This window comes from Saimiri boliviensis, chromosome 2, assembly GCF_048565385.1.
Source record: "Saimiri boliviensis isolate mSaiBol1 chromosome 2, mSaiBol1.pri, whole genome shotgun sequence".
Taxonomy (NCBI): domain Eukaryota; kingdom Metazoa; phylum Chordata; class Mammalia; order Primates; family Cebidae; genus Saimiri; species Saimiri boliviensis.
In genome coordinates, this window is record NC_133450.1 from 57,369,234 (window position 1) to 57,491,129 (window position 121,896).

A 121,896-nucleotide genomic window follows, 5' to 3' on the forward strand; every position below is an offset into this window, starting at 1 on the left:
AACACAGATGCAAGTGTACGAAAATAATATCTCTTCTTTTCTCTTTTTCTTTTTTCTTTTTCTTTTTTTTTTTTTTTTTTTTTTTTTTTTTTTTTTTTTTGAGACAGAGTCTTACATTGTCACCCAGGCTAAAGTGCAGTGGTGCCATCTCAGCTCACTGCAGCCTCTGCCTCCCGAGTTTAAGTGATTCTCCTGCCTCAGCCTCCAGAGTAGCTGGGATTACAGGCGCCCGCCACCACACCCAGCTAATTTTTGTATTTTTAGTAGAGATGGGGTTTCACCATGTTGGCCAGGCTGGTCTTGAACTCCTGACCTCAAGTGATTCTCCCTCCTGCCTCTCCAAAGTGGTAGGATTACAGGTGTGAGCCACGGGACCTGGCCATCTCTTCCTTTATAGAGGAAGTTTCAATGTCGTCACATACATGCACACTGCTTATGTACACAAAGTCAGCATTGTGGCCAGGCTCTATGGCTCACTCCTGTAATCCTAGCACTTTAGGAGGCAAAGGTGGGTGAGTCAGGAGGTCAGGAGTTTGAGACTAGCCTGGCCAACATGGTGAAACCCCATCTCTACTAAAAAGTACAAACATTAGCTGGGCATGATGGCAGGCACCTGTAATCTCAGCGACTTGGGGGGCTGAGGCAAGAGAATCACTTGAACCTTGGAGGGGGAAGATTGCAGTGAGCCAAGATCACACCACTGCACTCCAGCCTGGGCGACAGAGTGAGGCTCTGTCTGGGAAGGAAAAAAAAAAAAAAGTCAACATTGTGATAATACACATTCATGCAGTCAAGTTTCTGACGTCCAAGGCAACAGAAGAAAAGTCGTTCCCAGCTCTGAGAGAGACCCGTTTGGCTTCTGTATTTGTTCTCTTTGGGCCAACTAGATGGTGCCCACCAACACTGAGGGCAGATCTTCCCAACCTAGTGCACTAGGATTCACACAGTAATCTTCTCTGGAAACATCCTCATAGTCACACTCAAAATAACACTTTACCAGGTTCCAAGGTATTCCTTACCAGTCAAATTGACACCTAAAAGTTAAGTCCGCCCTTTGTCAACTTGGCACCCATACAAATCTACTTAAACCATACTTAATTTCCAAATAAAGACAATAACAAAGTAATAGTTCCACCTAACATCATGCAACTAATATAATACAACTATCCTATGGACAACTGAAAATTCACTAATTCCTTGCCCAGAATTTAGCTTTTGGGATTTTCATTTTTCAGAATTTTGATTTTCAGGATTTTTTATGTCAGGGATTTTAGACTTTAGCTATTTTGATATTTTGGGATCTCGACATTTAGAATTAGGGCATTCAAGATTCAGTCTTTTGGCTCGTGTCATGGCTCACACCTATAAGCCCAACACTTCAAGCAGGATCTTTTGAGGTCAGGAGTGAGACCAGCCTGGGCAAAACAGTGAGACCCTGTTTCTATTTAATATATGATTATGTCTTTCAGGATTATGATCCAAACCTCTGTGGATAGTCCATATAGGAAGGAACTACAGCCTCCTGCCAAAAGGCAACACCAACATGCCAGCAGACCCTCTAGCCCTAGTCAAGCCTTCAGATGACTACAGTCTTAACTAACATTTAAACTGCACCCCGGCCAGGTGTGGTGGCTCACAGTTGTAATCCCAGCACTTTGGGAGGACGAGGAAGCCAGCTCACCTGAGCTCAGGAGTTCGAGACCACCCTGGCCAATGTGACGAAACCGTCTCTCTACTAAAAATATAAAAATTACTCAGGTATGGTAGTACGTGCCTTTAATTCCAGCTACTCAGGAAGCTGAGGCATGAGAACCATTTGCAACTGGAAGGCAGTGAGCCAGATGGCACTACTGCACTTGAACCTGGGTGACAGATTGAGACTCTGTCTCAAATGATTAATTAATTAAAAATAAACTGCAACCTCTTGAGAGACCTCAAGTTAGAATTGCCCAACTAAGCCATTCCTTAAATTCCTGACCCACAGAAATCACAAGGTAACATTTGTTACTTTTTTAGTACCCTAAATTTGGGGGATAATTAGTTATACAGAAAAATATACAAAGGTAAGAGAGCCATTCAAAGGTCAAGATAAGAATATGAAACTTGCCAGGCGTGGTGGCTCGCACCTGTAATCCCAGCACTTTGGAAGGCTGAGGCGGGCATATTGTCTGAGCTCAGGAGTTCTTGACCAACCCAGGCAACACGGTGAAACAAACCTTGTCTCTATTAAAAAAAAAAGAAAAGAAAGAAAGAATATGAAACTTTCATTAATATGGTTTCAGATTCCACAGTGCATCTAACCTTAAAGAAAATAATACTTGTCAAGTTTTCATGTAGTACCAAAGAATATCAACAATTATCTGGCCGGGTACAGTGGCACATGCCTGTAATCCCAGTACTTTGAGAAGCCAAGGCAGGCGGACAACTTGAGGTCAGGAGTTCAAGACAAGCCTGGCCAACATGGTGAAACCCTGTCGCTACTAAAAATACAAAAATTAGCAGGGCCTGGTAGTGGGCACCTTTAATTCCAGCTACTTGGTAGGCTGAGGCAGGAGAATCACTTGAACCCGGGAGGTGGAGGTTGCAGTGAGCCAAGATCATACCACTGCACTCCATCCTGGGCAACAGAGCAAGACTCCGTCTCAAAAATAAATTAATTAATTAATTAAATGGTGATATTAAAGCCAGAAATATTAATAACTAGATAATAAAGAAAGTCTCAAAACATTTCAAAGAAGTTATGGCATACTAACTATGGTCTCTGTTCAAAGCAATTAAATAACATATCAACTAGAGCCTCAAACTTCTGGGCTCAAGCAATTCTCTTGCCTCAGCCTTCTAAATACCTGGGACTATAGGCACTTACCACCACACGTAGAAAAAGATAGATACATTTTTAAAGTTCTATATATGTTTAGAAACTGTAAAAGAAGGCTGGACACAGTGGCTCATACCTGTAATCCCAACAGTTTGGGAGGCTGAGGCAGGCAGATCATGAGGTCAAGAGTTTGAGACCATCTGGCCAACACAGTGAAACCGCATCTCTGCTAAAAATACAAAAAATTAGCTAGGCATGGTGGCTAGCACCTGTAATCCCATTTACTTGGGAGGCTGAGGCAGGAGAATCACTTGAACCTGGGGGGTGGAGGTTGGATGAACTGAGATCGCACCATTGCACTGCAGCCTGGGTTACAAGCACAAAACTCCATCTCAAAAAAAAAAAAAAAGATTAAAAATTAATGAAATAAGACTAAAATTAGATCAAGAAGAAAAGAGAAGACATAAATATTAGAAATGGAAAAGACAGACACCACTACATATCCAGCAGAGATTAAAAGATAATGAGAGAAAGGTATGAACAACTTTATTCAACAAATTTGAAAGCACAGACAAAATGAATCCTGATAAATTGGCTGGGCGGGGTGTAATCTTAGAAAGTAAGAGGAGCGTAAATTTTCTAATACTATTTATATAGCCCAAATCGTATCATTCTTTTATTTACTAATTTTTATTTTATTTTTTTGAGATGGAGTCTCACCCTTGTTCTACAGGCTGGAGTGCAATGGTGCAATCTCAGCTCACCACAAGCTCCCCCGTCTGGGTTCAAGCGATTCTCCTGCCTCAGCCTCCTGAGTAGCTGAGATTACAGGCATGTGCCACCACACCTGGCCAATTTTTCTAATTTTAATAGAGACTGGGTTTCTCTGTGTTGATTAGGTTGGTCTCAAACTCTTGACCTCAGGTGATCCACCCACCTCAGCCTCCCAAAGTCCTGGGATTACAGGCATGAGCCACCGCGCCAGGCCTCATTCTTTTAAGAGAGGGTCTTGCCGGGTGCGGTGGCTTGCCCATTATCCCAGCCCTTTGGGAGGCCAAGGTGGGTGGATCATGAGGTCAAGAAATAGAGACCATCCTGGTCAACATGGTGAAACCCCATCTATACTAAAAATATAAAAATTAGCTGGGTGTGGTGGCATGCGCCTGTAGTACCAACTGCTCAGGAGGCTGAGGCAGGAGAATCGCTTTAATCTGGGAGGTGGAGGTTGCAGTGAGCCGAGACTGCACCACTACACTCCAGCCTGGTAACAAAGTGAGACTCTGTCTCAAAAAAAAAAAAAAAGAGAGACGGTCTCAATGTGTTGCCCAGGCTACAATGCAGTGGCATTATCAAGGTTCAATTCAGCCTTCGCCTTTCAAGCTCAAGTGATCCTACCACCTCAGCCTCCCAAGTAGCTGAGACTATAGGCACACGCCACCATGTTTAGCTAATTTTTAATTTTTTTTTTGTAGAGACAGGGTCTTGCTATGTTGCCCAGGCTGGTCTTGAACTCCTGGGCTCAAGCAATCCTTCCCACTCAGCCCCCCAAAGTGCTGGAATTATAGTCATGAGCCACTGCACTCAGCCATATCATTCTTTTTTTTTTTTTTTTTTTGAGATGGAGTTTCGCTCTTGTTACCCAGGCTGGAGTGCAATGGCGCGATCTCGGCTCACCACACCCTTCGCCTCCTGGGTTCAGGCAATTCTCCTGTCTCAGCCTCCTGAGTAGCTGGGATTACAGGCACGCATCACCATGCCCAGCTAACTTTTTTTTTGTATTTTTAGTAGAGACGGGGTTTCACCATGTTGACCAGGATGGTCTTGATCTCTTGACCTCGTGATCCACCCGCCTCGGCCTCCCAAAGTGCTGGGATTACAGGCTTGAGCCACCGCGCCCGGCCATATCATTCTTTTAGACTAAAAATCCACAGATGCCTACAATGCAATTTCCCCTCAAGCTGCCACTGATGGTTTTTATATTAATACCCAAGAAACGGTATCTTGACTGTTTGCAACAGAAGTAATAAATAGTAGGCACAAGAGGTGGCAGACTTTTTTATTTCTTTTTTGAGATGGAGTCACACTCAGTCACCCAGGTGGGAGTGCAGTGGCACAATCTCGGCTCACTGCAACCTGTGCCTCCCAGGTTCAAGCAATTCTCCTACCTCAGCCTCCTGAGAAGCTGTAACTACAGGTGTGCACCACCATGTCTGGCTAATTTTTGTATATTTAGTAGAAACAAGGTTTCACTATGTTGGCCAGGCTAGCCTCAAACTCCTGACCTCAAGTGATCTGCCCACCTCAGTCTCCCAAAGTGCCGGGATTACAGGGGTGAGCCGCCACACCTGGCCAGAATTTTTAAGTCAAGTCAGAAGAGGAGGTTGCTTTCCATCACCATAAATTTCTATTTTAAAATGTGCTTTCATTAAGTTTAGAATACTGGTTAAGTGTACTCCTTTTCAGAGAAGGACCTTTATTACTTAAAGCATCTGACAGTACCTACTCCACGCAATTGTTTGTTTTTGTTGTTGTTGTTGTTGTTTTGAGACAAAGTCTCACTCTGTCACCCAGGCTGGAGAGCAGTGGCGCAATCTTTGCTCACTGCACCCTTCACCTCCTGGGTTCAAGCGATTCTCCTGCCTCAGCCTCCCAAGTAGCTGGGATACAGGCACGTACCACCACACCTGGTTGATTTTATATTTTTAGTAGAGACAGGGTTTCACCACGTTGGCCAGGCTGGTCTCAAACTCCTGAACTCAAGTGATCCACCTGCCATGACCTCCCAAAGTGTTAAGACTACAGGTGCCAGCCAAGGCTACCTGCCTACTCCATGCAATTGTAACGGTTACTAAATATTGTCATTCCATCATGTAGGGTGGGGGTGAATAAAGATACACCTTAGCAAAAACAATACAGACAATTCAGGAAACACTTTCCAGTTTAATTACATCAAAGCTATATCCAAAATAAAAATAACAGAAACGAAGATTGCTTATAACTCCAGAACATTTTAATTCTAAAGAGCTTTAATAAATAAAAAGCCCCATAGTTTCCAAATGTTCATCAAAAAGAGAATATCAGTCCCATCCATACAGGGGAAAATCAAAGAAAAAAAAAAGGAGAGGGTGAGAGATGAATGAAGGTTGACAACTATTCTCCTTTATAAAGAGAAAACACTGCTTCCTCAGTGTCACTTAAGAATAGGAACAGGCAGGAGGAAAGTAACTGTCCATATTTGCCTTATATACGGTATTGGGTAATTAAATGCCAATTGTGCTGTTTAGGAATGGCTTGCTAAAACATTGAAAAAATGAAAGACTTCATCCTTGTCATAGACTGCCACTTCAGTGGAACATTCGGTGCACATGACTGGGTGATAGATTTCTTCCACATCTGTCTCTGCCTTCTTGGCAGTATCTTCCTGGTTAGACCTCATCTTCTTATGGCCCCGCCTTTTCTTCCTGTTCTCTGAGGCTTTATATCTTAGAACCTCCTCTTTGTTAATAGAACAATTCATCACGAACATCGCTCTATATTGAGTTTTGTACGATTCATGCCTAAGAGAAAAATGAAATGGAGAATTGGGGTGTATGTTCTATTTTAATAGTTTATCCATTTAGATAAAATTTGAGAACACAAAAAACTTACTGAAATACCAACCAAAGTAAATACACAGGAACGAAACAGCAAGTTTAAAGAAATTTTAAACAGTTGTTTTAAGAATAATTAAAATAGGCTGGGTACAGTGGCTCATGCCTGTAATCCCAGCACTTTGGGAGGCCCAGGCGGGCGGATTACGAGCTCAGGAGATGGAGACCATACTGGCCAACATGTGAAACCGCATCCCTAAAAAAAATAAATAATTAATTAAAGCTTGTGGGCAAGGTGGCTCATGCCTGTAATCCCAGCACTTTGGGAGGCCGAGGCAGGCAGATCACCTGAAGTAGGGAGTTCGAGACCAGCCTGACCAACATGGAGAAACCCCGTCTTTACTAAAAATACAAAAAATTAGCCAGGTGTGGTAGCGCATGCCTGTAATCCCAGCTACTCGGGAGGCCGAGGCAGGAGAATCGCTTGAACCTGGGAGGTGGAGGTTACAGTGAGCTGAGACTGTACCATTGCACTCCAGCCTGGGCAACAAGAGCAAAACTCCATCTCAAAAAAAAAAAAAACTTGTGAACACAGCTCTACAGACTTGAACTCTTAGCCTTCAAGTGATCCTCCTGCCTCAGCCTTCCTACTAGCTGGGATCACAGGCACAAGCCACTGCACCTGTCAGAAGAAACTTTTTAGTATATAATGGTATAAAGAAGAACTGTAACCTCTTCTCTACTGCTTTTTGAAAGTAACTTTTATCTCAGGGGAAAAAAATCATTTACTCTTCAAACTCAGACAAAAGTCGTTGGAAACTTGTCAGGTAATGTGCAGTAATCTTTGACTACTGTCTTTTCACACTGTGGCCTGAGACTCTGCCCTCTTCTCATTACAGATGGTGCCACTGTGGTCAACATTTTAGTAAAAGCTACATGTTTAAAAGCTTAAGGAACTTCTGACTTTATAACATCTACTCTCAGCTATTACACATTTAATTAGTTTAGTGTCGGGGTCTCCAAAGCCCAGGCTGCAGACCGGTACCAGTCTGTGGCCTGTTAGGAACTGGGCAGCACAGCAGCAGGTGAGCAGCAGACAAGGGAGCATTACTTCCTGAGCTCTGCCTCCTGTTAGATCAGCAGCAGCATTAGATTCTCCTAACAGTATGAACCCTATGGTGAACTGCGCATGTGAGGGAGCTGGGTTGCGTGCTCCTTATGAGAATCGAACTAATGCTTGATGATTCAAGGTGGAACAGTTTCATCCCAAAACCATCCCCCTATGTTGTTCACCTCATATATGTAATTTTCCAACTTAGTAAGTTGTTCTTCTTTTTTTCCCCTTAGACCTCAAGGGACAAAATACCTATCTGTCTAAAAACAGTGAACTCACACTGTGCACTCATAAGCTCCAAATATTAATCTTTACCTTCACTAGCACCATAACCACCTGGAATTAAGAATGTGTGAGTGGGCACTTCTCCAGGTAAACATATAATCTAACCTTTCAAAATATCCTGAAATAAAAATAGTTCTAGTTTCCTATGTATGTACTTGCATGACTCTATCTGTCTCAGATCTCTAAGAATCCCTTATCACATGTTAATGTATATTTTCCCCTTTCTCTGTATCTCTTGTGCATCAGAACAAATCATTTTTCTAAACTTTTTTTCCTTTTCTTCCCACCTCAGCCTCCAAAGTAGCTGCTGGGACTACAGCCATACGCCAACACACCCAACTAAGTATTTTTTTGTTTCGTAGAGATAGAGTCTCACTGTGTTGCCCAGACTGGTCTCAAACTCCTGGCCTCAAGCCATCCTCCTACCTTGGCCTCCCAAAGTACTGGGATTATAGATATAAGCCACTGTGCCCATGATTTTTAAAAAAATTATTTCAATCTCTTTGTTTCTGAACCACCTGGGCTATCCTGGAGATCACTGAGTTTTCTTAAAACTGCTATTTTGAATTCTTGGTCAGAGAGCTCATATCACAGTGTTGTTGAGTTCAGTCACCGTTTCCTCGTTTTATCCATTTGAAGAGGTCATGGTTCCATTTGCTACTGTGTCTTGTGGAGGTACATTTATGTCTTTGTATTGAAGGATTATTTATTTATTCCAGTCTTCTCTGCTTGGCTTGTTTTGGTTATTAGATATATTTACCTAGAGATTCTTTGCAATTTGCAATTTGCAGGTTGATAGTCTTTCTTTTGAGAGATGGGGATCTCACCTTTGTTTGGTTACCCAGGCTGCAATGCAGTGGTGGTCCAGCCCACTGCAGCCTTGAACTCCTGGGCTCAAGCCATCCTCTCACCTCAGCCTATTGAGTAGCTGGGTCTATAGTCTACATCACTACACTCAGCTAATTTTTTGGTTTTTTATTTTTTTGTAGAGACCAGGTATCACTGTGTTGCCTAGGCTGGTCTCAAACTCCTGGGTTCAAGTGATCGCCTCAGCCTCCCATAGTACTGGGATGACAGGCATGAGTCACTGTGCCCAGCTTAAAAAGTATAAAAGCTACTTTTTTTTTTTCTAGGACAGAGTCTCACTGTCACCAGGGTGGAGTGCAGTGGTACGATCTCGGCTCACTGCAACCTCTATCTCCCAGGTGCAACTGATTGATTCTCCTGCCTCAGCCTCCTGAGCGGCTGGGACTACAGGCATGTGCCATCGTGCCCAGCTAATTTTTTGTGTTTTTAGTAGAGACAGGGTTTCACCACGTTGGCCAGGATGGTCTTGATCTCTTAACCTCATAATCCACCCGCCTCGGCCTCCCAAAGTGCTGGGATTGCAGGCGTGAGTCACCATGCCCAGCATAAAAGCTACTTTTTTTTTTTTTTTTCTTTTTAAAGACAGGGTTTCACCATGTTGGTCAGGCTGGTCTTGAACTCCCAACCTCAGGTGATCCTCCCAGCTTGGCCTCCAAAGTGCTTGGATTATAGGCGTGAGCCACCACGCCTGACCTTTCTTTTCTTTTTTTTTTTTTTTTTTTTAATAGAGATGGGGTTTCACCTTGTTGGTCAGGGTGGTTTCGAACTCCTGACCTCAGGTGATCCACCCACCTCGACCTCCCAAAGTGCTGGGATTACAGGTGTAAGCCACCATGACCAGCCAAAGCTACTCTTAATAGAACTATATATAACCAAACTTCATTGTATAAAGATTAGTCACATAGCACCAAGAATATAAATACAGAACCTTATTAGAATTCCTGAGTACCACAAAAGTCTGTTTCTGGGCTGGGCACGGTGGTTCACGCCCATAATCCTAGCACTTTGGGAGGCCAAGGTGGGTGCATCACTTGAGGTCAGGAGTTCAAGACCAGCCTGGCCAACATGGTGAGACCCCTGTCTCTACTAAAAATACAAAAATTAGCTAGGTGTGGTGGCAGCCGCCTATAATTCCAGCTACTTGGGAGGCTGAGGCAGAAGACTTACCAGAACCCACAAGGCAGAGGTTGCAGTGAGGTAAGATTATAACACTGCACTCCAACTTGGGCAACATCTCCAAAAAACAAAAAAAAAAAGGTCTGTTTCTGATTTAAACAAAGTGTGTGTGTGTGTGTGTGTGTGTGTGTGTGTGTGTGCGCGCGGTGTGTGTGTGTCCTTCATCCATTACCTTTGGCAATCAAGGCACAGTGTGGTCATGCAGGCAGGACAATTCAAGACAGCGTCACTATTTGGAACAGGCTGTTGTTGATGTGACCTCTGTCGTCCCAAACCATGGTAACTAGAACAGAAGAAAGTGGAAGAAACACATATTAAAACCAAATGTTGATTTCTAGTGTCATTTTCCAATAAAAAGAATCAGTCCTCTTCAGAGAAATGGCTAATTCTAGGAATCAGGAATACAAGATGAACCTGGAGCATCTTTTAGTGCCATAAAGGAAGGACATATTCAAGAAAACAAAAACCAAACAATGAGGTGGTTATGACAAAGGGAAACAGGAGCCAACCAAAAGAATCACCAACTGCCAAAGCTGAAACAAACTGAGCAACAAAATAAAGTCAGATTGGATTACAACCCAAAGTATAAAATAAATACCCAAGAGTCCATGCTAGTATAAATGTATTGAATAAATAAATAAATGGGGAGAACAAATAAATCCCCACACAGAATTCTAAATGATCTATAAAGATGCTCTTCTCTCACAGTGGTGGAGTGTAACTCCCTAGTCCTTAAATTTGGATTGGACACAGTGACTTCCTTCCAAAGGGCACAGTATGGTAGCGTGGTAAAAGACTAACTTCATAGTAGAGAAAGCTAACACTGGTCAGCAAGGTGATCAAGGCCAACATCAACACAAAAAACTCATGCTGGTACTATGTACTCTTGAAATAATGTGATGAAAATGGCTCTGTACTTCCATGTTCTTCCTCATAAAAATCCATAATCCCATCCTAATTATGAGAAAAAACATCAGACAAATTCCCACAGAGGAGCCTCCTACATATACCTGACTAGTGCTCCTCAAAGTACATAAAGGCACTGAAAACAATGGAAGTCTACGAAACTGACATAGGCAAGAAAAGCCTGTGGAGACACGGTAACGAAATGTAATGTAGTATTCTACATGGGATACTCAAAGAGAAAACGAACATTACATAAAAACTAAGGAATTTTTTTAAAATTATGGACTTTGATTAATAATAATGTATCAATATTAGTCCATTAATTGTGACAAATGTACCAAAAGTAAAAGTTCATGAATTTTTTAAAAACAATACAGCTACATTTAAAAAAGAATGCGGCCGGGCACGGTGGCTCAAGCCTGTAATCCCAGCACTTTGGGAGGCGGAGGCGGGTGGATCACGAGGTCGAGATCGAGACCATCCTGGTCAACATGGTGAAACCCCGTCTCTACTAAAAATACAAAAAATTAGCTGGGCATGGTGGCGCGTGCCTGTAATACCAGCTACTCAGGAGGTTGAGGCAGGAGAATTGCCTGAACCCAGGAGGCGGAGGTTGCAGTGAGCCGAGGTCGCGCCATTGCACTCCAGCCTGGGTAACAGGAGCGAAACTCCGTCTCAAAAAAAAAAAAAAACAATGCATACAGCCAGACATGGTGGCACACATCTGTAATCCCAGGCCAAGGTAGGCAGACCACTTGAGCCTACGAGTTTGAGACCAGCCCAGGCAACATGGTGAAATCCTCTCTATAAAAAATTTTTTTAAATAAAATGACAATAAAAATAAACAATGACACACAGGGCATGGTGGCTCACGCCTATAATCCCAGACCTAAAGGAGGCCAAGGCAGGATGGAATTGCTTGAGCCCAAGAGTTTAAGACCAGCCTGGGCAACATAGCAAGACCTCGTGTCTATTAATAATTAAATTAGAGGCTAGACACAGTGGCTCACGCCTGTAATCCCAGCACTTTGGGAGGCCGAGGCGGGTGGATAACCTGAGGTCAGGAGTTCAAGACTAGCCTGACCAACATAGTGAAACCCCGTCTCTACTAAAAATACAAAAATTAGCCGGGTGTGGTGGTGGGCGCCTGTAATCCCAGCTGCTTGGGAAGCTGAGGCAGGAGAATCACTTGAACATTGGAGGCAGAGGTTGCGATGAGCCAAGATTGCCATTGCACTCCAGCCTGGGCAACAAGAGCGAGACTCCATCTCAAAAAAAAAAAAAAGAAAGAAAAGAAAATTAAATTAGAAATAAAAAAAAAAAAAAGCATACACTCAGGAGACTGAGGCAGGAGGATCACTTGAGCCCAGAAGTTCAGGGTTATAATGAGTTAGGATAGTGTCACTGCACTCCAGTCTGAGCAACAGAGCAAGACCCTGTCTTTAAAAAAAGAAAAAAGAAAAAAGGCTGGGAGTGGTGGCTTACAACTGTAATCTCAACACTTTGGGAGGCCAAGGCGGGCAATCACCTAAGGTCAGGAGTTCGAGACCAGGCTGACCCACATGGAGAAACCCCATCTCTATTAAAAATACAAAATCAGCCGGGCGTGGTGGCACACGCCTGTAATCCTAGCTACTTGGGAGGCTGAGGCAGGAGACTCCCTTGAACCCAGGAGGTGGAGGTTGCAGTAAGCAGAGATCACACCACTGCACTCCAGACTGGGCAACAAGAGTGAAAACTCTATCTCAAACAAAACAAAACAAAAAATGGCCAGGCACCACAGCTCATACCTGTAATGCCAGCACAGGAGGTGAAGACAGCAGGATCAACTGAGGCCAGGAGTTCAAGATCAGCTTGGGCAACACAGCAAGACTTCTCTAGTAAAAATCATTTTTAAAATTAGCCACAAGGTGTATGCCTATAGTCCCAACTACTCAGGAGGCTGAGGTGGGAGGAGTGCTTGAACCCAGGAGGCAGTGTGTGCCTACAGTCCCAGCTACTCAGGAAGCTGAAGCAAGAGGGTGCTTGAGCCCAGAAGTCTGAGGCTACAGTGAGCTATAACTGCACCACTGCACTCCAGCCATGGCGTCTCTTTAAAAAAGGTGGGGCGAGGGCCGGGCACGGTGGCTCACGCCTGTAATCCCAGCACTTTGGGAGGCCGAGGCGGGTGGATCATGAGGTCAAGAGATCGAGACCATCCTGGTCAACATAGTGAAACCCCGTCTCTACTAAAACTACAAAACATTAGCTGGGCATGGTGGCGCATGCCTGTAAAACCAGCTACTCAGGAGGCTGAGGCAGGAGAATTGCCTGAACCCAGGAGGCGGAGGTTGTGGTGAGCTGAGATCGCGCCATTGCACTCCAGCCTGGGTAACAAAAGCGAAACTCCGTCTCAAAAAAAAAAAAAAAAAAAAGGTGGGCGAAGGGTGTAAAAACAACATAAAAATCCCTCAGTGGATGAATGGATAAACAAATTGTGGCATATACATACATGGGATACTATTCAGCCATAAAAAGTAAAGTACTGGCATATGCTAAAATGTAGATGAACCTCAAAAGCACTACGCCCAGTGAAAACAGCCAGATACAAAAGGCTACATACTGTATAATATCCCATTCATTCTGTATGAGGTGACTCTTTGGGTACAAAAAAGAAAAAAATAATCCCATTCATATGAAATATCTAAAATAAGCAAATCCACAGAGACAATGCACAGATCAGTGGCTGCCAGGGGCTGAGGGGAAGCATAGGGAAACTACCAAACAGTACAGGGTTTTCTTTTGGGATGATGAAAATGGTTGAAACTAAATAAAAGTGGTGGCTGTACAACATTGTGAATGGTATTAAATGCCACTAAATTGTTCACTTTTAATGTGGGTAATTTTATTTAATTTCATCTCAAAATTTTTAACTGCTCCTTGCAGAGCAGGGTTACCCCATAAGCAGTGTACACAGAGTAGCCTCATCTCAATTTTTTTTGTTTTTGTTGAGACAGTCTCACTTGGTCATCCAGGCTGGAGTACAGTGGTACAATATCAGCTTAATGCAACCTTCGCCTCCTGGGTTCAGGCAATTCTCCTGCCTCAGCCTCCTGAGTAGCTGGGATTACAGGCACACAATAACACCCCCAGCTAATTTTTATTTTTTGTTTTTTGGTTTTTTTTTGAGACGGAGTTTCACTCTTGTTACCCAGGCTGGAGTGCAATGGCGTGATCTCGGCTCACCACAACCTCCGCCTCCTGGGTTCAGGCAATTCTCCTGCCTCAGCCTCCTGAGTAGCTGGGATTACAGGCACATGCCACCATGCCCAGCTAATTTTTTGTATTTTTAGTAGAGATGGGGTTTCACCATGTTGACCAGGATGGTCTTGATCTCTTGACTGACTTAGCCTGAATTCAACAAGTTTTTAAAAAACCAACTGTCTGACTAAAATTTGCTGGTTATTTTCAAAATAAACTATTCAGCAGTTTTTTCCTCAAACTTTTTGTTTGTGTGTGTTTGTGTAAACACATACACATACACTCAAAATGTGAATGCAGTGGAAATCATCTTTCAATCATTTTTTTCTAAAGATTTTGAATATGAATTTATGTTCTTACCCTCTTCTCTGTGCATCAACCCAGGCCTGATCTCTGTTATCTTTTTCAGGATCATATAGTAGCTCATCATTTGTCGGAATCTTGTGTTGTTTCTTCTTTTTTTTCTTGGTCACCTGTACTAATTTTGAAAATGTTAGGATATGGCTAAGAATCACATCTCAAGTTCATACTTCTTTAAAAGAAGAGTCTCATTTCCCAAGCAATACATTTATTTATTTTCCTTAAAAAGTTAAAAAAGGTGCTTATGCCGGGCGCGGTGGCTCACGCCTGTAATCCCAGCACTTTGGGAGGCCGAGGCAGGTGGATCATGAGGTCAAGAGATCGAGACCATCCTGGTCAACAAGGTGAAACCCTATCTCTACTAAAAATACAAAAATTAGCTGGGCATGGTTGTGCATGCCTGTAATCCCAGCTACTCGGGAGGCTGAGATAGGAGAATTGCCTGAACCCAGGAGGCGGAGGTTGTGGTGAGCCGAGATCGTGCCATTGCACTCCAGCCTAGGTAACAAAAGCGAAACTCCGTCTCAAAAAAAAATAAATAAATAAAATAAAAAGTTAAAAAAGGTGCTTAATGATGGGGAAGATTAAAAAAAAAAAAGAAAAGGAAAAAACGATAAAAAAGGGACAGACATAGTGGCTCATGCTTATAATTCTAGCACTTTCAGAGGCCAAGGTGGGTGAATCACCTGAGGTCAGGAGTTTGAGAACAGCCTGGCCAATATGGCAAAATTCCATCTTTTTTTTTTTGAGACGGAGTTTCGCTCTTGTTACCCAGGCTGGAGTGCAATGGCGTAATCTCGGCTCACTGCAACCTCCGCCTCCTGGGTTCAGGCAATTCTCCTGCCTCAGCCTCCTGAGTAGCTGGGATTACAGGCATGCGCCACCATGCCCAGCTAATTTTTTGTATTTTTTTTTAGTAGAGACGGGGTTTCACCATGTTGACCAGGATGGTCTCGATCTCTCGACCTTGTGATCCACCCGCCTCGGCCTCCCAAAGTGCTGGGATTACAGGCTTGAGCCACCGCACCCGGCCAAAACTCCATCTTTACTAAAAATACAAAATTAAGGCCAGATGCAGTGGCTCACACCTGTAATCCCAGCACTTTGGGAAGCCCAGGTGGGCAGATGACCTGAGGTCAGGAGTTCAAGACCAGCCTGGCCAACATGGTGAAACCCTGTCTTTATTAAAAAATTCGCTGGGCATGGTAGTGGGCATCTGTAATCCTAGCTACTTGGAAGGCTGAGACAGGAGAATCACTTGAACCCAGGAGGTAGAGGTTGCAGTGAGCCAAGATGGTGCCACTGCACTCCAGCCTGGGCAACAAGAGCAAGACTACGTCTAAAAGAAAAAAAAAATACAAAATTAGCCAGATGTGGTGGGAGGTGCCTAATCCCAGCTACTCGGGAGGCAGAGGCAGGAAAATCTCTTGAACATGGATGGGGGTGGGGGGCGGCAGTGTTTGCAGTGAGCTGAGATGGCACCATTTCACTCTAGCCTCTGTGAAAGAGTAAAAACTCTGTCTCAAAAAAATAAGTTAAAAAAACCCTTCATCCAAAGAAATGCTTGTCTAGGTGAGGTTTGGTAGCTCACACTGTAATCCTAGAGCTTTGGAAGGCTGAGACAAGAGGTTCACTTGAGAGCAGGAGTTCAAGACCAGCCTGGCCAACATAATGAGACCCCATCTCTACACAAATAAAAATTAAAAATTAGCCAGACACACCTGTAGTCCTAGCTAATAAGGAAGCTGAGCTAGGAGGATGAGGATGCAGTGAGCTATAGCAGTCTGAGGAGTCTGAGGATGCAGTGAGCTATAATTGCACCATTGCATTGCTGGAGCCTCGGTGATAGAGTGAGACCTATCTCTAAAGAAGTAAAAAGTTGACCAAAATTTTAAAAATAAAGTTCTTCTCCAACTAATAAGACATTAAAATGAAAATGACAGAGGAGGCAAAAATTGTTTCTTTACCAAAAGCTGGTATCTCAAGGACTAAGTTCAAACAATGAGAATTCAGAGTCTCAAAAGAGCCACTCAAAGCAAGCCAAGAATAGAAACTGGCCGGGCATGGTGGCTCACGCCCATAATCCCAGCACTCTGGGAGGCTGAGGCGGGTGTATCACCTGAGGTCAGGAGTTCAAGACCAGCCTGACCAACATGGTGAAACCCCATCTTTAAAAAAAAAAAAAAATGAATAGAAACTATTTTTAATGGATGAATTCTCCACACATTCTTATATATAAAATGCTACTGAAATTAGAAAAAAAAAATTTCAAAAGTGAATTGAAAAAACAAACTATGTGGTCAGGCACAGTGGCTCACATCTGTAATTCCAACACTTTGGGAGGCAGAGGCAGGAGGATTGCTTGAAGCCAGGAATTCGAGACCAGCCTTATGTAACAAAGCAAGACCCTGTCTCAAAAAAAAAAAAAACTAAAACAGAAAAGAAAAGAAAGGAAGAGAGGAAAAAAGAAAGAAAATAGAAAAAACACCTATGGCAGCTATATACACTAGACTTTTTTGTTGTTCTTTTTTTGAGACCGAGTTTCACTCTGTTGCCCAGGCTGGAGTGCAGTGGGGCGATCTTGGCTCACTGCAACCTCCACCTCCCTGGTTCAAGTGATTCTCTGCTGAAGCCTCCCAAGTAGCTGGGATTGATTACAGGCACCTGCCACCATGCCTGGCTAGTTTTCGTGTTTTTAGTAGAGATCAGGTTTCACCATCTTGGCCAGGTTGGTCTTGAACTCTTGACCTTGTGATCCACCCGCCTCAGACTCCCAAAGTACTGGGATTATAGGTGTGAGCCACCTCGCCTGGACCCACACTAGATATTTTTTTTTTTTTTGACACGGAGTTTCGCTCTTGTTGCCCAGGCTTGCGTGCTATGGCTTGATCTCGGCTCACTGTAACCTCTGCCTCCCGGGTTCAAGTGATTCTCCTGCCTCAGCCTCCCAAGTAGCTGAGATTACAGGTGCATACCACCATACCCAGCTAATTTTTTTATTTTTAGTAGAATCGGGGTTTCATCATGTTAGCCAAGCTGGTCTTGAACTCCTGACCTCAGGTAATCCGCCTGCCTCAGCCTCCCAAAGTGCTGGGATTACAGGTGTGAGCCACCACACTCGACCTAGACTTTTTAAATGTATTCTAGCAGGCCTGTAGTGGTGGCTCATACCTCTAATCCCAGAACTTTGATAGGCCAAAGTGGGCGGACATCCTGAGGTTAGGAGTTCGAAAGCAGCCTCGCCAACATGCAAAACCCCATCTCTACTAAAAATACAAAAAGTAGCCGGGTATGGTGGCATGCACCTGTAGTCTCAGCTACTTGGGAGGCTGAAGCACTAGAATTGCTTGAACCCAGAAGGCAGAGGCTATACTGAGCCAAGATTTTGTCACTGCTCTCCAGTCAGGGTGACAGAGTGAGACTCCGCCTAAAAATATATACAAATAAAGACATATTTTAGCAGGTCAATATTTAAGTAATAATGTATAAAAGTATAATATTGTTCTTTACCACAGAAATTTGTTATTTTAATATTTCGGTGTAATTACTCATATAATTAGTTTTAGCTCTTATCATGTTCAACTTTGCTCAAATTTTATAAAAATTCAATTTTGAGGGCTGGGCGCAGTGGCTCAAGCCTGTAATCCCAGCACTTTGGGAGGCCGAGGTAGGTGGATCACGAGGTCAAGAGATCGAGACCATCCTGGTCAACATGGTAAAACCCCATCTCTACTAAAAATACAAAAAATTAGCTGGGCATGGTGGCGCGTGCCTGTAATCCCAGCTACTCAGGAGGCTGAGGCAAGAGAATTGCCTGAACCCAGGAGGCGAAGGTTGTGGTGAGCCAAGATCACGCCATTGCACTCCAGCCTGGGTAACAAGAGCAAAACTCCGTCTCAAAAAAAAAAATTCAATTTTGAAGCACACAGAGGCTGACTGAAAGCAACACTTTATGAAAAATTCTGGGCCGGGCGCGGTGGCTCAAGACTGTAATCCCAGCACTTTGGGAGGCCGAGGCGGGTGGATCACGAGGTCCAGAGATCGAGACCATCCTGGTCAACACGGTGAAACCCCATCTCTACTAAAAATACAAAAAATTAGTTGGGCATGGTTGCACATGCCTGTAATCCCAGCTACTCAGGAGGCTGAGGCAGGAGAATTGCCTGAATCCAGGAGGCGGAGGTTGCGGTGAGCCGAGATCGTGCCATTGCACTCCAGCCTGGGTAACAAGAGTGAAACTCCATCTCAAAAAAAAAAAAAGAAAAATTCTGCAGGAGGAGGCCAGGCACAGTGGGTCACACCAGTAATCCCGACACTTTGGGAGGTTGAGGCACGCAGAGCACCAAGACCAGCCTGGCTAACAAGGTGAAACCCAGTTTCTACTAAGAATACAAAAAATTAGCCGGGCATGGTGGCACATGCCTATAATCCCAGCTACTCAGGAGGCTGAGGCAGGAGAATCGCTTGAACCCAGATGGCAAAGGTTGCAGTGAGCCGAGATTGCACCAATGCACTCCAGCGTGGGCAACAAGAGCAAAACTCCATCTCAAAAGAAAAAATAAGAAAAATTCTGCAGGAGGATTAAACATAGAAAGTACTTGCAGTCATGAAAACAAATATTGCTGCTATAGAGAACCTAAAAGGGGAGGCGACAAGAGCCCTGAGGAGGGGGGATATTAAGTTGGGAAACACTCTCTCTCACTCCCTAGGTATACCCAAGCAGCACCACTGTTGGTGCCATGTTCTCACATGCCTGCATCCCCAGCTTTTCTCATTAACCAATCCTGCTTTTGTTCTCACATCAATGGCATACAATTTCTTTCTTTCTTTTTTTTTTTTTTTTGACACAGAGTATCACTCTGTCTCCCAGGCTGTTGGAGTGCAGTGTGGGAGATCTTGGCTCACTGCAACCTCTGCCTCCCAGGTAAAGCGATTCTCCTGCCCCAGACTCCGAAGTAGCTGGGACTACAGGCATGCACCACCACACCTGGCTTAATATTTATATTTTTAGTAGAGACGGAGTTTCGCCAAGTTGGCTAGGCTGGTCTTGGAACTCCTAACCTCAGGTGATCCACCCACCCGGCCTCCCAAAGTGCTGGGATTACAGGCGTTGAGTCACCATGCCTGGCCGCAATTTCTTAAAAGACCAAACTAGGAGAAAAATCCTAACATTCAATAATTGTTAGGTAAACCTTTTTAAAGATTTAAAATAAAATGTAACTGCTAACCCTGGTAAATAGGTTACTCACCTGCTTTGTCTTCATCCTCAGAATCAGAATCAAAATATATATCATCATAGTATCTTGCTGGAGCTGTTGCAACTTTTCCATTTCCTGAGGAAGATCCTAATCAAAGCAGACGTAAAGTTTACATACTAAACCATACATAATTCGCAAGATAAAAAACTCCATATATTCTTCCATCACCTCAAAGCAATATCAACTCCTTCATAATATCATTTGATGGCGAAATATTTTCATAACAATGACTTACTTGATGTCTGTTTTCTATGCAGGCACAGAGAATTGGCCCTCCTTAAAATGTTCCAAATCTTGAGAAAATTCTTCTCCCTTCCCACAAATCTCATTAAATAAAATAGCCATATTTTCAGATTGCCAGCACATATATCTCTACCTTTCAGTCATGCAGTATACTGTGCAGAACAAATAACAAACATTTTGTTCTAAAAACACTAGGAGAGGCTGGGCGCGGTGGCTCACACCTGTAATCCCAGCACTTTGGGAGGCCGAGGTAGGCAGATCACGAGGTCAAGAGATCAAGACCATCCTGGCCAACGTAGTGAAACCCCATACTAAAAATACAAAAAAATTAGCTGGACATGGTAGCGCGTGACTGTAGTCCCAGCTCATTGGGAGGCTGAGGCAGGAGAATTGCTTGAACCCAGGAGGCAGAGGCTGCAGTGAGCCGAGGCTGCGCCATTGCACTTCAGTCTGGCGCCTGGTGACGGAGTGAGACTCTGTCTCAAAAAAAAAAAAAAAAAAAAAAAAAACACTAGGAGAAAAAAGATAAGAGCCTGGCATAGTGGCTCATGCCTGTAATCCCAGCACTTTGGGAGGCCAAGGCGGGTGGATCACAAGGTCAGGAGACCAAGACCATTCTGGCTAATATGGTGAAACACCGTCTCTACTAAAAATACAAAAAAATAACTGGGCGTGGTGGCATGTGCCTGTAGTCCCAGCTACTGGGGAGGCTGAGGCAGGAGAAACACTTGAACCTGGGAGGCGGAGGTTGCAGTGAGCCGAGATGGCGCCACTGCACTCCAGCCTGGGCAACAGAGTCAGACTCCGTCTCAAAAAAAAACAAAAGGATAAGAATCCTACTAAGAACCCTATAGGAAGGCAGGAGAAATGAGTCAAGGACAGTTTTCTCCTCACTTGTGCCAAGATGTCATCATATGCTCACATCCCTAATTCCTCTCATTTAGCATCTGATTTAGCTTTTATTATATTATTATATGCTTTGAGTTCTTTCCAGCTAATTCATAGCGTATCAACTGAAAATCAATGCTGCTGAAGAGTTCTACTTTCTTTTTTTTGAGATGGATTCTCACTCAGCTCACTGCAACCTCTGCACCGCCCCCTCACCCCTGATTCAAGAGATTCTCTTGCCTCAGCCTACCAAGTAGCTGGGATTACAGGCGCCTGCCATTGCACCCGGCTAACTTTTTGTATTTTTAGTTGAGGCAGTGTTTCACCATGTTGGTCAGGCTGGCCTTGAACTCCTAACATCGTGATCCACCCGCCTCGGCCTCCCAAAGTGCTAGGATTACAGGTGTGAGCCACTGCACCAGGACAGAGTCATATTTTCACAAACCAGTTTTCAGGTCAGGTACATTTTACATAAAGACCAAGTATCAAAATAAAGTATGTTTCCTTACTTAGTAAATGAGACAGGAATCTGTGGTGATACATGATTAAAACTGCCACATTTTAGTGCCATCTAACCCTAAAAATACTTCTGTAAGTTTGTGTGTCTTTTTTTTAACGCTAGAGTAAAAACTGCAAAATAAAATTAACCAAGTAAACAGTACTAACTAATCTTTTTCCAAGAGCACAAGACAGTTCTCTGCAGTCATCAAAGTAAACTCCAGGCCAGGCACAGTAGCTCACACCTATAATCCCAGCACTTTGGGAGGCCAAGGCAGGAAGATCACTTGAGCCAGGAGTTTAAGACCAGCCGGGACAACACAGTTGGGACCCTGTCTCTATAATTTTTTCTTTTTTTTAATTTGAGATGGAGTCTCACTCTGTCACACAGGCTGGAGTGCAGTGGTATGATCTGAGCTCACTGCAGCCTCCATCTCCCGGGTTCAAGTGATTCTCCTGCCTCAGCCTCCCCAGTGGCTGGGACCACAGGTGCGTGCCACCAAGCCCACCTAATTTTTTATATTTTTAGTAGAGACAGGGTTTCACCACCAGGCTGGTTTTGAACTCCTGACCTCAAGAGATCCACCTACCTCAACCTCTCAAAGTGCTGGGATTACAGACATGAGCCACCATGCCTGGCCGCTACAATTTTTTTTTTTAATTAGCTGGGCACAGTGGTACATGCCTGTGATCTCAGCTATTCAGGAGGCTGAGGTGGGAGGATCATTTGAGCCCAGGTGTTTTAGGCTGCAGTGAGCTATGATTACACCACTCTACTCAAGCCTGGGTGGCAGAATGAATCTAAAATAATAAATAAATCAGTAACTTTTTTTTTAATGAGAAAAAGAAGACTAGCTCAGACTGCTAAATACATTTACTCTTCCATTCAATAAATATTTATTGAACACCTACTAAAAGTGCTGGGGACACAGAAGAGCACAAATAAGGTTCCTGCCCTTATGGAGCTTACGGAAATATATATATAAAATTGAACCAAAAGTTTACCAGTTCCCAGAGAGGATAACTTGTCCTCCATTGTTTTCATGGTAGAATTTAATTCAGCTTCCATTTCCTTTTCAAATTCATCTTCACTAGATGATTCACTTTCTCCAGTAAGACATTCTCTGATGAGTTTTCGTTTTTGGTCAGGAGTTCCATGTAAAAGCACATCCACTTCATCTTCAGAGCTAGCATACATTTAAATAAAAAAGAATATGAATATTTTAAAATTAAAATAATTTAAAACTCCCAGTATCTTACTGTCCAACAATTTTAAGTTTTACATGGTTGCATTTGATGTATATTACATATGGCTATTTTCAACAGGCTACTTCTGCATATTTCTAATCTTTTTTTTTTTTTTGAGACAGAGTTTCACTCTCGTTACCCAGGCTGGAGTGCAATGGCACGATCTTGGCTCACCACAACCTCCGCCTCCTGGGTTCAGGCAATTCTCCTGCCTCAGCCTCCTGAGTAGCTGGGATTACAGGCACGCGCCACCATGCCCAGCTAATTTTTTGTATTTTTAGTAGAGATGGGGTTTCACTATGTTGACCAGGATGGTCTCGATCTCTTGACCTTGTGATCCACCCGCCTCAGCCTCCCAAAGTGTTGGGATTACAGGCTTGAGCCACCGCGCCCGGCCCATTTCTAATCTTTTTTAAATTTTTATTTATTTTTTTTTTGGAGATGGAATCTCACTCTGTCACCCAGGTTAGAGTGCAGTGCCATGATCTCAGCTCACTGCAACCTCCACCTCCCCAGTTCAACTGAGCCTCCCACCTCAGGTTCCCCAGTAGCTGGGACTACAGGCACATGCCACCATGTAGAGATGGGGTTTCACCATGTTGCCCAGGCTGTTTTTTGTTTGTTTGTTTTGAGATAGAGTCTCACTCTTGTCACTGAGGCTATAGTGCAGTGGCATGATCTAGGCTCAACGCAACCTCCGCCTCCTGGGTTCAAGTGATTCTCCTGTCTCAGCCTCCCAAGTAGCTGGGATTACAGGATTCAGACACTCCATTTCAAAAAATAAACAGACAACATAGATAGATAGATACATAGATAGACAGACAGACAGACAGACAGATATTCTGGTTGTGATACTACACTATAGTTTTGTAGTATGTTAACACTGGAGGAAACTGGGGAAAGGATACACAGGATCTCTCTGTATTATTTCTCTTATTCTTTAAGATGGGGATATCACTGGGTTGCCCAAGCTGGAGTACAATGGTGCCATCTTGGCTCACTGAAACCTCTGCCTCCCAGGCTCAGGTCACCCAACCAACTCAGCCTCCCAAGTAGCTAGGACCACAGGTATGCACCACCATACTCAGTTAATTTCTTATGTTTTTGGTAGAGACAGGATTTCACCATATTGCTCAGGCTGCTCTTGAACTCTTGAGCTCAAGTAAGTCTCCTGCCTCAGCCTCCCAAAGTGCTAGGCTTACAGGTGTGAGCCACTGCACCAGGCCTGTATTATTTCTTATAACTGAATGTGAATCTACAAAAACCTCAAAATAAAATGTTTAACTGAAAAAAACGGAATCACAAAGCAAGAGTTGTTTTTTCTGCCAATTTTTTTCAATCCTTGTGATTATTTCAAGCAAAATCTCAAGTTTTCAGCACTGCTGGGAAAGGCCATAATGCATCATGGATCCTGGATATGCAAGTTAAGTATGCCAAGAATGCAAGGTTCTGACCACTGTTCACTCCAGCCATTTCTCAGGATTGTGTTTGCAGCGAACGACCTTGAGAAATGAGATATGTCTCCTTCCAGGACAAAGAGCAGGTATATTTATTGTCTGCTATGAAAGAGGTGGATTCTCCAAACTGAAGTATTCTTTAGCCACAATGCCAAACCACTGAACATGCAGCATTCTTCTAGGACCCCCAGCGTAATACCTGTAGGTCTGAGAAGCAAAAGCAAGCCACACTAACATGATGCTCATGCTGCTTGCTGTGCTATATGTAGTCTTATCTTTGACCCAGGAGTCTCATGTCTTCAGTCAGTTTCTGTGAAACAATGACAAGCTACAATGTATTAGCTTATAGTGTAAAATTAAATCCTGACAGATACCTAACACTAATCTCCCTTTTTAAAATAATAAGCATTTGTCGGCCGGGCGTGGTGGCTCAAGCCTGTAATCCCAGCACTTTGGGAGGCCGAGGCGGGTGGATCACGAGGCCAAGAGATCGAGACCATCCTGGTCAACATGGTGAAACCCCGTCTCTACTAAAAAAAGTACAAAAAATTAGCTGGGCATGGTGGCACGTGCCTGTAATCCCAGCTACTCAGGAGGCTGAGGCAGGAGAATTGCCTGAACCCAGGAGGTGGAGGTTGCGGTGAGCCGAGATTGCGCCATTGCACTCCAGCCTGGGTAACAAGAGCGAAACTCCGTCTCAAAAATAAATAAATAAATAAATAAAAATAAGCATTTGTCTTAAAGCCTTCAGCAGGCAATACTGTCAGGTAACATTGTTTTGTTTTTATAACATTCATCTTTACAGTTACCTTACCAGTGGCAACTGTCTCAGGATTATAAAGCTTCCTTAAATAAATTTTACAACATGCCAGATTCCGTGGCTCAAGCCTCTAATCCTAGCACTTTGGGAAGTCGAGGCAGGTAGATCGCCTGAGGTCAGGAGTTTGAGACCAGTCTGGCCAACATGTTGAAACCTGATCTCTACTAAAAATACAAAAAATAAGCCGGGTGTGGTAGCACCTGCCTGCAATCCCAGCTACCCAGAAGGCTGAGGCAGGAGAATTACCGGAACCTGGGAGGCAAAGGCTACAGTAAGCCAAGATCCTGCCACTGCACTCCAGCCTGGGCAACAGAGTGATACTCAGTCTCGAAATAAATAAATAAATGAGATGTGTGTATGTGTGTGTGTCCTTTCACAGACAGGACCCATAACTGAAACTCTTTTTCACAGGGAATCCTGATATACATCCTCACTCCTCACCAAAGAAATCTTAATAGCAGTCTGATTTCCTATGCATCCAATGTCTCCCATGACAATATGAGGAAACATTGTTCTTCTAATTTTTTTGTTTAAAGAAATAAGATCTCACTATGTTGCCCAGGCTGTTCCTTTACTGCTAGGCTCAAGAGATTCTCCCACCTCAGCCTCCCAAAGTCCTGGGACTACAGGCATGGGCCACCACACCCGGCCACGGTTGTTAATGAAAGCATGGCTTCACAGAAAGCTTCTTTGAACAGAATGAATGTTTTAAGCTTTAAGACTAGGATCTGGCCAGGCACAGTGGCTCATGCCTACAATCCCAGCACACTGGGAGGCTGAGGCAGGCGGATCACCTGAGGTCAGGAGTTCGACATCAGCCTGACCAACATGGAGAGACTCCATCTTTACTAAAATACAAAATTAGCTGGGCATGGTGGCACATGCCTGTAATACCAGCTACTCAGGAGGCTGAGGTAGGATCATCGCTTGAACCCAGGAGGCAGAGGTTTCGCTGAGCCCAGAACACATCACTGCACTCCAGCCTGGGCAACAAGAGTGAAACTTTGTCTCACAAAAAAAAAAAAAAGAATCTGCTGACAGCTTAAGAAATAACTAGGGCCAGGTGCGGTAGCTCACGCCTGTAATCCCAGTACTCTGAGAGGCCAAGGTGGGCGGATCACGAGGTCAGGAGTTCAAGACCAGCCTGACCAAAAAGAAACCCCATCTCTACTAAATACAGAAATTAGCCAGGTATGGTGGTGCACACCGGTAATCCTAGCTACTCAGGAGGCTGAGACCGGGGAATCACTTGAACCCAGGAGGCAGAGGTTGCAGTGAGCTGAGACTGTGCCACTGCACTCCAGCTTGGGCAACACAGCAGACTCCATTTCAAAAAAAAAGAAATAACTAGGCCAGGCGCAGTGGCTCACACCTGTAATTCCAGCACTGTGGGAGGCCAAGGCAGGCAGTGCAGGAGGTCAGGAGTTCAAGACCCCACTGACCAACATGGTGAAACCCCGTCTCTACTAAAAATACAAAAGTTAGCCAGGGGTAGTGGGCATGCCTGCAATCCTAGCTACTCAGGAGGTTGAGGCAGGAGAATCGCTTGAACCCAGGAGGGGAAGGCTGCAGTAAGTCATGATCTCACCACTACACTTCAGCGTGGCTGAGAGTGAGACCTTCTCTCAAAAAAAAGAAGAAAGAAAAAGAAATAACTAAATTGGTGTAGAAATCTCTTGGTAATATACCTTCAAGTTTCCCTGTAGAATATACCGCACCCTTCTAGAAATCCCACAAACTTTCGTCCGTGCCTGTCTCAGGTCAATATTTTCTACAATGCTCTTCAAGATATCTACTTTACCTTATTACCCTTATCATACTGTAAGGCTCTGGAAGACAAGGACCTTATGATTTACCTCTGTAGCTAGGAGCAAAAATAAAGCAGTCCCCAGTGTAGGAAAAAAAGAAAAAAAAAAGTCCTGTTCAATAATCCCTTATTTCTGTTTATGGCAGTTTAGTCAAGATGGGCACTTCACATTAAGTCCTATGAGCCTCACAATAAATTTACATGTGTTATACTATGTTATATAGCTTGTACAACTATAGGTTATTATAGTTCCATTTCACAGGTAAGTAACATAAGATAAGTGACCTGCCTTCGGTCACTCTGCTGCCAAGCAGTAGAGGCAGGTTTCGAACTCGTCGCTTTTGAAGATTTACACGCGGTCCCCCGTGATTCCGCAATATCTCTCTTTCTACAGACAAATGGGCCCCGCCTCCCCGGGAGCTGCGCGACCCCATCAGGAAAGCCCTTTGGCCTCGCACAAGCGACAGTGATGTACGACAGGCTCCCGAGCCGCTAGGCCGAGGGCCGGCAGGCGCAACGAGTGGAGGCGACCAAGCCAGGCCTCCGCCCGAGGCCTCGGGTGCCAGGATAAGGCAGGGCCCACCTGCTCAAAGCCGGCTCCTCGTCACTAGGCTCGTCAATCGCGTAGGGGTCGTAGTCATCCGGAAGCCGGTTCATGGTGGCCTGCAGCGGCCTACGCCGTCCACTGCGATCTGCAGCGTCTCTGTTTACTCTGCAAGTCCCGTCCCTAAAGCATCCCGACGCCACTTCCGCCTGCACTTCCGAGTCCCCCTGCGCGCCTGCGCAGACGACAGAAGCGAAGGGTCAGGTAAAAGGTGGGGAAGAGGCGGGGCTCATGCCTGTGTACCAGCACTTTGGGATACCAACGTAGGAAAATCACTTGAGGCCAGAAGTTCAAGACAACCCTAGGCAACAAAGTGACACTATGGCTACAAAAGTTTAAAACATCAGCTAGGCAGGGAGGCTGACGCAGGAGGATTGCTTGAGCCTAGGAGTTAAAAGGTGCAGTGAGCTGTGATTGCCACTGAATACTCTTGCCTGTACAACAGAGTAAAACATTTTTAAAAAAATGTTAACACGACCCCGCTCTCCCATCATCCTCCCCTGCCCTCCCCCGTAAAAATAAATAATAATAAAAAAATGTTAACACAAATATTTTTAAACCACTGAAAAATTAGTGGATCACATAACCCAAATTCCATTTTAATTCGTGAATTGGATATTATACACAAAATTCCCACCTCATCACTGATGCTAATAATTTTTATTAAATTATCTATACCCCTTTAACTTTGAATTCTGAGGTACTTAAACACACATTTTTCATACCAAATTGTGTCTTACAAACTACTATGAATGGGCAGTGCTAAAATAGTCACTTTTGAAGACTTTAAATTTATTATCAAATGTGGTTTTTTGTTTAATTTTTTGTACAGACAGGTATCTCACTATGTTGCAAACTCCTGGGCTCCAGTGATCCTCATGCCTTGTTCTCCCAAGGTGTTGGAATTATAGGTGTGAGCCACTGTGCCCAGCCACATGTGTATCCTCGTCGAAAAGTTGCCATCTCATGCTTTTCTAGGCCAAATCTGCCTTTTTCCTGCTAGTTTGGGGTGTGTAGAGAAACTTCTTTATTTGGCATGGACTAGGCACCTGGGGGAAAGTATCCCGGGATCTGTAACTGCTGGCAGAAACGGCAGAGTATGTATGGGCAATTAATCCTGGTACAGGGAAGTATTAGGCTGAGAGGTTTAGGAAGGACCTGCCGGGGGTGAGTTCCCTGCCATCCCATGTTCCCACCCAGGGGAAGATGGAGTCCCTGGGAGCTGCCGATCCCACCCAGGCAGGTGCTGGGGCTTGTTGGCAGCCGTGGCTCATGCCTGTAATCCCAGCACGTTGGGAGGCCAAGGCGTGCAGACCACCTGAGATCAGGAGTTCAAGACCGACGTGGGCAACATGGTGAAACCCCATCTCTACTAAACACACAAAAATTAGCTGGACAGAAGAATCGCTTGAATCCAGGAGGCGGAGGTTGCAATGAGCCAAGATCCTGCCACTGCACTCCGGCCTGGGCGACAGAGGGAGACTCTGTCTCAAAAAAAAAAAAAGGTAAATACAAAACTGGAAGAAGGAAACAAAAACTTTGGCCAGGCACAGTGGCTCACGCCTGTAATCTGTAATCCCAGCACTTTGGGAGGCCGAGGCGGGTGGATCACGAGGTCGAGAGATCAAGACCAACCTGGTCAACATGGTGAAACCCCGTCTCTACTAAAAATACAAAAAAATTAGCTGGGCATGGTGGCACGTGCCTGTAATCCCAGCTACTCAGGAGGTTGAGGCAGGAGAATTGCCTGAACCCAGGAGGTGGAGGTTGCGGTGAGCCGAGATCGCGCCATTGCACTCCAGCCTGGGTAACAAGAGCGAAACTCCGTCTCAAAAAAAAAAAAAAAAAAAGAGGATCACTTGAGCCCAGGAGTTAAGAGACCAGCCAGGGCAACACAGTGAGAGACCTGGTCTGTAAATTTGGAAGGAAAAAAAAAAAAAAAAAGGTGAGCAGATCAGGCTGAGGCTGAGGCTGCAATGAACAGAACGGTGATGGCTCCACTGCACTCCCACCCAAGTGACAGGAGGGAGAGACTGCCTCAAAAAAGAAAAAAGACAACAACAAAAACATGTGCCCTTGGTACCATAAGGAAAAGAGACATTTCCCTTTCCCTTGAAGCTGAGTCTCTGCTTTTTGAGACAGGGGCCCTCTCTGTCGCCCAGGCTAGGGTGCAGTGGTGTTAGCATAGCTCACTCACTGCACCCTAGAACTCCTGGGTTCAAGTGGTCCTCCAGCCTCAGTCTTTCTCCTGGCTGGAACCACAGGTGTGTGTCACCACACACGGCTAACTGGCTAACTTTAATTTCTTTCTTTTTTTGTAGAGAGGGTGTCTTCCTATGTTGCCCAAGCTGGCCTCGAACTCCTGGGCTCAAGAGATCCTTCCGCCTCGGCCCTCCAAAGTTCTGAAATTACAGATGTGAGCCACCACACCTGGCCTAAGTGAGTCATATTAACAGCTGAATAAGCCTCTTGCCAGTTTTACAACCTAGGAAGGTTTTCCCTTGAGGGCCTTGAAACCACCTCTTCAAAGGTAAGTATCAAGGAAGACAGTGTCCCCCTATCTCCTTTCTGTCTGTGGGAATTGACTTATTTATTTACATTTATTTTTATTTATTTCTGAGACAGAGTCTCCATCTATCGCCCAGGCTGGAGTTTAGTGGTGCGATCTCGTCCCACTGCAATCTCCACCTCCCCGGTTCGCTTGATTCTCCTGCCTCCGCCTCCCAAGTAGCTGGGAAGCACAGGTGCGTGCCACCACGTCCGGCTAATTTTTATATTTTTAGTAAAGAGGAGGTTTCACCATGTTGGCCAGGCTGGTCTTGAACTGCTGACCTCAGGTGATCTGCCCATCTTGCCCTCCCAGAGTAAGTGCTGGGATTACATGGGTGAGCCACCGCACCTGGCCTCTATTGCTGGGAATTTAGCCTAGGTGGCTGACTCGAAGTTGTCACTACCAACTTGTATCAGAGGTTTTCTCTTCCCTGTGGGTACCGCAATTAATAACACAGGTGACCGCTCCAATTACCAGTTGACTTTAGGATGAACTGTGTGTAAATGGTGCTAAGTTTCTTTCTTGAGAACAAATTCTTGACAGCGTGTATTTTAGGCCTTGCATCTGCCTACCCATATAAAGGGGTGACATTTCCTGGGGCTATAAACGGAATTGTGGGCAGGGCGTGGGGGGCTCACATCTTCAGTCCCATCCCTTTGGGAAGCCAAGGCGGGAGGGTCGCTTGAGCCGAGGAGTTTGAGACCAGTCTGGGCAACATAGGGAGACCTCCTGTCTACTTAAAAAAAAAAATGCAGTAGTGTACCCAGAAGTCCCAGAGTTTACCATTGGTTTCCTCAGCAGTTTGTTGAGGCTTTCTCAGAATTTACTGGCATAGATCAGGAGCAGATAAAAATTCTGCTCTAGTCTTAGCCCACCTTTGCCTCTGGCTCTGTTACTGACTATCCAGAGTCAAGTTAGGCGAAAAACGGTAGGGTAGGCCGGGCGCAGCGGATCATCCCTGTAATCCCAGCACTTTGGGAGGCCGAGGAGGACAGATCATTTTAAGTTAGGAGTTCGAGACCATCCGGGCCAACATGGCGAGACCCCCGTCTCTACTAAAACTACAAACATTAGCGGGTGGTGAGACAGGCTCCCAGGTGTCTCGGGGGCTGGGTGGGCGCAGGTGGGCGCGCGGCCGAGGGTCTGGGACCTGAAACAGAGACCCCAGAGGACACGAGAGAGAGACAGAGTGAGAGAGGAGAGAGAACGCTTGCGGCCCCACCGCCCACCCGCGGAGAGACCCAGGGACCCAGCGCCCGGGCAGAGCAGGGCTCGGATTTGGCCTCACTTTCCTTTCACCAAAAAGCAAGTATTCGACGCCTTTTCTTCTCGCCGGATCGAACTCGTCTTCAAGTAATTGAAAGCCCAGGGCCGGGCGCGGGGGCTCACGCCTGTGATCCCAACACTTTGGGAGGCCGAGGCGGGTGGATCACCTGAGATCAGGGGCTTGAGACCACCCTGGCCAACATGGTGAAACCCCGTCCCTACTAAAAATACAAAAAATTAGCCGGGCGTGGTGGCACGCGCCTGCAATCTCAGCTACTCGGGAGGCTGAGGCAGGAGAATCACTTGGGCGCCACTGCACTCCAGCCTGGGTGACAGAGCGAGACTCCGTCTCGAAAACAAACAAACAAAACAAACAAAAAACAGAAATCGTCCATTCATCAACCGTTTATTGAGCGCATAGCCTGTGCGCAGACACTGTTCTTCAGGCATCTGGGAGCAAAAAGGCCTCGGTGCCCACATTCTAGTTAGAAAAGGTGGGGGTGAGTGGGGGGAGAAAATCGACACCGGGCTCAGGAGGTAAATTAGTAGCTTAGGTGCCAAGTGCTATGAAAAAGCAAACAGAGGGAAAGCGAGATAAGGAGTTGCGGCAAGGGGCAGGTGGCCGTGTTTCACCTAGGAGCCTGTAAAATGAAAATCAGTTCTTTACTTCCAAAGGTAAAATGGGGGTACAGGCATTGGGTAAACATCCCCATTGCAAAAAGGGAGAAGTCAGCCAAAAGAAAAGGGCAACAGGCCCCACACAGTCTGAAACCCAACAGGACAGTCATTAAATCTTAATGCTCCACAAGAATCTCCCCGGGCGGTCGGAAGAGGCTGCAATGAGAAGGTACCCTATGAGCAAAGGACTTGACGCAGGTAAAGGGCGTTGGTCACGGGGCATCCCCAGCACGCAGACATCAGCTACAGCAAACGCCCAGGTAGGACTGGGTTTGGCAAGCAGCAAGGAGGCCCTGTGTCGGGAGCAAAATTAACAAGAGCTGTATAAAATTTCAGCCACGGCCGGGCGTGGTGGCTCACGCCTGTAATCCCAGTACTTTGGGAGGCCGAGGCGGGCGGATCACCTGAGGTCGGGAGTTCAAGACCAGCCTGACCAACATGGAGAAACCCCATCTCTACTAAAAGTATGAAATTAGCCGGGCAGGGTGGCACATGCCTGTAATCCCAGCTACTCAGGAGGCTGAGGCAGGAGAATCGCTTCAGCCTGGGAGGCGGAGGTTGCGGTGAGCCAAGATTGCGCCGTTGCGCTACCAGCCTGAGCAACAAGAGCAAAATTCCATCTAGAAAAAAAAAAAAAAAAAAAAAAATTCAGTCACAGAGGTGACTGGGTGAGAGTAGTATCATGAGGGTCTTGTAGACACCATAGTAAGGCTTTAAATCTGGGTGAAGCAGGTTTTGAGCAGAGGTGTGGCATGATGTGATCAAAAAATGAAAAGCAGGGAGACCCATCAGATGTACTAATCCAGGCAAGACGATGGCTGGCTCAAACCAGGTTAAACCATTGGGTAAATAGAAGGGATAGGGGAGTGAGAAAAATAAGGTGCTTACCCCACACTTGCCTTTTTCTGATGCCTGTAAAATGATCACATTCTCCTCAAGTGAGAATGGGGCTAAAGAGGCTGACAGAGGTCAGCTAGTTTCGTAGCTCGAGCCAATGGAATCAAGTGCTGATGAGGCCGAACAGAGAGGGTATGCAACCCTGTGTTTTCTCTGTAGGAAGGACACAGTATTAAACTCCCCTGGGCTCAGAGCTAGAACCTGGGCACGTGCTGTCAATAAATATATTGAAAGCCCTATTATAGGCAGGCAGCTTTCTAGCCACCTGTGGATGGAGCAGTCAACAAAACAAGTAGGAATCGCTGACCTGGAGCTTACATCGCAGGGGGTGATGTTAGATAGAAAACTAAAACACAGCAGATCAGTGCTTCTTTAATTTCAGCGTGGATGGAATGCACATTCTGACTCAGTAGATGTTGCAAAGGTGGGGCCTACGAGCGTGAGTTTTTAACTGAGTCACTCCAAGGCGCCAGGTGAGACTGAAGTTGCTGGTCGAGGGCCACACTGCTACTAAGTGGCACGGTACTAAGAACTGTCGGGGGCGGGGGCGTGAGGAAGAAAGAGACCGGGCACAGTGGCTCACGTCTGTAATTCCCAGCACCTCGGGAGACCGTGGCGGGCGGATCACGAGGTCAGAAGACGTAGATCACTCACGCCCCCTCGCTACGAAAGATACAAAAATTAGGCCGGCGTGGCGACGCGCCGTAATCCCTACTACTCGGGAGACCAGAACTGCAGCTTAAAAACACAGCGGTTGGCAACTACTGTTGGGAGAAGCTGGATGACACGCCTCAGACACCGCCACCGTCCAGCCACAGAAGTCGTAACACACCGAAACGTACAACCGCGGAAACAAAAAAACAGCTTTTCGGAAAACCCAGAGCACCACAGAAATCTGACTTTGGAAACCACGAAAAGCCAGGGGAAAGCGCGAACGCAGTCCCCCACTACCACAAATTATGCAGTCGAGTTTCCCACATTTGGGGAAATCGCAGGGGTCAGCACATCCGGAGTGCAATGGATAAGCCTCGCCCTGGGAAAACCACCTTCGTGATCATGGTATCTCCCCTGCCAGGTAAGTATGAGGCACAACGCCCCAGTACACTCACTCCCTCGCGCCCGTCACACTCTGCACACACGGTCACTTCCCTCCCGTGGCCCCAGTCCCCTCACCCCTTCAAGACTCCCTCGCTCCACCCTCGCCGCTCGGGAAAACCACCGCGAAATCACTCTGAGGTCGCGGCGCGGGACGTGGGTGTCCCAGGCCGAGCGGGACCGGCAGCCTCCGCGCGCCGTGCTCATCTGCATATGCCACGCCCTCACGGCCGGGGGACGCGCCCGGCGCTTAGTTCGCTCCCCCTCGCCGACGCGAGACCTACAGAGGGCGCGCTCCCGGGCTGCGTAGGCGACGGTCGGCGCGCGGCTGGGGGTCTGGGACCCGGGAGACGCGAGAGAGGAGGGGCGGAGAGGGGACGGAGGAGGGGAGGCGGAGCTCGCGGCCCGTGAGACATCTACTCCGACGCTCTAGTTAAAATGAGTAGTATTTTGTAGCTTGAAGTTCAAAGTTAGACTGAGTCATTTGTCGTCCTGTCTTTGTCTAACCTTTTTACTGTCGGAAAGTCAGTCCCTTGAGATAGTCAGGCCTCGGGTGGTGCCTACTCTGTTTACATTATCTTCTCTCTCTCCTCTCTCTCTCTCTGTTGCTCTCTTTCCCTCCCTCCCTCCCTCCCTTCCTTCTCTTTCCTGGAGTCTCGCTCTGCCGCCCGGGTTCAAGCGATTCTCATGCCTCAGCCTCGCGAGTAGCTGGGACTACAGGCGCGCGCCACCACGCCCAGCTAATTTTCCTATTTTTAGTAGAGACGAGATGCCACCGTATTAGCCAGGCTGGTCTCGGACTCCTGACCTGGTGACTCCCCCTTCCCCACCCCTCGGCCTCCGTAAGTGCTGGGATTACAGGCGTGAAACTATTGAAATTCACCAGATCTTCCGACAGAAAATAAAAGGGGTCCCCTCTTTCATCAGGATTGCTTCCTCACCCCTGCCCAGTTCCTGTTACATTTCCTTCCTGTGGGGAGACGGATTAGAGACTGAGCTACCATCTCCTTAGCTTTAGAGCACCGCCACTGAAATTAAAGCCTTCTTGCCAATACTCATCTTCTCAGGGATTGGCTTGCTGTGTGGCAAGTGGCAGCACCTGAACTGAACCCCTGCTGTTCCGGTAACAGAATTACAGGCTTTGCTTCTCCTTTTCTTTTTATGTGTTTATTTGTTTTTTGAGATGGAGTCTAGCTCTGTCGCCCAGACTGGAGTACAGTGGTGCAATCTCAGCTCACTGTATGTAACATCTGCTTCCCGGGTTCAAATAGTTCCCTAACTCAGCCTCCCAAGTAGCTGGGATTATGCCACCATGCCCAGCTAATTTTTGTATTTTTAGTAGAGAAGGGGTTTCACTGTGTTGACGAGGCTGGTCTCGAACTCCTTATTTCATGATCCAATTGCCTCGGCCTACCAAAGTGCTGGGATTACAGGCGTGAGCCACTACACCTGGCCTCTGGTTCTCACCTTCTAAATATGTAAACAGTAACCGTTTCAATAAGTTAAAATTACATAAAAAGGTATACTCCGAAAAGGATCACTCTCCTACTCTGTTCCCCATCAGTCGACCTGGTAAATAATTTAATCAGTTCTGGTTTATCAGGCTTGTGTTTATTTTTCACAAGAAGAAAAACAAGAATAAATAGACACAGGGTGGCATACTACATATACCCTTTTTCACTTATGTTTCTCACTGTACTACATGATCCATTGCCCATACCTAGGGAAACCTAGATACAGGTCCAGCGAACTTGCTCAGCACCCCAAGGACATCATCAACGAAACTGTAAACAAACGTGGGCGCGGTGGCTCACACCTGTCATCCCAGCATTTTGGAAGGCTGAGGCGGGCAGATCTCCTGAGGTCGGGAGTTTGAGACCAACCTGACCAACTTGGAGAAACCCAGTCTCTATTAACAATAGAAAATTAGCTGGATGTGATGGCACATGCCTGTAATCCCAGCTACTAGGGAGGCCGAAGCTGGAGAGTCACTTGAACCCAGGAGGCGGAAGTTGCATCGAGGGAACAAGAACGAAACTCTGTCTCAAAGAAAAGAGAAGAGGGGAGGGGAAGGGAGAGGAGGGGAGGAGAGGAGAAGAGAAAAGAGAAGAAAATGGTTATGAAAGAAATATCATATTGTCGTTCACGTCACTATGCTTGGTTAATCTATTTTTAGTGAGATAGGATGTCAATTTATTGCCTCAGCTGGTCTTGTATTCTTGGGCTCAAGGGATCCTCCTGCCTCCACATCCCTAAATGACGCTGGGATTACAGGCATAAGCCACCTGGTTTGACGGTTTTTACTTTTTCTTTCCTTTCTGAGACACAATCTCAGTTTGTCGCCCAGGCTGGAGTGTATTGGTGTCATCTCACCTCAACACAACCTCCGCTCTGAGGTTCAAGCGATTCTCTGCCTCAGCCTCCTGAGTAGCTGGGATTACAGGTGCCTGCCACCACGCCCTGCTAATTTTTGTATTTTTAGTAGAGACAGGATTTCACCATCTAGGCTAGGCTGGTCTTGAACTCCTGACTTCGTGATCCACCCGCCTCAGCTTTAAAAGGTTTAGGATTTTTACATCTATGTAACTTTCTGCACTGCCTTTGAGGTCTTTAGATTATTGACCTTGCTTAAATGAATAACTATCATTTAACAGTAATCTGTGATTCAGTTTTGATAAAATTTTGAGCCTTTAAAAAACTTTTTTTTGATTTTTAGATGGAGTCTCACTCTGTCGCCCAGGCTGGAGTGCAGTGGCTGGATCTTGGCTCACTGCAACCTCTGCCTTTTGGGTTCAAGTGATTCTCCTGCTCAGCCTCCCAAGTAGGTGGGACTACAGTGCATGGCTTTTTAATGTAATTTTAACTTATTGAAACTATTACTGTTTTACATATTTAGAGGATGAGAACCAGAGGCCGGGCGTGGTGGCTCATGCCTGTAATCCCGGCACTGCAATTTGGTAGGCCGAGGCAATTGGATCGTGAAATGAGGAGTTCGAGACCAGTCTCCTCAGTGAAACCCTGTCTCTACTAAAAATACAAAAATTAGCTGGGCGTAGTGGCGTAATCCCAGCTACTTGGGAGGCTGAGGCAGGGAACTGCTTGAACCCGGGAAGCAGATGTTACAGTGAGCTGAGATTGCACCACTGCACTCCAGTCTGGGTGACAGAGCGAGACTCCATCTCAAAAAATAAATAAAAAGAAAAGGAGAAGCAAAGCCTGTAATTCTGTTTGTAAGGGTTATTGCCGAGTTTAAAATGAGGAAACTGAGGCCAGTATAAGAACAGTTAAATTCCAATTTATTCAGCTCCCAGGCAAGGTTCTATGGTCTGGGAAATGGGGGCCAGAGAAGTCGTGCTAACTTCTTGAGGTGTAGGGTTTTTATAGCTATAGCGACTGAGGAGGAGCAGGGTGCTCTGATTGGTTATGGGTGAGTGGGACATAGATGGGGAAGCTGCTATTGGTAGGTAGATTGTTGGGCGGGACTTTCCTAATGCAAGATCCAGCTAGGGTTACATTAGCCAAATCCTTCCAGGAGAGCATGTGCTCCTGAGGTAGGTTCCTGGCGCAGAGATGTGACATGGGTTTCGGGTACAGAGATGGGTGGGTGTGTCGGAGCTCCTAGCGAGGCAACCGGCCTTACATTCTGACCCTTTTGATGATATAGGACGCTGCTTCTTTCTGGCTACTTCCTGCTGAATAGGGGCGGAGTGAGTGGGAGGGGTCACTTGGCTGGTGCCTAGGTTGGGAGTCAGACATAGGGGTGATGCAGCATCTGGTTTACGGCCACCCTGGAAATTTCCCTTATGGGGGCCTGTAAAAACCTGAGGAAAAAAGGGGCTAATGTTAACAGAAGGCAAACGACAATGATGGGGGTGATAATAGGGGTCAGCCAGGTAAGCAGGGGAGATTGCCACCAGTTGAGAAGCGAGACTGGTGCATTCTGTTTTTTTCGGAGGTCTTCTTGGAGGCGATAGAGAGCGCTGACGTTCTCTTCTACAAGGCCTGTTTCGTTGATATAGTAGCAGCACTGTGAAGAAACAGACAGGTACCTCCTTTTTCTACTGTTAGCAGGTCAAGGGCCGGTCGGTTCTGGAGAGTTACCTGTGCCAGCGACGTGATTTGTTGCTGGAGGGAGGCCAGGGAGGTGGCTGATGCTTCAATAGCCACATGGAGCTTGTCCTCTGGTTGAGTGGCTGAAGTGACACTGTAGCCTAGAGCGCGGCTTCCTAGCCCAGCCGCCACCAGAGAGAATACTAGAGAGAGACCAACAACCATTGGGAGAAAGACTGCTCGTCGGTCCGGTGATGAGGGGAAGGTGGAAGAGGGATAGAAGTTCGACCTGTCTGTATACCTCTAACTGCGGGACTAAGGTGACAGGCACATGAGGGAAAGGGAAGGAGGCTCTGAAGGGTTAGGGGGCGACGCGTCAGGGCCACGGGTGGGGCGGAGGCGAGTGGGACCCAGGGGTTCGGATTTCCACTGATCCTTTTGGGGGTCCAGTTTGAGGTGGGACACATGGTACCACGGAGTGTGACCCAGGAGTTTGGCTGCTGTGGGGGTGGTTAGGATAACAATGTGGGGTCCTGACCACCTGGGTTGCAAGGATCCTGGTTTGAGTTCTCGGAGGAGAACACTGTCACCCAGTTGGAGAGGTGCCGCTGGGTGGGAGTCCTCTGGTCCTGGAACAACAGGGAGGGAGTGGTCTGCGTGCTCCCTTAACAGGTGGCAGAGGAGGTAGAGGAAGGGAAGGTAGGAAGCCAGTAGAGGAGGGTTTACAGGGAGGTTGTGAGAAACCAGGAAAGGCCGGCCGTACAGCAATTTGAAGGGGCTAAGGCCCGTTGGCTCCCATGGGGTGGCCTGGACCCGGGCCAGGGCAAGAGGTAGGATGTGGGCCAAGAGAGTTTTACCTTAATAGCAAGTTTGGCCAAATGGCCTTTGAGGATGCCACGGGCCCGTTCAACTTTACCTGACGACTGAGGATGGTAAGGAATGTGCAGTTTCCAGGAGATGTTGAGGGACTTGGCGACTAACTGGACTACTTGGGCCATAAATGCTCGACCATTGTCCTACTGGATGGTGGCAGGTAGGCCGAAGCAAGGGATGATTTCTTGAGTAAAGAGGGAGGCTGCTGTGTCTACCATCTCCCAGGAGGTGGGGAAGGTTTCAGTCCAACCTGAAAAGGTGTCTACAAAAGTTAGGAGGTAGCGGAGCTTTTGTGAGTGGGCATATGAGTGAAGTCAGTTTGCCAGTCTTGGGCCGGTAGGTTGCCACGCATTTGGTGAGTAGGAAAATGTGGCCTGAAGCCTCCCTGAGGCGAGACCTTAGAGCAAGTAACGCATGCCTTGTGTACCTGCTTTATTGTTTGTTGCAGACCTGGGGAGAAAAAGAGGGGCTGTACAAAGCGGTATAACGCCTTAGGCCCTATATGTAAGGATTGGTGGATTTCAGCAATAATTGTAGGGGCCTGTTCCCGGGGAAGGGCAATTCTGTTATTTAGGAAGATCCAGCCCTGATTAGATTCTGTTCCCTTTTAGTATGAGGGCCTGTTTTTCTGATGGTGAGTATACAGGCTGTGTGGCTGTGGTAAGGAAGAGAACAGGGGTAGGGGTCAACTTGGCGTTAAAGACTTTGCTGCTGTATCTGCCCGCGCATTGCCCCAGGAGACGGCATCATGCTGGGCCTGGTGTCCTCGGCAGTGTATGACTGCAACTTCCCTGGGCAATGATAAGGCGAGACGGCATCATGCTGGGCCTGGTATCCTCAGCAGTGTATGACTGCAACTTCCCTGGGCAATGATAAGGCCTGTAAAAGGTTGGAGATCTGTGTAGCATTGATTGTGGGGGACCCCTTTGTGGTAAGGAATCCCCACTCTCTCCAGAGGGCAGAGTGGCAATGGGTAATAAGGAAAGCATATTCTGAGTCAGTGTAGATGTTTGCTCGCTTTCCCTGTGCTGGTGTGAGAGCTCGGGTTAGGGCAATGAGCTCCACCTTTTGTGATGTGGTTAATGAGTAGTTCCTGGGCTAGCAGGTGGGCGATGATAGGCTTCAGGCCTTGACGGTGGGTTTTCGAGATGGGGAAACTGAGGACGTGAAGGAAAGTGGGTAGGGTTTTTGAGAAGTATTTTAACCCAGGGCAGGATGTTTGGCTACTACAGGCTTGGAGGTATCCCATACCAGGGGATTAACTATGTCAGGAGGGATAGGGGGTTGGGGTGAGGAGTTCAGACATGGCGTGGCATTGGTTAGGAGAGGCAGTAGGAGGTGGGCGCATGATGAGCTTGGAGTTAAGACAGGGCGTGGCATTGGTTAGGAGTGGCAGTAGGAGGTGGGCGGATGATGAACTTGAGTGTGGGGTGCCAGTGAGTTGGAGAGTGGCCCCCACAGTCTGGAGAATGTCTCGTCCTAAAAGGGGGACTGGGCACAAGGGTATGATTAAAAAGGGATGGGAAAAGGGGTGTCCCTCGAGGACACAGGCTAAAGGATGGGTTTGATTATGACAGGAAGGCTTAACATCAATTCCCATGACTGAAACCTGGGAAGGTATGCTAGGTCCTGAGTAGGAAAGCAATACAGAATAGGTAGCCCCCGTGTCCAGTTAAGAAGGAAATGGACTTACCCACTACCTGCAGCATTACCCTGGGCTTGGCAGCGGTGATGGGGGGTCCTTGGGTCCGGGCCTTGTCAGTCGTCCAGCACGCCAAGAAGACCGGCCTGGCCTCCGCATGCAGGTGTGAGGGGTGAACCTGTAGTCTGGGATGGGCAGTCAACCTTCCAGTGTCCAGCCTGTTTGCAGCTTGGGCAGGGTCCGGGAGGTGGACGAGGACAGGGGCACTGTCGTGCCCAGTGTCCCTCTTGGCCACATTTGAAGCAGGGTCCGGGTGGGACCCTTGAAGAATTTTTGGTGGGTTTTGAGGGACCCCCTCCACCAGATGCTTGGTGGGCTGCCAGCCTCAGGGCTGCTACAAGAGCTTGGGTTTGGAGGCTCACCTTTTGCTGTAGACGGGCCTGGCGGGTGGCCTTTTCCTCTCCGCCATTAAAAACCTTAAATGTCATGTTTACCAGGTCTCGTATGGGAGTTTGGGGGCCCTCCTCAGCCTTTTGAAGTTTTTTTCTAATGTCGGCTGCGGACTGGGAAATGAAGTGAGTGGCTAAGACTGTAGCCCCCACTGGGGAGGCTGGATCCAGTCGAGTATGGAGAATCATAGCGTTAGTTAATCTGTCTAGGAAGGCTGCGGGGTTTTCAGTAGGGCCCTGAGTTATTTCCCTTAGCTTATCATAATTAACCACTTTTTGAGCCACACTCTGCATGCCCGCTAGGAGGCACTGTAGCATTTGGTCTCTGCGGCAGCAGCCATCTTGACCTGTTTGATAGTTCCAGTTCGAGTCGGCGTTGGGGACTGCCACTGCCCCCACCGGCATTTGGTTGTTGGTTAGATGTACCTCATCAGCGTGTGCCCGGGCTGCTGTAAGGATTCGGTCCCGCTCGTCTGGGGTGAGGGTGGAGGATAGGATTACATACGTGTCATGCGAGGTTAGGTCATATGCCTGGGTAAGATAGCGGAAGTCTTTGGTGTAGGCAGTCGGGTTAGTGGAGAAAGACCCCAGGCGCTTCTGGATAGCAGATAGGTCAGAGAGAGAAAACAGAACGTGCACTGGCCCAACTCCCTCGGCCCCGGCTACCTCACACAGAGGGCGGAGGAGAGGAGGGTCGTGAGAGTGGGTACGAGCACTGACAGGGGAAGTCATTAGGGCTTTGGGGAGGAGGAGAAGAGGAAGGAGGGAGTTGAGGCCCCGCATAAGGAGGACGGTTGGTGAAGCAGGGGCAGGACAGGTCTTCCGGGTTTTCGGAGAGCGCAGAGCCAGGTGGGGCTGAGGGCAAAGGCGGGGTTTTGGCTAATGGGACATGGGCAGAGGAACAAGAGGAGCAGAGGGCAGGTCGGGAGCGCAGATACCAAAAGGCCTGGACATAGGGGATCTGCGACCACTTGCGGTTTCTTTGACAAAAGTTATCTAAATCTGTCAGGACCTTGAAGTCGAGTGTGCCCTCTGGAGGCCACTTCGACTGGTTGTCCAGAGAGTACTGTGGCCAGGCTATGGTGGAGAGAAAGAGCAGCCTTTTCTTTTCTATGGGAAGGCCCAATTTGGGTAAATTTTGGATTAGACATCCCAACGGCGACTTGGGGTCTATGCGAGACTCCAGATTACCCATAGTTCACTCTCTGTCACGGGGTAGTCAGGGGTGAGTAAGGGTTATAAAAAGATATTATATCCAACACGGGCAGAAATACTCCTGTCCCGCAGGGGGTGGCTGAGAGAACCTAAGAAGAGGAGAAGGAAAGAGAACAGTTACTTCTAGGGGCATGAATTCGGTAAAGGTTCCCTGCAGCCAGTGATCTGTTATCCACTGGAGGAGATCCTCCACTTAAAGGGAAACCGACTTGCTCCACGCTATGTCGGCTAATAAGAGTTGGACAAATTGGATAAACTGACAGGTGAGACAGAACCCCATAGAAGGTTGACAGACAAAAGGGGTGGGGAGTTCCCCAGATGGGAGACGAACCTGATGTTTCAGGGCGTCTTGGCTAAGGTGTACCCATATAACCCCCGGGCCTGGTGACCTTCAGGTTTCTGAGGTGAATCACCGTTATGCCTTACGACGTCCCCATGGAACCTCGGGTTGAGGCCCACACAAGCCCCATAGCCGTTAGGCCGTGGGACGACACATAAACTCACTCACTCACTCACTGGTGCCAAGGTTAGGAAGAGAAACTGAAAGTACAGTTACTTAATTAACGGGAATTTATATGCCAAAGGGCTGGTTTGAGATAGACGTTTTAGTGGCCTAAGCCAGGGGTTTGGTCCTGCTGTTCGGCAGGGCCCGGGTTTGGAGAGGGGCCTTGTGATTACCCAAACCTCGCTGCTGCGGGGATGATCCGAAGGGCGGCTCAGCACACCAGACCGCACTACCGAACATCAGAGGCTGCGAGAGGGATCAGGAAGGTGGGGACGTCTCCCTCAGACTCCTGACCCCTGGAAAACAAGAGTGTAGGGACATCTCTACGCTCAGGTCCTTGAGACGAGGCTGGGGTCTGAGCCCACGGCAAGAGATGAGAAGGAGTCCCCGACGCGGCTGCGATTGCGAGCAGGGAGTCCACGAGGCAAGCAGTAGGGGAGGCTATGGGTAACATAAATCTTACCTAATGGTGTAGTGGCTCCCTGGTCCAGCTTCGGGTGGAGGAGTCAGTTTCCCCAAGCAGGGGTCTTACAACTCCCAGGTTTTCGGCACCACTTACAAGGGGTTATTGCCAAGTTTAAAATGAGGAAACTGAGGCCAGTATAAGAACAATTACATTCCAATTTATTCAACTCCCGGGCGAGGTGCTAGCGTCCAGGAAAGGGCTCCGGGAGCAGAAAAGTCCGCTAACTTCCTGAGGCTTAGGGTTTTTAGAGCTATAGCCAGTGAGGAGGCGCAGGGTGCTCTGATTGGTTATGGGGACATAGACGGAGCAAGCTGCTATTGGTAGGTAGATTGTTGGGCGGGACTTTCCTATGCAAGATCGGCTAGGGTTACCTTAGCTGATCCTTCCAGGAAAGCATGTGCTCCTGAGGTAGGTTCCCGGAGCCTCACACTGTTACCGGAACAGCAGGGGTTCAGTTCAGGTGCTGCCACTTGCCACACAGCAAGCCAATCCCTGAGAAGATGAGTATTGGCAAGAAGGCTTTAATTTCAGTGGCGGTGCTCTAAAGCTAAGGAGATGGTAGCTCAGTCTCTAATCCGTCTCCCCACAGGAAGGAAATGTAACAGGAACTGGGCAGGGGTGAGGAAGCAATCCTGATGAAAGAGGGGACCCCTTTTATTTTCTGTCGGAAGATCTGGTGAATTTCAATAGTTTCACGCCTGTAATCCCAGCACTTACGGAGGCCGAGGGGTGGGGAAGGGGGAGTCACCAGGTCAGGAGTCCGAGACCAGCCTGGCTAATACGGTGGCATCTCGTCTCTACTAAAAATAGGAAAATTAGCTGGGCGTGGTGGCGCGCGCCTGTAGTCCCAGCTACTCGCGAGGCTGAGGCATGAGAATCGCTTGAACCCGGGCGGCAGAGCGAGACTCCAGGAAAGAGAAGGAAGGAAGGGAGGGAGGGAGGGAAAGAGAGCAACAGAGAGAGAGAGAGGAGAGAGAGAAGATAATGTAAACAGAGTAGGCACCACCCGAGGCCTGACTATCTCAAGGGACTGACTTTCCGACAGTAAAAAGGTTAGACAAAGACAGGACGACAAATGACTCAGTCTAACTTTGAACTTCAAGCTACAAAATACTACTCATTTTAACTAGAGCGTCGGAGTAGATGTCTCACGGGCCGCGAGCTCCGCCTCCCCTCCTCCGTCCCCTCTCCGCCCCTCCTCTCTCGCGTCTCCCGGGTCCCAGACCCCCAGCCGCGCGCCGACCGTCGCCTACGCAGCCCGGGAGCGCGCCCTCTGTAGGTCTCGCGTCGGCGAGGGGGAGCGAACTAAGCGCCGGGCGCGTCCCCCGGCCGTGAGGGCGTGGCATATGCAGATGAGCACGGCGCGCGGAGGCTGCCGGTCCCGCTCGGCCTGGGACACCCACGTCCCGCGCCGCGACCTCAGAGTGGTTTCGCGGTGGTTTTCCCGAGCGGCGAGGGTGGAGCGAGGGAGTCTTGAAGGGGTGAGGGGACTGGGGCCACGGGAGGGAAGTGACCGTGTGTGCAGAGTGTGACGGGCGCGAGGGAGTGAGTGTACTGGGGCGTTGTGCCTCATACTTACCTGGCAGGGGAGATACCATGATCACGAAGGTGGTTTTCCCAGGGCGAGGCTTATCCATTGCACTCCGGATGTGCTGACCCCTGCGATTTCCCCAAATGTGGGAAACTCGACTGCATAATTTGTGGTAGTGGGGGACTGCGTTCGCGCTTTCCCCTGGCTTTTCGTGGTTTCCAAAGTTAGGTTTTTATAGCGCTCCGGGTTTTCTGCAAACGTGTTTTCGTTTCCGCAGTTGTACGTTTGGGTGTGTTACGATTTCTGTGGCTAGACGGTGGCCGTGTCTGAGGCGTGTCATCCAGCTTCTCCCGACAGTAGTTGCCAACCGCTGTGTTTTTAAGCTGCAGTTCTGGTCTCCCGAGTAGTAGGGATTACGGCGCGTCGCCACGCCGGCCTAATTTTTGTATCTTTCGTAGCGAGGGGGCGTGAGTGATCTACGTCTTCTGACCTCGTGATCCGCCCGCCACGGTCTCCCGAGGTGCTGGGAATTACAGACGTGAGCCACTGTGCCCGGTCTCTTTCTTCCTCACGCCCCCGCCCCCGACAGTTCTTAGTACCGTGCTACTTAGTAGCAGTGTGGCCCTCGACCAGCAACTTCAGTCTCACCTGGCGACTTGGAGTGACTCAGTTAAAAACTCACGCTCGTAGGCCCCACCTTTGCAACATCTACTGAGTCAGAATGTGCATTCCATCCACGCTGAAATTAAAGAAGCACTGATCTGCTGTGTTTTAGTTTTCTATCTAACATCACCCCCTGCGATGTAAGCTCCAGGTCAGCGATTCCTACTTGTTTTGTTGACTGCTCCATCCACAGGTGGCTAGAAAGCTGCCTGCCTATAATAGGGCTTTCAATATATTTATTGACAGCACGTGCCCAGGTTCTAGCTCTGAGCCCAGGGGAGTTTAATACTGTGTCCTTCCTACAGAGAAAACACAGGGTTGCATACCCTCTCTGTTCGGCCTCATCAGCACTTGATTCCATTGGCTCGAGCTACGAAACTAGCTGACCTCTGTCAGCCTCTTTAGCCCCATTCTCACTTGAGGAGAATGTGATCATTTTACAGGCATCAGAAAAAGGCAAGTGTGGGGTAAGCACCTTATTTTTCTCACTCCCCTATCCCTTCTATTTACCCAATGGTTTAACCTGGTTTGAGCCAGCCATCGTCTTGCCTGGATTAGTAAATCTGATGGGTCTCCCTGCTTTTCATTTTTTGATCACATCATGCCACACCTCTGCTCAAAACCTGCTTCACCCAGATTTAAAGCCTTACTATGGTGTCTACAAGACCCTCATGATACTACTCTCACCCAGTCACCTCTGTGACTGAATTTTTTTTTTTTTTTTTTTTTTTTTTTTTTTTTTTTTTTTTTTTTCTAGATGGAATTTTGCTCTTGTTGCTCAGGCTGGTAGCGCAACGGCGCAATCTTGGCTCACCGCAACCTCCGCCTCCCAGGCTGAAGCGATTCTCCTGCCTCAGCCTCCTGAGTAGCTGGGATTACAGGCATGTGCCACCCTGCCCGGCTAATTTCATACTTTTAGTAGAGATGGGGTTTCTCCATGTTGGTCAGGCTGGTCTTGAACTCCCGACCTCAGGTGATCCGCCCGCCTCGGCCTCCCAAAGTACTGGGATTACAGGCGTGAGCCACCACGCCCGGCCGTGGCTGAAATTTTATACAGCTCTTGTTAATTTTGCTCCCGACACAGGGCCTCCTTGCTGCTTGCCAAACCCAGTCCTACCTGGGCGTTTGCTGTAACTGATGTCTGCGTGCTGGGGATGCCCCGTGACCAACGCCCTTTACCTGCGTCAAGTCCTTTGCTCATAGGGTACCTTCTCATTGCGGCCTCTTCCGACCGCCCTGGGAGATTCTTGTGGAGCATTAAGATTTAATGACTGTCCTGTTGGGTTTCAGACTGTGTGGGGCCTGTTGCCCTTTTCTTTTGGCTGACTTCTCCCTTTTTGCAATGGGGATGTTTACCCAATGCCTGTACCCCCATTTTACCTTTGGAAGTAAAGAACTGATTTTCATTTTACAGGCTCCTAGGTGAAACACGGCCACCTGCCCCTGGCCGCAACTCCTTATCTCGCTTTCCCTCTGTTTGCTTTTTCATAGCACTTGGCACCTAAGCTACTAATTTACCTCCTGAGCCCGGTGTCGATTTTCTCCCCCCACTCACCCCCACCTTTTCTAACTAGAATGTGGGCACCGAGGCCTTTTTGCTCCCAGATGCCTGAAGAACAGTGTCTGCGCACAGGCTATGCGCTCAATAAACGGTTGATGAATGGACGATTTCTGTTTTTTGTTTGTTTTGTTTGTTTGTTTTCGAGACGGAGTCTCGCTCTGTCACCCAGGCTGGAGTGCAGTGGCGCCCAAGTGATTCTCCTGCCTCAGCCTCCCGAGTAGCTGAGATTGCAGGCGCGTGCCACCACGCCCGGCTAATTTTTTGTATTTTTAGTAGGGACGGGGTTTCACCATGTTGGCCAGGGTGGTCTCAAGCCCCTGATCTCAGGTGATCCACCCGCCTCGGCCTCCCAAAGTGTTGGGATCACAGGCGTGAGCCCCCGCGCCCGGCCCTGGGCTTTCAATTACTTGAAGACGAGTTCGATCCGGCGAGAAGAAAAGGCGTCGAATACTTGCTTTTTGGTGAAAGGAAAGTGAGGCCAAATCCGAGCCCTGCTCTGCCCGGGCGCTGGGTCCCTGGGTCTCTCCGCGGGTGGGCGGTGGGGCCGCAAGCGTTCTCTCTCCTCTCTCTCTCTGTCTCTCTCTCGTGTCCTCTCGGGTCTCTGTTTCAGGTCCCAGACCCTCGGCCGCGCGCCCACCTGCGCCCACCCAGCCCCCGAGACACGCGGGAGCCTGTCTCGCGCCCTCGCTAGGTCCGGCAACCGGGAGCGGGAGAGACCGGAGCGCTGAACGCGCGTCCCCGACTCCCCCCTAAGGCGCGGCGTATGCAGATGAGCACGGCGCGCGGATGCGGCGGTTCACGCTAGGCCTGGGACCACCCCTGTATGCCCCAGCCCCCAGCCCTCAGCCCTCAGCCCCCGCCTACGTCCCGTGCAGGAACATCCAAGGGCTGCCGGTGGGTTCCCCTAGCGGTTAGGGTGGGGCGAGGGGGCTAGAGAGGGTGAGGGGGTTGGGGCCGCACGAGGGAAGTGACCGTGCGTTGAGAGCGTGGCGGGCGCGACGTTGTGAGAGGAGGCGGGAACGACACCTCATACTTACCTGGCAGGGGACCTACCATGATCACGAAGGTGGTTTTCCCAGGGCGAGGCTTATCCATTGCACTCCGATTGTGCTGACCCCTGCGATTTCCCCAAATGTGGGAAACTCGACTGCATAATTTGTGGAAGTGGGGGACTGCGTTCGCGCTCTCCCCTGGTCTCTTAACTCGGTCCGCAACAGTATACTTTGCTCTCTGTGTTGCCGGAAAGCAGCGTTCAGGACCAGGGTCGCATCTCAGTGACTGGAGCTGGTTGTCACGAGCCTGGCGTCTCAGGGCAGGCTTGCACGTGTGGTCTTTTACAGTTAAGATTGTCGGCGCTATGCAAAGCTGCAAGATCGAGGATCTCTCTAGGTCGGAAGCAAAGGTGGGCGGTTTCCACCTCCTTTTAGCTGTTCATTTATTTTATTTTATTATTTTTTAATGTCTAAACTAGGTGATATTTGGAGATCAGACACTGGTGACGCGGAATACAGGATCCTTATTGTATTGAGTTACTAGCGCTTGTTTCTTAAATTTGCAGGTCTGGTTTGTCAGGAACTGAGTCTGATAGAATCCCCTTCACATTGCATGTTACCGCGCGCGCGTGGCGGGCGGCGGGCTGTGGTGGTTTCATTCAAGTTGGTTGGTTTTCTCTTTTCCCCAGAAGTCTGCGCACAGCTTAGGTTGGTGGTTTTTTTCCTGAGTAGACACTTTAATCTGCAAAATGGGATGATGACTCTTACCTTCCAACACCTGGTAACATTTTGCCGCCTTCAGCTGACAACACTTGCCCTAAGCATCTTACTTCGGTTTGGCAATATTACAGTATGTCTAGGAGTGAGGTCTTATGTCCTGCCGAGGGGGAAATTCTAACAAAGCCAAAGTATCAGTTTTACATTGCCTTTGAGTTTCAGAGGTCACCAGCAAATCATCTGCATATTAAATCACTCTAGATCCTACTGGTGGGACAGATTTCTCAAGTTTTCTTGTAAATGACAGGAAAATAGTAGGAGAGTTCTGGAAGCCCTTTGCCATAAACATCAAACTTTGCCATAAATATGGGACTCGGTAAGAATTTAGACTCATCCACTAGAGGGACAGAAAAGCAGGCAGAACATATATCGACTACAGGGGGAAATTTTGCAGGCAGACAACAGCACTAACTGCAGAGTTAGGAACTACAGGAGTTAATGAAACATGGACTTTATTTACTTCTCTAAGATACTGTACACATTATATGATCAACCATCTTTATCAAATTTATATTCCGTCTTAACCATCTTTATCAAATTTATATTCCGTCTTAACAGGATGAGTATCCTTTTTAAAATAAGCTCCTGTCTTTTCTTTTTTTCTTCTCTTTCTTCTCTCTCTGAGACCGCGTTTCAGGCTGGGAGTGGTGGCTCACGCCTGTAATCCTAGCACTTTGGGAGGACGAGGTGGGTGGATCACTTGTGGTCAGGAATTCAAGACAGGCCTGGCCAACATGGTGAAACCTCATCTTAAAAGAAAAAGAGACGGAGTTTTGTGCTGTCGCCCAGGCTGGAGGGCAAGGGCAAGATCTCGGCTCACTGCAGCCTTCTCCCTCCTGGGTTCAAGCGATTCTCCTGCCTCAGCCTCCCCAGTAGCTGAGATTACAGGCGCCTGCCACCATGCCCAGCTAATTTTTGTATATTTAGTAGAGACGGGGTTTCACCGTGTTGACAAGGCTGGTCAACTCCCAAAGTGCTCGGATTACAATAAGGGTGAGCCACCATGCCAGGTCCTTTTAATTATTTTAATTTTTTTCGAACAGAGTTTACTTCTTGTCGCTCTGGCTGGAATGCAGGGTCAACAACCTTCATTGATCTATCACCAGACGAAAACCGGGAAATTTATGAGGAACTTGAAGAATAAGTAGCACCGAAGGGCCGGGCGCCGTGGCTCATGCCTGTACTCCCAACACTTGGGGAGGCCGAAGCAGGCAGATCACTTGAGGTCAGGAGTTTGAGACCAGCCTGGCCAACATGGCGAAACCATCTACTAAAAATACAAAAATTAGTTGGGCATGCTGGCATGCCCCTGTGATCCCAGCTACTCGGGAGGCTGAGGCAGGAGAATCCTTTGAAAAAAAAAAAAAGTAGCACCAGTGTGGACACACTGGACAAAGGAATGAATCAGTGTTCCAGGTAGGATGGCAGGATATATCATCACGTTACTCCGAACAGCATAAAATTTAAAACATAAATTATTTTTGGAGTTTTTCATTTAATATTTTCAAATTTCAGGTGGCTGTTGTAATTGAAGGCAATCAAAGTGAAACTGCAGAAACGGGGTGACCACTGGACTGCTGATTTCATTCTACGCCCAGTTTTTAGAGTGCATTACCACAATAAGCACTCTTAACAATGTAAACCAGGAGCCAAGGGATGCAGCTTCCACTCTACCTCCTTCCCCAGGAAAAGACCCCCTTGGTAAATACAGAATAGCAAATGGTTAAGTGAAACACTGAATAGCTTTTGGCCCTATACTAGTTCTTAACATTTACACAGCATCTTCACGTTTCCAAAGCACAGTACCATTTATTAATCCTCACAACACCCCTGTGAGGTAGGTCAATATGTCCTTTATAGTAGAGAACTGAGGCAGAGATCAAGCAAACCTGCCCTAGGCCACAGGGCAGCTGAGGAAGGGGCTAGACCTGGATCCAGAAGCTAGGGCTTTGGGTCCTGCATTCATCCACTGGTGGACATCACATGGGCTTATTTTTACCAGTGAATTTAAGTAAGGGACAAAACACATTCAGCCAGCAATGGAAAATCAAGGGTTCAAACAGCACTGGGGAACATGTCAGTAAAAGTGACTAAACACTGACCCACACATGAATGAGGCAAAAGAACATGCTGCTGAGGAAGGCTGGAATCATCACGACTGGTGAGAACAGGCGCTCAGGTAGGTTCAGGAAAATGTAAACAAACTAGGAACCCATCCAAGTGGTGACAGGCCCAAATGCCTGTGGTCTCCAAGTGGTAGAAAAATTAGAAAAAGATAGTGGAAAAACCCAACCACTCCACCTAACTTTACACTAGGAGTGACAATAACGTTCATTCACATTAGAAAGGCTGATAATGTCTGTGATGTAACTACTGGCGATAGTATCCTATTTGTATGCCAACTTTTATCCCAAGTATTCTACTTTTCTTTCTCCACAGACAAACAAGTGTTGTTCTTTACCGCAGACCTCTTTCCCTCAACATACCAATCTATATACGTTGGCATAACTACTAAGTGGCTCAATGGCGTATGTCTCATGCTTAATTGGCTGAGCTAGGGACGGAATCTGGGAAATCTCAACAGACTGTACTTTGCTCCTGTATTTCAGGAATAACTCTCTAAGCTGCCTCTGTCTGATTCCACCTTTTATGAAGTACACACAGAGGAGCAGTTCATTCTTTTGTGAAGGGATTGGTGGACTTTGTTCAAGATGCCATTTCAAAAGAAATGAGAAAAAAGAAAAACTAAGACCTGCAGTGTAAAGCATTACATGGGAGTAGATTTATTACAGCTACTCCACATTTTCCAGAGTGATACAATGACCACAGAGTTAAAAACTATCACTGTTATCGCTGTTTATTTTTACAATAATTGGTTTAGTCTACAAGTTTAAGGCAAACATACTAATGCAATTACTTTTCTTCAGAAATCATACTTATAAAGATTACATAAAATCTGTCCCAAAACTTCTAAGAAATATTCAGTAATTAAAAATAAGTCTGATTAAGATGCTTTACCAGGATACATGAATGAACTAAGGTGGTATTATAATACTTTTTAAAAATAAAATCCAAAAAAAAAAAAAAATTCAAAAAAGGCAATCTTTATCTTGTTTGAACAATGCATTCTGAAAAGGTTAAACTTAAGAAATTATTTAAAGGTAAGTAAGATTGGCAGCCATAAGGAATACTATTTATAAAATAAACACAGTTACAGAGGCTACTTTAAAGAAGAATGAACTTTGGACTTCTGAGTATGACAAGTGCACGATGATGGCCCACTGTCGTGGGGAACACCGTGCGGCGTCACGGCACAGACTGGCATTGTCGGTGCGTGCGCTGCTCCACGGTTCTCAGAAAGAGAGGAGGAGATGCACTTTGTCAGCTGTTTTCTGTTTGTTTCCAGTGAGCATAAATGCTTAACATCATTAAGAAAACAAAAATAAAATCTGAAGGAAGGCAGCCCTTTTTAACAGGAAGGCGGAGTGTGGCTTATGTGTCTCCATTTAACACTGCTAGGCAGTTCTGCAGCAACTGCAGGTTACCCTAAAAAAGGAAGAAAAAATAAATTATAAATTTTAGTTCGAACAGTTTAGAAGACTCCTACTGAAACTACACTGTTAGAAACCACATAAAAGTGTTAGAGGTCACATAACTTTATTGATGTATTACAAATTTAGCCGGGCACGGTGGCTCACGCCTGTAATCCCAGCACTTTGGGAGGCCGAGGCGGGTGGATCACAAGGTCAAGAGATTGAGACCATCCTGGTCAACATGGTGAAACCCTGTCTCTACTAAAAATACAAAGCATTAGCTGGGGGCAAGGTGGCGCGTGCCTGTAATCCCAGCTACTCAGGAGGTTGAGGCAGGAGAATTGCCTGAACCCAGGAGGTGGAGGGTGCGATGAGCCGAGATTGTGCCATTGCACTCCAGCCTGGGTAAAAAGAGTGAAAGTCCGCCGGGCGCGGTGGCTCAAGCCTGTAATCCCAGCACTTTGGGAGGCCGAGGCGGGTGGATCACAAGGTCAAGAGATCGAGACCATCCTGGTCAACATGGTGAAACCCCATCTCTACTAAAAATACAAAAAATTAGCTGGGCATGGTGGCACATGCCTGTAATCCCAGCTACTCAGGAGGCTGAGGCAGGAGAATTGCCTGAACCCAGGAGGCGGAGGTTGCGGTGAGCCGAGATCGCACCATTGCACTCCAGCCTGGGTAACAAGAGCGAAACTCCATCTCAAAAAAAAAAAAAAAAAAAAAAAAAAAAAGAGTGAAACTCCGTCTCAAAAAAAAAGAAAAATTTAAAAAGTCATTCATTATATACACATAAAGGCTTAAAGATATAAAATTACATAATTTGTTTCACATACAATAATACTTTTTATTTTTGAGATGGAGTCTCTCGTTCTGTTGCCCACCTAGGCTGGCGTGCAGTGGTGCAATCTCAGCTCACTGCAACCTCCACCTCCCACGTTCAAGTAATTATCCTGCCTCAGCCTCCTGAGTAGCTGGAATTACAGGCACATACCACCAGGTTTAGCTAATTTTTGTATGTATTTTTTTTTTTTAAGAGAGAGGATTTTGCCATGTTGGCCAGGCTGGTCTTGAACTCCTAACCTCAGGTGATCCACCTGCCTCAGCTGCCCAAAGTGCTGGGATTATAGGCGTGAGCCACTGTACCTGGCCAATTTTTGTATTCTTTTATTTATTTTTTTTTTTGAGATGGAGTTTTTTGCTTTTGTTACCCAGGCTGGAGTGCAATGGCGCAATCTCGGCTCACTGCAACCTCCACCTCCTGGGTTCAGGCAATTCTCCCGCCTCAGCCTCCAGGCACGCGCCACCATGCCCAGCTAATTTTTTGTGTTTTTAGTAGAGACGGGGTTTCACCATGTTGACCAGGATGGTCTTGATCTCTTGACCTCGTGATCCACCCGCCTTGGCCTCCCAAAGTGCTAGGATTACAGGTGTGAGCCACTGCGCCCGGCTCCAATTTTTGTATTCTTAGTAGAGACAGGCTTTCACCATGTTGGCCAGAATTGTCTTGATCTCCTGACCTCGAGTTCTGCCCACCTCAGCCTCCCAAATTGCTGGGATTACAGGCATGAGCCACCATGCCCGGCCAGTAGACAAACTTCTATTTAGAAAAGTATTATTATTATTTTTTTTTTGACACGGAGTTTCGCTCTTGTTACCCAGGCTGGAGTGCAATGGTGTGATCTTGGCTCACCACAACTTCCGCCTCCTGGGTTCAGGCAACTCTCCTGCCTCGGCCTCCTGAGCTGGGATTACAGGCACGCGCCACCATGCCCAGCTAATTTTTTGTATTTTTAGGAGAGATGGGGTTTCACCATGTTGACCAGGATAGTCTCGATCTCTTGACCTCATGATCCATCGGCCTCGGCCTCCCAAAGTGCTGGGATTACAGGCTTGAGCCACCGTGCCTAGCTGGAAAATTATTAATGTTTTGGGTTACTTGACATGTTCTAGTGATTATAAAACATGCACTTTGTGTTCAACTACTGAACAATTTCTGATTGTATGACAGGCTTTCTTTTTTCTTTTCTTTTTTTTTTTAATTGAGAAGGAGTCTCACTCTGTCGCCCAGGCTGGAGTGCAGTGGCACAATCTTGGCTCACTGTAACCGCTGCCTCCTAGATTCAAGCGATTTTCCTGCCTCAGCATCCTGAGTAGCTGGGACTACAGGCAGCCGCCACCATGCCCAGCTAATTTTGTATTTTTAGTAGAGATGGGGTTTACCATATTGGCTAGGCTGGTCTTGAACTTCTGACCTTGTGATCCACCTGCCTTGGCCTCCCAAAGTGCTGGGATTACAGGCGTTAAGCCACCATGCCACGCCCTGATTTTTAAATGTTTTTTATTAAGGAAAACTTCTTAAAAAATAACTAGTCAAAAGTGATACTGCTTTCCGTATTATGTAATACTCTTTCAGACCTGATCATTAGAGACATTATAGATATCATTCTTAACTTAAATAATCTTTAAAATCCCTCTCAATTCTAAGATTCTCTCTTCTTAAAATTAAGGTTTAGGCCAAATTTTATATTATTAAGTATAAGAAGAGGCTTAATTCAAAGTAAACAACTAATGTAACAAAGACCAGAGGACCAGGCATGGTGGCATACACCTGTAATCCCAGCTACTTGGGAGGCTGAGGCAGGAGGATCGACTGACCCCAGGAGTTTGAAGCTATCCTGGACAACATAGCAAGACTGCAGCTCTAAAATATAATTAAATAAATACATTTAAAAAGCAAAACAAACAAACAAAAAGGCCAGGCATGGTGGCTGACGCCTGTAAGCCCAGCAGTTTAGGAGGTTGAGGAGGGTGGATCACCTGATGTCAGGAGTTTGAGACCAGTGTGGCTAACATAGTGAAACCCCATCTCTACTAAAAATACAAAAATTAGCCAGGTATGGTGGCACGCACCTGTAGTCCCAGCCACTCAGGAGGCTAAGGCAGGAAAATTGCTTGAACCTGAGAGGCAGAGGTTGCAGTGAGCCAAGATCACGCCGCACTGCACTCCAGTCTGGGTGACATGGTGAGACTCCGTCTCAAAAAAAAAAAAAAAAAACTCAGACTGGTTGGGCACAGTGGCTCAGGTCTGTAATCCCAGCACCTTGGGAGGCTGAGGCAGAAGGATCATTTGAGGTCGGGATTTTAAGATCAGCCTGGCCAAAACAGTAAAAAACCGTCTCTATTAAAAATACAAAAATCAACTGAGTGTGGTGGCACATACCTGTAATCCCAGGTACTCAGGAGGCTGAGGCCTGAGAATTACCTGAACCCAGGAAGCAGAGGTTGCAGTGAGCTGAGATCATGTCACTGCACTCCAGCCTGGGCAACACAGCAAGACTGTCTCAAAAAACAAAACAAAACAAGACACCCAAACCGACTATTTTGAAGCAGTGAAGTAATCTTGTAAAACCTAATTCCAGTTCTGGAAGAGCTGTCACAGTATCCCTATGAAAACTGAGATTAAATTATTATCAATGTCATAACTGATCCATTTCTAATTACATGTAACTTAAATTATTAACTCCTTATTACATTACCTTTGCATGCTTCAGTTCTAACTCTGCCAGTTCCACTAAATTTTTTCTGAACGCAGCAACTCTTCTTGTTTTAAAATCTATAAGTTCTGTGAACAAAGAAATTAGAATTATTTAATTTACAGAATAGTCATAAAGCATACCTTGTGATTAGAGGTTAACATAACAACAGTACCTTGTTTTGCAGACTCAGATATTTTTTCAAATTTCTGACAACATAATTGTTGGGATGTTTCAGCCTGCAGAACATCTTTATTTTTCGCTCTTGCTTTATCCAGTGCTTTATTAGCATTTTCATAATCCACTAGTGACCTGGACCTTCGATACAGGAGATCCTGTGAAACAGAACGCTTCACAATAGTATAAATACTGTATGTTTCCAGTAGTCACACCCAGCCGCCGTCACCACCACCACAACCATCAGTACTAACACTTACACAGTGAACGCTACATGCCAGTTACTCTAATTTTTAAAGATTTCTGTAGAGACGGGGCCTCACTATGTTGCCCAGGCAGGTCTCAAACTCCTGGCCTCAAAGTAATCCTGTTTCAGCCTCCTAAAGTGGACTGATTACAGGCATGAGTCACTGCACTCAGCCCTTTTTTTAAATAACAGCTTTAATGAGATAATTGATATACCACATAACTCACCATTTAAAGTATATAATTCAATGTTTTTTAGGAAGCTCACAGAACTGAGCATCACCACAACAGATTCTGAAACACTTCATCACCCAAAAAGAAACCGCATCCCCATTAAAAGCCATTTGCCACTTCTCCATGTGTGCCCATCCCTAGACAACCACTAATATGCTACCTCTACAGATTTGCCTATTCTGGACATTTCATATAAATGGAATCGTGTGTTTTCTCTGCCTGGCTTCTACCACTTAGCATGTTTCAAGTTCATCTATGTTGCAGCACCAATCAGTATGTCCCTCCTTTCTATTGCTGAATAATATTTCCCTATATGGATATACCACATTGATTTATTCATTCATCAGTTGATAGGCATTTGGTTTATTACCACTTTTTGGACATAATGAACAATACTGCTGTCAACATTTGCACACAAGTCTTTATGTGGGCATGGTTTCATTTCTCTTTGATTTCTCACTATTGAGGAGTGAAATTGCTGAGTCATATGATAACTCTACATCAAACCTTTGAGAAACTACAATATGGTTTTCCATAGCGGCCGAACATTTTACATTCCGACCAGTACCATATGACAGTTTCAATTTCCTCACATCCTTGCCAATACTTATTTTAATTTTTATTTATTTATTTTACTTAAATTCAAACATACTCCAAGATATTTATTTTATTTTTTGAGACAAAGGCTTGCTCTGTTGCCCAGGCTGGAGTGCAGGAGCATGAGCTTGGCATACTGCAACTTCTGCCTCCTGGGTTCCAGCGATTATCCTGCATCAGCCTCCCGAGTCACAGGGATTACAGGTGCCTGCCACCATGCCTGGCTAATTTTTTATGTTTAGTAGAGATGAGGTTTCACCATATTGGCCAGGCTGGTCTTGAACTCCTCACCTTGTGATCCACCCCCCTCAGCCTTCCAAAGTGCTGGAATTACAGGCGTGAGTCACTGTGCCCAGCATTCTTTTCTTTCTTTTTTTTTTTTTTGAGACAGAGTTTCTCTCTTGTTACTCAGGCTGGAGTGCAATGGCGCGATCTCGGCTCACCGCAACCTCCGCCTCCTGGGTTCAGGCAATTCTCCTGCCTCAGCATCCCGAGTAGCTGGGATTACAGGCACACGCCACCATGCCCAGCTAATTTTTTAGATTTTCAGTAGAGACGGGGTTTCACCGTGTTGACCAGGATGGTCTCGATCTCTTAACCTCGTGATCCACCCGCCTCGGCCTCCCAAAGTGCTTGGATTACAGGCTTGACCCACCGCGCCTGGCCGCTTTTTTTTTTAAGATGGGGTTTCACCATGTTGGCCAGGATGGTCTTGAATTCCTGACCTCTGGTGATCCACCCCACCTCGGCCTCCCAAAGTGCTAGGATTACAGGTGTGAGCTACACCACGCCCGGCCAGCCTTCTTCTTCTTTTTTTTTTTTTGAGACAGAGTTTCGCTCGTTACCCAGGCTGGAGTGCAATGGCGCGATCTCGGCTCACCACAATCTCCGCCTCCTGGGTTCAGGCAATTCTCCTGCCTCAACCTCCTGAGTAGCTGGGATTACAGGCATGCGCCACCATGCCCAGCTAATTTTTTTGTATTTTTAGTGGAGACGGGGTTTCACCATGTTGACCAGGATAGTCTCGATCCATTGACCTTGTGATCCACCCGCCTCAGCCTCCCAAAGTGCTGGGATTACAGGCGTGAGCCACCGCACCTGGCCAAGCCTTCTTTTTTTTTTAAATTAAGGTCACCTAGTGGGTATAAAGTGGTATCTCATACTTTTTCTCCCCGCCTGGGATGGAGTCTTGCTCTGTCGTCTAGGCTGGAGTGCAGTGGTGCAATCTCGGCTCACTACAACCTTTGCTTCCCAGGTTCAAGTAATTCTCTGCCTCAGCTTCCTTAGTAGCTCGGATTACAGGTGCCTGCCACCACACCTGGCTGTTTTTTTGTCTTTTTAGTAGAAACAGGGTTTCACCATGTTGGCCAGGGTGGTCTCAAACTCCTGATTTCAAGTGATCCACCCACCTTGACCTCCCAAAGTGCTGGGATTACAGGCGTAAGCCACCATGACAAGCCTATCTGATACTTCTGATTTGCATTTCCCTGACAGCTTGTGAGCATATTTTTAAGGTTTAATGGCCATTTGTGTATCTTCTGTGCAAAGTCCTTTGCTCATTTTTAAATTGGGTTATTTCCCTTTTTACTGAGTTTAAGAGTTCCTCATATATTCTGATTATATAAATTGTGTTACATCCAGATAATGGAATATTATTTAGCACTAAGAAATGAGCTATCAAGCCATGAAAAGACTTAAGTGTGGCCAGGCACGGTGGCTCATGCCTGTAATCCCAGCACTTTGGGAGGCCGAAGTGGGTGTATCACCTGAGGTCAGGAGTTCAAGACAAGCTTGGCCCACACAGTGAAACGCCGTCTTAACTAAAAATACAAAAAATTAGCCCAGTGTGGTGGCATGCACCTGTAATCCCAGCTACTCAGGTGGCTCAGGCAGGAGAACCACTTAAACCTGGGAGGCAGAGGTTGCAGTGAACTGAGATTATACCATTGCACTCCAGCCTGGGCAATAAGAGCGAGACTCTGTCTCAAAAAAAAGAAAAAAAAAAAAAAATAAGTAAAATCTTAAGTACGTATAACTAAGTTCAACAAGCCAATCTGAAAACGCTATATACTATATAATTCCAATTCTGTAACATTCTCGAAAAAGCAAAACTATGGAGACAGTAAAAAGATCAGTGTTGGCCAGGGATTGGGGGAAAGGAGAATGAATGTGGAGAGAGCACAAAGGACTTTTAGAACAATGAAAATACTATGTAGAATACTATAATGGTGGATACATGTGATGCATCCATATTTCTTTTTCTTACTTTTTTTGAGATGGAGTCTTACTCTATTGCCCAGGCAGGAGTGCAGTGACATGATCTCAGCTCACTGCAACCTCCAACCCTCAGGTTCAAGTAATTCTCCCACCTCAGCCTCCCAAGTAGCTGGAATTACAGGCATGCACCACTGCACCCGGCTAATTTTTAAAAATATTTTTAGCAGAGACTGGGTTTTATCATATTGGCCAGGCTGGTCTTGAACTCCTGACTTCAGGTGATCCACCTGCCTCGGCCTCCCAAAGTGCTGGGATTACAGGCATGAGCCACCGTACCCAACCAGCACATTTCTTATTAGGTAGTACTATTCCATTCTAAGGCCAGACGACGATGTGCTTATCTCATCATCCACTGGACATCTGCACTGTCGGTTTTCAGCTAAATAAATATACATATATTTATTTAAATAGTTATAAATAAAGCCACTGTGAACATCTGTATGGACATATGCTTTTCTTTCTTTCTTTCCTTCTTTTTAATAGAGATAGGATCTTGTTATGTTGCCAGGCTGGTCTTCAATTCCTAGCCTCCAGCCATCCTCCTGCCTTGGCCTCCCAAAGTGCTGGGATAACAGGAGTGAGCCACCACACCCAGCCCTGCTTTCATTTCTCTTGAGTAAATACCTACGAGTGAACTGACTAGATCACAGGATAGTATATTTCACTTTTTAAGTACTATGAAAGTTTTCCAAGGTAGTGTACCACATTCCCACTAACAGTATATGGTGGTTCCAGTCACTATGTATCTTCACCAGAATTTTCATTTTAGCCATTCTAATTAAGGTGTGTAGTAATACTTCGTTGTAGTTTTAATTCTGACAACTAAGTTTTAATTATTTCTTACAGTTACTAAGAAATTGCTATGTATTAGTAACCACATTTGGCTGGGAACAGTGGCTCACACCTATAATCCCAACACCTTGGCAGGAAGAGGGAGGATCACTTGAGCCCAGGAGTTTGCAACATACTGAGACACTTGTCTCTACAAAAATTAAAACAAAAAAACCCCCACACATTTGATAATACATTTAAAGTCTTCAAAAGTGAGTATTTTAGCACTGCCCATCCAATGTAAATAGTTTGTAAGACACAATTTGATATGAATGGTGCATTTATAAGTACCTCAGAGTTCAAAGTTGGCGGAGTGTGGTGGCTCATGCCTATAATCTCAGCACCCTGAGAGGCCGAGACAGGCAGATCACCTGAGGTCAGGAGTTCAAGACAAGCCTGGCCAACATGGCAAAACCCCGTCTCCACTAAAAGTGTAAAAATTAGCTGGGCATGGTGGTGCGTGCCTATAATCCCAGCTTCTCAGAAGACTGAGGCAGGAGCACCACTTGAAGGTAGAGGTTGCAGTGAGCCAATATCGTGCTACTGCACTCCAGCCTGGGCAACAAGAGCAGGATTCCGTCTCAAAAAAAAAAAAAAAAAAAAAAAAGCCAGGCGTGGAGGCTCACACCTGTAATTCCAGTACTTTGGGAGGCCCAGGCAGGTGGTTCACGAGGTCATAAGATTAAGACCATCCTGGATAAATGGTGAAACCTTGTCTCTACTAAAAATACAGAAAATTAGCCAGGCATGGTGACATGTTCCTGTAGTCCCAGCTTCTCGGGAGGCTGAGGCAGGAGAACTGCTTGAACCTGGGAGGCAGAGGTTGCAGTGAGCAGAGATTGCACCACAAAGAAATCCAGCTGGGCATGGTGGCTCATGCCTACAATCCCAGCACTTTGGGAGACCAAGGTAGGTGAATCGTGAGGTCAAGAGATGGGAGACCATCCTAGCCAACATGGTGAAACCCTGTCTCTACTAAAAACGTACAAAAAATTAGCCGGGTGTAGTGGTGGGTGCCTGTAGTCCTAGCTACTAGGGAGGCTGGGGCAGAAGAATCACTTGAACCTGGGAGGTAGAGATTGCAATGAGCTCAGATTCACCATTGAACTCTAGCCGGGTAACAGAGCAAGATTCAGTCTCAAACAAAAAAAAAAGAAAAAGAAGAAAAATCTTTTTTGCAATATGTGACTCACGTCTATAATCCCAGCACTTCGGGAAGCCGGAGCAGGTGAATCACCTGAGGCCAGGAGTTCAAGACTAGCCTGGCCAACATAAGGAAACCCCGTCTCTACCAAAAATACAAAAATTAGCTGGGTGTGGTGGCATTCACCTATAATCCAAGCTACCCAGGTGGCTGTGGCAAGAAAAGCGCTTGAACCCAGGAGGCGGAGGCAGAGGCTACAGTGAGCCAAGAGACTGCACTCTAGCCTGGGTGACAGAGTGAGACTCCATCTCAACAACAACAACAACAACAACAACAACGGAATCCTTTCATAATACGTGGCTACATGGCTCACGTCTTTGGGAGGCCAAGGCAGGTGGATCACCTAAGGTCAGGAGTTTGAGACCAGACTGGCCAACATAGGTAAACCCTGCCTCTACTGAAAATACAAAATTTAACTGGGCATGGTAGTTCGAGCCTGTAATCCTAGCTACTCAGGAGGCTGGGGCAAGAAAATTGCTTGAACCGCGGAGGTGGAGGTTGCAGTGAGCAGAGACACTACACTCTAGCCTGGGCGACAGAGTGAGACTCCATCTCAAAAAAATAATAATAAATAATAAATAAATAATAAAATAAAGAAATACTTTAGCAATACAACTGTTATTTGAGGGTTTTACTTTTGTTTTCCAAGGCAGTTTACCTGAAGAAATATACCAAATACTTTTTCTTTTTTGAGACAGAGTATCACTCTGTTGCCCAGGCTGGAGTGCAGTGGCATGATCTTGGCTCACTGCAACCTCCACCTCCCAGGTTCAAGCTATTCTCCTGCCTTAGCCTCCCGAGAAGCTGGGATTATAGGTGCCCGCCACCATGCCCAGCTAATTTTTGTATTTTCAGTAGAGATGTGGTTTTGCGACGTTGGCCAAGGTGGTCTCAAACGCCTGACCTTCAGGTGATCTGCCCATCTCACTGCCTCAGCTGCCCAAAGGGCTGGGATTACAGGCATGAGCAACCTCCTCAGGCCTCATTTTTTTTTTTTTTTGAGTTGGAGTTTCACTCCTATCCAGGCTGGAGTGCAACATCACTATCTTGGCTCACTGCAACCTCCACCTCCTGGGTCAAGCGATTCTCCCACCTAAGCCTCCTGAGTAGCTGGGATTACAGGCACCTGCCACCATGCCCAGCCAATTTTTGTACTTTTAGTAGAGACAGTGCTTTTTTGTTTTTGTTTTTGTTTTGTTTTTTTTTTTTGAGATGGAGTCTTGCTCTGTAGCCCAGGCTGGAGTGCAGTGGCGTGATCTCAGCTCACTGCAACCTCCACCTCCCGGGTCCTGGTTCAAGCAATTCTTCTACCGCAGCCTCCCAAGTAGCTGGGATTACAGACACAAGCCACAATGTCCAGCTAATTTTTGTAGTTTTTTAGTAGAGATGGGGTTTCACCATGTTGGCCAGTCTGGTCTTGAACTCCTGACCCTGTGATCCACCCGCCTCGGCCTCCCAAAGTGCTCGGATTACAAGTATGAGCCACTGCGCCCGGCCTGAGAAAGGGTTTTACCATGTTAGCCAGGCTGGTCTTGAACTCCTGACTTCAAGTGATCCACCCACCTTGGCCTCCCCAAGGGTAGAGATTACAGGTATAAGCCACCACACCTGGCTGTAAATTCACCTTTTAGAAGTTCTAGATTACATCAGAAATATAACAAAGAGGGAACTTTTATGTGGGGTTTCCCACATAAAATACGTACAATTGTACACATACCTACAATTTCTAAAAGGAGAAATAAAATTTGTTTGAAAATATAATTTAAAATCATATAAAGGAGATAAATTCATCATTAACAATCTGAAGTCTTACAAACTTCAAGAAATGGCTGTTTATAAAATGGCTTATTTTAAAAAAGATTAAAATTACCTTAGCAGCTTGAGATTCTCTTAAGTAATATTTTAAAAGGTCAGAAAGTTTGAGGTCCTCATCAGCAGACACTCGTGCTTCTATTTTCTGAAAAGAAGAAAATAAGTAACTTCTTAATCAACAAATACATTCTACTCTCAGTGGTTTCCTTCTTAACTACTTAATTTCCGACTTAATTTTAACTATTACAGTTAAAAAAATATTGAAGTTTTAACTATAATACCCATTCCTATTTTATCCACCTTTACTTCCCTTTTTGCATCTATTAACCTGTTACTTTTCTTTGCAACTCTCACATAAAAGGAAAAGAAAAAAAGACCAGATCAAAGACTCATGAAATTATGGAAGGATTCTATAATTGTGTTTTTTTTTTTTTTTTTTTGAGAGAGTATCTTGCTGTCACCCAGGCTGGAATGCAGTGGCGCAATCTCTGCTCACTACAGCCTCCACCTCCTGAGTTCAAGCAATTCTCCTGCCTCAGCCTCTTGAGTAGCTGGAATTATAGGTATGCGCCACAATGTCTGGCTAATTTTTGCATTTTTAGTAGAGGTGGGGGTTTCACCATGTAGGCCAGGCTGGTCTCAAACTCCTGACCTCAAGAGATCCACCTGCCTCAGCCTCCCAAAGTGGTGAGATTACAGGTGTGAACCACCACACCCTGCCAGACTCTACTATTTGATTCAAGTACTTTGCTATAATGAGTTTCAGTATCATCTTTAAGCTTCATTAATATTTTCTCAGGCCACTGCACTCCAGCAGTCTGTCTCAAAAAAAAAAAAAAAAAAAAATTATCTCTATGCATTTCTTGTTTTTTGAGACGGAGTCTTGCTCTGTTGCCAGGCTGGAGTACAGTGGCATGATCTTGGCTCACCGCAACTCTCAGACCTCCTGGGTTCAAGCTATTCTCCTGCCTCAGCCTCCCAAGTAGCTGGGATTACAGGTGCATGCCACCATACTGGGCTAAATTTTTTTGTATTTTTGTAGTATAAACAGGGTTTTGTCATGTTGGCCAGGCTAGCCTCAAACTTCTGACCTCAGGTGATACACCTGCCTTGGCCTCCCAAAGTGCTGGGATTACAAGTGTGAGCCACTGTGCCCAGCCTCTATTCATTTCTTTTTTTTTTTTTTTTTTGAGACAGAGTTTTGCTCTTGTTACACAGGCTGGAGTGCAATGGCTCGGTCTCAGCTCACAGCTACCTCCGCCTCCTGGGTTCAGGCAATTCTCCTGCCTCAGCTTCCTGAGTAGCTGGGACTACAGGCACGCGCCACCATGCCCAGCTAATTTTTTTTGTATTTTTAATAGAGACGGGGTTTCACCGTGTTCACCAGGATGGTCTCTATCTCTTGACCTCGTGATCCACCTGCCTCAGCCTCCCAAAATGCTGGGATTACAGGCGCGAGCCGCCGCGCCCGGCACCTCTATTCATTTCAATTGTAATTGATATGTACACAGAATTTTAAAGGAATGATGGCTGGCATTGGTAGACTAGGTATTCAATCTAATCCCCCTGCTGAGGACAACCAGAAAATTCAGTCACAGCATTAATAAAATGTGCTTGAAGACACCACGGAACAATAAACAGATGTAGAATGTTTGAGGTGAGATGAAAGGGGAAGTAGCCAGGTCAGACTAAAAAGATAGCTCTTCAGTATGAAGGGACAGAGGATAAAGAAAAATGTATCAAGCAAATGAAATACATAGAACCTTGTTTGTATCCTGACTCAAACTATCCTATAAAAAGCCATTTATGCCAGGCGCAGTGGCTCAAGCCTGTAATCCCAGTACTTTGGGAGGCCGAGGCGGGTGGATCACGAGGTCAAGAGATCGAGAACATCCTGGTCAACAAGGTGAAACCCTGTCTCTACTAAAAATACAAAACATTAGCTGGGCATGGTGGCGCGTGCCTGTAATCCCACCTACTCAGGAGGCTGAGGCAGGAGAATTGCCTGAACCCAGGAGGCGGAGGTTGTGGTGAGCTGAGATCACGCCATTGCACTCCAGCCTGGGTAACAAGAGCGAAACTCCATAAAAAAAAAAAAAGAAAAAAAAAGCCATTTATAAGACAATTGGTAAAATGTATACACTGGATATTTGATGACATTAAGGGGGAATCATTAATAACAGTATTAACTATATTTAAAATACATACATACATATATATATATATATATATATATACACACACACACATATATATATATATATATATTTTTTTTTTCGAGACAGAGTTTCACCCTTGTTGTCCAGGCTGGAGCACAGTGGCATTATCTTGGCTTACTGTAACCTCTGCCTGCTGGGTTCAAGCAATTCTCCTGCCTCAGCCTCCCGAGTAGCTGGGATTACAGGCATGTGCCACCATGCCTGGCTGATTTTGTATTTTTAGTAGAGACAGGGTTTCTCCATGTTGATCAGGCTTGTCTTCAATTCCCAGCCTCAGGTTATCCACCTACCTCGGCCTCCCAAAGTGCTGGGATTACAGATACAAGCTACCATACCTGGCCAAAAATAATTCTTACACACAAAAAAAGAGACAGGTGTGCATGAAGGACACAAAACAAAAAGAAGACGGACTTTTTGGAATACAAGAACTTTAAGCAATGTAGAAAATGTTAATATTGATGAGGTGCAGTGGCTCATGTCTGTAATCCCAGTTTGGCCAACATGGTGAAACCCCGTCTCTACTAAAAACACAAAAATTAGCCAGGAGTGGCAGCACACGCCTGTAATCCCAGGTACTTGGGAGGCTGAGGCAGGAGAATCGCTTCAGCCCAGGAGGTGAAGGTTGCAGGGAGCCAAGATTGCACCACTGCACTCCAGCCTGGGTGACAGAGCAAGACTCTGTCTCAAAAAAAAGAAGAAAAGAAAACTGTTACTATTTAGAAACATAGTTAATATATTACAGAAATTCTTGTACTATTTCTGCAACTTTTCTGTAAGTCCAGAATTACCATCAAGATAAAAAGTGAAAATAAGGCCGGGCGCCTTAGTAAGGCTCACCTCCGTAATCCCACCACTTTGGGAGGCTAAGGCAGGTAGAACACTTGAGGTCAGGAGTTTGAGACCAGCCTGGCCAACATGGCAAAACCCCATCTCTACTAAAAGTACAAAAATCAGTTGGGCATAGTGGCTACTTGGGAGGCTGAGGCAGGAAAATCACTTGAACCCGGGAGGCAGAGGCTGCAATGCACTGAGATCACAACACTGCACTCCAGCCTGGATGACAGAGACTCCATCTCAAAAAAAAAAAAAAAAAAAAAAAGCTAAACTAAAACAACTATACACCCAGTAGAATGGCAAAAATTAAAAAGGTAGAAAATGATGCTAAGTTTTAACAAGCTTGTAGGACAACCTAAATGCTCATACTTATTCTTGTGGGCATGCAAATTGGCACAATAATTATGGGAAACAGTTTTGCAGTTTCTGCTGAAGCTTTTCACGTGGGATTCTATGATCCATCAATTCCCCTCCTAGTTATATATAGCCAACAGAATTGTATACTTGTGTTCAGAAGGTATACAATAATAATCTTATAGCCGCCGGGCGCGGTGGCTCAAGCCTGTAATCCCAGCACTTTGGGAGGCCGAGGCGGGTGGATCACGAGGTCGACAGATCGAGACCATCCTGGTCAACATGGTGAAACCCCGTCTCTACTAAAAATACAAAAAATTAGCTGGGCATGGTGGCGCGTGCCTGTAATCCCAGCTACTCAGGAGGCTGAGACAGGAGAATTGCCTGAACCCAGGAGGCAGAGGTTGCGGTGAGCCGAGATCGCGCCATTGCACTCCAGCCTGGATAACAAGAGCAAAAAACTCCGTCTCAAAAAAAAAAAAAAAAAAATCTTATAGCCGGGCGCGGTGGCTCAAGCCTGTAATCCCAGCACTTTGGGAGGCTGAGGCGGGTGGATCACGAGGTCAAGAGATCGAGACCATCCTGGTCAATATGGTGAAACCCCGTCTCTACTAAAAATACAAAAAAGTAGCTGGGCATGGTGGCGCGTGCCTGTAATCCGAGCTACTCAGGAGGCTGAGGCAGAAGAATTGCCTGAACCCACGCGGCGGAGGTTGCGGTGAGCCGAGATCGCGCCATTGCACTCCAGCCTGGGTAACAAGAGTGAAACTCCGTCTCAAAAAAAAAAAAAAAAAAAAAAAAAAAATAATCTTATTATAAAGAAGTACAAACTAGAAACTATCCAAGTGCCTATGAACAGAACAGATAAATTAATAAAATACTCTACAGCAATAAGAATAAAGGAACCAGGGAAGGTGGCTCATGCCTGTAATCCCAATCCTTTGAAAGGTGAGGCAGGAATATCAATAGAGGCCGGGAATTCAAGACCAGCCTGAGCAATGCAGTGAGACTTCCTTTCTATAAAAATTACCAAAAATTAGCCAGGCATGGTAACGTACATCTGTAGTCCTAACTACTTGGGAGGCTGAGGAAGGAGGATGCTTGAGCTTAAGAGTATGAAGCTGCAGTGAGTTACAATCATGCAAATGTACTCCAGCCTAGGCGGCAGAGCAAGACTCCATCTCAAACAACAACAAAACAAAAAAACTCGAATGTCTACTGTTAGAAGCTAGGACAGTGTTACTCTTGTAGGAAGGCAGCACCTTGGAAGGCAGCTGAGGAGCTGAGGAGGAGGCAGGGAATCTGCACTGCTGGTAATTTTCTATTTCTTTTTTTTTTTTTTTTTTTGAGACGGAGTTTCGGTCTTGTTACCCAGGCTGGAGTGCAATGGCGTGATCTTGGCTCACCGCAACCTCCGCCTCCTGGGTTCAGGCAATTCTCCTGCCTCAGCCTCCTGAGTAGCTGGGATTACAGGCACGCGCCACCATGCCCAGCTAATGTTTTGTATTTTTAGTAGAGACGGGGTTTCACCATGTTGACCAGGATGGTCTCAATCTCTCTTTTTTTTTTTTGAGATGGAGTTTCACTCTTGTTACCCAGGCTGGAGTACAATGGCGCGATCTTGGCTCACCGCAACCTCCGCCTCCTGGGTTCAGGCAATTCTCCTGCCTCAGCCTCCCTAGTAGCTGGGACTACAGGCGTGCGTCACCATGCCCAGCTAATTTTTGTGTTTTTAGTAGAGACGGGGTTTCACCATGTTGACCAGGATGGTCTCGATCTCTTGACCTCGTGATCCACCCGCCTCAGCCTCCCAAAGTGTTGGGATTACAGGCGTGAGCCACCACGCCTGGCCAATTTTCTATTTCTTTTCTTTTTTTTTGAGACGGAGTTTCGCTCTTGTTACCCAGGCTGGAGTGCAATGGCGCGATCTCGGCTCACCGCAACCTCCGCCTCCCGAGTTCAAGCAATTCTCCTGCCTCAGCCTCCTGAGTAGCTGGGACTACAGGCACGCGCCACCATGCCCAGCTAATTTTTTTTTTTTGTATTTTTACTAGAGACGGGGTTTCACCACGTTGACCAGGTTGGTCTCGATCTCTCGACCTCGTGATCCACCCGCCTCGGCCTCCCAAAGTGCTGGGATTACAGGCTTGAGCCACCGCGCCCGGCCTATTTCTTTTCTTTGAGATAGGGTTTCTGTCACCCAGGCTGGAGTACAGTGGCACAATCACAGCTCCCTATAACCTTGACTTCCTGGGCTCAAGAATCTTCCTGCCTCAGCCTCCCAAGTAGTTAGGACTACAGTTGTATGCCACCATGCCTTGCTAATGTTTGGTAACTTTTGTATAGAGGGAGTCTCGATACATTGCCCAGGGTGGTCAAACTCCTGGCCTCTACTGATCCACCTGCCTCACCCTTCAATGTACTGGGATTACAGGCATGTGCCACCTGACCTGGTTCCTTTATTCTTATTGCTATAAAGTATTTAATTAATCAGTTTATCTGTTCCAGGAGGTTTTTTTTTTTTTTTTTTTTTTTGAGAGATAGGGTCTTGCTGCTCTGTTGCCCAGGATGGAGTGCAACTGCACAATCATAGCTCACTGCAGCCTCAAACTCTTGAGCTGAAGCATCCTCCTGCTTCAGCGTCCCAAGCAGGTCTACAGGTTTGCACCATCACACCTAGATAATTTTTACATTTTTTTATGGAGACAGCATCTTGCTATGTTTTCCCAGGCTGATCTCAAATTCCTGGGCTCAAGAGATCCTCCTGCCTCGCTCCCAAAGTGCTGAGATTATAGGGGCATTAAGACACTGTGCCCAGAAGAATATGCTCTTTTATACAAATACAAAAGGCCGTAACAAAAAATTGCATTTCCTGAAAAACTCCCAATGGAATCCGAATCTGTTTCATCATCCTTCTGAAACATACTCATCTTCCTCAATAAAGTTAAACAGAACCACAAGTTAACTATTATCACATACAGAGATTTAGATTGCCAAAAGATTAATAATGATTACTTTCAAAAAATTTTATGAATTGTGGTTAAAAACCTTTAACATGAACTACTCTATGGGCACAACATTATGCAGTATATCCCTATAATTTAGTACTTACTCTTGTTTTATCGAACAGTTCTGAAACTTTGAGAAAAAACCTGAAAAGGAAAATATTTTCATCATATGCTACATTCGAAGTAATTTTCCATTTCAAATGCATAAGAATATGCTCCCAAACCATATTAACAATGAATACCTTCTCTCATTATAATTATATTCAACAGGCTTATTAACTGCAGGTTTCAGTTAGTTTGACAAAAACCTCTCTGTACTTCTAACAATAAAACAGATTACTTGACATCTGTTTACAGATAGAGTATCTGTTCCTTTTTTTTTGAGACAGAATCTCACTCTGTTGCCCAGGCTAGAGTGCAGTGGCGCAGTCTCGGCTCACTGCAACCTCTGCCTCCTGGGTTCAAGCAATTCTCCTGCCTCAGCCTCCTCAGTAGCTGGAATCACAGGCACCTGCCCCCATGGCTGGCTAATTTTTTAATTTTTAATACAGACAAGTTTTCACCTGGTTAAAAATTAGCCAGGTGTGGTGGTGCACACCTGTCGTCCCAGCTATTCAGGCATCTAAGATGGAAGGATGGCTTGAATCCAGGTTGGTCTTGGACTCCTGACTTCAAGTGATCTGCCTGCCTCAGCCTCCCAAATTGCTGGGATTACAGGTGTGAGCCACTGTGCGGTCACATTTCGTTTTAAAATGACAGCCTAAGCCATACATTAAACACATTTCTGTTGTTGAAACTGAGTCTTGCTCTGTTGCCCTAGCTGAAATACAGTAGCATGATCTCGGCTTACTGCAACCTCTGCCTCCTGGGTTCAAATGATTCTCCTGCCACAGCCTCCTGTGAAGCTGGGATTACAGGTGCCCACCACCATGCTTGGCTAATTTTTGTATTTTTAGTAGACAAGTTTTCACCATGTTGGCCAGGTTGGTCTCAAACTACTGACCTCAAGTGATCTGCCCACCTTGGCTTCCCAAAGTACTGGGATTACAGGCGTGAGCCACCATGCCTGGCAAACAGGCTGAGGGAAGCAGAACACCTGAGGCCAGAAGCTCGAGACCAGTATGGGCAACACAGTGAAACCCTGTCTCTACTAAAAATACAAAAAATTAGCTGGGCGTGGTGGTGCAATCCCATAATCAAACTACTGTTTAATAGTCTGGTGCTGGGATATTTTTAAATTGATATCAGCATTTGACAGATAAACTATTTAGTTAAATGTAAAAATAAATTCTTTTTTTTTTTTTTTTGAGACGGAGTTTCGCTCTTGTTACCCAGGCTGGAGTGCAATGGCACGATCTCGGCTCACCGCAACCTCCGCCTCCCGGGTTCAGACAATTCTCCTGCCTCAGCCTCCTGAGTAGCTGGGATTACAGGCATGCGCCACCATGCCCAGCTAATTTTTTGTCTTTTTAGTAGAGATGGGGTTTCACCATGTTGACCAGGATGGTCTCGATCTCTGGACCTCGTGATCCACCCGCCTCGGCCTCCCAAAGTGCTGGGATTACAGGCTTGAGCCACCGCGCCCAGTCAATAAATTCTTAAATAGAAATTGGTTATTCATTCTGCTTTTTTTTTTTCTGAGATAGGGTACTGCTCTGACACTCAGCTCTGGAGCAAACCTGTGGTCCCAGCTACTCAGGAAGCTAAAGCAGGAGGATCGCTTGAGCCGAGGAGTTCAAGGCTGTAGTGCTCTATCACTGCATCTGCCAACAGCTACTGTACTCCAGCCCAGGCAACACAGCAAGACCCCCCCTCTCAAAAAAAGGGTGCAGGTTGGAGTATTCTATAAAATATGCAATTAAAATGACATTATAAATGAATTAGGGCAAATACTACTCAAAGCAAAAACAATTTTACGAACTTTGCTTTAAAGAACTTGCTTTTACAGGTTGATTTTAGAGAACAGATGGCAAGGTTGACTTTTCTTCTTCCCGATGAGTTGAGAATTAACTCTTTGGGAAGGTGGCATGTTAATTAGCATAAACTATCATGCCTCGATTTGATGAAAAGCTTGACTTTTAAATATCTGAGACAGAATATATCAGAATATACTAGAGAAAAGGTCAAGGATGTGGTTTAGAGAAAGGCATAGACTATGAAAATAGTCTTCCTGCTTAAAAATATGTTTTTTATTTTTTTGAGACTAAGTCTTGCTCTGTTACCTGGGATGGAGTGCAGTGGTGTGATCTCTGCTCACTGCAACCTCCACCTCCCAGGTTCAAGTGATTGTGATGTCTCAGCCTCCTGAGTAGCTGGGATTACAGGTGTGCACCACCACATCTGGTTAATTTGTGTGTTTTTAGAGACGGGGTTTTGCCGTGTTTTCAGGCTGGTCTCGAACTCCTGGCCTCAAGTGATCCACCCGCCTTGACCTCTCAACGTATTGGGATTATAGGCGTGAGTCACCACACCCAGCCTAAACTTAAATTTTATTTTATTTTACTCTATTTTAGAGAAGGAGTCTCTGTCGCCTAGGCTGGTCTCAAACTCCTGGGCTCAAGGAATCCTTCTGCTTCAGCCCACAAAAGTGCTAAGATTACAGGTACAAGGCAGCATCCCCAGCTAAATGATTTTTCAACTGAGAATTAGATTTAGGGCCCAATTGAGAATTAGATTTACGACTGGCCTGGGTGACTTTTACCTATAATCCTAGCACTTTGGGATGCGGAGGCGGGTAGACTGCTTGAGATCAGGAGTTCGAGACCAGCCTGGGTAACATGGCAGAACCTCGTCTCTACAAAAAATACAAACATTAGCCAGGCATAGTGGCTCATGTCCATGGTCTTGGCTGCTTGGGAGGCTGAGGTGAGAAGATCGCTTGAGTCCAGGAGGTGGAAGTCACTGTGAGCCGAGATCACACCACTATACTCCAACCTGGGTAACAGACCAAGATTCTGTCTCATAAATAAATAAATAATAAATACATAAGTTTGGTTTAAACAGTATTATAAGAGCAACTAGAATTAACTGCAGTTAGATTTAAAGTGAAAAGTTAACATCAAGTAAATACAAAACAGCTGTGTAAGCAATCTTTCAAGGAGCTTTTCCATACTCACATAAACAATACCTGCTTCACTGGTTTGTCTGAGGATTGCCCTTGATTCACTCAACTATAAACTCTAGACTGGGTGCAGTGGCTCAAGCCTGTAATGCCAGCACTTTGGGAGACTTAGGTGGGCAGATCACCTGAGGTCAGGAGTTGGGAGACTGCCCTGGCCAATATGGTGAAACCCTATTACTACAAAAATACAAAAATTAGCTGGGTGTGGTGGTGCACACCTGTACTCCCAGCTACTCGGGTGGCTAAGTCACAAGAATTGCTTGAACCCAGGAAGTGGAAGTTGCAGTGAGCCAAGATCACACCACTGCACTCCAGCCTGGGTACCAAAGAGAGACACTGTTTCAAAAAACAAAAACAAAAACTGGACAAGTACAGTGGCTCACACCTGTAATCTCAGAACTTTGGGAGGCTGAGGCAGGCAGATTACCTGAGGTCAGGAGTTCAACACCGGCCTGGCCAACGCAGTGAAACCCCGTCTCTACTAAAAATACAAAAATTAGCCAGGCACGGTGGTGGCATGCCTGTAATCCCAACTATTGGGAAGGCTAAAGCAGGAGAATCACCTGAAACTGGGAGGTGGAGGCTGCAGTGAGCCAAGACTGCACCACTGCACTCCAGCCTAGGTGACAGAGTTGGACTCTTGTCTCAAAACAAACAAAAACCAAACAGAAATAAAAACAAAACAAAATAAAACAAAAAACTAGAATAGACAGCCTCTTTACAAAGTGAAAACTGATAGCATCAAATTTTCCTTTAAAAGTCAATCTGGGCCGGGCGCGGTGGCTCAAGCCTGTAATCCCAGCACTTTGGGAAGCCGAGGCGGGTGGATCACGAGGTCGAGAGATCGAGACCATCCTGGTCAACATGGTGAAACTCTGTCTCTACTAAAAATACAAAAAATTAGCTGGGCATGGTGGCGCTTGCCTGTAATCCCAGCTACTCAGGAGGCTGAGGCAGGAGAATTGCTTGAACCCAGGAGGCGGAGGTTGCGGTGAGCCGAGATCGCGCCATTGCACTCCAGCCTGGGTAACAAGAGCGAAACTCCGTCTCAAAAAAAAAAAAAAAAAAAAGTCAATCTGAGGTCGGGCACGGTGGCTCACACCTGTAATCCCAGCACTTCGGGAGGCCGAGGCAGGCAGATCACGAGGTCAGGAATTCAAGACCAGCCTGGCCAACACTGCTAAACCCCATCTCTACCAAAAAACACAAAAATTAGCCAGGTGTGATGGCAGGCGCCTGTAACCTCAGCTACTTTGGAGGCTGAGGTGGAAGACTTGCTTGAACCTGGAAGGAAGAGGTTGTAGCGAGCCATGATCATGAGACAGCAGCACTCCAGCCTGGGTGACAGAGTAAAACCATGTCTCAAATCAAAAACAAAAACAAAAAACAAAACAAAGTATTGTGTGCATCTAGGCTGCCAACAGAAATTTTTCTCTGCTTTATTTATATTTCATATATATATATTTTTTTTTTGAGACAGTTTTGCTCTTGTCACCCAGGCTGGAGTACAGTGGTGCATTCTCAGCTCACTGCAACTCCACCTTCCGGGTTCAAGCGAGTCTCCTGCCTTAGCCTCCGGAGTAGGTGGGATTTCAGGCACCCACTACCATGCCCAGCTAATTTCTGTATTTTTGGTAGGGACGAGGTTTCACCATGCTGGCCAGGCTGGTCGTGAATTCCTGACCACAGGTGATCTGCCTGCTTCCTAAAGTGCTGGGATTACAGGCCTGAGCCACCAACTCCAGCCTGTTTTATTTTTTTGGGAACAGAGTCTCACTCTGTCACCCAGGCTGGAGTGCAGTGGCGTGATCTCAGCTCACTGCAACCTCGGCCTCCCAGGTTCAGGTGAGTCTCGTGCCTCAGCCTCCCAAGTAGCTAGCTGGGATTATAGGCACACGCCACCCACACTTGGCTAATTTTTGTGTTTTGTGGTAGAGATGCGGTTTAGCAATGTTGGCCAGGCTGGTCTCGAACTGCTGACCTCAGGTGATCCACCTGCCTTGGCCTCCCAAAGTGCTGGGATTACAGGCATGAGCCACTGTGCCCAGCTGTATTTCATGTTTTAAATTAGAATACTTACTTGCATATATCTGTAGAATCCTGAGTTCCTAAAGCATATAATGAAGAACCAATTCTATTGTAATCATCTGCAGCACCTAAGGAGAAAGTTTTAAGAATTTACTATACCTATTCATTGATTTAAAAATACTTACTCAGCTCTTACCTGTTACACAACATGTAATATGAGACACTCTAGTAAACAAAATGACACCAATAATCGGCATGGTGGCTCATGCCTGTATTCCCACAACTTTGGGAGGCTGGGGCAGGCAGATTACCTGAGGTCAGGAGTTTGAGACCAGCCTGGCCAACATGGTGAAACCCTATCTCTACTAAAATTACAAAAATTAGCCAGGTGTGGTGGCGTACACCTGTAATCCCAGCTACTAGGGAGGATGAGGCAGGAGAAATCACTTGAACCCCGGAGACAGAGGTTGCAGTGAGCTGAAATTGTGCCACTGTACTCCAGCCTGGGCGACAGAGCAAGACTCCATCTCAAACAAACAAAAAAACAAATTGGAAATCAAGAAGTATTAACTTTCTTCATTAGTAGATGTGACATGGTTATCTATGTAGAAAATCCTGGCCAGGCGTGGTGGCTCACGCTTGTAATCCAAGCACTTTGGAGGCCAAGGCGGGTGGATCACCTGAGGTCAGGAGTTCAAGACCAGCCTGACCAACATGGTGAAACTCCGCCTTAAAAAAAAAATCCTAAGGAATCTACGAAATAGTTACTACAACTAATAAATGAGTTTATTTAGCAAGGTTGCAGGATATACGATCAATATGGAAAAAATATGCCACATTTCTATGTAATAGCAAAGAATAAATTGAAATTGAAAATTTTTTTTGAGATGGGGTCTTACTCTCACCAGGCTGGCGTGCAGTGGCGTGATTTCCACTCACTGTAACCTCCAACTCCCTGGTTCAAGCGATTCTCCTTTCTCAGCCTCCCAAATAGCTGGGATTACAGGCATGTGCAACCATGCCCAAGTAATTTTTTTTATTTTTAGTAGAGATGGGGTTTCACCACGTTGGCCAGGATGGTCTCAATCTCTTGACCTCGTGATCCACTCACCTCAGCCTCCCAAAATGCTAGGATTACAGGCTTGAGACACTGCGCCCAGGCCTGAAACTGAAATTTTTTAAAACATAACTTTTATTTATTTGGAGACAGGTCTTACTCTGTTGCCCAGGCATGAGGGTGGTAGCATGATCATGGCTCACTGTAGACTCAAGCTCCTGGGATCAGGTGATCCTCCCCGCTCAGCCTCCCGAGGAGGTGGTAGCACAGGCACATGCCACCATAGGTGGCGAATTTGTTTTCGTTTTTGTTTTTTTATGGCAGGGGAGGGACATGGCCTGACTCATCACCCTGGCTGGAGTGCAGTGGTGGGATCTTGGCTCCTCTGCCACCTGGGTTCAAGCAATTCTCATGCCTCAGCCTCTTGAGTAGCTGGGTCTACAAGGGCACGCCACCATGCCCAGCTAATTTTTTAATTTTTAGTAGAGACGAGGTTTCATCGTGTTGGCTACGCTGGTCTCAAACTCCTGACTTAAGGTGAGCTGCTTGCCTTGGCCTCCCACCCAGAGCGCTGGAATTACAAGCATGAGCCAACACGCCCAACCTATTTTTTATTTTTTTTTTTTTTGCAAAGATTAGGTTTTGCTATGTTGCTCAGGCTGGTCTTGAACTCCTGAGCTCAAGTGATCCACCTGCCTCAGCCTCCCAAAGTGCTGAAATTACAGGTGTGAGTCACTGTGCCCAGCCTAAAAAATCGTAACATTTATAATAGCATCAAAAACCAAATAATCAGGAACCAATCTGACTAAAGATGTATAAAATCTGTACAATAAAAACTACAAAACACTGCTGAGATAAATTAAGACTTAACTAAGCGGAGCTATATTACATTAATGTATCAGAAAGATCAGTATTATTAAGATTTCAATTATTTCCAAATTAATCTATAAAATCTACACAATCCCAATCAAAATCCTAGCAGGTACGTGCGTAAAAAAAGACAACTGATTCTAAAATTCACATGAAAATATAAAGATTCTCAGGCTGACGGTAGTGGTTCACGCCTGTAATCCCTCCCCTCCTTTGGGAGGTGGAGGCAGGTGGATCACTTGAGGTCAAGAGTTTGAGACCAGCCTGGCCAACACGGTAAAACCCCATCTCTACTAAAAATACAAAAATTAGCCAGGTGTGATGGCATGCATCTGTAGTCCCAGCTGCTCAGGAGGCTGAGGCATGAGGACTGCCTGAACCCAAGAGCCAAGATCACACCACTGCACTCCAGCCTCTAGCCTGGGTGACGGAGTGAAATTCTGTCTCAAAAAGAGAGAGAGAGAGAGAGAGAGAGAGAAAGAGAGAGAGAGAGAGAGAGATATGAGACCAGAGGCCGAACTTGGGTTCTGATAAGATGGCCGGGCTGCCCCACAGGATCATCAAGGAAACCCAGCGTTCGGTGGCAGAACCAGTTCCTGGTATTAAAGCAGAACCAGATGAGAGCAACACCTGTTATTTTCATGTGGTCATTGGTAGCTCTCAGGATTTCCCCTTTGAGGGAGGGACTTTTAAACCTGAACTATTCCTTCCAGAGGAATACCCAAAGGCAGCACCTAAAGTATGTTTCATGACCAAAATTTATCATCTAATGTAGACAAGTTGGGAAGAATATGTTTAGATATTTTGAAAGGTAAGTGGTCCCCAGCACTGCAAATCTGCACAGTTCTCTTGTCAAGCCAGGGCTTGTTAAGTGATCTTAATCCAGAAGATCCATCAGCAAATGACGTAGCGAAGCAGTGGAAGACCAATGAAGCCCAAGCCATAGAAACAGCTATTGCATGGACTAGGCTATATTCCATGAATAATATTTAAATTGATCCGATTATGGAGTATGTATCACCTCTCTTGATCTGCTAGGACTTCTTCCTTTTTGTTTGCATTTAATGGATACAGTCTTATAAACATTATGGAATAAAAAAGGCCAGACATCTTCAGTCTTTTGGTGATTAAATGCATGAAAGAAAGAAAGGAAGGAAGGAAGGAAGGAGGGAGGGAGGGAGGGAGGGAAGGAGAGAGAGAGAAAGAGAAAGAAAGAGAAAGAAAAGAAAGAAAAGAAAAAGAGAGAAAAGAAAGGAGGGAGGGAGGGAGGGATGAAAGAGGAAGGAAGACCGAAAGGAAGAGAGAGGAAGAGAAGGAAAAGAAAGGAAGGAAAGGAAAGGAAGGAGAGAGGGAGGTAGGGAGGGACGAAAACACAGACTCTAGGTCTAGAGCGGAAGGAAGGAAGGAGGGAGGGACAGAGGGCAGGAAGGAAGAAAGGAAGGAGAAAAAAATAGATTCTAGGGCTGGGGGCAGTGGCTCACACTTGTCATCTCAGCACTTTGGGAGGCTGAGGAGGGTGGATCACTTCAAGCCAAGAGTTCGAGACCAGCCTGGGCAATATGGAGAAACCCCATCTCTAATAAAAATACCAACATTAGCTAGACATGGTGGCACACTCCTGTAATCCCAGCTACTTGGGAGGCTGAGGCACAAGAATCACTTGAATCCAGGAGACAGAGGTGGCAGTGAGCCGAGATCATGCCACTGCACTCCAGCCTGGATGACAAAGTGAGACTGTCTCAAAAAAGAAATTGGAGATTGAGCACAGGGGCTTATGCCTGTAATCCCAGTCCCTTGGGAGGCCAAGATGAGAGGACTCCTTGAATCCAGGAGTTCAAGACTAGCCTGAGCAAATAGCAAGACCCTGTCTCTATCCCCATCCCCAACAACAACAACAACAATTAGCCAGGCATGGTGGCGTACGCCTGTGGTCCCAGCTACTCGGTAGGCAGAGGTGGATCGATTGAGGCTACAGTGAGCCGTGTTTGCACCAATACACTCATCCTGGGTGACAGAGCAAGACCCTGTCTCAAAAAAACAAAAACTAGAATAAAGCTGAAGGAAGGACACAGAAAAGATGTTGAACTTCAATAGTCATTAGGACAGTAGAAATCTAAACCGCACTGAGTTACTACCACTGACCTACTTGAATAAAGTTATAAAGACTTCAGATTGCACTGAGGGGGAAAAAAAAGACTGACTATCCTTGTTGGCAAAGATGCAGAGCAGCTGGAACTCTCATGCCCTGTTCATGAGAATGCAAAATGGTACAATCACTGTGGAAAAAAATTTTGGCAGTTTTTTTTTTCTTTTTTGAGACGAAGTTTCATTCTTGTTACCCAGGCTGGAGTGCAATGGCACGATCTTGGCTCACAGCAACCTCCGCCTCCTGGGTTCAGGCAATTCTCCTGCCTCAGCCTCCTGAGTAACTGGGATTACAGGCACGCGCCACCATACCCAGCCAATGTTTTGTATTTTTAGTAGAGATGGGGTTTCACTATGTTGACTAGGATGGTCTCGATCTCTTGACCTTGTGATCCACCCGCCTCAGCCTCCCAAAGTGCTGGGATTACAGGCAGTTTCTTAAAAAGTTAAATATTCATTTACCACGACTCAGCCATTCTTTCTATTTCCAGGCATTACCCAAGAGAAATGAAGGCACAAGTCCATACAAAGAGTTATATACAGATGCCTCACATAAATAGTATCTGTAATAGCCAAAGCTAGAAACAAATAATTTTTGTGTATCCATACAATGGAACACTACTTAGCAAAAAAAAGGATGAACTACCGATATACACAACAACTTGGATGAATCTCAAAATAGTTTTTTTGAGTTTCAAAGCCAGATAATAAAGAATATATACTGTATGATTCAATTTATACAAAATACTAAAAAATACAAACGAATCTATAGTGACAGAAAGCAGATCAGTGGCAGTCTGGGGGCAGGGCGGGAGGGATAGATTTCAAAGGGCCAGCCGGGCACGGTGGCTCAAGCCTGTAATCCCAGCACTTTCGGAGGCCGAGGCGGGTAGATCACGAGGTCGAGAGATTGAGACCATCCTGGTCAACATGGAGAAACCCCGTCTCTACTAAAAATACAAAAAACATTAGCTGGGCATGGTGACGCACGCCTGTAATCCCAGCTACTCAGGAGGCTGAGGCAGGAGAATTGCCTGAACCCAGGAGGCGGAGGTTGCGGTGAGCCGAGATCGCGCCATTGCACTCCAGCCTGGGTAACAAGAGCGAAACTCCACCTCAAAAAAAAAAAAAAAAAAAAAAAAAAAGATTTCAAAGGGCCTCAAGAAAACTTTGGAGGTGATGCATATATTCATTATTTTTATTGTGGTGAGGATTTCACACATGCCAAAACTCAAATTGCACACTTTGACTACTGCAGCTTACTGATATCAATTGCACTCAATAAAGCAGTTAAAAAAAAAAACCTCACTGGTTTATTTTGCACTTTGAGTGGTTCTCTTACATATGTGACTTTGTAGCATTATGCACTTGGCTGTTTGGAAAACACTGGTCCAATGAATTATTCAGATGTTCTAAATGGTGACATGCTTCAATGTATAGTTTTTTTAAAAATCACACTCACTAGTTCACCATCAATCTCTAGCCAGGTCTTTAATTACTAGGAAGCAAACTCATTGTGAGAGATATAAAGTTTTACAAAATTCTAATTATTGCTTGAAAGACTGACTTCTCACTGGCAACAAATACTATCTTTGTTTTCCTTGAAATAATTTATTGATTTTTGGCCAGGTTCCTCTAACTTAAATAATTAGTTGATTTTTGAGAAAACATTTGGCACATACTCAGTTTGTCAGTCATTTTTTTTTTTTTTGAGACGGAGTTTCGCTCTTGTTACCCAGGCTGGAGTGCAATGGCGCGATCTCGGCTCACCGCAACCTCTGCCTCCTGGGCTCAGGCAATTCTCCTGCCTCAGCCTCCTAAGTAGCTGGGATTACAGGCACACGCCACCATGCCCAGCTAATTTTTTTTTTTTTTTGCACCTTTTAGTAGAGACGGGGTTTCACCATGTTGACCAGGATGGTCTCGATCTCTCGACCTCGTGATCCACCCGCCTCGGCCTCCCAAAGTGCTGGGATTACAGGCTTGAGCCACCGCGCCCGGCCTGTCAGTCATTCTTTAAAGTAAAAGTAGTGTCCTATAAAAAAAACTAGCTAGTTCAATCACAACTCAATCACTAAAATGCTTTTCTAGAGAGAACCATCATACTTCAGTAAGTCACCAAAGTGCTTTATGCATACCTTCTATTTCATCACTCAGAATACTTAAAAATGGCCGGGCGCGGTGGCTCAAGCCTGTAATCCCAGCACTTTGGGAGGCCGAGGCGGGTGGATCACGAGGTCAAGAGATCGAGACCATCCTGGTCAACATGGTGAAACCCCGTCTCTACTAAAAATACAAAAAATTAGCTGGGCATGGTGGCGCGTGCCTGTAATCCCAGCTACTCAGGAGGCTGAGGCAGGAGAATTGCCTGAACCCAGGAGGCGGAGGTTGCGGTGAGCCGAGATCACGCCATTGCACTCCAGCCTGGGTAACAAGAGCAAAACTCCATCTCAAAAAAAAAAGAATACTTAAAAATGTGTACTCTCCAGGCGTGGTGGCTCAAGCCTGTAATCCCAGCACTTTGGGAGGCTGAGGCAGGGGGATCACGAGGTCAAGAGCTCGAGACCATCCTGGTCAACATGGTGAAACCCCGTCTCTGCTAAAAATGCAAAACATTAGTTGGGCATGGTGGCACGTGCCTGTAATCCCAGCTACTCAAGAGGCTGAGGCAGGAGAATTGCCTGAACCCAGGAGGCGGAGGTTGCGGTGAGCCGAGACAGCGCCATTGCACTCCAGCCTGGGTAACAAGAGCGAAACTCCGTCTCAAAAAAAAAAAAATGTATACTCAAAGGAAAAGATTACAATTAATTTTTACTGTTTAATCAGGGACATTCTTAAGTGAAAGTCACATTTTTAAAACATTGCAAGTACATGGCAGGAAATAATATGGAGACTACGAGTCCAGTTTGTTGCCACTGCCTTGATTCCAACTTTATCCATCATTTGTGTAAATGTCCACATGGTGAAAAAAGCAAAAACTATTACACTATCATTATAAAAATAGTTGTGTTGCTGTTGTTATTGTTGTCTAGACAGAGTCTCACTCTGTCACCCAGGCTGGAGTGTGGTGGTACAATCACAGCTCACTGCAGCCTCTACCTCCCAGGCCCAAGGCATCATCCCACCTTAGCCTCCCTAGTAGCTGGGACCACAGCTGTGCGCCACCACATCTGGCTAACTTTTTTATTTTTTGTATTAGGTTGGTGCAATACACAGTCTCGCTCTGTTGCTCAGGCTGGTCTTCAATTCCTGAACAAGTGATCTTCCCATTTCAGCCTCCAAAAGTGCTGTGATCACAGGTGTGAGCTACTGTGCTCAGCTGAAAATAATTTTGACTCCACAGACTCAATATAAAAGGGCCATGAAGCCTAGGCTCCAACTGACCACAGTTTGAGAACTACTGTTCTATATTAATTAACTTTTTCAAACTATAATAGAAACTTTATAATTATTCCATTAAAAGATACAAGCTTTAGCCACAGAAAAATCTTACTTTTGTGGGATCTTGTCATTCTATCAGATTTAGCAGATGCATCCTTAACTCGGTTATGATATTCCAAAAGAAATGTTCGTTCATGCTCAAAGAAATCATCTACATCCTATAAGATCAAAAGAAAATACAAACTTTCTTCACTTAATTTGCTTTAACTTAGTATGTAAATCACTTTATCATCACAAATATAAAAGACCATCAGTAAAACAGCACAGCTATCCTCTAATAATCAAATGTTATAATTTCACCAACAAGCTACAACTTTAATAGACATGCATTCTATCAAGAAATCTTCTAATCCCAGCACTTTGGGAGGCCGAGGCGGGTGGATCACGAGGTCGACAGATCGAGACCATCCTGCTCAACATGGTGAAACCCCGTCTCTACTAAAAATACAAAAAATTAGCTGGGCATGGTGGCACGTGCCTGCAATCCCAGCTACTCAGGAGGCTGAGGCAGGAGAATTGCTTGAACCCAGGAGGCGGAGGTTGTGGTGAGCCGAGATCACGCCATTGCACTCCAGCCTGGGTAACAAGAGTGAAACTCCGTCTCAAAAAAAAAAAAAAAAAAAAAAACTTAAAACTTTTGGCCAGGCGCGGTGGCTCAAGCCTGTAATCCCAGCACTTTGGGAGGCCGAGGCGGGTGGATCACAAGGTCAAGAGATTGAGAACATCCTGGTCAACATAGCGAAACCCCGTCTCTACTAAAAATACAAAAAAATTAGCTGGGCATGGTTGTGCGTGCCTGTAATCCCAGCTACTCAGGAGGCTGAGACAGGAGAATTGCCTGAACCCAGGAGGCGGAGGTTGCGGTGAGCCGAGATCACGCCATTGCACTCCAGCCTGGGTAACAAGAGCAAAACTCCGGCTCAAAAAAAAAAAAAAAAAAATCTTCTATGATTTTATAACTGAAGGCTTAGTGATAACCACTTTTTTTTTTTTTTTTTGAAACGGAATCTCATTCAGTTGCCCAGGCTGGAGTGCAGTGGCATGATCTTGGCTCACCGCAACCTCTGCCTTCTGGGTTCAACTGATTCTTCTGCCTCAGTGTCCCAAGTAGCTAGGACTACAGGTGCGCACCACTATAGCCAGGTAATTTTTGTATTTTTTAGTAAAAACAGGGTTTTGGCATGTTGGCCAGGCTGGTCTCAAGCTTCTGACTTAAAGTGATCTGCCCTCCTCGGCCTCCCAAAGTGCTGAAGTGCTGGGATTACAGGCGTGAGCCACCACACCCAGCCTTACATATTGTACTCTGAAACATTCTCATTTGTGCTCTGCCTCTAAAATTTTGCCACTTCAGTAAACATATTATTGCCAGCAGAAGTGATCAACTGCTTTGAAGGAAAAAGAAAAAAAAATTCTACTGAACAGAAATGAAAATCGATTTTTCTTGGCCTGTTATGCATTCTATTGGCCATTCCTGAAGGCTGCCTAGCCTTAGTCATAAAGGCCCTTTCTGTTTGCACTGAGGAACTATCTGAGAGCAATAATACGATTAACCATTGTCTTCAATCATTTTTTAAACAAAACTATATATACATTAAAAATAAAAATTACTATCTTCAGACAGAGTCTTGCTTTGTAATGCAGGCTAAAACATGTTCGCAGTAGTGCAAACACAGCTCACTACAGTCTCAACCTCCCTGCCTCAAGCAATCCTGACAGAGCTTCCCAAGTAGGTGGGACTACAGGTACATGACACCACATCAAGGTAATTTTTCTGTTATTTGTAGAGACAGGGTTCTGTCATGCTGCCCAGGCTGCTCTTGAACTCCTGAGTTCAACTGACCCATCTGCCTCAGTCTCTTAAAGTGCTGGGATTACAGAAGTAAGCCACTACACCTGGCACAAAAATAAAAATTAACAGTATTTTACCTCCTTCTACATTAACAATCATTCACTGAAAAAGCATCAGCTGACAGGACATAACTGGAGACTCTTTTCAACAGAACACAAGCGCCAAGAGTCAGTACTGACAAAATATCATTAAAATCTATAATTCAGCTGTTCACACCTGTAATCCCAACATGTTGGGGAAGCCTAAGTGAGCAGATTACTTGAGCCCAGGAAGTCAGCCTGAGCAACATGGTGAAACTCTGTCTCTACAAAAAATACAAAAATTAGCTAGGTGTGGTGGCATGCCCCTATAGTTCCAGCTACTTGGGAGGCTGAGGTGGGAGGACTGCTTGAGCCTGAAAGGCAGAGGTTGCAGTGAGCTGACACTGGGCCACTGCATAGCAGCCTAAGGCAATAGCGTGAGGCCCTATCTCAAAAAACAAAATATAAATATTAAAATAAATTCACAATATGTAACAGTCTTCTTGACTATAAAAATGTAGAAAAAACTAACTGGCAGAGTTGTTCTAAAGATTAAACAAGAAAATGTGGGCTACCAATCATCATAAATGTTCAAAAATGTTATTACCCAGCCGGGTGCGGTGGCTCATGCTTGTAATTCTAGCACTTTGGGAGGCTGAGGTGGGTGGTTCACCTGACGTCAGGAGTTCAAGACCAGCCTGGCCATCATGGTGAAACCCCATTAAAAAAAAAAAAAAAAAGTTATTATCCTACTAATAAAATTATCAAAATCATAATCAACCTAGTGGTTTTTATATTTAATGGCTAAAAAAATGATATTAATTCATAAGCAGCATCAAATGGAAGTAAACTGAGTCCTTATTGGAAAGCAGCCACAGCACATGCATTGTCAAGTATCCACTGACCTGTCTCTGAAAAAAATCACAGTACAAATCAAATAGTATTCTATATACCAACTTTATTATGGATGTGTCTATAAAAAGAGGCAACGACAGGCCGGGCACAGTGGCTCATGTCTGTAATCCCAGCACTTTGGGAGGCCGAGGCGGGTGGATCACGAGGTAAAGAGATCGAGACCACCCTGGCCAACACGGTGAAACACCGTCTCTACTAAAAATACAAAAATTAGCTGGGGGTGGTGGCACCTGCCTGTGGTCCCAGCTACTCGGGAGGCTGAGGCAGGGGAATCGCTTAAACCCAGGAGGCAGAGGTTGCAGTGAGCCTACATAGCACCACTGCACTCCAGCCTGGCACCTGGTGACAGAGCAAGACTCTGTCTCAAAAAGAAAAAAAAAGGCAATGACAACAAAGCAGCATTCTTTTTTTTCCCTAGCATTTGCTTGCTAATTTAAACATTTTTCTCATTAAAAAGACTGAATGAGATAATACGTGTGGAAAACACCTAAATTTTTCTTAATGATGTTCTAAAAATGATACAAGAGTTGATTTATCTGAAGACTCTTACCATTAAAATATAAGTCAGTAAGGGGGGTAGTATTATTAACCCCATTGTGAAAATGGAAAAACTAGCCAGCTGTGGTGACTCATGCCTGTAATCCTAGCACTTTGAGAGGCTGAGGCAGGTGGATCACGAGGTCAAGAGTTTGAGACCAGCCTGGCCAACATGGTGAATACAAAAATTAGTCAGATGTGGTGGTACGTGCCTATCATCCCAGCTACTTGGGAGGCTGAGGCAGGTGAATTGCTTGACTCCAGGAGGTGGAGGTTGCAATGAGCCAAGATCGCGCCACTGCACTCCAGCCTGGGCAACAGGGCAAGGTGCCATCTTGAAGAAGAAGAAAAAAGAAAAAGGGAAAACTTGAGATCCAGAAAAAGGAAGTAACTTTTCCCAAGAACATGTAGGTCCCTTGAAGCAACACTGAAACCTCAACTGGTTTTCAGTTGAGGTTTTTTGTTTTTTTTTGGTGGGGGGTGGGGGGGATCAGGGTCTCACTCTGCCACCTAGGCTGGAGTGCAGTTGCACGATCTCAGCTCACCGCAACCTCCGTTTCCTAGGTTCAAGTGATTCTCCTGCCTCAGCCTCCCAAGTAGATGGGATTACAGGTGCATGCCATTACCATCCAGCTAATTTTTGTATTTTTAGTAAAGATGGGGTTTCACCATGTTGGTCAGGGTGGTCTCAAACTCCTGACCTCAAATAATCCACCCACCTTGGCCTCCCAAAGTGTTGGATTACAGGCATAAGCCACCATGCCCTGCCTCAACAGAGATCTTCTAACTCCAAAGCTGAACCCAGGTCTGCTCCTAAAATTTCCAAGGCTAAATGTTAAATGTAAAAACAGATGTAGCACCTCTTGCTACACTCTGCAGCTCTGCCTGTCCGTCCCGCATCTAGGAGGACTTCACGTGCATATGGGTGGACATTACAAACTGCACAATGTCCCTCCCCTCTACCTAGCTGCCTCATGGTCACCCCTTAACCACCCATGGAATACACATGAATCGCATGAACTAAGGAAGATGCCCACATAGGAGCTGCAAGGCTTGGGATCTGGGTAGGAAAATATGGGATTCCAGACACCTGGAACCTGGTCTGATGTGAAGGGAAGAGGTGTGGGCTCCAACTGGGCAAATTACCTTTGCTGAAGACTTCTAATCCCTTGCAGGAGGAAACTCTCTAAAGAGAGGAATCAGGGGGATTCCTCCTGTTCCTAGGGCTAAAAATTCTAACTGTCCAAACACCTTTTACTCTAATTCTGCACATTTGTTTTCATTTATTTTTTTTATTTTTATTTTTTTTTGAGACGGAGTTTCGCTCTTGTTACCCAGGCTGGAGTGCAATGGCGCGATCTCGGCTCACCGCAACCTCCACCTCCTGGGTTCAGGCAATTCTCCTGCCTCAGCCTCCTGAGTAGCTGGGATTACAGGCACGCGCCACCATGTCCAGCTAATTTTTTGTATTTTTAGTAGAGACGGGGTTTCACCACGTTGACCAGGATGGTCTCGATCTCTTGACCTCGTGATCCACCCGCCTCGGCCTCCCAAAGTGCTGGGATTACAGGCTTGAGCCACCGCGCCCGGCCTTATTTTTTTTTTAAGATGGAGTTTCGCTTCTGTTACCCAAGGTGGAGTGCAATGGGGTGATCTTGACTTACTGCAACCTCTACCTCCCGGGTTCAAGCAATTCTCCTGCCTCAGCCTCCCAAGCAGCTGGGATTACAGGTGCACGCTACCACGCTCAATTTATTTTTTGTATTTTTAGTAGAAATGGGGTTTCACCATGTTAGCCAGGTTGGTCTCGAACTCCTGACCTCATGCTCCACCTACCTTGGCCTCTCAAAGTGCTGGAATTAAAGGCGTGAAGTATCATATCTGGCCAATTCTGCACATTTGAAATTTCAATCTATCTCCCCTTTAAAGGAAGTCTCAACTAATACCACAGCTAATCAAATAAAATCTTACCTTTACTCCTGAAACAATTACTCCATCTGCTGATTTAACCATGTTTTTAAAGAAATCTTCAAGTTTCTCTTTTTTATTTTTTCCTCGCACACTCAACTGAAAGAAAGGTAACACAAGTTAACATTTTTTAAAGTTACAAACGGAAAGCAGTGCATCCTTTATTCTTTGATATTTAAATGGCAAACTCAAGGATCCTAGTTTTTTTTTTCCCCATTTTTTTAAGACAGAGTTTTGCTCTCGTTGCCCAGACTGAAGGGCAATGGCGCAATCTGGGCTCACCACAGCCTCCGCCTCCTGGGTTTAAGTGATTCTCCTGACTGAGCCTCCTGAGTAGCTGGGATTACAGACATGCATCACCAAGCCCAGATAATTTTCTATTTTTAGTAGAGATGAGGTTTCTCCTTGTTGGTCAGGCTGGTCTCGAACTCCCGACCTCAGGTGATCTACCCACCTCAGCCTCCCAAAGTGCTAGGATTACAGGAGTGAGCCACCGCGCCTGGCCAGGATCCTAGTTGTTGATCTTAATCAAGTGGCAATTTCATCATGTATATCAATGATTTTCAAATTTTAGGGCACAAAACAAGTTTGGTAATAATACAGATATTCAGGACTCACTCCCAAAGATTCAGGTTCAGTTGGTCTACAAGAAGCCCTAGATATTTCACATTTTATGAGCATATCTGATAATTCTGTTGCAAGCAGCTCTCTCACCATATTTTGTCAAACACTGCTATATATACACAATTAAAATGTTAGCTCAGGAGTTCCTTAAAATATGTGAAATTTATTGGGGTACAACATGCCATTGTGTAATTCTGCAATAACTTTGAATATATATACCATACATTCGGAACTCCGTACTCATCCAATTATCTCTTGTCTGGCTCTTGGGGTCAGCAATTTACAGCAGAAGGGCCACAAAAAGATGACGTTGAACGACATGAATGGTTACCCAAGGGCAAAACCAACAAGCAGCACCTAACTGACTCCTAGCACTTGCTGCATCAGGGTACCCCATAAAGGAGCAACCCATCTAATTCCCATATATACTGACATTGCTTCAATGCCCACCTTTATGTAAATAACTTATAAATCTCTGTCACTGCCTGCTATGGTCCGAATATATAAGTCCCCCTAAAATTCATATGTTGAAAATAAATTTTTTCTTTGAGATGCAGTCTCCCTCTGTAATCCAGGCTGGAGTGCAGTGGCGTGATCTCAGCTCACCACAACCTCTGCCTCCTGGGTTCAAACAATTCTCCTGTTTCAGCCTCCCGAGTAGCTGGGACCACAGGCATGCACCATCATGTCTATTTTTATATTTTTAGTAGAGACGGGATTTCAACATTTGGCTAGGGTGGTCTCAAACTCCTGACTTTAGGTGTTCCAACCACCTTGGCCTCCCAAAGTGATGTGATTACAGGCGTGAGCCACTGTGCCTGGCCCATATCTTATAACTTAATTCCCAAGGTGATATTAAGAAGAGGTGGGCCTGAGCCAGGCATAGTGGCTCATGCTGGGAGTCCCAGCTACTTGGGAGGCTGAGGTGGGAGGATCATTTGAGGCCAGAAATGTGAGACTGCAATATGCTACAACTGCATCTGTGAATAGCCACTGTACAACTATTATATACGCAGCTATACACAGCTGCATATGTACAGCCCAGCCTGGGCAATACAGCAAGATTCCATCTCTTAAAAATAGGTGGGGCTGGCCGGGTGCGGTGGCTCAAGCCTGTAATCCCAGCACTTTGGGAGGCCGAGGCGGGTGGATCACGAGGTCAAGAGATGGAGACCAACATGGTCAACATGGTGAAACCCCGTCTCTACTAAAAATACAAAAAATTAGCTGGGCATGGTAGCGCGTGCCTGTAATCCCAGCTACTCAGGAGGCTGAGGCAGGAGAATTGCCTGAACCCAGGAGGCGGAGGTTGCGGTGAGCCGAGATCGCGCCATTGCACTCCAGCCTGGGTACAAGAATGAAACTCCGTCTCAAAAAAAAAAAAAAAAAAAAAAAAATAGGTGGGGCTTTTGAGAAGTGATTAGGTCATGAGGGTGGAGACTTCAAAAATGGGATTAGTCCTTATAAAAGAGGCTGAGGGAATTTGTTAGCCTCTTGCCCCTTCCGCTGCCATGTGAGGACACAACAAAAAGGTGCCACCTATGAAGCAGAGGTTCCTCACCAGACACCCAATCTGCTGGCACACTAATCTTGGAATTACCAGTCTCCAGAGCTGTAAATAAATTCCGTTGTCTATAATTACCCAGTCTAAGGTATTTTGTTATGGCAGCCAAACAGACTAGGATACTCTCCGTGAGCTCTTTCTCTAATCTTATATATTATATCCAGTTGCCTGCATCATTTCCTTACATGAAGACTATAACTGTAACCTCACATTAGATGAGTCTAACACAGTGCTAATTATAATCTAATATCCGGGATGGGCATGGTGGTTCGTGCCTGTAATCCCAGCACTTTGGGAGGCTGAGGTAGGTGGATTACTTGAGGTCAGGAGTTGGGAGACCAGCCTGGCCAACATGGTAAAACCTCATACCTACTAAAAATACAAAAATTAGCCAGGCATTGGTGGCTGGCGCCTGTAATCCCGGCACTCTGGGAGGCCGAGGCGGCTGGATCACCTGAGGCCAGGAGTTCAAAATCAGCCTTGACCAACATGGTAAAATCACGTCTCTAATAAAAATACAAAAATTAGCTGAGTGTCATGGCATCCGCTTGTATCCCAGCTACTAAGGAGACTGACGTAGGTAATTGTTTGAACCTAGGAGGCAGAGGTTGCAGTGAGCCGAGATTGTGCCACTGCACTCTAGCCTGGGCAGCAAGAGCGAAACTGTCTCTCTCAAAAAAGAAAAGAAAAGAAAAATTGCCAGGCATGGTGGCACGTGCCTGTAATCCCAGCTACTCAGGAGGTTGAGGCAGGAAAATCACTTGAACCTGGGAGGCAGAGGCTGAAGTGAGCCAAGATCGCCCCACTGCACTCTACCCTGGGCAACAACAGAGTGAGACTCCTGTCTTAAAAAAAAAACAAACAAAAAAACTAATCTCCAAAATTTCTGTCTTCCCTCTTTGATTTGTGGCCCCTTCATCCCAACAGTCCCTCTGACTCCAACATGTTCCCTAAAATTCCACAGGTCTCATTAAATCTTGAAATATCTACTTCTTCCTTTCTTGCATAGCTCAAATTCTACCAGCAAATGACTGAAAACTGTCCCCTCCCACTCCCATTTTCCTAGAAGTCTTCCTCGTCTCTTTCCTAGACTACTACATTGAACTATTAGGTTAATAATTCTCATCTTATTCCAATCCATTCTGTTGCCTGAGACAGCTTTCCTAAATCAAATTTTTAGTATCTCATCCTTACACAAAAACTTTTTTTTTTGTGTGGAGACAGAATCTCATTCCGTCATCCATGCTGTGGCATGACCTTAGCTCACTACAATCTCCGCCTTCCACATTCAAGCAATTCCTATGTCTCAGCCTCCCAAGGAGCTGGGATTACAGGAAAGCCTCACCATGCCCAGCTAATGCTTGTGTTACCAGTAGAGATGGGGGTTTCACCATGTTACCCAAACAGGTCTTGAACTCCTGGCCTCAAGGGACTGCCCTGCCTTGTGTTGGCTTCCCAAAGTGCTGGGATTACAGGTGTGAGCCACCGCACCCAGCTGGCCTCTTTTCCCTCCCTCCCTCCCTCTTTCTCTCTTTTCTTTCTTGCTTTCTTCTCTTTTTCCTCTCTTTCTTCTTTTTTTTGGAGACAGTCTCGCTCTGTCACCAGGCTGGAGTACAGTGGCGTGATCTTGGCTCATTGAAACCTCCGCCTCCCAGGTTCAGGCAATTCTCCTGCCTCAGCCTCCGGAGTAGCTGGGACTACAGGCGCGCACCACCACACCCAGCTAATTTGTGTATTTTTTAGTAGAGACAGTGGTTCATGATGTTGACCAGAATGGTTTCCATCTCTTGACCTCATGATCCGCCCACCCTGGCCTCGCAAAGTGCTGGGATTATAGGTGTGAACCACCGCACCCAGCATTTTTTTTTTTTTTTTTTTTTTTTTTTTTAACAGAGACAGGGTCTCACTGTTACCCAGGCTAGTCTGGAACTCCTGAGCTCAAGCAATCCTCCTGCCTCAGCCTCCCAAAGTGCTGGGATTAACAGGTGTGAGCTATCACACCTGGCCAAAATTCTTTGATCTTGAGGTTAACCTGTAAGTAAATAAGCACTATGCTATATTTATTTTCTGTGAAAATTATGAACGAATCTTGTCATCCAAACACAGATTCCAAGATGTGTATCAGCCATCCAGTAAAAAATGTTTTGCTAGCACTATAAACGAAGAAATCTTTAAAGCTCAACCACCTTGGCCAGATGCAGTGGCTCATGCCTGTAATCCCAGCACTTTGGGAGGCTGAGGTGGGTGGATCACCTAAAGTCAGGAGTTTAAGACAAACCTCGCTAACATGGTGAAATTCTGTCTCTACTAAAAAAAAAAAATTAGCTGGGCATGGCAGTGCACACCTATAGTCCCAGCTACTCAGGAAGCCGAGGCATAAGAATCACTCGAACCCGGGAGGCAGAGGTCACTGTGAGCCGAAACTGTGCCACTGCATATCAGCCTGGGTGACAGAGCAAGACTCTGTCTCAAAGAAAAAAAAATACAAACATTCTAAAAAAAATGCCTTGAGCCTTTTCTAACTACTCTTGCCTTTTCCAGTGACTCTCTAAAAAGAACTTGATCGCCAATCAATCTGATACTCACATCTTGATTATATTCCAAGAAGACATGGAAATTTAAATCTTTTCTCAAAATAGGATGTGCTGCCACACGACACAGGAACACTTCATGCATTGCAACTGTCTTCTTGAATATTGCCAAATATTCACTAGAAACAATAAAGAAAATTAAAGGTAAAAAAACTACATCAATTAAAGTCACCTGCAACAATTTTTTTCAGAAAATACTCTTTGGATGATTCCAAACGCAAAATTAGAGATACAAACATATAATTCATGTAAAAAGGGTTTTAGTTGAACTGTTAATGAAATATATAAAACCCAGCTTTGAAAAAGATTTCATGCCAGTTAATAGTATTTATATCTAAATGTTAAAATTTTTAAGTTTTACAAATTTTTCTAACTATGCAAGTTGATGTTAAAGTTAACTACAGGGTTGTTTTCAGCTCTAGAGAAAGTATTCTACAAATTATTTGACAGAATCTTAATGATTCAATAAACAATTACTGCTTTTAAACAACTTAGTACAAAAAAAAAAAAACAAACCCAAACCTCAGTGAGCATATTTTCAACGTTAATAATTATTTTCATCTAATTACCCAAACACACAAGAAACACATTATGAAGAAACTGATTTTTGTTTGCCATTACACCAAAGAATTGTGTTTAAAATATTTTAATACCAGTAATGAATCCCAGAGACCACAAAGTAATACATGTCAGTTTGAAAAAACAAAACAAAAAAGACATTCAAGAAAAAGGCCTGATATTCTTGCTTCAACTACGTGCAAGAAGGATAAGTTTTACATACCAGCAAACCAGCAGGACCAATGTTGGGAGAAGTTTGATCTCTGTGAGGGTAGTCATTCAGTGAAGACAAAAAAGAAGGATGCAGAGGATGGAGGTAGCAGTAGAATAAACCCAAGGTTCTCTGTTATCCAACCCCTAACCAGACCACAAAAGAATCATGATCAGGGCCTCTGGAAAATCACAGATTCTTCAATATTAATGTGCTCTGCTCATTTCCAGTTTTCAATCTTATAAACTTTGAATATAGATCTGTCTGCTATCAGACCACTGCTTGTATCCAAGACCTGCTTTACGATTTATCTTTTTAAGAGTTGAGCATTCTGAAAAAAAGTCTAGTAGCAGTGTGAATATGTAACTAAAAACTGAAACTAGTAGAAGACGAGAAGAGGAAACGCATGAAGGGGAGAAATGACAAGAAAACGTGACAGAGGTGATAACGCAAGGAAAATTATTTCCTTGGACAACTCAAATATACAGCAAATCCAAAATTATTCCAAATGTTTAATAAAAGGGGAAAGAGTCCGTATTTTCAGCAAATACACTAAAAAGGAAACATGGGTTGAGTATCTCTACCTGAAAAACTGAAATCCAAAGTACTCTAAAATCTGAAATGTTTTGGGAAAAAGACATGATGCTCAAAGGAAATATTTACCAGAACATTTCAGACTTTTGGATTAGGGATGCTCAACTAGTAAGCAGAATGCAAATACTCACAAATAAATAACTAAAAATCTGAAATGCACTCCCAGGCATTCTGCATAAGGGATATTCAATCTGTACGTAATTTCCCTTTCTTCTTTTCTCTGCCTGTGGCTTCTGCCCAAAAGGGAAAGAATATAGAAGCAAAGTAACCAGAGAATAGTTAAAAACTGTTTTTCACTAAATGACTTTTAGTTTCATATATACTAGAAATGTTTAGATCCTTGCAAAAACTGTGATAATTCACACACATACATATGCTTTTTTTTTTTTTTTTTTTTTTGAGACAGATCTTACTCCGTCACCCAGGCTGGAGTACAGTGGCATGATCTTGACTTACTGCAAGCTCCACATCCGGGTTCAAACGATTCTCCTGCCTCAGCCTCCTGAGTAGCTGGAACTACAGACATGTGCCACCATGTCCAGCTAACTTTTCTATTTTTAATAGAGACAGGGTTTCACCATGTTGGCCAGGATGGTCTCAATCTCCTGACCTCATGATCCGCCTGGTTTGGTCTCTCAAAGCGCTGGAATTACAGGCATGAGCCACTGCGCCCAGCCACATATGCATTTTTAAGAAAACAGAATATATACAGAGTTGCTCAGTACATTCTCTTTTGAGAAATATGGTAGACGCGCATACTGAAAAGAGAGAACTAGGTTGGTGGTGATTGAGGCTTTGTAAATAGAAAAAAACAAAACAATGTCTATTCTGCTTTAAAAAGTCATGTTCTCGGCCAGGCGCGGTGGCTCACGCCTGTAATCCCAACACTTTGGGAGGCCGAGGCGGGTGGATCATGAGGTCAAGAGATCGAGACCATCCTGGTCAACATGGTAAAACCCCGTCTCTACTAAAAATACAAAAAATCAGCTGGGCATGGTGGCACGTGCCCAGTAATCCCAGCTGCTCAGGAGGCTGAGGCAGGAGAATTGCCTGAACCCAGGACGTGGAGGTTGTGGTGAGCCAAGATCGCGCCATTGCACTCCAGCCTGGCTAACAAGAGCGAAACTCCATCTCAAAAAAAAAAAAAAAAAAAAAAGTCATGTTCTCAAGGCAGCAAATCACACTACCATGTGTGTACCTATGCAACAATCTTGCATGTTCTTCACATGTACCCCAAAACCTAAAATGCAATTAAAAAAAAAAAGTCATGTTCTCTATTTCTTTTTCCCCTTAAATTCAAGGATAGACTGGACCTTTTAAGTTTTTAAAATAAGCTTTTGGATCTTCTGCTTTCAACTTTCAGGGTCTATTTAAAATATGAATTTAAATAATTTTACAGTGGAGACAGTTATTCTATAATTTTCCTGTAGGCTCTGATCATGATCATTAATACTGGTTGTATGACTTAAACCTGCATCTTCCAGAAATGGTCTCCGTGGTGAAACAATTAAAATGATGGCATATCAGAAAGTACCAAAAAAGGCATTAAAGCAAGCACAATTAACAGAGGCAACAACCACAAAAACAAAACAAAACAAAAAACCACATACGCTTCCAGTTCCTGTTTCATTTTTGTGAATTCTTCCTTTGTCATTGATCCTTCTCCTTCTCCAAGCTTCTGCAATTTTTCCCTTGAAGCATCAAAATCAGGTCGTGGTGGTGCTGGTGGAATCTGTAACAAAACCAAAACAGAACTCAAAACAGAACTAATTTTTTTTTTTTTTTTTTTTTTTTGTGATGGAGTTTCGCTCTTGTTACCCAGGCTGGAGTGCAATGGCACAATCTCGGCTCACTCCAACCTCCGCCTCCTGGTTCAGGCAATTCTCCTGCCTCAGCCTCCTGAGTAGCTGGGATTACAGGCACACGCCACCATGCCCAGCTGTTTTGTATTTTTAGTAGAGACGGGGTTTCACCATGTTGACCAGGATAGTCTCGATCTCTTGACCTTGTGATCCACCCGCCTCAGCCTCCCAAAGTGCTGGGATTACAGGCTTGAGCCACCACGCCCGGCTAACAGAACTAATTTTAAGGAACTATTTCATTTTTTGAACACTGTACTACTGCCACCATAAAAGACTGTCTGAGAAAGGTAAGGGTATCCAGAATGAGCTGAACACCAGGAACACCCAATTCATATTGGAGAACTTGACTAGTTCTAGAAATTAAGAGTTCTGAGGTCCTTTATACCAAAGAAGAAATACAGCATAGGACTACTTTCTGCTATTAGAACAGCAGTTCTAAATTTCTAAATTTCAATCTGCAGACTCCTACAGCAACCTGGCGTCCTCAAATTCATGTGTATACTAAACTCTAACTACAGACTGAATATGTATAATATGCATATTACTTTCCAAAACTATATAAATGGTATGATTAAATACAAATGTATTTTTTAAAATTAATGAACTAGTAATAGCTTTATGCTATCATGTTTTGTTGTTGCTGCTGTTGTTTCTGAGATGGAGTCTCACTCCGTCACCCAGGCTGGAGTGCAGTGGTGGGATCTTGACTCACAGCAACCCCTGCCTCCTGGGTTCAAGCGATTCTCCAGCCTCAGCCTCCCAAGTAGCTGGGACTACAGGAACATGCCACCACATCTAGATAATGTTTGTATTTTTAGTAGAGATGCAGTCTCACCATGTTGACCAGGTTGGTCTTAATCTCTTGGCCTTGTGATCCACCTGCCTCTACCTCCCAAAGTGCTGGGATTACAGGCGTAAACTACTATTTCCAACCCACTATTGTTTTTTTTTAAATTAATACTAATTAATTTAAAAGTTTAAAATTAATGAATACATAACAATCCAGCAGGGATGTTAAAACAGGTCCTGGGGCCGGGCGCAGTGGCTCAAGCCTGTAATCCCAGCACTTTGGGAGGCCGAGGCAGGTGGATCATGAGGTCAAGAGATCGAGACCATCCTGGTCAACATGGTGAAACCCCATCTCTACTAAAAATGCAAAAAAAAATTAGCTGGGCATGGTGGTGCGTGCCTGTAATCCCAGCTACTCAGGAGGCTGAGGCAGGAGAATTGCCTGAACCTGGGAGGTGGAGGTTGCGGTGAGCCGAGCGCGCAACTGCACCCCAGCCTGGGTAACAAGAGTGAAACTCCGTCTTAAAAAAAAAAAAAAAAACAGGTCCTGGATTGGAGGAGTGTACCAGAAACAAAAAACTGTTTTTGTTTTTGTTTTTGTTTTGTTTTTTTTGAGACGGAGTTTAGCTCTTGTTACCCAGGATGGAGTGCAATGGCGCGATCTCGGCTCACCGCAACCTCCGCCTCCCGGGTTCAGGCAATTCTCCTGCCTCAGCCTCCTGTGAGTAGCTGGGATTACAGGCATGTGCCACCATGCCCAGCTAATTTTTTGTATTTTTAGTAGAGACGGGGTTTCACCATGTTGACCAGGATGGTCTCGATCTCTTGACCTCGTGATCCACCTGCCTCGGCCTCCCAAAGTGCTGGGATTACAGGCGTGAGCCACCGCGCCCAGCCCAAAAAAACTGTTTTAAAAATAAAAGAACAAGGCCGGGCGTGGTGGCTCACGCCTGTAATCCCGGCACTTTGGGAGGCCGAGGCGGGTGGATTACCTGAGGTCAGGAGTCGAGACCAGTCTGACCAACATGGTGAAAATCCATCTCAAACACATAAATAAATAAATAATAAAAATAAAAGAACAAGACACAATGACTAACTTCATTCTTTTCATCTACAGTCAGGGAGTAAGTAAGCACTAAGCTTAAATAAAAATATAAGCCGGGCGCGGTGGCTCAAGCCTGTAATCCCAACACTTTGGGAGGCTGAGGCGGGTGGATCACGAGGTCAAGAGATCGAGACCATCCTGGTCAACGTGGTGAAACCCCGTCTCTACTAAAGATACAAAAAATTAGCTGGGAATGGTGGCACGTGCCTGTAATCCCAGCTACTCAGGAGGCTGAGGCAGGAGAATTGCTTGAACCCAGGAGGCGGAGGTTGCGGTGAGCCGAGATCGCGCCATTGCACTCCAGCCTGGGTAACAAGAGCGAAACTCCGTCTCAAAAAAAAAAAAAAATAAGACCAAGGCCGGGCACGATGGCTCAAGCCTGTAATCCCAGCACTTTGGGAGGCCAAGGCGGGTGGATCACGAGGTCAAGAGCTCAAGACCAACCTGGTCAACACAGTGAAACCCCGTCTCTACTAAAAATATAAAAAATTAGCTGGGCATGGTGGCGTGTGCCTGTAATCCCAGCTACTCAGGAGGCTGAGGCAGGAGAATTGCCTGAACCAGGAGGTGGAGGTGAGCCGAGATCACGCCATTGCACTCCAGCCTGGGTAACAAGAGTGAAACTCCGTCTCAAAAAAAAAAAAAAAAAAAAAAAAAAACAAGACCAAGAAGAGACATATCACTCAAGAAAAAGATACAAGAAAAAAATTATCTTAGAAGGAAGGGAATATAAATAAGAACTGTTGGCTGGGCATGTTGGCGGCTCATGCCTGTAATCCCAGCACTCTGGGATGCCGAGGAATATCACTTGAGGCCAGCCTAGGCAAAGAGTGAGACCCTTCTCTATAAAATTTTTTTTAAGCTTTCTGCCCATGGACGCCACTGAAGAAGCATCGTTAAAGTCTCTCTTCTCCCTGCGATCATGTCTAAGTCAGAGTCTCCTAAAGAGCCGGAGCAGCTGAGGAAGCTCTTCATTGGAGGGTTGAGCTTTGAAACAACCGATGAGAGCCGGAGGAGCCACTTTGAGCAATGGGGAATGCTCACAGACTGTGTGGTAATGAGAGATCCAAATACCAAGCGCTCCAGGGGCTTTGGGTTCGTCACGTATGCAACTGTGGAGGAGGTGGATGCAGCCATGAATGCAAGGCCACACAAAGTGGATGGAAGAGTTGTGGAACCAAAGAGAGCTGTCTCAAGAGAAGATTCTCAAAGACCAGGTGCCCACTTAACTGTGAAAAAAATATTTGTTGGTGGCATTAAAGAAGACACTGAAGAACATCACCTAAGAGATTATTTTGAACAGTATGGAAAAATTTAAGTGATTGAAATCATGACTGACAGAGGCAGTGTCAAGAAAAGGGGCTTTGCCTTTGTAACCTTTGATGACCATGACTCCGTGGATAAGACTGTCATTCAGAAATACCATACTGTGAATGGCCACAACTGTGAATTTAGGAAAGCTCTGTCAAAGCAAGAGATGGCTAGTGCTTCCTCCAGCCAAAGAGGTCGAGGTGGTTCTGGAAACTTTGGTGTTGGTCGTGGAGGTGGTTTCGGTGGGAATGACAACTTTGGTCATGGAGGAAACTTCAATGGTCATGGTGGCTTTGGTGGCAACCGTGGTGGTGGTGGATATGGTGGCAATGGGGATGGCTATAACGGATTTGGTAATGATGGAGGCAATTTTGGAGGTGGTGGAAGCTACAATGATTTTGGCAGTTACAACAATCAGTCTTCAAATTTTGGACCCATGAAGGGAGGAAACTTTGGAGGCAGAAGCTCTGGCCCCTATGGTGGTGGTGGCCAATACTTTGCCAAACCACGAAACCAAGGTGGCTATGGCGGTTCCAGTAGCAGCAGTAGCTATGGCAGTGGCAGAAGATTTTAATTAGGAAACAAAGCTTAGCAGGAGAGGAGAGCCAGAGAAGTGACAGGGAAGCTACAGGTTACAACAGATTTGTGAACTCAGCCAAGCAGAGTGATGGCAGGGCCTAGCTGCTACAAAGAAGACATGATTTAGACAAATACTCATGTGTATGGGCAAACAACTCGAGGACTGTATTTGTGACTAATTGTATAACAGGTAGTTTCTGTTCTGTGGAAAGTGTAAAGCATTCCAACAAAGGGTTTTAATGTAGATTTTTTTCTTTTTCTTTTTTTTTTTTTGCATCCATGCTGTTGATTGCTAAATATAATAGTCTGATCGTGACGCTGAATAAATGTCTTTAAAAAAAAAAAAACATTTTTTTTAAATTAGCTGGGTGTAGACATCTGTAGTCTAAGCTACTGAGAAGGCTGAGGCAGGAGGATCACTTGAGCCCAGGAGTTGGAGGCTGCAGTGAGCTATGCTTAGCACTACTATAATCCAGCCTGGGTGACAGAGCAAGACCTTGTCTCAAAAAAAAAAAAAGAGTGGTAGCCACAAGGATGGAGATGAAAACAAGTCATAATGATTTAAAAAAAAAAAAAAAAAAATCATAACTAAATTTTAGAAATCTGAATGTGGTTAACAGCTGAGACATGATAACCATCTATTTTTGATTATAACATCTGGTACATATTTATTTTAATTTATTAATTTTTTGGGAGGGTACAGACAGGGTTTCAACATGTTGCCCAGGCTGGTCTCGAGCTCCTGTGCTCAAGCAATCTGCCTGTATTGGCCTACCAAAGTGCTGGGATAAACAGGTGCAAGCCACCATGCCTGGCCACATCTGGTATATATTAAGATTAGGTAACCTGAGGCCAGGCGTGGTGGCACATGCCTATAATCCCAGCACTTAGTGAGGCCAAGGTGGGTGGATCACCTAGGTCAGGAGTCCAAGACCAGCCTGGCCAATATGGCAAAACCCCATCTCTAACCAAAAATACAAAAATTAGCTAGGAGACGGGGCACACGCTTGTAATCCCAGTTGCTTAGGAGGCTGAGGCATGAAAATTGCTTGAACCTGGGAGGCGAATGTTGCAGTGAGCCAAGATCGCACCACTGCACTCCAACCTGGGTGACAGAGGAAGATCTTTTTTTTTTGTTTTTGGAGAAAGAGTCTCACTCTGTTGCCCAGGCTGCAGTAGCTGGGATTACAGGCACACAACCACGCCCAGCTAATTTCTGCACTTTTGGTAGAGACAGGGTTTCACCATGTTGGCCAGGCTGGTTTTGAACTCCTGGCCTCAAGATGATCCACTAGCCTCAGCCTCCCAAAGTGCTGGCATTACAGGCATGCTACTGCACCTGGCCTAGATAACGTCTTAAAGAGACTTCCAACTCTTAAGTGTCCAACTACGGTTTTAAAACTAGTATGGTTTGTAACATCTCCTTAATCCCTAGGAAAAGCCCATTTCAATTTTAACAAACAGTAGGAATTTAAATTTAAATGAGGGAACATAACATACTCCTACACCCCCTAAGAAAACAATTCGAGATAAAAGGTGGTAACCAAACATGTTTTGTAACTGGCAATTTAAAAAATGTAACAGGCTGAGTGTGGTGACTCATGCCTGTAATCCCAGCACTTTGGGAGGCTGATGCAGGCAGATCACCTGAGGTCAGGAGTCCAAGACCAGCCTGGCCAACGTAGTGAAACCCCGTATCTACTAAATATCCAAAAAAATGTTAGCAGGGCATGGTGGCAGGCGCCTGTAATGCCACAAGGCTGAGACAGGAGAATCTCTTGAACCCAGGAGGCGGAGGTTGCAGTGAGCCGAGATCGTGCCATTGCACTCCAGCCTGGGCGACACAAGTAAGACTACATCTCAAAAAAAATAACAGTTCACAAAACATGCTAAACAAGATTCCAAAACATAATCAAGTATCTAAAACCTCCTAGAAAATGGGATTAAAATGGAGTCTCAATACTTACGATATAACCTGCATAGTCTTCATTTTCAACAAAGGAATCATGAAGCCAAATGAATTCCTCATGTTGCCGAACAACGGAAAACTCGTTTTGTTTAAAATTTGGCAATGAGCTCTGTAAAGATAGAGATTTTCTTGAATAAAAATCAAATGTACAGTGAAAAGGTTTTTGAAACTGGGTCTTGCTCTGTCACTAGGCTGGAGTGGAACAATTTCGGCTCACTGCAGGCTCAAACTCCCAGGCTCAAGCAGTCCTCCCACCTCCGCCTCCCAAGTAGCTGGGAATACAGACACATACCACCACACCTGGCTAATTTTATTTTTTGTAAAGATGAGGTCTAAGATGCCCAGGCTGGTCTTGAACTCCTGGATTCAAGCAGTCATCCTGCCCTGGCCTCCCAAAGTACTGGGATTACAGGCATGATCCACTATGTCTGGCCTTAAAAAGGTTTTAATAAATATTTCCTATCACTTAAAAAAAATTTCACCTTATTTCAAGACCATCAATGCCCTTTAAAGTGCATCATAAAACCCTGAGATATCTAGACCAAATTTTCTTTGGACTGTTGGGAAAGTAAGCTGACAGACTTTTATACCATACTGTTACTGCTACAGTTACTTAAAAGTTATGTTAGGCTGAGCACAGTGGCTCATGCCTGTGATGCCAGCACTGTGGGAGACGGAAGTGTATGAATCACCTGAGGTCAGGAGTTTGAGACCACCCTGACCAATATGGCGAAACCCCGTCTCTACTAAAGATATAAAAATTAGCTGTGCGTAGTGGCTTGCATCTATAGTCACAGCTACTCAGGAGGCTGAAATAGGAGAAATGCTTGAACCCAGGAAGCAGAGGTGGCAGTGAGCCAAGATTGTGCCACTGTACTCCAGCCTGGGCAACAGAGTGATACTCTGTCTCAAAAAATAAATAAATAAATAAATAAATAAATAAATAATTTGTAAGGCAGTAATTTGACTAACAGAAAGAACAACAAAATTAAAAGTAACAAGAATGGTAAAAGCTACTAGTAAAAATCTGGAAAAAAAGTTATATTTGCTTTCTGTCTAGGTTCTGGTTCTCAGAATATTAATCTAAAATGAAGTAGATTTCCTATAACTATTTTTGTTAAAATAGTCTCTTTCCAATTATGTTTAAAATCCAAGTCCCAGTCAACATATCACATATGTAGTATAATAAATGGCTAAAATAATAGAAGTACAAAATCACATTTACCTTTGTGTGAACAGTGAATTTTACTTTATCCCGCTCACTAAGAGCATCAGAAATGTCCACCTGCAGAGCAGCATCACTTTGAAGATCTACATTTATTGCTTTAAGCTAGGGAAAAAAAAACAAGTATCTTAATGAAAATAATGTGCTTTTATATAATTTCATTTTTTCTCTCAGGACAGTGCAAAAACAAAACAAAAATAACAGAAGATTATTAAGTCTAAAGAAGTACTCAAAACCATTTAACATACATTTTGGAGCAGGTGCTCTGGGCAACACTATTATCTTAATTCTATAGTATTAAATTCTAGAATTTTCATTCTATAGTATTCAACTATACTCTGTTTTATGTAACTCACTGAGCTAATCAGGATTTGTTACAGTTTAGTTACGGTTTCATTTAAAAAGGAAACTCTTTTCAGTCAGATGTGGTGGCTCATGCCTGTAATCCCAGCACTTCAGGAGGCCAAGGCAGGAGAATCAACTGAGGCCAGGAGTTCAAGACCACCCCGGGGCAACCTAACAAGACCCTGTCTCTACAAAAATAAAAAATAAAAAATTAGCCGGATGCGGTGGTGCACACCTGTGTTCTCAGTACATGGGAAGCTGAGGCAGGAGGCTTGCTTGAGCCTACGAGGTCAAGGCTACAGTGAACAGTGATTGTGCCACTGCACTCCAGCCTGGACAACAGAGCAAGACCTTGTCTCTCAAAAAACAAAACTAAAACCCAAAACAAACAACAACAACAACAACAAAAAAAAACCTAAGAAAGTGGTCCATCTAAGTTCAAGAGTTAAGGAACGTGTCTGCCTTGAAGCACAAGAAAATAATAAAAAGACTATCGAGGCTGGGCGCGGTGGCTCAAGCCTGTAATCCCAGCACTTTGGGAGGCCGAGGCGGGTGGATCACGTGGTCAAGAGACCGAGACCATCCTGGTCAACAAGGTGAAACCCCGTCTCTACTAAAAATACAAAAACATTAGCTGCGCATGGTGGCTCATGCCTGTAATCCCAGCTACTCAGGAGGCTGAGGCAGGAGAATTGCTTGAACCCAGGAGGCGGAGGTTGCGGTGAGCCGAGATCGCGCCATTGCACTCCAGCCTGGGTAACAAGAGCGAAACTCCGTTTCAAAAAAAAAAAACGCAAAAAACAAAAGACTATCGAGCAACAATTTTAATTCTTATCTTTTTATATTAGGACTATACATAGAAACTATCAAATATAATTAAATATATTAATGTAAAGTGCTAAGAAAGTAACTCCATAAGCTACATTTGAAGAAATGGATATGTTCCCTATTTAGTGCTCCTGCTTTCTCATTTATAAGACTCTTCTATTCATGATTTTTAAACTTCATCTGTTTTTCTTATTTATTTATTTATTTATTTATTAAAGATGGGGTTTCTCCATGATGGACAGGCTGGTCTTGAACTCCTGACCTCAGGTGATCCACCCACCTCAGCCTCCCAAAGTGCTAGGATTACAGGCGTGAGCCACCGCGCCTGGCTGTTTTTCTTACTCTTTAAAACAATAAATACTTTAACTTGTTTGGGTAATTCTGAGACTTAGGTAAAGAGTCAAAACACTAAAAGATAAGTCTTAGCAAGCTGCAAAGGCATGAAATACATTGTTCCAAAGACAGTACTCTAGGTGTAAAACCTAGAACTTACTTTAAGAATCTCACCTCGTCATTAGTATCCCAAATTTTAATCATATTGTAAATGAAAAATATGCTAAACGCAAAGCTGTTTACTCAATGATTTCAAACATGTGTGTGTATAACATTTTACTTTTTGTTTTGGGGATGGGGTCTCACTCTCTTGTCCAGGTTGGAGTGCAGTGGTGTGATCTCAGTTCACTACAACCTCTGTCTTCTGAGTTCAAGTGATTCTCCCACCTCACAGATAAAGGCACGGGCCCCCACACCCAGCTAGTATTTGTATTTTTTGGTAGAGACAGGGTTTTGTCATGTTGGTCAGGCTGGTCTTGAACTCCTGACCTCAAGTGATCCACCTACCTTGGCATTCAAACTGTTTGAGCTCAGGAGTCTGAGATCAGCTTAGCCAACAAGGCAAAATCCCATCTCTACAAAAAATACAAAATTAGCTGGGCATGGTGTTGCCTATCTGTAGTCCCAGCTATTTGGGAGGCTGAGGTGGTGGGATGGCTTGAGCCCAAGAGGTGGAGGTTACAGTGAGCTGAGATTGCACCACTGCACTCCAGCCTGGGCAACCAAGTCAAACCCTGTCTCCAAAAAAATTAAGAAGTGAGGCCAGGCGAGGTGGCTCACACCTATAATCCCAGCACTTTGGGAGGCCAAGGCAGGCCGATCATGAGGTCAGAACATCGAAACCATCCTGGCCAACATGATGAAACACCATCTCTACCAAAAATACAAAAATTGGCTTGGAATGGTGGTGTGCACCTGTAGTCCCAGGTACTTGGGAGGCTGAGGCAGGAGAGTTGGTTGAACCTGAGAGGCGGAGGTTGCAATGAGCCGAGATTGTAACACTATACTCCAGCCTGGTGACAGCAAGACTCCATCTCAAAAAAAAAAAAAAGAAAGAAAGAAAAAGAAAAAAAAAGAAAAGAGAGAAAACTCTGTTTATTTTTTTTTAAATCACATTCAGGCTATTTTTTTTTTTTCCTGTTTCCTTTTTAAAATTTTTTTTATTTTAAAATAGAGACAGGGTCTAGCTATGTCACCCAGGCTGGTCCTGAACTCCTCAGCTCAAGCAATCCTTTCACCTCGGCCTCCCAAAGTGCTGGGATTACATGCACGAGCCACTGAGCCCAGCCAGGCCACTTTTTTTTTTTTTAATTTAATTAATTAATTTATTTATTTTTTGAGACGGAGTTTCGCTCTTGTTACCCAGGCTGGAGTGCAATGGTGCGATCCCGGCTCACTACAACCTCCGCCTCCTGGGTTCAGGCAATTCTCCTGCCTCAGCCTCCCGAGTAGCTGGGATTACAGGCACGCGCCACCATGCCCAGCTAATTTTTTTTATTTCTAGTAGAGACAGGTTTTCACCATGTTGACCAGGATGGTCTCGATCTCTTGACCTCATGATCCACCTGCCTTGGCCTCCCAAAGTGCTGGGATTACAGGCGTGAGCCACCGCGCCCAGCGCCAGGCCACTTTTAAGATGTTTATTGTGATAGGCTGAATAATGGCTCCCAGGAAGTATCTATATCCAAATTCCAGGGAACTATAAATGTTACCTTATATGTCAATAAAGGACTTTGCAGATGTCTTTCAATTATGGATTTTGAGATGGTGATTTTGAGATTATCACGGATTATCCAGGTGGGCCTTAAATGCAATCACATGTTATCTTTTTTTTTTTTCTTTTCTGAAATGAAGTCTCACTTTGTCCCTTAGGCTGAAGTGCAGTGGCACGATCTCAGCTCACTACAACCTCGGCCTCCCAGAGTCAAGTGATTCTCCTGCCTCAATCTCCCAATAGCTAGGACTACAAGGGCACACAACCACAGCTAATTATTATTATTTCTTTTTTTTGTATGACGGACTTTTGCTCGTTGCCCAGGCTGGAATGCAAATAAGTGATCTCGGCTCACTGCAACCTCTGCCTCCTGGGTTCTAGCACTTCTTCCTGCCTCAGCCTCCATAGTAGCTGGGATTACAGGGGTCTGCCAACACGCCCTGCTAATTTTTTTTGTATTTTTAATAGAAATGAGGTTTCACTATGTTGGCCAGTCTCGAACTCCTGACCTCAGGCAATGCACCCACTTCAGCCTTCCAAAGTGCTGGGATTACAAACGTGAGCCACTGTGCCTGGCTTAATTTTTGCATTTTTAGTAGAGATGGGGTTTCACCATGTTGGCCAGGCTGGTCTTGAACTCCTGACTTCAGGTGATCTACCTGCCTCAGCCTCCCAAAGTATTGGGATTACAAGTGTCAGCCACCACACCCGGCCAGCGCATGTTAGCTTTATATATAAAAGGCAGAGGCTGGGTGCGATAGCTCACACCTGTAATCCCAGCACTTCGGGAGGCCAAGGTGGGTGAATCACGAGGTCAGGAGTTCAAGAGTAGCCAGAGCAAGATGGTGAAACCCCGCCTCTGCTAAAAATATAAAAATTAGCTGGGCATGGTGGCAGTCGCCTATAATCCCAACTACTTGGGAGGCTGAGGCAGGTGGATCAGTTCTTAGAATACTAACTGTGGCATTTTTCCACTTCTTATGTTTTCATTGCTTAGTCTAGCATTTCCAAAACACATCCTGTAAGAATCAACCTGGTTTGCTTGTCGATATAGAATCTGGCTGGGTGTGGCAGCTCACACCTGTAATCCTAACACTTTGGGAGGCTGAGACAATTGGGTCACTTGAGCTCAGGAGTTCAAGACCAACCGAGGCAACATGGCAAAACCCTGTTCCTAAAAAAAACCAAAAACAGTAACAAAAACAAAACCAAGCCCAGCAAAATGACACACACTATAGCCTCAATCTCATGGGTTCAAGCAATCCTCCTGCCTCAGTCCTCCAAGTAGCTGGGACTACAGGTATGTGTCATCATGCTGGGCTAATTTTGGTATTTTTAGTAGAGATGGGGTTTCACAATGTTGGCCAGGCTGATCTTGAACTCCTGACCCCAGATAATCTGTCAAGAAGCGCCACTGCACTCCAGCCTGTGTAACAAAGTGAGACTCTGTCTCACAAAAAACCCTCAAAACCGGCCGGGCGCGGTAGCTCACGCCTGTAATCCCAACACTTTGGGAGGCCGAGGCGGGCAGATCACCTGAAGTCAGGAGTTCAAGACCAGCCTAATATGGTGAAATCCTGTCTCAAAAAAAAAAAAAGAGTAGTAGCAAAACCCTCAAAACCAGAAACAGAATCCCAGCTCTATCGAAACAGGATCTTCAGGCAAAGGGCCTTCAAATCTGTAACTGAAGACACCGGTAGACATTTTCAGGGATTTCCTTGACTTTACATTCTGTCAAAATTTCCTCTCAGTTGTTAATATGTTGTTCTCAATGTGTATATAAAATATTTTTGCCAGGCCAGCCAAGGTGGCTCATGCCTGGAATTCCTACACCTTGGGAGGCCAAGACGGGAGGACCGCTTGAGCCCAGGAGTTTGAGACCAGCCTCAGCAACATGGTGAGACCTGTCTCTACAAAATAAGAAAGTTAGCTGGGCATGGTGGCACATGTTTGTAGTCCCTGTTACTCAGGAAGCTGAGGCAGGAAGATCATTTGTGCCCAGGAGTTTGAGGTTGCAGTAAGTTACGACTGCACCACTGCACTCCAGTCTAGGTAACACAGTTAAGACCCTGTTTTACAAATTTCTTATCTATATGTATATTTTTGCTTTCAGATTTTTTTTTCAAACCACTGACCTTTCAGAGATATCTACATTTGAGAAGATGTTATTTATTCTTCCAATTTAAGATTATTCCAAGTTATTAAAACGATTCTTTCTCTTTCGTTTCCTTATCCTTCTATACTAAATACGCTGTTTCCCTTATTTACTTATTTTTTTTGGAGACGGAGTCTCACTCTGTCACCTAGGCTGGAGTGTAGTGTCACTGGTCAAGAGAAAGATTATGACAAAAAAAATATGGATAAAGTCACATAAATGTAGTATCATTAGAGGAATAATTTAAAGACCCCTACCTGTTGTTCCATATGTAATTACTTAGTAAAAGGCCAGGTACGGTAGCTCATGCCTGTAATCCCAGTACTTTGAGAGGCCAAGGTGGAAGGATCACTTGTGGCCAGGAGTTCGAGACCAGCATGGGCAACATAGTGAGATCTCATCTCCACAAATTTAAAAATTAGCTGAGTGTAGTGGTGCACACTGTAGTTCCAGCTACTCAGGAGGCTGAGGCTACAGTGAGCTGTGATTGTGCTACTGTACTCCAGCCTAGGTGACAAAGTAAAACCTGTCTCAAAAAAAAGAAAGACTTAGGAAGACATTTACTACTATTACTATACTGACTAGTGTACTACAAAGTATGTAGCTTAGAACATCCCTAAAAAGTCAGTTGTTCATATTTTCCCAGAAAAGCAAATGTAGAGAGATGGACAAGTGGATGGGATGGGGCAAAGAGGAAGAAAATGACTTACAATAGTCTCCCAATTGATCTCTTATTTCAGCCCTTGTCCCGCATAAATTCCCTAAATTTGCCCCTCATAAATGTATTCTCTATAGAGCCACCATTATGGTATCATTAAACTAGAAATTATTCCTCTGTAACGAGTTTCCACTTGAAGAAAGCTGAACATCTTACAGTGGCCTACCACGCACTATAAAATCTCCATCTGATATCATCTAATTTACCACTCCTCTGGTTCACTATAGTCCTGCCATATGGCCTCCTTTTTTTTTTTTTTTGTGAGACAGAGTCTCACTCTGTCCCTCGGGTTGGAGTGCAGTGGCACAATATCGGCTCACTGCAACCTCTGCCTCCCGGGTTCAAGCAATTCTCCTGCCTCAGCCTCCCAAGCAGTTGGGATCACAGACATGCATCACCACACCCAGCTAATTTTTGTATTTTTAGTAGAGACAGGGTTTCACCATGTTGACCGGGCTGGTATTGACCTCTTGACCTCAGGTGACCCACCCACCTCGGTCTCCTAAAGTGCTGGGGTTACAGGCATGAGCCACTGCGCCTGGCTCTCCTTGTTTTTTGAACACACAAATATGCTGCTGTCTCAGGGAGTCTGTACCCACTGGTTCCCTCTGCCTGGAACACTCTGCCCCCAGATATCTATCTGCACAGCTCACATCCTTCAAGTCCTCAAGTCGTCCTCAGCAAGCCTTTCCTAGCTACCCTATCTAAAAGTAAAGCTTAAACCACCCTCCCTTCCTGGCACAAAAATCCCTACTTCTCCCTCATTTTTCTTCCTAACGCTTATTCAAAACCTAATATACTTTACTTTTTTAAAATGTCTCTTTATGACTGTAATTCAGCTCCATGAAGACATAGATTTTTGTCTGGTTTGTTCACTGCTATACTCCCAATGATGGTTCTCAACAAATATTTGTGGAATGTAAAGGAAGGAAGAGGAAAAAAGAAAAGTGATAACCGTAACTGGACTACAAAACTATTTCCAGTTAATTATAGCACAATCAATGAAAAACCCCACGATAGAAATAAATTTGATTGGCTGAGCACCGTGGCTCATGCCTATAATCCCAGCACTTTGGGAGGCTGAGGCAGGCATGAGGTCAGGAGTTGAGACCAGTCTGGCCAACATGGTAAAACGCCATCTCTACTACAAATACAAAAATTAGCTAGATGTGGTGTCCGGCGCCTGCAATCCCAACTATTAGGGAGGCTGAGGCAGGAGAATCATTTGAACCCGGAAGGCAGAGGTTGCAGAGAGCTGAGATCATGCCATTACACTCCAGCCTGAGTGATAGGGCAAGACTCCATCTCAAAAAAAAAACAAAGAAAGAAGCAAATTTGATTAAGCTCATTATTCAGGTCAAATTTCCTACCTATTTAACTCCTAGCACAGTTGGGATTTTGGAAGTCCTGTAATACATCATTTCCATCACTAATGTATGTCCTCCATACCCAGCAGTCAAAATCAGTGGTTGATAATACACATATTTTCTAGAAATTGATATTTAATATCAGATTTTCTCTCACACTTCATACCAGAAACAACAAAAAATTACTTGAGTAATACCAATGGAAGGCTGAGGTGGTGATCACTTGAGGTCAGGAGTTTGAGACCAGGCTTGCCAACCATGATGAAACCCTGTCTCTACTAAAAATACAAAAATTAGCTGAGCACGGTGGTGCATGCCTGTAGTCCCAGCTACTGGGGAGGCTGAGGTAGAACAATCACTTGAACCCAGGGGGCAGAGGCTTCGGTGAGCTGAGATCACACCACTGCACTCTAGCCTTGGTTACAGAACAAGACTCTGTCTAAAAAAAAAAAAAAAAAAAAAAAACCCAAGAGCTGACTCTCTAGGCAATACAGTAATATTCAGTTATTTAATCAACTTTTTTTCAGCACTTATATGCAAACAACTGTCCCAGGTATTATGAAAGATTTAAAGTGAACAAAAAGCCCTGTCTTCAAGAAATCTGTTCGCAATGAGGAAGACAATTAACTTTATGTAATATAATACAAAATTAGCTGCTTCTCCCCACCACTTTTACCACAAGTTAAGTTTGACCCCATCAACCCCTCCAGTGCTGTGACCTTTCCATTTATTTCCAGTCTATCGGCATTCTCTCTGCTTTACTCCTTTTCCAATCCACTCCACAATATGCCACTCCAGTATCTTTCCTGCTGGTCCCTTCAACTCCCATTGCTCTTTTACCATATCTGGCTTACAAATTCCCATACTCAGGATCTATTTATCTTTTATTTTATTAATTTTTTTAATACAGGCGAAGTCTCACTATGTTGCCCAGGCTGGTCTTGAACTCCTGGGCTGAAGTGATCCTCCTGCCTTAGCTCCCCCAGCATGAGTCACCTGGCCTCAAGACCAATATCATCTTCAACTTTTACATTTGAGTTACTGAGTATCGCTAGAGAAAAGTCACCATTGTTTGTACTGTTCCACTTCAAATTAATGGTCTCCAAACTGCATAAGCTCTTTTTTCTTTCTCTTGTCATTTTAAATTTTTTATTTTATTTTTTGCATATGCTCTTAAAATCACTCAGCAGTCCAGCCCTGAACAACTCTGCTCAGCTCTCTTTTAATTCCCTGCAGAAACAATTCCAACTTTTCCTACCACATTACACCCCACCCTCAACAAGTGACCTTGCCTCCTTCAGCCCATAGAAATAAATGCCAGCAGCTGTTTTATTCTTTCAGGCCCACCAACAAACCTTTTTACAAATAAATTTTGGCTCACAACTGGTCGTGGTGGTGCATGCCTGCAGTCCCAGCTACTTGGGATGCTGAAGTGGGAGGATCACTTGAGCCCCAGGAGGTCGAGGCTGCAATGAGCTGTGATGGTGCCACTGCATGCCGGCCTGGGAAACAGAGCAAGACCATCTCAAAGAACAAAAACAAAACCCTTTAAATGAGTACCTAATTTCCAAATCAATGATACTTTTCAGTCTTCTTGGCCTCTCTGCAGTATTCTGCCTTGGTATCATTCTGACTCCTCCTTCCTTAAAATTATCTCAACTTCTAAAAAATTATTTTTGAAACTGGAGATGGGGCGTGGTGGCTCACACCTGTAATCTCAGCACTTTGGGAGGCTGAGGTGAGTGAATCACTTGAGGCCAAGAGTTTGAGACCAGCCTGGGCAACATGGTCAAACCCTGTGTCTACTAAAAACACAAAAATTAGCTGGGCGTGGTGGTACATGCCTGTAATCTCAGCTATTCAGGAAGCTAAGGCACAAGAAATTGCTTGAATCTGGGAGGCAGAGGTTGCAGTGAGCTGAGATTGTGTCACTGTATTCCAACCTGGGTGATAAAGTGAGACTCTCCCTAAAAAAAAAAAACAAAAAAAAAATTGGAGATAGGGGTCTCACTCTGTCACCCAGGCTGGAGGGCAGTGGTATAATCATAGCTTATACAGCCTCAAACTCCTATGCTCAAGCAATCTTCCTGCCTCAGCCTACCAAGTAGCTAGGACAAAAGGCAGGTGTGACCACACCCTGCTAATTTTTATTTTTTTATAGAGACAGGATCTCACTACATAATCCAGACTGGTCTCAAACTCCTGGGCTCAAGTGATCCTCTTGCCTCAGCCTCTCAGAGTGCTGGGATCATAGGCATGAGCTACCGCACCAGCCTCTCTCAACTTTTGAAGTTTCCTCCGATTCACCTCCTACCCTTCTCAGCCCCATTAAGCAATCATCTTTAGTCTGATCCTTAAATGCTGGTTTCCCTTGGGTGCTATCTAATGTTGGAAATATCAGCCATTCTCAACTAACAATTCCTAAATAATTGTATCTCCAATTCAGACCTTCTATTCTAAGTTCCCAATTTGAATTTCAAGTTACCAACTAGACATAGCCACCTGGATGTATTCACTTATTAAACCACTGAGTGCCCTCAATGTATCAAGCGCTGTCCTACATGTTAGGGAGACAGCAGTGAAGAGACACAACCCTCAACTTACAGATCTTACATTCTAGTTTGGTGGGGTGGGTTAGAAGCCTCATCGGCACTTTAAATCCAACATACCTGTAACCAGACTTACTATCTAATGTCTAACCCTGCTCTCTTCCTTCCTATATTCTATGTTTTCTCCTTCTCCCTTGCCCAGCCCATGTACTTACTCAGTCACTATGTCCTGTCAATTCTATCTCCTAAACATCTCCTTACTATATCCCTTCCTTCATCCCTCTTCGATTGCCTTAGTTCTACCTTCCTCATTTCTCATCTGGACTGTTGCATTAGCCTGTTAACTGGTTTCTTTGCTTTCTGAAAGGAAGCACCAATCTACCCTCTACATTAGAATAATCTACAATGCTATTTTCACCTGGGCATGGCTTTCCTTTTTTTTGAGATGGAGTTTCACTCTTCTCACCTGGGCTGGAGTGCAGTGGCACGACCTCAGCTCACTGCAAGCTCGCCTCCTGGGTTCAAGTGATTCTCCTGCCTCAGCCCCCTAAGTAGCTGGGATTACAGGTGCCCACCACCACATCCAGCTAATTATTTTTTTCTTTTTAGTAGAGATGGGGTTTCATCATGTTGACCAGGCTGGTGTCAAAAACCCTGACCTCAGGTGATCCCTGTGCCTCAGCCTCCCAAAGGGCAGGGCTTACAGGTATGAGCCACTGCACCCGGCCTGGGCATGTCTTTCCTAGTTTAAAATCCCTCAGTACTTCCCACTGCCTGGAGTCTTTCACTATGCACTATATACTCTGTCTGTACTAGCCGTGTATATCTTTGCAACCTCTGCTCCAGTAAGAACAGGTGCTCCAATAGCACAGTGGTTAGAGCCAGGCCCTAGAGCTAGATTGCCCATTTAGCCACAGCTCCTACCGGCTGTATGACCTTGGGCAAGTTTTTCTTTTTCTTTTTTGTTTTTTTTTTTGAGACGGATTTTCGCTCTTGTTACCCAGGCTGGAGTGCAATGGCGCGATCTCGGCTCACCGCAACCTCCACCTCCTGGGTTCAGGCAATTCTCCTGCCTCAGCCTCCTGAGTAGCTGGGATTACAGGCACGCGCCACCATGCCCAGCTAATGTTTTGTATTTTTAGTAGAGACGGGGTTTCACCATGTTGACCAGGATGGTCTCGATCTCTCGACCTCGTGATCCACCCGCCTCGGCCTCCCAAAGTGCTGGGATTACAGGCTTGGGCCACCGCGCCCGGCTTGGCAAGTTATTTAATGTCTCTGCAACTCTGTTTTCCTTTCCCAAATAGGAAGAACAGTATCTGCTATTTCATAGGGATTTGAGAATTAATATATGGAAAGGCCCTGACATACAGTAAATGCTATGTGTGTAATTATCATTATGTCTTTACTACTACCTCTTCCCCTAAAGTTGAACACTTTACTTTGTACTCCCATACACTTTATCGCAAGGGACTGTAACTTTATCTCCTTCACTACACAGTGATATATGTCTCAGGTAGGAACTTTGTCTTATTCATCTTTTAAATCCTCAACCAACATAATATATGTCACATTTTTATGTGAAGTAATTATCAATAAATGTGGAATGTGTTTAAGCTAAAACGTGTGCAGGTACAAAACAGACTGCAAACATCTAGGCCAAGTCTTGAAAAGCTGAATTTCAAGAAAAGGTTGGGGGAAAAAAACAGTGAAATCCATGTGTAAAACAGACATTCAAGTGTAGAGGTGCTTGGGCAATGGGGAGTAGACTAGAATATGGAGGCAGGAGATGCTTGGAAATGAAGCCAGACACAGAAAGTTATGAACAGAGTTGAATGTTAGCCTAAGGAGTTTGGACCTTATTCCAGTAACAACTGGAGCCCAAGGAAGTCCTTTTGACTAACAGTGCTATATGGTTTATCATTTTAACTATATAAGTAATCTGAAGACTGAACTGGAAAGCAGAAAGACTAAAGACGGAGACTAAGGATAGGTACTGCTACAATCTAAGCAAGTAGCAGCAAGGAGTTTATATGGGACCATGCACATGAAAGGTGGGGTGAACATTTCCAAGGTGAAATTAACTACCCTCAATGACTGTTCTGATATAAAGATGAAGGATATGACTCAGAGGTTTCTTGCCTGCACAAATGGAAAATGATACTATTAATGAAGATAAGGAATATAGAGGGAGAAGCATGGCAAGGAGTCCAGGAGAACGAGCAGTTACTCCATCTAAAGTAATTCTTGAAAACAATAAACATATTGTCTAGGATTGAAATCAAATGCAAAGAGAATCATGCCATCACTCTGGCATGCACTGTTCTCATTTAACAAGCACATCAGAAAAAAAGTGTGTCCAGTTCAAAGGACTCATTTGTTTACTAAATAGTATGTTACTGTCCTTCACTTAGGGGAGAAAAACCTATTATACAGAGGTAGGGCTGAAGAGATCAAAATGTGGCCAATATTTTTCAACACCATGTATTCTTAAAGCCTGCTGTTAAAATTTCTCACAAAACAATGTTTTCTTTTCTTTTCTTTTTTTGAGATGGATTTTCGTTCGTCGCCCAGGCTAGAGTGCAACGGCAGTCTCACCTCACTACAACCTCTGCTTCCCAGGTTCAAGCAATTCTCCTGCCTCTGCCTCCCAAGTAGCTGGGATTACAGGCACCAGCCACCACACCAGGATAATTTTGGTATTTTTAGTAGAGACAGGGTTTCACCATATTGGCCACGCTGGTCTTGAACTACTGACCTCAGGTAATCTGCCCACCTTGGCCTCCCAAAGTGCTGGGATTAATCATGCATAAGCCACCTGCCAGGCCAAAACAATATGTTCTTAGGGCAGTAAGATTCTGCTCTAATCTAAGTATCATAATGAAAATGTACAGCTGCTTAAAGATTTATTTAAAAACAATGACATTAATTTTGCTTACTTGCTGCTTTATATGAAATGCTAGTTATTATTTTTGAATGTGCTGCCCCCTTTGTAAATCATATCAATATGTACTTCATGCTTTTTCTCTATCACTTCTTTTTTTTTTTTTTTTTTTTGAGACAGAGTGTCGCTCTTGTTACCCAGGCTGGAGTGCAATGGCACGATCTCGGCTAACCGCAACCTCCGCCTCCTGGGTTCAAGCAATTCTCCTGCCTCAGCCTCCTGAGTAGCTGGGACTACAGGCACGCGCCACCATGCCCAGCTAATTTTTTGTATTTTCAGTAGAGATGGGGTTTCATCATGTTGACCAGGATGGTCTTGATCTCTCGACCTCGTGATCCACCCGCCTCGGCCTCCCAAAGTGCTGGGATTACAGGCTTGAGCCACCGCGCCCGGCTTTTTTTTTTTTTTTGAGATGGAGTCTTATACTGTCACCCAGGCTGGAGTGCAATGGTGTGATCTCGGCTCACTGCAACCTCTGCCTCCTGGGTTCAAGCGATTCTCCTGCCTCAGCCTCCTGAGTAGCTAGGATTATAGACACCTGCCACCACACCCAGCTAATTTTTTGTATTTTTAGTAGAGATGGGTTTCACTAGTTGGCCAGGCTGGCCTCGAACTCCTGACCTCATGATCTGCCCGCCTCAGCCTCCCAAAGTGCTGGGATTATAGGCATGAGCCACGACATCCAGCCAAGACTTCCCTCCCCCATTTTTTTTTTTTTTTTTTTTTCTGAGACGAAGTTTTGCTTTTGTTACCCAGGCTGGAGTGCAATGGTGCGGTCTCAGCTCACCACAACCTCTGCCTCCCGGGTTCAAGCAATTCTCCTGCCTCAGCCTCCTGAGTAGCTGGGATTACAGGCATGCACCACCACACCTGGCTAACTTTGTATTTTTAGTAGAGATGGGGTTTCTCCATGCTGGTTAGGCTGATCTAGAACTCCTGACCTCAGGTGATCCACCCGCCTCGGCCTCCCACAGTGCTGGGATTACAGGCGTGAGCCACCGAGTCTGGCCTAAGACTCCCTTTCTTTTTTTTTTTTTTTTTTGAGACGGAGTTTCGCTCTTGTTACTCAGGCTGAAGTGCAATGGCGCGATCTCCGCTCACCGCAACCTCCGCCTCCTGGGTTCAAGCAATTCTCCTGCCTCAGCCTCCTGAGTAGCTGGGATCACAGGCACATGCCACCATGCCCAGCTAATTTTTTGTATTTTTAGTAGAGACGAGGTTTCACCACATTGACCAGGATGGTCTCGATCTCTCGACCTCGTGATCCACCCACCTCGGCCTCCCAAAGTGCTGGGATTACAGGCTTGAGCCACCACGCCCGGCCCAAGACTCCCTTTCTTAAAAGTTCAACAAGATGATCTAAACTAAAAATGCAATGCCTAAAAGTTCTAATTATGGCAATCTATTTCTATCAGGACAAATACAATGTAAGGAAATTTAAACAGGCCAGATATTTCTGTTCCTGAAATGAGGAAACAGCAGGATAACTTTGTGCAGCAGTAATCAAATTTCAGCGCACAAACTCACTCGTTGGGCGCTTGTTAAAAAAGCAGTTATCAGCTGGGCATGGTGGTGCTCGCCTGTAATCCCAGTACTTTGGGAGGCAAGGCAGGTGGATCACAAGATCAAGAAATCAAGACCATCCTGACCAATATGGTGAAACCCTGTCTCTATTAAAAATACAAAAATTAGCTGGGTGTGGTAGCATGCACCTGTAGTCCCAGCTACTCAGGAGACTGAGGCAGGAGAATCACTTGAACCTGGGAGAAGGAGGCTGCAGTGAGCTGGGGTTGTGCCTGTGCACTCTAGCCTGCCAACAGAGACTCCTTTAAAAAAAAAAAGAGAGAGAGAGAGGAAAAAAAAAAAAAAAGCAGTTATCAGCTGGCTGTGGTGGGTCACGCCTGTACTCCCAGAACTCTGGGAGGCTGAGGCGGGCAGACCACTTGAGGTCAGGAGTTTGAGACCAGCCTGACCAATACGGTGAAACCCTGTCTCTACTAAATACAAAAATCAGCTGAGTGTGGTGGCATGCACCTGTAGTCCTAGTCCCAGCTACCAGAGAGGCTGAGACAGGAGAAATGATTGTACCCAGGAGAAAGAGGTTTCAGTGAGCCACGACTGCGCCACTGCACTCCAGCCTGGGCGACAGAGTGAGACTCTGTCTTGAAAAAATAAAAATAAAATAAAAAAGCAGTTATCTGCCCTTATATAGAGGTGGAGCTGAAGAGATCTAAGTGTGACTAACCATTTTCTTTTTTTTTTTTTTTTTTTTTTTTTTGAGACGGAGTTTCGCTCTTGTTACCCAGGCTGGAGTGCAATGGCGCGATCTCGGCTCACCGCAACCTCCGCCTCCTGGGTTCAGGCAATTCTCCAGCCTCAGCCTCCTAAGTAGCTGGGATTATAGGCACGCGCCACCATGCCCAGCTAATTTTTTGTATTTTTAGTAGAGACGGAGTTTCACCATGTTGACCAGGATGGTCTCGATCTCTCGACCTTGTGATCCACCCGCCTCGGCCTCCCAAAGTGCTGGGATTACAGGCTTGAGCCACCGCGCCCGGCATCATTTTCAATACTGAATATTCCCTACCCTAAGAGATTCTGATTTAGTGAGGAGGTGAAACACAGAGACTTTCATTTTGATTTTCGAACGCCCCAGGTAATTCCAATGCAATTATTTCAATTTCAAGGTCACTTTGAGAAACAACGTGCAGTGACTCTGATGTCAGAAACGTGGTTTAAAGTCCAGCTCTCTCACTCACTGCTGTGTAACCTCGACTACTTAGTTTCTCTGCAGTTCGAATTTCTCATCAGAAAAAGGGGGCTATTAAAGGCTTTAGGGGAGTGATGACAGAGAATATAATGAACCATTGATTATGCAGTGCCTGCCTATAACTACATATTACAATTCACCCAGTTCCACCGGACAAAAATAAGGAAGAACTAGACAAGCGTACATATCCATCCTGATGTTCTAAAAGCATTCTAATTCATAACTTTTTTCCACTATCATATTAATATTTTAATCTACAGAATTCTATAAGAACATCTCAATCAGGTATGCTCTTTTATCTTCCAACTCCTTTAATTTTGTAATACATGAAAAAGTTTCTGGACAAATTACTTAAGTGCTTCCAGTTCCATGATCAAATCTTCCTAATAGCATAAAGCCATGAATATAAATATTCACCAAAAAATACTATTCACATCATCAACATACTCAAAAATTAATATTTTTACTGAACATTATTAGTAAGATCCTACAAGAAAGCAAATCCTGTTTGTGCTGGCAGATCATAAAAATAGGACACAAAGTTATCTAAATAAAAAGGCCATATGCTTTATATTTAGAAAAATCAGTTTAATTGTGCTATAATCATTCATCTCACTTCACTAAGTAACTCTGCTAGTTTCCCCTATTTTGAAACCCAAAATATAAGTTTTTTTTGTTTTAGAGACAGGGTCTCACTCTGTCACCCAGGCTCTCTCAAGCCATAGCTCACTGCTCTCAAGCTCTCAGCCTCTCAAGTAGCTAGACTACAGACATACACCACCAAGCTTGCCTAAGTTTTAAAAACAAAAATTTGTTTGTTTGTTTTTTTGAAACAGTTTTGCCCTTGTTGCCCAGGCTGGAGCGCGACAGCACAATCTTGGCTCACTGAAACCGCCACCTCCCAGGTTCAAGCAATTCTCTGGGCCTCAGCCTCCAGAGTAACTGGAATTAGAGGCATGTGCCACCACACCCAGCTAATTTTTGTATTTTTAAGAGAGATACGGGTGTCACCATGTTGGTTAGGCTGGTCTCGAACTCAGGTAATCCACTTGCCTCAAACTCCCTAAGTGTTGGGATTACAGGTGTGAGCCACTGTGCTCAGCCTTAAAACTTTTTGGTAGAGATGAGGTGTTGCTATGTTGCCCAGGCTGATCTTGAATTCCTGCCTCAAACAATCATCTTGCCTCGGCCTCCCAAAACGCTGGGATTACTGGTGTGAGCCACTGTGCCCGGCTGAAACTAATAATCTTAGAAAACAGCTAGTAATTCTATATGATGCTTTTGCTCTAACCTGAAATTCTAAATAATGCTTTTGTTTACACTAATAAATTAATTTATAAAAGTATGAAGCACCTTTTGCATCTTTCTTACTATTTAAAAGCCAGGCACAGTGGCTCATGCCTATAATCCCAGCACTTCGAAAGGCAGAGACAGGAGGATCTTTAAGCCCAGGACTTTGACACTGGCCTGGGCAATATGGTGAGACCCTGTCTCTATATAAACAAGCAAACAAACAAACGAAAATCCGAGCTAGGCATGGTGGCCCGTGCCAGTAGTCCCAGCTACTTGGGAGGCTGAGGTGGGAGGATCACTTAAGCCCAGGAGGTCAACGCTGCAGTGAGCTATATAATCATGCCACTGCACTCCAGCCTGGGCCACAGGAGATGCTGTCTCATAAAACCAAATAAATAAATACAAGCTTTATAGAAGTCATCAGTTCATACTAACTACCTCATCTGTTATTACAAACAACAATAACATCCCACAACATTTTATCACCTACCAAATATGCACTCACAAATGCCTCTGTCACATTAAGACTGATAAGAAAAAGCAAAAGGAAAAACTGAAGTGCAGGCCGTTAAATGTGAAGGAACCATGGAACCTTGCTGAATGGCAATTATCACATACCAATATTTTCCAAGTGCTCACTTGTACAAGGTACTATAAAGATTACCACCCCTCAGCCAAAGAAAAAGGGGTTGGGAGTGGGGTGGGAGGGAGGAATCAGAGCCCAGAAGGCTTTTTCTGAAGTAGAATGCAACTAACCTCAGGACACCAAGGGTAGAATGGAGGTTACCAAGGGTTTGGCGGGGTGTGGGGGTGGGGGGAAGGCGTAGATCTCGGTCAAATGGTACATATTTGAAATCTGCTTAGATCTCTAATATTCTCACAAAAAAACTGGTAACCAGGTGAGGTGATGGACATGTTAGATTGACTGTAGTACTCATTTCACAATGTACTCGTGTATTAAAATATGATGTATGCCTTAAATAATATTATTTACTAACATATCTCAAAGAAACTAAGGGGGAATAAAACACCAAGGGAATCCTGCCAAAAACAGGATTTCTTGGATATTAGAAAAAGTAAAGATACCGTGGGGTACCCACACTTTGCATTATCTAGTAGGGCACTGGACAGGAGTTGATTCGGCTACTGTAAAAATCCTTGCAAAATGGTAATGTAGACTAAACCTGTGCTATATTTGAGAAAGAGAGAAGGATGGGTAGGAGCAAGTTCGAGATGTCCACACTGGGAGAAAATTGAGGGTGCTGCCGGAAGGTCCGAGAACGGGCTTTCATGGCCCCAAAGTGGGGATGGAGGAAGGGGGCGTTCTAGCTCCCGCCTCCACTTCCACTTCGCCACCTGCACCCCGCCCCAGGTGGGGGTGGAGGTCCACTGGAGGGCCCGAGCCGCGGCGGAGGACAAGAAAGCTGCCGTGGGTCCACGGGAATCCGAACGAGCGGCCCTCAGGGAGGAAGGACTGCAGGAGGGTGGGGCGCGGTGCAGCCAGGAAATTGAAAGGAGGACTACCGGGAGGGAGCGACGCGCGGCTGGGGACCCCTCCCCGTACCACACCCGGAGACCTAGGCTGGGGAGGGAGGATCCCGGGAACCAAAGGAAGGCAGAACTTACTCCGCGGTCCTCTTCCGAGAGGAAGTCGGGGCCGTCGTCCAGGCCTTCCTGCGGGGTCGGCGGGCCCGACGCGCCGGGGAAAAGGATGAAATGGGGGAGACACAAAGGAAGACATTAGTGCCAGGCTGGCGCGGTCCCCGCGCCCGCCCCGCGCCCGCCGCCCCCACCGCGCGCCCGGGGCTCGGCGCCGCGGAGAACACCCACCATCATGGCTGCTCCGAAGCGAGGACCGGCGCAGGCGCGCGTCCCCCAGCTGCCGGAGGGCGCTGGCGACCGCGCGCGGGGGCGGGGCGAGCGGAGACGAAGGGGCGGGGCCTATGGCGGTCCCGCCCCCTCCCCGGAGCAGAAGGCTGGAGTCTGTGAGCGAGGAAGGATAACAGGGCCGTCCGTCCAAGATCAAAGCACTGAAGTCAGGGAGAACCTGAAGACCCAGACCTCATGGCAGGGGGCACGTCGTAGCTGGCATGCTCTGACCTGGGAAGGGCTGAAAGCCACCTAGGGAGCTCTCCAGTTCCCCTGCCCCAAGGGCTCCAGAGAAAAAACGATGCAGGCGCCCTCCGGAAGCCACACTACATCTCTAGTCTTTGTATTATGCCACAAGATAATTAATCACAATTAATATCATTTTGCCTATGGAAGGTCTTAATCAGGAACGATAATCAAGCTTTTACTGCTGGCGAGATAATAACTACCTCAGAGTTTGGGGCACTAATGGTTGCGAGCTATAAAAATGAGCTGTTCTCATTACAAGAATATTCCTTTCCTTTGTTCAAAGACATTTCCCCACACCTACTCTTAACTGTACAGCTGGTTAGCGTCACACGGGAGCCACAGGCATTTAAACTAACAGTCTTAATCCTAGAATTATCTTAATCCTAGAATTTGGGGATTGTTTAAAAAAAAAATCATTCCTTCCTCTCTCTCTCTCTCTCTCTCTCTCTCTCTCTCATACACACACACACACACACACACACACACACACACACACACACACACACACACGTTCCTGAGCTTGCATTCAGTTAAGGCACGGCTGGCTGTTCAGACCAGAAGCCTTTAACCCTATTGA

General features: G+C 45.3%; 3 protein-coding genes, 3 non-coding genes and 2 pseudogenes across 8 annotated transcripts; 4 read left to right on the plus strand and 4 right to left on the minus strand.

Annotated features, from left to right (window-relative positions):
- Positions 1–5,745: 5,745 nt before the first annotated feature.
- On the minus strand, positions 5,746–27,343 carry EAPP (E2F associated phosphoprotein). Its single transcript, XM_039469241.2, has 6 exons — positions 27,159–27,343; positions 22,249–22,430; positions 19,606–19,701; positions 14,357–14,474; positions 10,023–10,133; positions 5,746–6,375 (listed from the first exon to the last, which is right to left on the minus strand). The coding sequence occupies exons 1-6, from the start codon at positions 27,230–27,232 to the stop codon at positions 6,099–6,101; spliced, it is 858 nt and encodes a 285-aa protein (XP_039325175.2). The 5' UTR covers positions 27,233–27,343; the 3' UTR covers positions 5,746–6,098.
- Positions 27,344–33,490: 6,147 nt separating this feature from the next.
- LOC120364173 (U1 spliceosomal RNA) lies at positions 33,491–33,654 on the minus strand. Its single transcript, XR_005579515.1, has one exon. It is a non-coding gene; the product is annotated as a U1 spliceosomal RNA (small nuclear RNA).
- A 3,302-nt stretch (positions 33,655–36,956) lies between these two features.
- On the minus strand, positions 36,957–43,702 carry LOC120363979 (uncharacterized). 3 transcript variants are annotated; one of them, XR_012516225.1, is made up of 3 exons: positions 42,864–43,702; positions 37,768–42,696; positions 36,957–37,668 (listed from the first exon to the last, which is right to left on the minus strand). XR_012516225.1 is itself a non-coding variant. In XM_039469240.2 (3 exons), exon 3 carries the CDS (start codon positions 41,461–41,463, stop codon positions 40,348–40,350), a length of 1,116 nt encoding a protein of 371 aa, XP_039325174.2. In that variant the 5' UTR covers positions 41,464–41,984; positions 42,574–42,696; positions 42,864–43,702; the 3' UTR covers positions 36,957–40,347. The 3 variants fall into 3 exon arrangements, 2 of the variants coding, with proteins under 2 accessions (XP_039325174.2, XP_074249452.1); XM_039469240.2 differs by having other exon boundaries at positions 36,957–41,984; positions 42,574–42,696; XM_074393351.1 differs by having other exon boundaries at positions 36,957–42,696.
- Positions 43,703–44,437: 735 nt separating this feature from the next.
- LOC120364162 (U1 spliceosomal RNA) lies at positions 44,438–44,601 on the plus strand. The gene has a single exon (XR_005579504.1). It is a non-coding gene; the product is annotated as a U1 spliceosomal RNA (small nuclear RNA).
- Positions 44,602–47,650: 3,049 nt separating this feature from the next.
- Positions 47,651–47,814, plus strand: LOC120364195 (U1 spliceosomal RNA). The gene has a single exon (XR_005579536.1). It is a non-coding gene; the product is annotated as a U1 spliceosomal RNA (small nuclear RNA).
- Positions 47,815–50,173: 2,359 nt separating this feature from the next.
- SNX6 (sorting nexin 6) lies at positions 50,174–121,107 on the minus strand. Its single transcript, XM_039468860.2, has 14 exons — positions 121,032–121,107; positions 120,828–120,875; positions 102,186–102,290; positions 100,959–101,069; positions 94,956–95,077; positions 91,978–92,101; positions 87,207–87,302; positions 81,967–82,072; positions 74,454–74,529; positions 69,357–69,396; positions 62,896–62,982; positions 55,635–55,794; positions 55,463–55,548; positions 50,174–51,936 (listed from the first exon to the last, which is right to left on the minus strand). The coding sequence occupies exons 1-14, from the start codon at positions 121,035–121,037 to the stop codon at positions 51,883–51,885; spliced, it is 1,221 nt and encodes a 406-aa protein (XP_039324794.1). The 5' UTR covers positions 121,038–121,107; the 3' UTR covers positions 50,174–51,882.
- Positions 76,833–77,321, plus strand: LOC101027718 (ubiquitin-conjugating enzyme E2 N-like; annotated as a pseudogene).
- Positions 97,981–99,252, plus strand: LOC120363937 (heterogeneous nuclear ribonucleoprotein A1-like; annotated as a pseudogene).
- Positions 121,108–121,896: the final 789 nt, after the last annotated feature.

What these genes read in the sequence shown, in the direction of transcription:
- SNX6 (XM_039468860.2), bottom strand. An exon ending in ATGAAACAGGAACTGGAAGC is followed by an intron (nt 92,102 to 94,955) that starts GTATGTGGTTTT and finishes TATTGTTTCTAG; the next exon opens with TGAATATTTGGCAATATTCA. An exon ending in GATTCTACAGATATATGCAA is followed by an intron (nt 69,397 to 74,453) that starts GTAAGTATTCTA and finishes TTTCCTTTTCAG; the next exon opens with GTTTTTTCTCAAAGTTTCAG.
- EAPP (XM_039469241.2), bottom strand. Translation starts at nt 27,232, where the DNA reads ATGAACCGGCTTCCGGATGACTACGACCCCTACGCGATTGACGAGCCT. An exon ending in GTTGATGCACAGAGAAGAGG is followed by an intron (nt 10,134 to 14,356) that starts GTAAGAACATAA and finishes CTTCTGTTCTAG; the next exon opens with TTACCATGGTTTGGGACGAC. An exon ending in CTGTGCCTTGATTGCCAAAG is followed by an intron (nt 6,376 to 10,022) that starts GTAATGGATGAA and finishes TTTTTCTCTTAG; the next exon opens with GCATGAATCGTACAAAACTC.
- LOC120363979 (XM_039469240.2), bottom strand. Translation starts at nt 41,463, where the DNA reads ATGCGGGGCCTCAACTCCCTCCTTCCTCTTCTCCTCCTCCCCAAAGCC.